Source organism: Sceloporus occidentalis, unplaced genomic scaffold (genome assembly GCF_023333645.1).
Source record: "Sceloporus occidentalis isolate IW3139 unplaced genomic scaffold, rSceOcc1.0.p SCAF_2, whole genome shotgun sequence".
NCBI classification, from domain to species: Eukaryota; Metazoa; Chordata; class Lepidosauria; order Squamata; family Phrynosomatidae; genus Sceloporus; species Sceloporus occidentalis.
This window is the reverse complement of record NW_028316982.1, coordinates 157,175,907-157,281,454: the sequence shown is the minus strand read 5'-3', so window position 1 is coordinate 157,281,454 and position 105,548 is coordinate 157,175,907. Positions and strand designations below refer to the sequence as shown.

The 105,548-nt window shown below is 40.2% G+C and overlaps 3 protein-coding genes across 4 annotated transcripts; 2 read left to right on the top strand and 1 right to left on the bottom strand.

The window, feature by feature from the left end:
* Positions 1–4,507: 4,507 nt before the first annotated feature.
* Positions 4,508–104,788, bottom strand: UBAC2 (UBA domain containing 2). 2 transcript variants are annotated; one of them, XM_089511210.1, is made up of 9 exons: positions 104,648–104,787; positions 98,518–98,645; positions 95,113–95,232; positions 92,952–93,058; positions 48,984–49,107; positions 46,096–46,143; positions 23,906–24,151; positions 5,982–6,104; positions 4,508–5,122 (listed from the first exon to the last, which is right to left on the bottom strand). In XM_089511210.1, exons 1-9 carry the CDS (start codon positions 104,676–104,678, stop codon positions 5,015–5,017), a joined length of 1,035 nt encoding a protein of 344 aa, XP_089367336.1. In that variant the 5' UTR covers positions 104,679–104,787; the 3' UTR covers positions 4,508–5,014. The 2 variants fall into 2 exon arrangements, with proteins under 2 accessions (XP_089367336.1, XP_089367337.1); XM_089511211.1 differs by lacking the exon at positions 4,508–5,122 and adding an exon at positions 5,158–5,596 and having other exon boundaries at positions 104,648–104,788.
* Positions 53,349–59,068, top strand: LOC149319177 (G protein-coupled receptor 183-like). Its single transcript, XM_089507983.1, has 3 exons — positions 53,349–53,419; positions 56,321–56,429; positions 57,514–59,068. The coding sequence occupies exon 3, from the start codon at positions 57,545–57,547 to the stop codon at positions 58,598–58,600; it is 1,056 nt and encodes a 351-aa protein (XP_089364109.1). The 5' UTR covers positions 53,349–53,419; positions 56,321–56,429; positions 57,514–57,544; the 3' UTR covers positions 58,601–59,068.
* GPR18 (G protein-coupled receptor 18) lies at positions 82,471–90,281 on the top strand. The gene is made up of 2 exons (XM_089507982.1): positions 82,471–82,513; positions 89,191–90,281. The coding sequence occupies exon 2, from the start codon at positions 89,230–89,232 to the stop codon at positions 90,190–90,192; it is 963 nt and encodes a 320-aa protein (XP_089364108.1). The 5' UTR covers positions 82,471–82,513; positions 89,191–89,229; the 3' UTR covers positions 90,193–90,281.
* Positions 104,789–105,548: the final 760 nt, after the last annotated feature.

Below are 105,548 nucleotides of genomic sequence, written 5' to 3'. Positions count from 1 at the left end.
GTAGTAATTCTTTTCTGTAAGGTAGAAAAGTGTGTGTGTGTGTGTGTGTTAGGATAAAGATTAGAAAGGAGTACTTTTAGACATTAAAATGCAGGTAATGTTGTGCGGGAAGTCAAGAGGGGTGAGAGGAAGGGGAAACTTTGTCTTGGTTGTTATTTTGGACACTGTGGAAACTTTCATTTGTGTTTCTTTATGTGTGCTATGTCATTTTTTTCTTTCTTTCCATTTTGTATGTTGAATTTCAATAAAAATTATTTTATTTTAAAATTACCTTCGAATACCTGGAAATTGGCCCAGAATGGTTACTGCAAATGATGTGACACCACTTTCAATGCACTACAAAGTGCCAATGCTGCCTATGGATGTTGTGGGGGGTGACAACCAATCCCCATTCATATACAGGATCACTGCACCAATGCAAATTATCTTGTCACAGGCTAAATGGGCTTGGGTAACAAAAATAGGAGCAATGCTTCCCCAGTTGAGATCTGTGAGGAAGTAACAGTCCATTTTTCTAGGACTAATGTAAATGTAGGGAGTCAGTACAAGTTGCTTCAGTGCCAGAGATTTCCTGGGCAAAGTTGGACCTGACAGAGAAAGTGATGCTGACCAAGCCTCCGCAGGCTTTATGCTTCACTTTGAGTTCCAGGATCATTCTGGTGACTTACTCCTTTTACTTTTCCCCCCTTAAATTCACAGAGGAACCAGCTCCATGACACTTAAAATCCAGTTTGCTTGGAATTTCTACTATTAGTTTGGAGTCATGGGTTGGATGTCAAGGGGGAGAAAGCCAGGTGAATGCAGCAGGAGAAGTCAATTGATACTGAACCTGGATGGTCTTGATACAGAAAGAGCTGACAGGTCCAAGGAGCTCCTAATATTTCCCCATGATTTGAAAGTTCAGACAGATCCAAAGGTACAACAGCGTGTTATTTCCTGATAATGATGCTTAATGGAGCCAGTTTGGGGTAATATATTAATGGGCAACTTTAAGTGGCTTTACCAAAGTCTACTACTTGAATCAACATTTCTCACAAGACTTTGTAAACATGCCTTGTTTATAGTACAGTGAGAGACTACAGGCCTTTCTCCAGGTGACTCTCTTCCAAACATACAAACTATTACCACCTGAAGGCAATAGTTTGCTACTGTAGGAAGGGGGGTTGTGGAAACAGAATAGTCTTGCCCTAGAGCCAGAGAGCCACCACAAAAGCAATCTATGGAGAGTGTAGTAATAGTAATATCCCACTTCTTTGTGCAATTTGTTGTTGTTGTTGATTGTGGGCTGCCTTGGTTCCCACTCTGGGAGAAAGGTTGCATATAAATGAAATGCAATAAATACAACTGACAGTGTAGAACAAGTATGGATAAACATTTGTCTGTTGATGACCATGCTCATTCAAGATATTCTCTTGGAAGTCACATGTTGGCAATAGCCAGAGCTGAAGGCAATAATGGAAAAGGCAAGAGCCAAATGTGGATATAACCACTGCTTTTCTCTTTCTCTTTTCCACCCCAGTTCCCACTCAGTGGTCTGCCATAGAAAGAGATCACTCTGGCCAAGGCCTGAATTGACTGCATAGGTTTTTTTTTAAAATTAAAAATTAGGCTGAGTGCCACATTAAATTATGGCCAAGTGCTACATATTGTCCCAGTTGTTGCTGGTTGATTTTCAATACCCTCCAACATTTCACAGATGTAAACTGGGACGTGTGTGGCCTAATATCGGAGTGTGGTCAAGATGGCAAAAGTTATTAATGGGGAAGAGCTCACAAAGTAGGACAGGCTGCAGCAATTTGCTTTTGCCTGAGCCCACTGGAAAGGACATGATTTTACCCACTCCTCTTCTGTCCCCCTTGCTGAGTTAATTGAGTACTTTTGTGTTTTGAACTCAATTTGCAGAAATTGAACTAAGCTGATGACAAAGAGGGAAAGTGGGAGGAGGAGAGAGAAACTAGGGCACTTTTAAAGCAGCTTTAAAAGTGGGATAAGAGAGGATTAACTGGGACTGTCTCTCCCAGTTGGGTGCTTTCTCCTGCTGTAGATATACTAATAGGCTAAAAAGAAAAAAGAAATGGAGTAGGCTAGGGAGAGAACTGTTTCCCTCATAAACCAGAGTGCATGTTCTCAGAAGCTTTTGCCAGGGTCCAAGGTTCATTTTTGGAGCGGGATATCTACAAACATGCAACATGGACCCCCTTCCTACACAGATCCCACAGTCCTTCATCTGATACATACAATAATCAGAGCCATGAAAAACATTTGCTTTAATTCTGCTGTTACACGTTGTTTTGATATTTAATATTGATATTTTGGTTGTTTGACAATAACACCCAGCCTGAGAATCCTATACATTTGCTACTATTTTGCAACTTTTAGGTCATTAATAATGCAGTTATGCCGTCAATGTCTTTTTTTTGTTATAATAAATCAATGCAGTAACAAACATTAGGCCAATTAATATTAAAACCATGAATCAGTTCCGCAGTCAATTTCTCTTACAAATTTACATTCAGTAGATAAAAAGGTTATGCGGCTTACCTGTTCATTTCCATTGTAGAACACCTGCATTTTTTTGTTTGAGCTAGCTTGCTAAAATATCTTTTACTGTACCTTCTGCTTAAGTCACAGGCACTGTTCAAAAAATCTGTAGAGCTATACACAGTGTGTGTGTGTGTGTGTGTGGGGGGGGGGTAGTTCATAATCTTTTACCACAGTAGCTTGGAAGGAACATTTCACAAGGAAAAATTATCAGAAAGATCAGTGGGATACTTGTGAAATTGACATTTAGAAGCTTTCCCCACTTCCTTAGGCTCTTATGTCATATAATTTAGGATAGAGAAGAATATAATCTCCTACCACTTTTTATAGTAGTGTCCTTTGTCCGTTTACCAGGCATCCTTGTTTTTTGCCTATGCATAAGAACCTTTGGGAGTTGTGGTTCTTGATATCATAGACTATGTAAAGTGAAGAAAAATAAGTCTCTGGGTCTTCCCATTTCAGTTTAGGTGAACTGTATAAGTACATCTTTTTCTAGAGAAGGCCTTTCAGCTGAGGTTGGACCAGGTGATGAAGCAGTTCAGACTGCTGCTTGGGACTGCTCTTTAACACTGCATCGGACAACTGATACAAGGAAATAATTATATATACAGTGGGCCCTTGGTATCTCCTGGGATTTGGTGGCATGGCCCCCATGGATACCAAAATCTGTGGATGCTCAAGTCCCATTAACTACAATGGCAGCACAGTAAAATTGTGTCCCTTATGTAAAATACAACATCAAGGATTGCTTTTTGGAATTTTTATTTGTTTTTGATATTTTGAAGCTGGTTGAAATGGTTGAATCCGTGGATAAAGAGGGCCGACTGTACATAACCTTAAGCAAGACATTCTACCATTTATTTTCAGTTTCCTGTCTCCACCTGAATAATGATGATTGTAGCCTGCTCTCCTAGACCACCAGGACCTAGTAAAGTGTGACAACTCCTCTCCCCCAATATGAGTTCCTTGGTTATTACTGTATCAATGTGATTTTGGTGCCTGGGTGCAGGCATCTACCAAAACTGTAGTCTAGCTATACAGGTTTCCCAATGGAGCTCCTCAAATACAGAGAACTGTTAGTGGAACCACACCAAAACTGCCATTACAAGTGTTCTGAATCTGTGATAGTTTTTTTTTCATAAAATTTTACTTTTTCCACTTTTACCCAGTCTTACAGCTGTCACAATCTTTCTCATCAAAAGCACATGCTAAAGTGTGATCCTGAAGTCAGATATGTCATGCCGACAGGAGAATGCATGCAGTAGGCACAGAGTATGAAAAGGTCACCCAGATAACATCTGAACAATATACAGTGCCAATAAACCACAGTATCTGAAAAACATATATTATTGCATAGCACAAAGGTGTTTTTGAAAAGTGGATACATAGATGTTCTTTGCTGTTAATGATTTTTATACTGTTATGCTAGTTTTGACTTTAACTGTGATTGGGATAGAGAAAGGTTTACTCATGAACATGTTTTCTAATCAGGTGTACACAAAATGGGTCAAAAGATTTCCCTCAAAAAGGGATGAGTGAGTGGAGGAATTTCAGAATGGAAAAAAATAGGGTTCCAATCTTGCATCTAGTACCAACACAAAATTTGCGTGCAGTTTTCTTTTCCTTTATACAGCTGACAATGAAAACTTCAAGTATTCAGGATTCAATGCCATGGAGAGAGAGTATGCACATGTATTGGGCTTGATGTAAACCATTGTTCACCAAATACTCTGAGGATCTGTTTTGAATGCTAAAGCTCTGCGATGGAAAACCAAGTAACAACTCTGAGCATGGCCAGAATTCCTTTTGCTCATGCCCCATCCAGACAGAACATGTGGACTGCAGAAAGGTTGGAGTCCTAATATCACTTTTTGGTTTGTTAACTTAAGAAACCCTTATGGGAACATACAAATAGCGCAACAGCCAACAACATTTTCCCTGTCATTAAGTCTACACTACTAATTAATCCTCTTTCATTTTTTATTGGTAGAGGTCCTCCTGCTGTTACATCACAGTTCTCTCTTTACTGAAATCACTTGGCCCAGGAATTATGCAGATGTCTTAAAGCTCTAACAAAGGTGGTGAATTAAACATAGTATTAAAAAATAATTAAGATTAGAAAAAGAGTATGCTATAAGAAGAAAAAGACTGCTTTTTGCAAAAGGAATTCTTCTCTTTTTTAAACAGGTTTTTCCATTTCTTCTTGCTTAGCGGTGGAGTGGGGGACACTTGCCCAATTTTTCAAATAAATACTGAAGTTATAGTATATTTTAAATGTTTGAAAGAAATTTTTGAGAACAACCTAGCCATAAAGCTTCCAGTGTCATCCCTTTCAGCTCTGATATGTCAAGTAAAGAGACAGCTTCCTGTTCTTGATTCAGATATTCCAGAGTCTATTCAGCTAGCGGTTAAGGTCCTCCTTTGGACAGCACACCAAATGTTTCAATTTAAGTTTTTCATTGCAATGTTGTTATCAGTGCTGAAGTAAAAAGTTGGTGGCTAAATTAATGTCATTATTTGAAGCCCTCAAAGCTTCCAAAGCATCCACCCGGGAGAATCCCATTTCCATGAGCCGTGCAACCTAGCAAAGACATAAGGATGGGTGAATAGTAAAAGAAGGAAGATGTCTTTATTTGAAAAATAACCAAGCATGCAACATAACAGCATAGTTTAAACAAGTCACTAAGAATAGGTATATATAGTACTATGTAGGATATTGGTAAAGATTGGTGTCCTTATTCAGATATACGTAGGCCAGTCCAAGAGTTTAACTGTCCAAGGCAGTATAGCTTCTAATGAGACTACTTTACCTCCACTTTATGTGGAGAATGGCTTTATTATGAACATTGCTCCCCTTAAGTCCTGGTGTTTACAGTATCCCAGTGCCATATAAACTGTAGCAACCTCCTTTCTTTCATTGCTGGAACTGCATAAGAAGCATTGCACCATGTGAGAAGACTTGGCACTGTAGTTCCTTCTCCTTGCCCATGTCGACCCAGTTACTGGAGGCCTGAGGGTGGTGATGGAAGAAGCTGGCAAATGAACTTCACCAATGCTATTTGTTGGCAGGAGAAGGAGCAAAACAGCAGTGAGTCAGTATAAGAACTCTGCCTTAGTTTTATGTCCTTTCCCCTTATGTGTCATGTTTTGAGGCAGTGGAATTTTCAAATGGAGAGGTGTTTAAACAATTTCCCCAGGAAATATTGAAATGGTACAGCCTCTATGAGAGAAGTGTGTCATTTCAGAGAACAGCTGAATTTGCTTTCAGAGCACAGCTGTAAGAACATTTTGAAATCTGAGGAGGGCCAATTTAAAATAAATGCAGGGTAGCTGTACTAAGCATATTTCCATATTGTGATAATACCATTATCAGAATTACTAGATAATATTGATGTTTCCTCCCTCTTTTATCAAGACAATCACAATATGGATATTTTTACCTGTTCTTCAGAAATTTCAGTTGGAGGCAATACTTCATGTTCAGGTTGGCGATTATCCTGATAGTTTGCATTACGCCGATGACGTAAAGGGGGGAAGAGACGATTCCAGTTAATCATTCCACCCTATAATCAATATTCCAAAGGAAAATTATTAAAAAATAAAATCAGTAAGAAAATTGTAGTGAATAAGAAAATAGTGAATACGTTTAAGTGAAATAAATCTCTGTCATCTTAAATCAAGTTTAACCTGTAGGAATCAAAAACAAAAGAGCATGTCTGTATCTGTGTGTCCTCACCTCCACCACAGCCACAAGAATGTGAGCAACGGACACATTCACTTGCTCAGTTTATATCCCAATATTCCATGACCTTTCTCCTGCAATGGGACCCAAGGTGGCTTACAGCATTGACTAAAACAGTACAACTAAATACCTAATAATAAATAAGTTTTTAAAATGATCAAATTATTTTATTTAAAATATTCATTTAAAGTAGTTTTGAACATATTTTAAACACAGTAGGGAAGATAAAAGTACAGCGTACACTGTTAACAGAACCTCCTGCCACAGTCAGGACTCAAAGTCCTGTCTAAATAAGAAGCTCTTTTGTCTGCCAGTGGAAGAAGAGTACAGTTAAGGGTCAACCAAACCTCCAGCAGAAGAGAATTCCACTGTCTGCATTTTCACACAGAAATAATGCAGTTTGTCACTGCTTTAACTGCCATGGCTCAATGCTATGAAACTCTGGAATTTGTAGTTTTGTGGGATGTAACCTCCTCTGTCAGAGAGCTCTGGTGACACAACAGACTACAGATCCCAGGAAGGAGCCATGGCAGCTAAAATGGTGCCAAATGGTGCATTATTTCTACATTGCAGATGCAGCCCAAAAGTACCTGTGACAGTGGCAGAAGTGAAAGAAAGACCTCCTACAAAGATTTCAAAACTCAGGTAGGCTCTTATCAAGGGTTTTATAGGCCCTGTACAAACGGGCCATTTTGTACGTACTCTTTTAGACGCCCGCAACCCTAGTACGTACAGAGTATGTACAAAATGGCGGCACCCTGTTCACATGGGCACCGCCATTACAATGTCATGGCTGTGCCGCCTCCAAATGGAGTGGCGCAGACATGACGTCCTGGTGCTGCTGAAGGGCACCTGTGGCACCCTTTCCACGGTGCTGGAAGGAGCTCCAATTTGGAGCTTCTTCCTGGGTTTGTGTCGCTGGCGCAGCCTTTACATGGCTGCGCCAATGACACAAAGGAGAAAGGGGCCAAGTGGTCCCTTTCTCTTGTTCCCTGCCGCTGTCGGGTGTCCTTGGGGCATGGCCTTTTGCCACTTCTCCGTGGCCTGGAAAAGTGGCGGATCGGGGCCTCTGGCCCGCCTTAGATAGTCAGGGTCCAAGCTGCATAGGGCTTTATAGAAGATAACAAGATGGGTACCGTAAATGAAACTATGGGGTTTCTAACCCTTGCAAAACTAGGTATTTCAGCTAATGTAAAATACAGTGGAACAATGGGGCTCGTGCACGGCGGCGCGGAGGTGTGCGGGACGCAACGAGCGCGCGCGGCGCAACAGGCACGCACACCCATTCAACTGAATGAGATGCGCCGTCCCTTCTGCCCCGCGCGCGCCCAGCGGCTTCAGCGCGTACACTCAAAGCCGCTTATAAAAAGTCCGCGTATGCAGAGGCGCCACTGTATAGCATAATAAAACAATTGTGAAAGATTCTGTGTCAGTGCATAGCATGCATTCTGTAACCATAGCTTCACCTATTGAGCCACTGGATACCACATGCCTTGTAATCCAAGACTAATTTATTCCAAAACCCAATAATCCATTCTGGATTTGGTTTGGCTTGCTCAGTATTGCAGAAACAACCTGTGGCATGAGCTTAATTTACACTTCTTTAGTTTCGACTGTAAAATGTAAGATTTTGTACAGGGAGCCCACACTTATCTGACAGGGTAGGAACCTGAGGGTTGCCAAAAAGTGGAATCTGTTGAAAAGCAGAACAGTCATTTGTTATCTTGTAAATGGAAGACTGAACACTAGATGGCAACAAGCAGATTGAGGTACACCCCCTCCCCACACACAACATGCTGAACTGACTAAAGAGGAGGGGGGAAAAACAGCAGCAGTGGTTGAAAGAATAAACCGGGGTCAAAAGTGAGCTACATGGCTATAATTTGGATTTGTTAAAACAGTGCAACACCCAAAAATGAACTGTTGAAAAGAGGAGGAAGCCTGTCATAATAAGGGTCCACTGGTCTCTGCATATACATTTCAGATTTCTTACTGATATTCAAGTACCCTCACTATTTTGGGCCGCACATCTTAGCTCTAATTTCAAAGCAGGAATGCAAGCGTTGGGCTTTGAAAATGTTCAAATAACTAAAAGTGTTGTTCACTTTGTTTTTCTAGGTCGTGTGGAAGGTCCATTACCATTCTGAAGTGTTTGCACATCAGTCAGTCAGTATTAAAGACCTCTTCCTCTCTCTCTCACCACACCCATCCACATGAACACCCAAAATACAAAAACAACTGCTTTAAATGACCTAGATATTTGCATTTTAAGAAGCTATGCTTGAGACATTAGCTTATCACAAGCAATGCCATAAATACCTGTGTGCTCAGTACTACTTCTTATGAAGGTGTTTTAAACATTTATTCATACTTATCTTTTGTAGCCATATGCAAAAGACAGTACAGGCTTGCATGCTTCAGCAAGCAGCATAACATATTTTTAAATATAGATTAGTCTATATATGAACTGGTATGGCTAACTAATTCAGTTAGGGTAATATACAGAGCTTGGAAAGTTATGTTTGAAAAGTATATTACTGTGTAACTCATCTTTGTTTCATGCACATAGACATACACACCCATTAACTCGTTCCTGTTAATGTTGCAGAGGTGGGACTTGTGTTACTTGTTACTAAAAATAAGTAAATAGATAAATACAGATGAATAGAACAAATTGTGTATTTTCTGTATTTTGCACAGAAAATGTATGTCGAGCAAATATTACCAAAACAAGCTTTCTGCTTACTTACTGCAGAAATTCATAATTTTAAAAGAAAACCAGCACAGTATAAAAACTTGAGAGGGGGGGAGGTCTTCATTGTTCAAAAGTAAACATGGGCAGCAAATTCTGAAACCATAATCAGAGCAACACAAAAACACCCCTTTCCAGGTACATTCTCTTGTTCCAGCTCCACATTCATAGGTGGTTTAAAGAAATTTTAAATTCTACATTTACATCTGAAAAGAAGGATGCTATCTTCTGCTAAATTACAATTAGAATGCGACTCAGCTACATTTTTATTATTATGGAAAAGGAACTAATTGCATGTAACTTGTTACTTGTAACTAATAATGTCTAAGCACTGTTTGTTGCACAAAACAGTATTTTTTTTAAACATCAATCAACCAAGCAATCCAAACACAATCCATGTTTCAAGACATTCAAGCCTTTGCCCTGCAGCATATTAATTGCTGGTGTACTTCATGCCAGAGCAGTGAGATTCCAAGTAATTCCTCTCCTGCAATATTTGGTACCTGGAAGCCCAATGAGAACAGAAAGGCTCACTGGCACCCATACTTTTCCAGGGCCTCCCTAAATATATCCAGTAGCAACAGGTGGCTGGGAAGCCACCATTTTAAACTAGCTGCAATGCCTCTGTGTCAGGAGACCTTTGGTAATTCTAGAAGCAGGGCAACTCACAGGTCAACACAAAAAATCTTGGCATTACGTACACTAGTCCTCACATGGCCAAAACGGGACCTCTGCCTGTATTGAAATTCCTCAATACAATCTTAACTGACAACAGAGTAATTCTAAAATCATCAAACTTCCCCTCTCCTATATGATTTCCACATCTTTGCCCGATGAAGAAGCCAACAAAGATTCAAAACCTTGCATATGTATTTTATGCTTGGAACTGGCCAAATAAGGGTATCACTGCTTCGGATTTTGTTGTATTTTATTGCGTGACCAACACTGCTAGCCCTGAATATGATGGCGGGATACAGACGGGCAAAAAGGGGTGTGTTCATGACGTCATGAAGATATAGCCTTCAGACGGCCCTTACCTGAATGCCGCCATGAACACGCCGCCCGCACGCCCCAAGTGGGAAGAAGCGGCATTAAAAAGGTGCTGCTTTTCCCCGCTTCTTTTCTATATATTGCGCAACTGCGCAGCTCCGTCTATAAGCTGCTGCACCGGTACGCCAGAATTGTTATGCCACTAAATTAAGTTGCCCATTTAAAAGCTCCGTGTCTGCTGTGTCGCATAATGAGTCGGGGTCCTGGAACATGCGCAGTTTGCACCGAGGCTCTAATTAGAGCGTCAGATGCCATGCAGATGTGGAAGCTGCAGCACAGCTGCACTCTATTTTAATGCTCGTAACCCTAACCCTAACCCTAACCCTAGAGCAACATGTACGCATGCGCTGCTAGAATTGGGGAAAGTTTGAAATTTAAAGTGAACCCCTACACACATTCCTGTGCCATTTTCACTTAACAATAAAAAACCCCTAAAACTTTAAATATTTACATATGTACAAGGGAGGTGATGGGGGATGGCAGGGGGACAGCGGTGGCAGCGGCGACAGCTGTGGCTGTGCATTGCAGATTCAGCAAGAGCGCGGGGACCAAAGGAGAGGAGGCATCCATGATGCTGGTGACATTGGCAATGTGCAAGCGGACAAGGATGCCAACACCAGCTGATCACCAGCTGGCAGGAGACCGCTATTGTTCTTGGGCAGGGCGGGGGAAAAAGTTTTAAAGGGGCTTGGGCGCTTTAAATGTGCACATAAGCTTTCTGCTGCAGCTGCTGAGCGCCGCAGCTGCGCAGCTGCGCATCTGCCAGCCGGCAAAAGAAAAAAAAAAAAGCCCCGTTTTTGGCCGCCCGTGCAGAAGCTGCCTCTCTCTTTGCAGTGTCCTCTGAGGCGGCGGTTTGGAAACTATGGGTCAGAAACGGCCCCAGGTGAGGCGTCTTCACTGCCCCCCGTGTGGAAGCCCCAACACCTGAGCCATGCCCCCGGGGCGGGCGGTCTGGAGGCTCCGTATTCAGCAGAATACACCTCCAAGACGTCTTCCCCTGCCCGTCTGTATCCCGCCGTTGTCATGCATCAAGTTACACTTAGGGACCAATACATTCTTATTCAAAATAATTTTGCTGGTAATAAAATCTTTCCATTTCCCCCTATAGCATTTTTATTTTGACACAATTACTTTTAGTACTCAACTTGACAGAACAAGGGAAATACTGAATGAAGAGGCAAACTAATCCCTGCAATGATTTAGGGTCATCTTTAAAAAAAAAAATCTTACAAAGAATACAGAAATCCGCAGATGCTCAAATCTCATAAAATACAATGGTGTAGTAACATGGCCTTATATTAAATTATAAAATGAAGGTTTGCTTTTTGGAATTTATGTATTTTTCAATATTTTCAAGCCATGGAAGGTTGAATGTGTGGATAAGGAATCTGTGGGTATGGAGGGCTGACTGTATATCTGTATGTGTAATTCAAAGTTGTGCTAGACTGCTCAGTATTTACTATTATGTTCCTTAGATATCTGTACTACACAGAAATTGCTTGTACAGTCTGAAATAAATCCCATTTAATTTATTAGGATTTACTGCCAAATAATTATAGAACTGCACTCTTACGCAGGAACTGTTATTTGCTAATAATAAAATAATAGTGTTCCTTTAGAACCACAAAAGAAAATTTACTGAAAACAGAGCAGTACAACTTTCACTGGTGCAAGCAGGATTCAAGAATGGAAGAGGCTCTAGGGACCACACTGCAAACATACGGTGGCTAATGGAGCGCACCAAGGAATTCCAAATGAAATCAGCATGTACTTTATAGACTATAGCAAGGCCTTTGGCTGCATAGATCACGAAAGACTATGGAACGCCCTTAAAGACATGGGAGTGCCAACACATCTGATAGTCCTAATGAGAAATCATTATCCAGGACAGGAGGCCATTGTCAGGACAGAACATGGAGAAACAGAATGGTTCCTAATTGGCAATGGGATCAGACAAGGCTGCATCCTCTCAATTCGTATGCAGAACATATTATACGAAAAGCAGGATTGGACACAGAAGAAGGAGAAAAAATAGGTGGAAGAAATATCAACAATCTAAGATATGCAGACAACACCATACTACTAGTGAAAACAGCAGACTTGGAACAACTATTAAGGAAGATTAAGGAGGAAAGTGCAAAGGCAGGCTTATTGTTGAACATAAAGAAAATAAAAATAATGTCCACTGAAAATTTACACAGATTCAACCTAGACAATGAGGAAATAGAAACAGTATAAAAGAATTTTCATACCTGGGATCAAATATTGATCAGACTGGGGACTGCAGTCAAGAAATCATAAGAAGACTAAGAATGGGGAGGGCAACTATGAGATAACTAGAAAATATCCTAAAATATAAAAACATAATAATAAAAAATAACATCTTTATTTATATTTCCTGCCTCTCCCCATGGATTGAGGAGGGAGTATATCAGATAAAATCACTATTACAATAAGCACAAATTTATCTAAAATTACAACAATCAATTAATAAGACAAAATTTAATAAAACTGATACAAATTCATACCTATATATGAGTAATAGAGGTAGAGAGTTACCTAGGTTCAGTTATGGTGGATCAAATGGATTAAGAGATCCGTCTTAAGTGCCTTCTTAAAAGCATACAACTGAGCACGAAAATTAGAATTATACAAGACATTGCATTTCCTATTATCATGTATCGATGTGAGAGCTGTCCAGTTAAGAAAGAGGATAGGAAGAGAATTCATTCATTTGAGATGTGTTACTGTAGAAGAATGCTGAGGTTACCATGAACAGTCAAGAAGTCAAACAAATGGGTCCTAGAGCAGATCAAACCAGAAATCTCTCTGGAATCTCTAGACTGAAGCTGTTGCATTTTGGCCACATCATGAGGAGGCACGACTCACTGAAAAAAAACAATAATGCTAGGAAAGGTAGAGGGAAGCAGAGAGGAAGACTACATGCTAGATGGATGGATTCTATTAAGGAGGTCATGGGTATGGTACAGGACATGAGCAGAGCAATGGAGCACAGGGAGTCTTGGAGATGTCTCATCCACAGGGTTGCTGGGGGTTGAGATTGACTCGAGGGTGGATAACAACAACAATAACAACAACAACAACAAAGCAACAATTTGTCAAAAATTAAGTCAAGTGAACTGTATCCACTGAATTTAGGCACATTTAGTTTGAAAGAATGAACCGTAAGGGAGATGGCTTATTTAAAAGGTGAACAATTAATTAGGATTAAATTTTGACCCTGGGAATCCCTGGTAGGCTATAGTAAACTGCCATATTTTCAGTGGCCTGAACTTGATCAGAAGTAACTTTTGGTTTTATCTTTGATGTTGTTGTTAATGTTCACTGTTTAGCAAAATTATTTCAATGCACTGATGTCAGCTCACAAGGTAATTCCTCTTTTGTAGAGTTGGGATAACATAAAGAACACTAAAGCATACATTTTGGGTTAATTTGGGAGATTTTTCATCCAAATACAAAAGTTTTGGGGTTCCTGGGGTTTGAAGAATACAGCGGCCAATAAAAGGGGTTAGGGGTTTGACAAATGTGTCCTATGAGTCACACCAGTGAAGCCTATTTAAAGTCTGTTAAAAAAAAAGATAAGTTTTCATACTGAACATTATTTTAAATTAATCTAGCTTCTCTATGAATATCTTGTATTGAATGGAAATGCCTATTAGCCTTGCACCGCGATTAGATTAATTATTGGTCTCTTTCTTGTACTGTTCCAGTTTAATATTGTTGCAAGGAACCATGAACAGAATAAATGCAGAGTGACTTATATACAGGTGGTGTCACCCATACAGTTGACCCTTGTTATCCACTGGGGTTTGGTTCCAGGCCTTCCTGTGGATACCAAAATCGTGGATGATCAAGTCTCATTAAATACAAAGGTACAATAAATGATGTCCCTTATATAAAATTGGAAAATCAACTTATTGGAATGTATATATATTTAAAATATTTTCAAGCAGTGGATGCTTCAATCCACAGATAAAAAAAATCCATGGATATGGAGGGATGACTGTATTCTTTATTTTAAGGATTTCTGACAGAACACCCAAAGTTGCCCTTTTAAAGAAAGAAAAAAATCTCTATTTCTTTTATACTTTGTAAAGTTGTTTTTGTTCCAGGAGACTTAAAATATGAAGCAGTTTTAGGCATATTCTATTGTATTTGCACTGTAGCATTTCCTGTTATTTTAGCACATTCATTATTGAATCACCACTTGATCTCCTCTAGCGAAAAGCTGTGGTTTACATTAATAAGGTCCTTGAAAAATATCGGAGCATTTTTCAGAATGTCATTTTAATTATTCCCCATGCGTTGTGTGTGCACATGTGTACAGGTCACAGAGACAGACTGGATTTCTTCTACCTTCCTCTCAGATTTATGAAAAGATTCCACTCCTTTCCTGTTTCTATAGGAATTTGATTTCCTTCCTGCTGAGTCTTTAAGTCTTGTTTCTCAGAGTTTGTATATGAAAGCAATCTATTTTGGGCAGTGATTTTTTTTAACCCTTGCTGCTTATTATGTTAGGAGAGTTAGGAGGAACAAGAAACAATAGTTTCTTGAAAGAAATATGTTTTTAAAATGATTTCTTTTGGAACTGTTTTCTAAAACAAACAAACACCAGTGGCAAATAATAAGCCACCAGGCTTAAATCAGATCAAATCAAATCAAATCATCCCTGAAAAAATGCATTTAAATCGTATTTTTTAAATTAACAGGAAATAATGTGAAGGGAAAAATCATTTTTGTGTGTCTGATTTAAAAATTAACCAACAATTCAATATCAGCTACATTAACATTAACATCATGCCAGCATCAGCAAAATATTAAATTGGTATTGCATGCTGATATAAAAAATAGAAATTTCAGGGGCTATACAGTAGAGATAGAAATAGTAATCATTCTAAATTATAATGCTTAAATTTTGAGACAACAACATTCCCTGGCTTACCAGGCTCAGGTCTCAGTGGAGTGTGGGGAGCCATCTTCCTGGCAACAAAAGTTTTACTTAACAAATGATGATATTCATTACTAGCTTCAAACTTCTGAAGGGTGCTCCCTCATACCATATGGCATAATTTGGAAAAAGTACAATTTATCTCCCCATAACCTGGTTATGCTTTAGGCCTACCACTCCCTTTTTCTTTCAGATGGTAGAAATTTAACTTTGGAGTGAGCAATACATAAACCTTAATCTTAAATTCCAAGAATACCTTTCTCTGTGTTTTCTCTTCAGCATCACTGTTGAGAAGCAGCAAATTTGTTCAGAACTTTAATGTCCTGCCTCTTTCCAAAAAACCTGTCTGCTCTCACAGATGAGTAAAATTGCAACTCATTAGTAAAGATGAACAAAATCAGTTCCTGTCACTATCTGCAGTTGTGTATCATAATGAAAAGATGCTTTTCTCATTCAGCACAGAGTAGGTTAAAGTCTCAATCTCATCTGCACACTGGGAGTAAGTCCTTTTAAGTAAGAGTGAAACTTACTTCTGAGTACATGTGCATTGGAATGCATACTGGAAAGACACTAATTCTGTTCTTACCAGTGTTACCCTTGGAAATTGTTTATAATAACATGAACTAGTTCAGAAATCAGAAGCCTAGGATTTGAAAGGCCAATTGTGAAGGAACTAGACCAGATCCTGAAGTGTAAAGATATATAATTGAACACCAAAGTCAAGATTTTCCATGCCATTTGTATTTTCAGTTTCCATGAATGCTTGTGAAAGCTGGACAGTGAAGAGAGCTGATAAGAAGAAAATTAACTCATTTGTAATGTGGTGCTGGAGGAGAGTTCTACAGATACTGTGGGCTGCCAAAAAGACAAACAAATGGGTCCTAGAGCAAATCAAGCCTGAACTCTCCCTAGAAGTCAAGATGAACTTCACATATACCATGGTATTTTGGACATACCATGAGAAGACATGACTCACTAGAAAAGACAATAATGCCTGGCAAGGCAGAAGGTAAAAGGAAAAGAGGAAGACTGTGTGCCAGATGGATAGACTCAATGAAGGAAGCCATATCCCTGAGGCTGTAAGAGCTGAGCAGGGTAGTTGAAAATAGGATGACTTGGAAGTCTCTCATTCATAGAGTTATCATAAGTCAAAATCAATGTGATAACAGTAAACAATAACAAACAAAAAATCCATGAAACTCATGCTATAGCAAATCTGCTAGTCCCTAATTTTTAAGGATTATCATTCATCAAATTCATTTTCAACCTAACATTTCAGTTTCAGCAAAAAATAATGTTCCTTAATTCTGCTTCAGATGGCAACGTTACTTGGAAGAGGGCTTTCTTCAGCAACCATAAAGAGGATCTGAAGATTAGAATGTGTCCAGTGTTATGCAACCACTTTTATTCTTGTCTGAGCAAGACCTCAAAAGAAAACACAGGACTTGACTGTGAATCAAATACTCAAATATGGTTAAAATTATCTACTTAGGTCAAAGGTGGGCAAATATGTAGATGCCAGGAGACAATTTCCCCAATTCATCCTCCCAGGGGTTGCACTACCCAGCATGCCATTTTTTCCTGTTTTTCTTCAGAGTCCCTCTCAAAATGGCAAATGGAAATTATATCTTGCCACTTCCTGTCATTTTGAGAGGGATTCTGATGATGATGGAGGAGGGAATTGTGGGGGCTGATGGGGTGTCAATGCATTTACAAGTGTTGGGAAGACTTTATGTGTGGTTTTCAAGATAGAACAGCCTAAAAATAGTACCTCAAAAATTAAAATTTGGGGTGGGGCTTGCTGGTGGGCTTCCTGGCCACAAAGGTAAGGTCCACGGGCTCTGTGTACTGATCTAAGTAGTGCTTGACAAGCCATTATTTTATATACAGCTCCTAAGTATGGCAGCACTCTATTATACGGTACCTTACAGGGTTATTGTGAAGCTTCATAGAAAATACATCTTAAATGCTTTCAACAGTTTTTTTTAAGCGCATGCCATATAACTGTCTACTTACTAGCAAATCAAACTGAACTCCATGTACTGCAATACGTTTAGGTAACGGAAAGGAAACTAACAAGTGGTTTACTAATGAGACCATCCTAGATTTTATCACTGACATGTTTAGCTATGGCACCGTAAGTAAAAAAAGTTCAGCTAATGGTCCTTGTAGTCAGACATTAAGAAAAATGTAATTTAAACACCAGATAAATTCTTCCCCCTATCATGAGTAGCACCTGCTTAGAAATCACTGGAGGAAAGAGATTTCTGGATGTTGAAACAAAGTAGTTGGGAAAGATGAAGGAAATATAAAAAGAGCATCAGTGGTAAAACAAAAGGATAAGCCTGTGCTCATTAAATTGTGTCCATTATGTCTTCATTAATTAATGTAATCTATATAGGTAAAGTGCACAAGCACTTTGGAAATCCTATATTCTAGGAAAATGTGTGACTGCTGAGTCAAAAGATATTCATGAACCATAAGACTGTGGGAAGATAATATAAATAATTCCTTTAAGGGGGGAAATGCTCTGTGATATAATTCCAGCACTGAGTCACCAAATAACAGCTCTCATGTAGTACATTTCAGACTGTTGCCACACTGCAGAACTAATGCAGTTTGACACTGCTCTAACTGCCATGGCTCAATGCTATGGAATCCTTGGATTTGTAGTCTGTTGTGGCACCAGAGCTCTATGACAGAAAGGGAAAAATATCTCACAAAACTACAAATCCCAGAATTCTATAGCACTGAGCCAGACAGCTAAATTGATGTCAAACTGGATTAATTCTGCAATGGAGATGCATCCTGAGGCAGCTACCTGCTTAAAATCGGCCATCTAATTTTTCACAGATCTTTTCTAGACAATAATGCTAACTGGATTTTCTTAGTATCTTATGCAAACTGGTCAAATTGATCAGAAACAGTGCAATATTTTGTACCCATTTCATAGACCTGAAATTGGAAAGAGGGTGATGGAAAATCAAGGATATATCTGTGATCTATTAATTGGAAAACAGCACATCTTTTTTGAAGAAATTGTTGCTGTTATTTGCCATCAAGTCAGCTTCAACTTATGGCAACCTTATGAATGACAAACTTCCAAGGCACCCTGTTATTAACAGCTCTGCTCAGGTCTTGCAAACAGAGCTGTTGCTTCTTTGATTGAGTCTATTCACCTGTAAACAGTCTTCCTTTTTGCCTACTGCCTTCCACTTTATCAAGCATTATTATATTTTCTAAGAAGTAATAATGTCTTCTCATTATATGTTGAAACTATGATAACCACAGGTGAATCATTTTGAGTAAGGGATGGAGCAGACGGGCCAAGAGGAGTGGCCAAAGGCTGTTTCAGCTCTGATCACTGTTACTGGACACAACAGTCATGAAGCTGGCTGTCCCATGGTCCCAGGCCACCAGGAAGAGTGGCTTTTTGCTGCCCCTTTTGGGGTTGTCTTTGGTTCACCTTGGGCATCCTTGGCATGACTTCCAGGCAGTCTGGGGGTGTTTGTCGTTTGTACACCATGACCACAAAGCACCCAGAAGATACTTTATTTGGCCCGTGTGTTTTCAGCCTAAGTAAAAATATTCAAGATTTTCCCCAGAGAGGTTTACTTGGCGCCTTCTCAATGTCAAGAAAAGATTTTTTTATTTTATCAGTCATAATACTTGTTTAATTCTTTAAATGAACAATCAAACAAATTAACACAAAGACTATTATATCTGAATTGGCAGGGAACTGATGCAGGAAGGCAACCTTGTTGGATTTCACAGACATACTCTTTCACAACCTGGTCTATCATTCAAATACACCTGTAGAAATATTGTTTTCTCTTGGACTCACCCTCTCTAGAACTTTCCTTTCTTCCTGCATCACTCCCTCTCATTTTGCTCAGGCTACTCCCTCACAAACTATAGCCTTCTCTCTTTCATCTTTACGCCCATGCTTTCCTTCTCTCTCACACAGAAATATACAAGCACAGACACCATTCATTCATAAATCGCAAATACAAGTACCATACAAGAATGTGTGATATGTGTGTGTGTTCCTGTCTGTCTGTCTGTCTGTCATCGCTCACTGTCCTCAAACTGCCACATCTGGTGCTGGAGAGATCTTGAATTACCACATAACAGCTTCACACCTAGTTCTAGGGGAAACTCAAATGTGAGCGTATAATTTGACCCATGAAGGGGCACCTGGCTCCCAAATCAACCCTGCCTCTCCATCAAGCCCTGCCAACTGTAGAAGATTGGCAATGGTGGCAAAGAGTCAGTAACTAGAGAAAATAGCACTGCTCACTCTCCCAGTTAGGAGGAACAGTAGAGTGGTCACTCGCTGCTGGTCACTGTGCCTGCAAATATTTGAGAAGTTCCATCCAGTGCTTTGGCTGGATATCAGGAGTTCTTCAGGATTATGTCAGAGGCATGGCCACACCCATCATCTGGCTCATGGTTATCTGGCAGCATGGTTATCCAGCCCTACAAGCTCACCTGGCTTCAGCCTTGCTATAAGCATCTACCAACACTGCAATGCACGGGAAACCAAGGGAAGCTTCCAATACTTGCTGGCATCAACAGATAATCCCACATGTAGTATCCCTGGGTATCATGTAATATGGATGGCCATGTAGCATTCAAAGACACTAGGACACACAGCATGAATTACTCTGGATTTTTCCATGCATGATCTTTGGTAAAAGCCTCCAACCCAAGAAAGCAATTTTTCAGACAGAAAGGACTGAGAGACAGAAAGGCTTGGCAGTAGGAGTTTGTGGGGGTACACTGAAATCACTGTGAATGAAATAAAGTCCAGATTTTGCTATATGGGCCTCAATGACACCAGTATTTATGCCTTCTTTCAAGCTAAAGCTAAACCCTCTTGGATCATTCTGACTGCCCTTTCCCATATCTATAATGTTCTTAGATAAGGAAAATAAAAATTGACACAATACATTAAAAGCTAGTGTGCCCCCAAACAACCTTGGTTACACTTAAGGGAAAAGGTTACACTGTGTTTGTTCAAAATAAGGAAAGTCATATAAATGTAGTAACCTACAATTAATTATAATATGGAGTAGGCAGCTATGGTGTTTTATAGCTGAAACCCACAGCATCCTAGCCAGCATAGCATGATGAATAATGGGAGTTGCAATGCAAAAACTTATTGAGGGCAATGCCATGTAGTTTCAGGTAAGAAACAGGTTGCTCATATGATCCTTTTTCTACACATAAAAAGTAAATATAGGCGGGTTACAGACCGCCATTTCGGACGTCCTCAGGACGTCCCAGTTTGATAAAGGGGCATCTCTTCTAGATGCCCCTTACCCTGTTATGGACAGAGTCCGTAACAAATGGCGGTGGCCGTTCCACACGGCCGCCGCCATTTTTACGTAACAGACGCTCTGCGTCCACACGTCACGCGGCGGAAGTGACACCGCGAGTGCGCCCTTTGGCACTTGCGGCGTCTCTTCCGGGTTGCTGGAAGGAGCGCGATTTTTGCGCTCCTTCTTTGCAGTGCGGAGGAATCGCGCGGTTTGGCTGCTGCGACTCCTCCACGCTGCAACCGGCAGCGGCCCGAGACCACCCCTTTCGGGCGGTCTGTAACGGGCCATAGTGAACAATTTTTTCCAACCTCACTTCAGGAACATATATCACAGTGAGCATGTAGACATACTGCCAGCCAAAAATGAAAACATGTAGCCAGTATCTATAAGAGAGGGGAGAGAAACTAAAACCACTCCCCCCTCAAACTCATCAGTTTCACAAATATGTCCTCAGTGTGCAGTTGCTATGGTTCTCACTTTTTTTCTTCACTGCTTTTATTGCAAGAGGGATTTCTAATAAAAAAAGCACATCAGGCAAGACAGTCAGTGGTAAGGAGAACATTGGGCAACAAAGTGAAGCACGTCTGGGAACTGTTTGTAAGGGGAAGCAAGAAGATCATTTCTCCATGCTGTAACAAATATTGCAGAAACCACTGCCCTCACAACATTTCAAATAAACTTCTTTATTCTGTAACCTTCTCTGAGGCTAATGCAGACGGAGCCATTAGAGATAGCTATTTTCCCCAAAGTGTGGGCTATTCAAGAAGATGTGGCGCTTGCTGACAAATGCTCCAACTTTCTGTATGAATCAAGCACCATGATGCCAAAATAATACTGAGAGATGACAGATTACTACAGGAGTGAGAAGATATCCAGCAAATGACTGCTCAAACATTCTGCAGCAACAAAGCTCCTTAGAATAAAAACTGTGTTCCTGCAATACTAACTCTACCCTGCAAAATGCAAGTGAAATGGAGCATATGTTTGCCCTTGTTTTCTGTGCGCCTTCAAGTCATTGTTGACATATGGCAACTTTATGGTGGTGATCTTATTTCAGGGTTCTTAAGATTTGTTCGGGGTGTGTGTGTCATTGCCTTCCTCTGAGTCTGGAGGAGTGTGACTTGACCAATGTCATCCAGTAGATTTCTATGGCTATGTAGGGAATGCCCTTGTTACCTAATATCTTATTTATATGTATACATACACAAACACATTATCAAAAATGCTGCCTTTTTAAAAACGTGAAGTGATTTTCAGTTACTTCCTGTTTATTTTATGGGGAGCAGGAGAGGCTTCTCCTAGGCCTAAAACAACTTGGCTATTGCATGGCAAAACTGTTTCCATCCCTAGAGGGTACAGGAAGACATGTGTTCAAAAATGTCCACAATAAGAGTGGGGAGGGATGAGGCCCTCTGAGATCCAGTAAGGAGTGTCCTAGGCTTACTACAACAGCCCGCTCTTGCTCTATTCAGTTGAAGTCAGATTATTTCAATATTGGAGCACCTGAATATCAGAGACTAGAAAAATACCCTCCCAGGTTAAACAAATGCAGTTTCCAGTTGTACCCCATCCAGCACAAAAACAAAACAAAACAAAACAAACAAACAAATACCCTATTTATCACATCCTGCCTAGAAGCAAAAAAGCTGATTTGATTTCAGCTCATACATCCTTCTTCTGTAAGGCTGTAAATAACTGCTAGCCAAATTCCATAGCTAGGATAGGGTAGGATATATGTACTGAGGTATGAATACCCTAGGCACCCAATCCCATCTGATCTTGAAATCTAAGCAGGGTCAGCCCTGGTTAGTACAGTCGGCCCTTCTTATACATGGATTTTTTATACACGGAATCAAGCATACACAGTTTGAGAATGTTCAAAAAAAGTATAAATTTCAAATATCAAACCTTGATTTCCCATTTTATATAAGGGACACCATTTTGCTATGTCATTATATTTAATGGGACTTGAGCATACACAGATTTTGTTATACACAGGGGATCCCAGTGTATAACAAGGGTCCACTGTACTTAGATGGGAGATCACCAGTGAGTATCAGGTGCTGTAGGCTGTATTTCAGAGGAAGAAACTGGCAAAACCATCTCTGAGTATTACTTGCATAAGAAATTAATGGAGTCACCATAAGTTGACAGGCAACTTGGAGGCATATACACAGACTGAGGCTTTGTGTGCTGGAATGGGACTGTATATTATGTTCCCAAACCGCTTCAGTGTGTGATCAGGACAACCATCATCAAGGGAGTTGGCTGGTTACTCTCTTTACAATAAAAACAAGTGCAGAGCAGTGAAGGCAGTTTTTTTCTCTTTAAATTTACCACTGCTGCCAAGTAGCCATGGCTACTCTCATCCTTGGAATGATGCTACCTTATGGAACTTTTTGAGGGAAAACAGTATTCATGAAGAGTCAGCTGCTAAGAAAGGTTTTGATTCCTCTGCTCCATCAAAGGGTACTTCCTCCATGTTGTAAAATTTTGCCACCTGATTTCACCCCCCTGCTGTCCTCCTTTTCACATCCCACATCTCAAATTTCTTGCCAAATGTTTGTAAAGATATTCAGCTTATATCACCATGAATATATATGTGTGTGTGTGGACAGAAAGACAGATAAATACAGATGCAGCTATATCATAGCTATTCATAAAATACATAAAGGAAGCTTAAGTGTGAATTATGCATACACAGATATGTATTTCTGATTACTACTAGAAATGTCTGTTTTTGCAAATGGCCCCTTCTTCTGGGTGTAAAATCTTCATGCGTACGTATGTACCTTCATTGCTTGTTGACTTCTGGTGACCCCACAAATTTCATAGGGTTTTCTTAGGCAAGGAATACTCAGAGGTTGTTATACCCATTCTTTTCTTTGAAATATAGCCTACAACAGCTGGTATTCATTGATGGTTTCCCATCCAAGTACCAACCAGGGCTGACTCTGCTTAGCTCCCTAGCTCAGATAGGATCTGGTAGTGTAGAATATTTAGGCACCTGTAGAAAAAAAATACATGCCTCCTTTTACTGCTATTGATGCTGAGACTTGAAATCCTCAGCAAAGGGAAGTTCTGCTCTATGCTCTGGAAATGACTCAAGAGTTCACCACATCTGCCCTTTTCCTACCCAGAGTAACTTTGAGTGGGGCACCGCAGTTGAGGCCAGTCTGTGTAGACTGGGGGTTGATTCCCAGCTCCTCCATGAAACCCACTGAATGATCTTTGTCAAGTAACATGCTCTCAGCCTCAGGGGAAGGCAACGGCAAACCTCCCCTGAACAAATCTTGCAAGAAAATCCGATGATAGGATCACCTTAGGGTCGCCATAAGTCAGAAAAAACTTGAAGACACACACACACACCACAGTTTCAGCCACTTATAAAGTGTCCTTGAAGATTTGCAAGCATCCGGAAGTCTATGTAAAATCAAATTATAACAGAAAAAGAATGATGATTGGCTAAATAGTATATTTCTTCTTCACAAATAAGTTATGTCGTTCAGAAAAACAGCTTTGTTTACCTGCTGCTGTCTTTGCCGCCTCATCTGGGCAAACTGTGACATCAAGATTTGTTGATCCAGTAATTCCATTCTCTGTTGCCTCTGTATGTCTACAGTTGCTCCCATTCCAACTCTGGTTTCACTGGATGGCTCCGTAGATGAGAAAATTGGTTCAAGAGTCCAAGAAAATATTTTTGCCACACCACTGGGTACACAAAGTATCTGGTACACTTTTAGAACACTGTTGCTGTAGCACATTCCAGAAATCTGAAAGCAAAAACAAATTAAAAAGCTTATATTACTGCTATCAAAATGACATATTGATGGGCAATGTTGAGATAACATTTTTGGTTTCCTCTAGTATAATCTTTTTAGAATCTAATCTGAAGTTCAAGAGACTGTTAGTTTAAATGCCAAAGCAACCCATCAAGATGCTAACATTCACTCTCTATTGAATCTTGAGTCTGTCATCAAGGATGTGGCTGTTAATTAATACAAGAATCAACCATGTTCATTTCAATGGAAAAATATAGAAATGATCCTATGTATTTCATTCTTTTCTTCTCTGTTCCTATTAATTATTTGGACCTGATGTTATTTTATTAGTATATAATCAGGATAAAAAAACCAGCGCAAAAATGCAAGAAAGGAGACAGTATAACATCATGAAATAGCTACAAAAAAGAAGTGGTTTGAATGTTTATTGTGAAAGCACTTAGTTACCAACTTTGTCATCTTAGTATTGACATTTGACAATGTAGTGAAAACACTAAAATGAAAAAAGCCACCACATGCTGATTTTGGTGTGCTAATAAAGCTGTTGAGTAATTTATGAGAGAATTTCTAAATGACAAAAGGCATTTATTAGGCAGTTCTTTCTCTTCTCCCAATGAGACTTTTTTATGAAGCATTTTAGGCTACAGCTCAGTTCTTACAGATACAGTAAACCAGTGTTTGGGCTAGACTACTTCAGACTGTCCACTTGTTTGTAACAACAACAACAACCTGCCTTCACAAAATATTATCATTTTATTTAATTTACATTTCTCACTTTATCCAAACAGGTTAGAGCAGTGTACATGATTCTCCCCACCCATTTATGTTCACAATAACTCTGTGATGTCAGTTAGTTTGAAAGTTAATGGCTGGCCAAAGGTTATCTAGTGAGTGTTATGCCTGAGTAGGGACTAACCCATGTCACATATCATATTTTACTACACAGAAAACTGGATGTCAATGGGGAAAGCAAAGCTAGAATCCTTCTGCTCTCTCTCTCTCTCTCTCCCTCTCTCTCTCTGTGGTTTGCATATATGGAAGTATTAAATAATGTGAGTCTGTGTGAAGACATACAATCTGTACATATCAGTGTGTAAAAATCAGGGCTTTGATTTAACTTCCTTTCACATCCCCTTGATTCAACATTCTTTATTCCTAGCTCCATTGGATTTAAACATATTTCACTGAAAGGCATAAACAGCAGAAGTAAAACAGTAGGTTTTCATTTTTCTAAAAACCTAAGGTTCTCATCCTATGTACAGTCACCTGGGGAATAAACTGAATTGAACTCAACAAAGCTCACTTCACATAGACATGTATAGTATTGCTCTATTAAACTGTTTTCTTGGGGCCTATCTTGCATTTCTTTCCTAGCTATTTCAGAAATAGTCCTTATTGGTTTTGCAGATTCATAGGTGAGAACTCATTTTTAATTAATATGTTTTGCTATGAGTTTGCTAATGAATTTTCACCTATGAATCTGCAAAACCAACAAGGACTATTTCTGAAACAGCTAGGAAAGAAATGCAAGATAGGCCATATGGGACCTAGAGTGATGGTATCTGTGTCTTCTTTATACCCAAGCTTCCCAGTCATGTCACTATTGCATGTATACAATATGATCTCGTGGATTCTAGATCTTTTCTGTATAGCTCTACAATTAAACCCAACAGCTGGTTCCTTAGGACAGCCTAGAGACAAGGACAGATATTCCAAACCCATTTGACAGACAACTTTGCTAATGACTTGCTTTACTTTTAGCACTGTGAAAGGGGCAAGTTTATCCTTTCAGGAATTAATACAATGAATATGGGTTATCAGACCTACTTCTATTCATCTGGTAAAAAATAAGGGAGTACATGTTTCTTTTTCCTGTCAGAAAAAAAGAACCTTACTAAAACAGAGATCAATCCAGTATTGCACTTCTTACCACTACTCTTTAGCCCTGGAGGATTTCTAAGTCCCCCCAATATACTTTTTGGAGAAGCAGTAGGATACAGTGAGTAGAAGGGACCCCCTTTCCTCCTAAATCCACTAGAACCTACCATTCTTCCTTCCTGCTTAGGGATGCCATAACCCGGCGGCCCCCGTGATAATCACGCTTTTGGGGGGCCCCTCCCGGTCACGGTCCGGTTTGGGGGCCCCCCATGCCTTGTTCCCGGTTCGGGGTCCGCTCCTCCTGCGGCCATAGCCGCTGCCGCTAATGCGGCTGGCTGCGACGCCAACCCACCTCCTCCTCCGGCTCCGCCTTCTCCTCCTCGGCGGCAGAAGCGCCGCCGCCACCGCGTCAGGGCTTGCCCACCCGCGCGCATGGGGCTCCAAAATAGGAGCTCGTCCCTTGCTTTGGCCAGCCAGCCATTGGCCAGCTGGCCAAAGAGGATGGGCTCCTCGGTGCGCGCCGCCCAGGCCTCAGCAGGGGCCAGCGGCAGTGCGTGCGCCTGCCCCACTTCCCTCTGGTGCGTGCGCGCCTGCCCTGCTTTCCTCTGTGCGCGCACCTGCGCTGCTTCCCTCCGCGCGCGTGTGCGCGCCAGCCATCCTAAGGAGGAGGAGGGGGAGGAATGAGCCGGAGGAAGGGTGCCTGAAGGCCAGGGCAGAATTGGGCCGGAGGAGGAGGAGGAGGAAAGCTGAGTCAGTGGCCATTAGGTCTGCCTTGGTTTTTTGGGTTTTTTAAATTATTTTTAAAAATATAAAATACTTATTTTATTTTATTTTATTAATTTTTATTATTGCTTTTTATTTTTTTATTTCATTAATTTTTATTATTGTTTGTTTTATTTTATTTCATTAATTTTTATTATTGCTTTTTATTTTATTTCATTAATTTTTATTATTGCTTTTTATTTTATTTCATTAGTTTTTATTATTGCTTGTTTTTTATTTCATTAATTTTTATTATTGCTTGTTTTTTATTTTATGACATTAATTTTTATTATGAAATATATACACCCCTGCCTTGTTTTTTATTTTATTTTTCATTATTTTTTATTATTAAATATATGCAAGTGCATTTTCTGTGTATTTATGGCGCTTTGAATGCTAACAAGTCTGCCTTTCTTGGACAATTATAGTGATGATGATGATGATGGTGGTGATATTGATATCAACAAGCCTCTGAGGCACGGCCAATGTAACTTGCTGTGATTTTTACAAACTCATGCGCAGTGAAGAAAAGCCACAGTCCCTTGCCCAAGTACACACTTCTGAGAAGTACAGTTGAACCCGAGGGCAAATACATTTCTGCCATCTGTCTAGGAATAATGCCCAAATGTCCTCCATTTTGATCATGCCTAAAAAACATGCATTTATATTAACATTTTAAAAAAAACCTCAATTTTTTGCACGTCCTCCATTTTTAAAAATGTGTCCTACATTGCCCTACATTTGTCCCGGTTTGGAGCTCCTGACTTATGGCAACCCTATGCCTGCTGAATGCCACCACTATATACTGCTCGTATATACATTGTAGGAGGGCCACAGCCTCTGAACTTGTCTCTCTTGTGTCTTTAATGTAGCATGAAGGAGATGCAATAAATTTACTTCCAATTTGAGAACATGGCAAAATAATATCAAATAATTAGTATTGTCCAAGATCAGCTAGTTAGCTATTCCTGCAGTAATCTAGGATCACATATGCTGTTAGACTCTGATCAGTACTAATGCTATTCTATCAGCATAAATAGCAAACATCAGAGAATGAAAATGTGTGCATATTTCCATCCAATCCTTCGAGCATCTATAATACCATTCTAGTTATATATTAGCAAGTTCTTTGGCAATCAGAACTTCCCCTTTCTCTAGTTCACAAACTATCACTTGAAAGCCTAAAGACTTGCAAATTCCATTTATTTTTCTCTCTACAAAAATGGGGGGCGAGTATTAAGTGAAAAGAAAAAGGGCCCATTACAGCTTCTTTCACAAACAACTGTAATCTAAACTATCTTGCATATTGTCTTGGTATCTTTATTCACAAAACTCTTGAAAACCATGTGGTGAGAGAAAGAAGTTCACAAGATAAAATAAAATTGAGACAGTATGCTGTTGATACCTAGCTCTATTCCTCTCTTCCACCTAATTCCAAGGAAGCTGTTCCTGTGTTAAATTGGCGACTGGCAACTGTAACTGACTGGATGAAGGCAAACAAACTGAAGCTTAATGTAGACAAGGGAGAGGTGCTCAAACAAAAGACAGATCTAGGAATATGGATTCAACCTGTGTTAGATGGGGTTCAGCTCTGAGCCTAGAGGCCCAGATTTCAGCAGTGACCAGGAGTGCTTTTGCACAGTTAAAGCTAGTGGGCCAACTGCACCCATTCCTGGAGAAGTCAAATCTATGCAGGGCGGTACATGCCTTGGTTACATCCATTTAGATTACTGTGATGTGCTCTACATGGGTCTACCTTTGAAAAGTTCTCAGAAACCTCAGTTGACCCAAACAGCTGCAGTAAAACTCCCTTGTTGCAACAGCTGCACTGTCTGCCAGTCTGTTTCCAGGCAATTCAAAGTACTGGTTCTGACCTATAAAGCCCTATATGACTTGGGTTCTAAGTTATATGAAGGACTATATCCCCCTGTATGAGTACACTAGAGTACTAGGGTCACCTGAAGAGGCTCTTCTCTTTGTCCCACCACCTTCTCATGTTGATTTGGTGGGACAAGCGAAAAGGCCATTGCAGTGGCTGCTTCCAGACTTTGTACTCCCCACCTAGAGAACCCAGAATGGCCCCATCTTTGCAGTGGCAGATGAAAATATTTTCATGCCACTAGGCTTTTACAAAATGATAAGGGTTGGGCTTTTAATGTGGTGCAGTGCTGTTTTTAATAGTTTTAAAGGTTTACACTTAGTTTTAATGCATTTTAATAATGTTAAGGTTTAATGTTTTAACTCATAAATTGTACCATTTTTTAAAACCTTACACTTTTATTTTGCTTTTCAGATAGTTTTAAATATGTTGTTAGCTACCTTGAGCCCATTTATCAGGAGCAAGGTGAGATATAAATGTTTAAAATAAATAAAGTGATGGAATTCTGTATTGTCACTTCTAGTTGCCACATCAAACTACTCATGTAATAAATGGCCTTCATCCCATGTTGGGCAAGGACACTTTCATCTCACAAACCTTAGGTTGTTATGACAGCTCCTAAAACCTAACAACAACTGACTACCAAAACGAATGAACAAAACAGACCAGACCTTTCAATAGATTCATCTGCCAAGTTTGTCCTCTATAACTACTTTAGCAATACTGCTCCAGAAGGTAATAATAATAACTACTTCCTCATACTGGAGGTTATCTAATGAAGCTGAATGGTGGAAGATTCAAGACAGAGAAAAAGACACCCTTAAACTACAGCCTGTCGTTAAACTACAGGTATCGCTAGATATATTGATAGCCACCAACTTCCATTACTTAAAATGGCAGATTAGTCAAATTCATATTCATAAAATGATATCATGTAGTTTGACCCATTTTGATAACAATGCTTGATTTGAAGAAGCAGGACAAGAGAGTTTTCCAAAGAGAGCAAGAATATGAAGAGAAAGAAAAGGGGAGAATGCCAGACATGCTGCAGCTGTCTCATCTACAGTTTAATTTTGTGGTCACATTTCTATGCATCAGTAGCAGACAATCTGGTGGCTTTCAGATGTTTGGGGTTACAGTGTCCATCATCCCTAGCCACGTAGATCATGCTGATTGTGACTGTATCCCCAAACATCTGGAAGGCTCCAGGTTGCCTGCCCCAGCCAAGCACATTCCCAGCATTAGTGAACATCTTGTTAGTAATTAATAATAAAAACATCCTTCCCACTGAGCTTCAGTCTTGCTCTATCTCAAACGATTTTCAATGGCATTCTTATTTTCCTTCCCCTTCTTAAGGTTGTATTTGGCAGCACTATTACAGTAACTTCTTAGGGCCGCAAATGGTGCCAGATGATATGCTTGTCATGACCAGTCATAAAATGGTAGTTTCAGTCAGGATTGTTAAAGGCTACCAGTGAGAGAGGGTACATTTTATTGCCTGGGTCAGAGCAGGCAGGCCTCTGAAAACCAGTTGTTGCGAAATAGTAGAATAAAAGGACAACTGTCCTCATCACCTGTCTGATAGACTCCCCAGAAGCATCTGATTAGCCACTATGCACAACTGCCATTTTAAGTAATGGAAGTTGGTAGCTATCGACACTCATACACCATTGCTGTTCTATGTTCTTTAATCTCAATCTCATTAGTAGACAAAAGTCTTATCTTTCCATTGTATGCTAACCTTTGCATGGAACAAAGCACAATCTGAAACACATTATGACTTTCTTATGCAAAACTTTTATATTCTTCAGAAGGTTCACGCACACAAAAATACAATGGGGAAAGTGGAAATATAAAGGGGAGGGGGAAGAGACGTTATGCAGACAAAAATGAAAAACACTAAAAATTCCACAACACAGCATGATTCTTGTACGTCAGAAGCTATACATGGCACTAAATTTTCAAACTCAGTACATGGAAAAAAATATTTTGTAGACTTTTCATTCGGTTTGAAAAAATATTTTTTTCTATCACAGCAAACCAAAGTAGTGGCTTTTCAGAATAGCTTTTTAAAAGAGTTCCAGACAGTAGGAAGAAAGCCAGTTTGTTTGTTGTTGTTTTTCAGATCTATGGTTATGTGCTAGGAGTGCCATGTGGCGTAACATTGTTAACATTAATATGAATTACATATGAAGCTAATTCTTTATCCTGTTTCTGTATATATAACAGCTTGGAGGCTAGGTTTCCTGTCCTCTGAAAGGAAAGGTTTCCTCCACATTGAAAAAAAAAAAGGCTCCTTCCAATAAGAGGAAGGGAAACTTTGGAGACAACCTAATGTATTTTTAATTCAGTAGTAAATACTGAAAGGAGGAAAAAACATTTAAAATTCATATTTGTAAAGTTATTGCCAAATAGAGATGTCATTAAAATTTGTTGCTGGGGAAGGTGAATCAGACCTGAACAACAGTTCTTTAACAAGAGAAGAGATGCTAGGATGCTAGAATATGCTGGTAAATGTCCAGCTTGCAGTAAGAACCTACTCTTTTCCTCCAAAGATAACTACAGTGGAACCTCGCCATACGCAGGGGATCCGTTCCGGATCCCGCCGCGTATGGCGATTTCTGCCTATGCTCGAGCCCCATTGTAAACAATGGGGCTCGTGCACGGCAGCGTGGAGGTGCGCGCGGCGCAACGGGCGCACGCGCCCATTCAACTGAATGGGATGCGCCACCCCTTCTGCCCCGCGCGCGTGCCGCCGCTTGAGCATGTATGCTCAAGGCCGCGTATGGCGCGCCCGCCTATGACGAGGTTCCACTGTATATACGGGCAACCTTACTCAGTTTCTCCAGTTGCTCCCTAGAGTTACTCATAGATGGTATTTTATTTATCCCTTCCCTGCCCTCTGAATACAGTGTTACTTATCATGTTATCTGCCTAACCATTAGGGAATACTTTGAAAAGTGTTAGAATTAACCCTACAAATAGTATCGAGGAAGTAGTGTAAGAAAGCAAACAATGTTTCATGATATTTAACAGTACAGTGGTGCCCCGGGTTACGAAATTAATTCGTTCCGCTGTCAATTTCGTAACCCGAAAGGCTTTCGCAAGCCGAATTCCCATAGGCGCTAATGGGGAAAAGCCGCGATTCCGTGTGAAATCGCGCCGAAAAGCACCAAAAGTTTTTTCGTAACCCGAAAAAACTTTCGTAACCCGGAACAATGTTTTCCAATGGGATTTTTTCGTATCCCGAAAATTTCGTAACCTGGGTATTTCGTATCCCGAGGTACCACTGTATTGGCTTTCGCCAAGATATTTGAAAACACAACACATATAAGACATTATGAAAATCAGTTTGTTAGCCATTCTACCATTTACTGACCACATAATAATAATAATTTATTTATAGCCCGCCCAATCACAAGGAATCTGGGTGGGTTACAGCAATAAAAATACAGAGAATACAATACAATACAATAAAAGAGAGCAACGTGAGTTACAGAATTTACAGCTAGACTTGATGGAACTGGGCCTGTCTTTTTCACTCCCTCCCAGGACTGATGATGACAGTAGGTACGGAAGAAGGGTTCTTCTTCTTGAGGCAGGAATTTTATTTTAATTAATTTTAATTTAATTCTTCTCATTAAATTTAAGAGAAGAGTTGGTGGACACAGTGACATAAGTCACAGTAAATGGGAAGAGGAACTAGATAGGGAAGGCTTGTCAGAAGAGATCCGTCTTAAGAGCCTTCTTAAAGGCTGTAAGAGTAGAAATGTGGAGGATCTCCTGTGGCAGGTCATTCCATAATAAATAGTAGCTGAATGACTGGACCACAAAACAGTCACTATCTTACCTTCAGTTCTTGGTACTTATTGTTTTGTGGTTAGTTCAGAAAACCCAAGAGCAGACAAGAGAATCACACATTCAAGCATATTTGCAACTAATAAAATACAGTGGGCCCGGCAGTGAAACAAGCTCCCTCAGAGTGTAGTTGGAGTCTCCTTCCTTAGAGGTCTTTAAACAGAGGCTGGATGGGGATGCTTTGATTTAGATTTCCTGCATGGCAGGGGGTTGGACTGGATGGCCCTTGCGGTCTCTTCCAACTCTATGATTCTATGAGGTTTGGTTCAGGACTCCCTGTGGATACTAAAATCTGTGGATGCCTGTCCCATTACATACAATGGCATAGTTAAATGGTGTCCCTTATATAGAATGACAAAAGTCAAGGTTTACTTTTTGGAATGTATGTATTTTTATATTCTCAAATTGTGGATGATTGAATCCATGAATAAAAAATCCATGGATATGGAAGGCTGAATGTATGGCTAAATACGATGGGATGGCGGTGGGTAGACCAAGGATCTTGGAAACAATGCATGTAAATGTAAGTATAAAAAGGGATTGCTAAAATCCCCATTAAAATATTTGAAAGTTTCAAAAGAATCCAAAGCATTTCAGTTTTTATTTTAGAATATTAGCCATTGTGTTTTATTTTTACACAGTGAACCATGATAATGGATCATTTGATAAAGAACAGTTTTTGGATCACTTTGCATGTGTTGAATCTCCATGAAAAAACTGTAGTCAAGATAATGCAGGTAGGTGGTAACTCTGAAATTACAACTTCTTCAGCAGTCCTTCAATGAAATACCATCTTCTACATTCATTGTGCCTATTTTGGTCCCACAAATGCAACCTGAACAGTTTTCTATACTGACAGGATATCATTTATCAACAGATACCTTCACAAACCTGATCTCAAGAAGTATAGCAATTTACTTTGTTTTATATTAAATGGGTACTTCTGTCAAAGGCACATCACCTGCAATTATTTCCTCGGAAATTGGGTGTGTTGGATTTAAAGAAACTTGACATATGCAAAGTACCAAAACTGGACATTTACCAGCATATTCAATAGCATCAGGTTTAGGATAAATTAGTAAACAACAGGCAGTACAAAAATAGAAGGCTGCCAAGTATCTGACTACTTATGGTATGTGCTTTTCAGAGTATAGCTTGAAGGCTTGCCAAAAAAATTGTACAATTCAATTAATGTGCTTTTGTCTCCCAAACAAAGGAAGTTACGTTTGACAAAGGATGTTAAGGAAGACTATTTCCCCTCATCTGTCCAAATAATCAGTGTAAGCACTTCTTTGTTTCAAAAACAGAAAAGAAAGACTAATTTTCCTGTCCATTTCCCCCAAAATATCAGCTATCAACCAGCTAGCAAAAGAAAAACAAGTAAAGCACTGTTAGCCTAATATGGATTCAATGGATTATTAAAAATAAACTTTAAAAACCAAAATTTCATTTATAATCTAGACCAATATAATCCAATGAGACAACTATTAAAGAAAGAAAACTATGTAGAAATTAAGTCTGAAAAATCAACTGCAACTTTTCTGCCATTGCTTTAAGTCCACGCTAAGTTTTCAATCTGGGTCTAAACACTCTAAAGGCACCAGATCCTATCTGATTTTGAAGTCAAGCAGGGTTAGCTCTTTAATGGGAGACTGCCAAGTGCAGTAGGCTATATTCCAGAGGACAGAACTGGCAAATCTTTTGAGTATTCATTGCTTAAGAAAACTTTATGATAGGGTTGCCATAAATGGACCAGGCAACTCAAAGGCACATACACATACAAATTAACCTGGAGACAGTCAGAATTGTCCAAGATGGAGTCATCTGCATGCATGGGCTCATTCCTCATCACTAGCTAAAGGACTAGGAAAGAATCTTTGAAAACAGACTGCAGACCTTGTGCTTGGAGATCCTATGTGCTGAATGACAGTTATGTCACATTTATCATCTTTGCTGGTTGGTAGAAAGGGAACAGGGAGGGCCCAGCCTAACTTCCCATGGAAGGGGCTTCCACATCCTGGGAGAAGCCACTGAAAAGGTCTTCTCGTGTGTCCTCATCAAAGATACCCATGAGAGTGATGGAACTGAGAGCAATGCTCAACTCCATGTCTGCCTCTTTATCTTGAATCATTTTAACCTGGTTTCCAGTCTGGGTATGAAGACCACGTCCTTGTTGGCCCTAATATGTGGGGAGGGGAAGGGTGACTCATGAGCTGTGTGCAGCTCTAAAGGTTATTTTTGCTCTCTTCTGTGGACGCATGAACTAGGGGACCCTAATAAATGGCCAACTGCATCCCCCAGACTCTTGATTACATCATGGGGTTCATGGATCTGTTCACTCCCTGCTTTATAATTGGTCTGGAGTCTCCAAAATTCTTTCAGATATGTGGGTGGGTCTGCAGGGGTCCAAGTGCTGGAGATGCCCAGTAGCCCAACTGCTGAAAGTTGCCCAGTTTTGTCCTAGTTGATGGCCATCATCAGAAGATGGATTGGAGGAAACTGTTGATTATCCTGGATCTTCCAATAGCTTCCTCTAGCTGGATGGACTCAGGAGATAGCTTACCAAGGTGGCTGAACAGCTTTATCGGCAGAGGTTGGAACAAAAGTGCATTCTCAACATCAAGAGTGTTTATGGGCCAGGTAATATTGCTGGCAAGCCTTGTTGTCAAAGTAGTAAGCATAGTTCCACCACTAACAACTATCGTAAGCCAATGTGTTGGAGTAAGAAGATTCAGTTGATCTTGAGTGCCTTGCACTGTAGTGGTCATGGTGCCTATGTGACTGATGGCCTCAGTACCAAGAATGTCGAGCCTGACAGCATCCCCTGGAATGCACCAGGTGCTCAATAGCTTCCTTAGAAATGATATGTGAAACTGAACCCAGTAGGTCTTGAAATTGATGGTGAAATTGGGGAGGGCAAGAATGTGACCTTCAGAATGGGAGAAAACTCTAAGATATCATCCTCAAAAACAATTTCTTTAGGAGGATAATGCAAGATGGTGACCACCTCCACCCCAACAGTAGAATGTTATTAACTCTTCGCTTCAGAATCATACAGTTCCTCTTGTGTAGCAGCTCCAGAGGCCTTGAAGCCAGTGTTGGTGGAATTATCTGGAGTCAAAAGTCCCTTAAAAACCAGGGAATGACAACGGTCCTTGTCCTTGGAGGGCTACTCCTTCTTATGCTTTCGCTGTAATGTCATTGACAGTATTTTGACCTCCAAAGACTTTCCAGGTATGGGGAGACTTGTACATTCCACGCCACTGTCGGAACTGGCCCTTGCAGCCTTTAACAGGGTCAAGATGGACTCCATCAATGATTATTTGGCTCTACACCAAGCAGAAGAGTTGGCAGTTGGAGCCAAAGTGAACTCTGAATGACTCTTTGTGGCCTCTATACTGACCAAAATAGATGGCTGAATAGGCAGCACTTGAGGCCTGAGGGCCTGCTCATACTTAGTTGTGTTTGAACTCCATTTCATCTTGTTTGAGCTGAAAAGGTGGTATTGTGTGCATGACTTAAGCAACTGAGACAGTTCAAGTGTCCATCCCATCCCAGGATTATCATGCCACAAGAAACACACTTTTTGAAAGACACCAGTGAGGAAAGACATGCAAAGGGAAAGTGCAGCTTCAACTGCCAATACTAAGCAACTTGTATCCAAAGAACCTGGCTACCTCCGGAGCTGTATCAGTTACAGGAGGTTGTAATGAGATTGAAAGTAAATGGACAAACCCAGTTCCTATCGATGCTGGCAAAAAAGAGCTGGCAGTTTTGGCAGGAAGCCTGTTGGAGGTGGGCAGGACTACTGCCAAATAACTTATGTAATGCTCTAGAAGGTTTTGAAAGATGCACTGTGCAGGCATCTGTGTGAGTCACAGAGAGCACGAAGAACAAATTGATAAAAATAACCTCTTTGTTATTTTCATTAGATCCTAGGAAGACAGCAAAACATTTTGGGCAGAAAGAGATTGGATATGGGACAATAAACTTGAACTTAATTCATGACACAAAAATCCTTATAGCCAGGGAATCAGCTGATCCAGGGATACTAATATAATATGACTTGGATGAAACTGCATTTCACTTAAACACATGTAGCTGATAGTACTTTGTACCAGTTTAAGCTGCTGTACCAGCTTTGCCTCAATGCTATGGAATCCTGGGAACTGTAGTTTTTGTGAGACATTTAGCCTTCTCTGTCAGGGAGCTCTGTTGCCACAACAAACTATAGTACCCAGAATTCCACAGCATTGAGCCATAGCAATTAATATCAAACTGTGTTATTACTGCTCTGTGGATGCAGCCCATGAAAAATGTCTGGGAACTTAAAGCAAAACGTTCCTGTCAAGATTTTGAGACAGGTTGGCAGTAAGCATATAACATTGGATACTACAGTCCTCCCTCCATTCTAACCGTCTTCGAACTTGCGTCCCTCGCTTATGTCTTTAAATGGCCAGGGACTATATGGGGTACCTTTCCCTGCATGTTCCATCCTCTTCACTGTGATCAACAGTGGGTATCTTGTAGAATTCTCCTTGCTGACTGAGCCTCAGAATTAATCCACAAGTATCATATGTCTGCCTTATAAGTAACAAGATAGGGCATACATGATATATTCCTGTTTCTGGCTACCTGCCTGCCATCAGCAGTGCATGAGATATTCCATTGCTGAGCAGCCATTGCAAGGTAGAAAACAATAGGCATGTATAGCCTGAGTGGTTACCAAATCAAAAGTATATAGCCACTATTATGAAGTAGACAGTATTTATGTAATTTTTAGATAAACTATACTATTTAAAATTTAATTAAAATGATTTAAAAGGAAAAAGGGGGAAAAAAAGGTTGGGTCATTCTGACTGCTGCCCAAACACCACAACATATGGTGATAATATCAGACTCTGAGATGGATAAGACTATCTTTCACAACGCAAGCTCTTAAAGAAGGCCCCTGGCTTTGAGCAGAGGCATGTACTTTTACTTACTCTCTTGTACTTACTCTCAACTAAAAATGTTACCGGATGCCTCCAGCTTCATGGATTTGAAAAGACAAATGATACTGTTAGTCACCTTGTATTTTTAAGAATGGCAGACATGGCAAAATGCCTTCAAATAATGTAATATTTATGCATGGTTGTTAGTGGGATGAAGAGAAGAAGGAAAGGAGTTGACAGGCTATGTGCTGATTACATCAGTGGCCTAAATATATGGTAAAAGCTTGTCCCTCCACCAAAACAAATGACTTAGTACTGCAAACTCAACACATTAACAGTTTTCAAAGACCAGAGTAACCCATGCACTGAAAAGGAAAGGATCTGGTAATTTTCAACAGTGAAATATTCAAGAGTTTACAAAGTTAATGTGATCCCTTCCAGATGTGAAACAATTGCTACCATTCCCCACTGCCATAAACAAGTTACTGCAATCGATAGTAATGACCTGTAAGTTAAGAGATATGAAGATGCTATTTTAGGAGAGTTGCATTTACTCGTGCGTACAAATTATACCTGCTATTTTAAATAACTCTTTATATAGCTTGTAGGAGGAAGTAAAGAGAGAGATGATCAAGTGTCATTTCCAGGTTTAGCTGAATGACAACAGAGGTGGAAAATAGGTCTGTCATAAAACAATAATAATTTAAAAACACTTGAAAAGCCTCTCAAAGTTAGAATCAGGGCAGGCTTCACTTTTAATTACAATGCGCCCGTGCCATGCACGGACGCATTTTATGCAGCTTCCAGCTTACGCGGAGGCTGCTTGGGGAGAAAAACAATGGCATGTGCCCCTGGGTGGCATGTGCACCACTCCGCCACACATGCACACGCCCCATTATTTCCTATGGGGCTCGAGCATAGGTGAATTTTCCCTTACCGGGGGATCCAGAACAGATCCTCCCGTGTAAGGAGAGGGCCCACTATTAGGATCTCTAGGACAGAGAAAAACTTTACTCCCCAGTCCTGTGGCATTGCCCAGTGGCATCACTAGAGGGGTGCGGAGTGTGTGATGATGTGTGGACCACATTGGTGACACCCTAAGTGGGGCTGACACAATTTCTCCTCAAATACCTACCTTTTGGCAGAAATGGGCTGTGGCATTAATCTATATCTCTTAATATTTCACCCACTGTCTTTGATTTTAATGATTTTAATGTTTATGTAATTTTAATCCTTAACTGTTTAATTCTTTTTAAGGGGGGATATTGGGTATATATTGATGTACTATTTTAATGATGTATACCACTTTGATTGTCTTAACTAAAAGCGGGATATAAATAAAAGTTTTATTTAATATTTATTATATCTCTTTAAAGTTGAAGCTCAGTGGGAGGAGAAATGAGAGGCCCCAGGTTTTTTTTAAAATTAAAATGTCAAAATTTTAATTTAAAAAAAATTGAAATGATTCTAAATTTTTAATTATTTTAAATTTTTATTTAAAAATATTGCATTTTAACCCAATCTCCCCTATGTATATGTAAATATATTTAGGATGTGCATATGCTATTGTTATTTGAAGGTATAATTTTAATTTTGCTAATTCTTTTATGTCACAACTATCAGTATGACATTCAGTGGTATATGGGAATTAATATTTACAAGTAACATTAGTGCAAAAAGGGGGAAAAGCATTCCTAAGGATCCTGTATGGTGTGAAATGGGAGGAAGCCAATAGTGGTATGTGTGTGTGTGTGACACCACGAGTTCCCGCACCACACCAACCCTAGAAATGCCACTGGGACTACCTAAGCATACCACTTTACATTCACTCATTGGAATGTGAAAGGGTTCCATTAAGCCCTAGGGAGAACAGAAAAACATATTTGCCCTTCAGAAGTATGAGGTCTGCCCTTCTTTTCATCCTTTTAGGGTTGGTTCTGAAATTCACTACATCCTATCCCAAGCCTTATAGTATTATCATACTCCACAAGGAATTCATGTTTCTTTGGCATGTTGCTTAATTTCTAAATATTGTATTTAGTGATGGTAGGGAATATAAAAATTGTGTCTATGATTCACCATCTTTCTTGAGATTTGTGATGAAACTAACAGTTACACAAATTTTATATTTTTAAATTTAAAAAAAAAATCCCACAATTTATATTTCACCTTACTCTCAAAATTGGCCCAAGTGGCGTATAACACAAGTTACATAAAATCTAGTTAAGTCATATATAATGTTAAAAACAATTAAACAACCAAATATATTTAAAACACCAATTTACAACACTCTTAAAAGCAAATTTTTAAAAATGCATCATACCCTTTTGAAATGGTCAGTTAGTAATGAAAGGCCTGCTAGCAGAAAGCAAGCAGAGAGGGGGCCCAACTTAGCCTCAGCGGAGTGAGAGGGATTCACAGCCTGGGAGCAGCCACTGAAAAGGCTCTCTCCTCCTGTGTCTTCACCAAGCATGACTGTGATAGTGGTGGGACTGAGAGTGTACCCTCCCTCAAGAATCTTAAAACTTGGGCAGGCACATATAAGGAAATACAATCTTCCAGTGAGTCTGGATCCAAGTTATTTAGGGCTTTATAAGACATAAACAGTACTTTGAATTGTGCCTGGAAATGAACTTGTAGCCAATGATACTGTTATACAGTCCACTCTCTATATCCATGGATTCTGTACCCACAGATTCAACCATCCATGGGTTGGAAATATTTTTAAAAAATATAAATTCAATCTTGATTTTACCATTTTATATAAGGGGCACCATTTTACAGTGCATTGTATTTAATGGCCCTTGAGCATCCATGGATTTTGGTATCCACAGGGGATCTTGGAACCAAACCCTAGTGGATATCAAGGGGCCCTGTATGTTCCTGTAACCAGTTCTGGCCAGCACTCCGGCCACAACATTTTAGACTTCTTGAAATTTCCAAACAGTTTGCAAAGGGAGCTCCACATAGCACGGTGATTCCCAAACTCCAGTCCTTCTGGTCCTTCTAGTGTTTTGGACTTCAGCTTGAGGCATCTGGGAGCTGAACTCTGGGAGTATCAGAGTTTCAGAATCCCTGACATAGTGTATGTTAAAGTAACCCGAATGGGTTGTAGTCAAAGCATGTGATTCCCACTGTTTCCAACCTTCTCCACCAGATCCTTCCCTTGCTTTCCCTCTCCCAACTGTTCATAATCTCCTGTTCATGTCTTATCCACTTTTTTTTTAGTTTACCGATTCACTGTTGGATCCCAGCAAAAGTGCCAGGTTTGAGAGCTTCAAATTTCAGCTTCTAGGGCCAGATGGGGAGCCCTATGTGGTGTCAGGAGAACAACACAGGATGACTATGTGGATGCAAAGATGCCAACTCTCTTCCACACTGCTCTTACTACATGTTTTCTGTCTTGTTTGCCTTAAGTCATTTCCAACTTCTGGAGACCTTAAAGTGAACCTATCACAGGGTTTTCTTGGCAAGTTGCTTCAGTGGTGGTTTGCTATGGCCATTCTCCAAGGATGAGAGTGTATGATTTTCCAAAGTCACCCAGGAATTTCATGGCTGAACAGGTATCTGAACGCAGTTCTCCAGTCATAGTCTAGTGCTCAAAAACTATGCCATGCTGGTTCTCAGGTATCATAATATCATACTCTAATCCTGAAGAAAAATAAAGATTCCTATAGCCAATTGTATTTATTAAATAATTTAGTAATATAATCCTGAAACTATGGGTGCATCTGTACTGCAGAATTAATGCAGTTTCACACCACTGTAACTGCCATGGCTCCATGCTATAAAAGCCTGAGATTTATAGTTTGTTGTGGCATCAGAGCTCTCTAGCAGAGAATGCTAAATATTTCACAGAACTTCAAATCCCAGAATTCCATAGCATTGAGCCATGGCAGTTAAAGCGGTGTCAAACTGCATTATTTCTGCATTACAGATGCAATTATATTAACGTTGAACATCCAATGTAAGTTTTAAAAAAAGAAGTTAAAAAATAAATGTAAAAAATTGCACCTTTTCATCAGAAAATTTCTGATCACTTCAACGATTTTAACCTATTAGCTCCAGTCCAACCCCATTCTGCCATGCATGAAGACAGAATCAAAGCACCCCCAACAGTTGGCTATCCAGCCTCTGTTTAAAAACTTACAAAGAAGGAGAATCCACCACTCTCCAAGGGAGCGTGTTCCACTGTCGAACAGCTCTTACTGTCAGATGTTCTTCCTAATGTTGAGGTGGAATCTCTTTTCCTGTAGCTTGATGCTTCCCAAGTTATAACTACTTCTCTCTGTTGTTTTTATAAGTTTTGTATTTCCCTTTTAAAAGAAGCAATTGGCTATACAGAACTGAATGTCACAAAACAAACAAAACCCTAACACCAAGAAGTGTCATTCTTTGTTTTAAACTACAATGCAATACTGATTTTATGATTTTCTTCTTCACTGACCAGAAAAAGGAAAAACTTGCCCATGTGATCTGGAAAAATACATAAATGGGTACAGAAAACATTTCCTAGAATGACAGCAATGAAACTAAGTAGCACATTTTATAGTTATTAAAAGGTCCAACAGCCAAAGCCAAAATGTAACACTGACTGAATTCACTGAAACTGAAATATGTAGTGCCCATGGGACAGCTGTCTCAACTGCTGTAGAGAAGCCAAATATTTGTCCATTTAGTGGACCCACTGCAATGGTATCTGCACTTTCTGGAGAAATATAATTCTGAGATACTAAGAAAAGGCAACTTGACATCAAAAGATGTATTTTTGATTACAGCAGTGATCCCCAGAGTGAATGGTAACACTCCTTGGGTATTATAAAGAGGGAAGGGGGATGCTGAGGAAAAAGGAGATAGCAAGGGGGCCAACAGTCAAAGAACTGCATGCAAGAAAGACAAGAGGAACCAACAGCCTTTAGGACCAAGGTAGGGATGATGATTGCATGAAATGTCTCTTTTTGGGGTGCCTTAAAACCACTGCACAGCCTTGTTGATGACTTCATGTGGTGTTGTCTCCCGCTCTTTGCCAGCCTGCACAAGCTCACTCCCACAGACTGACTGGAACAAGAAGTTAGATCAGGTGGTGATGGGGGAGAAGTGGAGACAAAAAAAGAGCTTTCACATCTGGGACCCTAATTAAGTTTTGCCAGGACTTGACTGGTAGGTTAGAGCTGCATTGCTGGTCCTGCTTGTTTTCATCAGACAGGCCAAGAGAAGAGATAGCAGAAGAAAGAGTATTTGTATGGAAGGAACGACAACTCAAAGCTCTGTGGGGAAGGGATGTCTCTGGGGAAGGAGAGGTACAAATATCCGGGGTCAATTTTTTGAAAGAGTCCTTTGCCTCTCTTGGACAGACAGTCTCTCCTTGCAGGACAGAAGCTTTTCCCTTCTCCTAGTCAGTTTGGAAGCAGCAACCGAACAGCTGGTCAAACAGTGATGGACAAGCCTCTTACCCATGCTCACTTTTGTTACAAAGCTGGGATGAACAAGAGGCTTCTTAGTCACTGTTCAACCAGCTGTTCAGTTACTGCTCACATGGTGACCGGGTGCAAAGGGAGCAGCAACTGACATTGTTTGTTTTGAATTTGTAGTAGAACAGTAGACTTAGTATCAAGAAATAGGCAAGGGGGGCACTAGGGTTGTAAGCCAAGATGAAAAGGGGGGGGGGGTAGCCTGAAACAGTTTGGGGAACACTGGATTACAGTGTGCTATGTGGTAACCTCAGTTAACAAAGTAGATGTGTCCCCGGGCATTACTTTAACAGAAACTTTGATGCCAGACACAGAAAATAACATAGAAAGAATAGGGATAAGTTCCTACCCTACAAAAAAGAAGAACGGTTCAATAAGGTTCTACAAACTTTTTATCCAAAAATTACAATATGCACATTTGAAATGAAACAACCAGGTGTGGTAGGTCTTGCATAAGTAAACAAAAAAAGTTCCAGCCTTCTAAAGATAAAATAGAAGCTTTTTCCAAAATGCAGTGTTACCATTGCAAGCCAAGAACACTTTTTTATTTTACCAGCATCCACCTTTCTTATAATTTCTGGTTTGGTGGCCAGACTTATTTTTTTTTTTTATTATTATTATTATTATTATTATTATTATTATTATTATTCCACTTAATCTCGAGGAATCCAAGTAGATTACAGAAGTAAAACAGCATACAGTTAAAAGAGAAATGCAATAAAAATTCCAAGATCTCCATCTCTCCCCCATCATAAAAACATAATTAAACACTAAAAAGAGATTAAACCAAGAAGAAAGGTTAAAAAAACATTAGTGTAAAATAAAAATTAAAATGAAGTAAAAAATTTTCAAGAGGAGTCCAGGTAGAGTAAAGGATAAAGATGGAGGATAATGGGAGGGGGGAAAAAGAGGGGAGGGAGACAAAGATGTTCTAGTCTGGAAAGGCCTTCCAGAAGAGATCCGTCTTAATAGCCTCCTAAAAGGTTTCCAAGGTGGTAATCTGACGGATCTCGTCCGGCAGGTCGTTCCAGAGCCTAGGAGCGGCTGCTGAAAGGCATCGCTGGGTCACTGCAGAAAGTCTAGTCTTCTTCAGTTGAAGCAGATTCTTCCCAGTGGAACAAAGAGTGTGGGGAGGATGATATGGGAGAAGGCACTTCAGCAAAAAGTCAGTACCCAAGCCATGCAAGGCTTTAAAGGTTAAATCCAACACTTTGTACCTTGCCCGGAAACTAATAGGCAGCCAGTGAAGGGATTTTAAAACTGGTGTGATGTGGGCAGATCTAGGTATGCTAGTAACCGGCCTGGCTGCCATATTCTGTACCAACTGAAGTTTCCGAACTTGACATAAAGGTAGCCCCACGTAGAATGCGTTACAGAAGTTGAGCCGAGAGGTTACCAACGCATGTACCAGTGTTTCTATCTTCCTCCTCCTCCTCCTCCTCCTCCTCCTCCTCCTCCTCTAACATACTCGAAGGAGCTAGTAAGGCAGGCCTATCTGTTCTTCCCTTTTGCATTTTCTGCATACAGCAACCAATTCTAGAGGGAGCTGCTGTTTACATTCCCTGTTGTAGGTAGGCACACACAGCTACAACTGGTTAGGATAAAGTAAAATCCCACTTTTATCCACTTTAAGAGGTGGTTTTCCCAGTTCCTTCTTCTGAAATATAGTTTACAGAACATGGAATTTGCTGGTGGTCTCCCATCCAAGTACAGTCCAGAAGTGACCCTGCTTGAATATTGGTGTCTTAAGGGTAATGAGGCCCCTCATCTCAGCTGCTATACCAAAACCTTATATGTTGCTCAAGGATTGGCAAGCTGTCCAACTCTTATTTGTCCTCTTTCCACCAAGCTGCAGAAATGAGGGACAGAACATAAATGCTTAGCCATTGTTAGTGTAAGAATGGATTTCTCAAATCATCTTCGAACCATATTTTTAGATCCAGGTTTGTTGATCCCAATGCAACTATGGCCCTGTACAAACAGGCCATTAAGCACGTACTGAGTATGTGCTAGGGTTGCCCGGGAGCGTCCTTTTCAGATGCTCCCTAACCCTAGGATGTACTCAGTACATCAAAATGGCGGCGCCCTGTCTACATGGGTGCCACCATTTTGATGTAATGGGCGTGCCGCGTCCAAACGGCACGGCACGGCTGTTATGTCCTGGTGCTGCTGCAGGGCGCCTGTGGCGCCCTTTCAGCAGCGCCAAAAGGAGCGCCAAAAGGAGCTCCAAAACAGAGCTCTTTTCACACCGCGCCAGCAATAATGAAGAGAATCTGTCTCCCCGCTGCTGTTAGGGTGTCCATGGGGCATGACGCCCCAAAGACATCCCTTTCCAGGCCGTGGGAAAGCCCGAGGTCTGGAAAAGCGGCGGATCAGGGCCTCTGGGGCTGCCGCTGTGGCAGTTCAGGCCCCGATCCGTCAGGGAAAGGGGCGAGTGCAGACTGCCCCAAAGGAGCGGTCTGTATCCCGCCTATGATTAATCAATCCAGCTGAGTTCAGCTAAATAAACAAAACAGTTTTTTATAAGCAAACCAACAAATGGTTTAGTTTTACATCCAAATGTGGTATATGTAACACCCACAGAGGTCTAGTATTCAAAAAGTCTAGTATTCCATTCAGTGCTGAACTGAAACAGGGAATATGGCTAGTTTCTTCTGAGCAGTTCCACTACTCTCTTATTTACAACATTGTCTTGGCATCCTCAGAAACACATCTTACTATTTCATTATTTCCTCCTCCCTTCTAGGTAATTATGTGCACTCTCCAGTACTTTTAGAACACATTGCTAGTACTGTAATATTTTTTAAAAAAATTACAGTTCAGTATATTACCTATGTACCAGGGTTTTTTTTTTAAGGTTAAACATCTTAGTGCTAACTAATATATTAGTGACACCACTACAAATTGCATATCAACTGCAGGTTGTGACAACAAAAACATTTTTGTATAAGAGCTTTTAATGCCTATGAATAGTATGAAACCAGTACTTTAAGTAAGAGGCATACACAACAAATGAAAAAGAAAGGCACATTTTAGTAAGTATTAAAATAAAAAGTGAACTTCTGTAAATATTAAATGAGGAAAGAAATGTATCTAGGTGTTTTGAACCTTATCTTAATGAAAACCTGTGTAATAATAAATAAGTCTACTTACCAGCCCACTTAAAGCTACAATCCAGATGTAAGTTCCAGAAGTTAAAAGCTACAAGATAAAAAATTGTAATGTACAATGTAACTTTGGTTGTACGATCATTTGACTATTTCTGTCAACAACAATAACTCATCATCCTAGGCAGATATGCATGGGTAGAGAAACTGAGGAAAACAGAAGGCTCTAGAACCATGGTTGGTGAACCTGTGGCACGCATGCTAAAGAGGGCATGCAGAACCCTTTCTGAGGGCATGCGCGTCATCAAATGGCTTGGGTCCAGAGTACTTGGAGGACCGCCTCTCCCCATATAATCCGCCCCGCACTCTCAGGTCAGGAGGGAGACAACTTCTGAGAGTTCCTAAGGTTAGATACACAGTGTCCGCGCATAGGGCCTTTTCTGTTTTGGCCCCCCAGACTTGGAACTCTCTTCCTGACGAGCTCCGCTTGGCCCCCTCCCTTGAGTCTTTCAAGAAAAATCTTAAGACTTATCTCTTCCGCCAAGCTTTCCCCCACATGTCCTAATTGTTATCTTCTCCTATGTTTTGTGAATGTTTTTATTGAATGTTTACTGTTTTTTACTGGTTTTAATTATTATGATTGAATGATGGTTTTTTAATGATGTATTGTACTGTTTTAACATGGGGGGATTGTTGCTGTTACAATTTGTATTTTACTATGTTGTAAACCGCCGTGATCGAAGGAACGGCGGTATATAAATAAAGTCTCATTCATTCATTCATTCATTCATCACCTCCGTCATGGCAGAGGCAAGGAGGAGCAAAGGGAAAGGAGCACTCCATTTCTCGACCTGTCTCATCCTGGAAATACTGATGGAAAGCCCTTCCAGGGTGGGAGGGGTGAAGGAAAGGAGGGTTCTGTTTCTCCACCCCTCCAATCCTGGAAATGCCAGGGGAAAGCCTTTCCAAGGTAGAAGGGATGAAGGAAAGGAGGGCTCTGTTTCTCCACTCCTCCCATCCTGGAAAGCTGGGAAAAGTCCCGCCCTTGGAAGCCCCACCCCCAGAAGCCCTGTGACCTGGCACCAGGTGACACCTGGTGCAGGAACACCACTGAGTTTGGGCACTCGGTCTCTAAAAGGTTCGCCATCACTGCTCTAGAACAAGCAACAAATCCAGAGCACAATCAGAGGAAAAACCCTCTGGTGAGAGAAAGAACAAGCAACTGCACAAAAAGAGTCTCATTATGTGCAACTGTAGTGATGAAGATGTGTAGTTTAAGTTCAGTTGGATATAGAAATGAAGTGTGATCAATAAAAACATGCACTACTTGTGGAAATTTTCACGGTATGGAATATAATCAATTTCAACACAATTTTTATTCTCCACAATCTGTTAATGAAAGATTTCTTCTAATAAACAGCTGTACATTTTTTAATCCCAAAAATAAGGTCAATTGCAAAGCCAAGTCAAACAGCTGAGTAGAAATGATTAATATCTATACTACCTAGAAACTATTTAAATAAATCATGTGGAAAAGGACATCTTCACCACCACTATTATTTATAAAGTGAAGACATGATTAATAATAAAAAAGTAAAACTGCACCTAGGTCCAGCGGGAGGGGAACAGTGTGTGTGTGTATGTGTTTATTTATATCCCTCTTTTCTCTCAGCATTGGGACTCACCTGAAGTGCAGAGTTGCAGGAAAAGTAGGCCTGGGTAATAATCTGAAATCTTACATATTCATTCCCCCTTCCTCAAACAACAACAACAACAACAAAATCCAAAATGAAAGAAACAAATACATTAAAAACTGTCAGTTTCCAATTATAGCTGAATTATTCAGGCTAGCCAACAATGTATCCAGGAAGAATTTATAACTCCTTTGTAAATTATCCTATAGAGTGTGTGTGTTTCTACAGCTCTTTTATCATTTTTTATCACTTTTCAGTCAGGGTCAGTAATATTTTCTCCAGTGGTTTTTTTTTTTTTAAATCACAGATTGGCAAACAATTGAACTTGTGTCATATGCAAGATAGTTATTTTGTCTGCAAGAGAAAAATCAAATGCTCATAATTTAGTATCACTATTGTTCTCAGATTCACAGATAACCATGATGAATGTTTAACGGCTGTCTTACCCAGCAGTGATAAGAAGGGAAAGTAAAGCAAAAGAAACTGAATTTAAGATAATTATCTAGCCAAATGTTAGCAGTTATCACTTCAGTCATAAGAGGAAAAATGATTAATCAAACTAACGGATTTTACAAAATGCCATGGGTGGTGATTACACTCAAACACAATCGTGGTTAGGGCATTCTGTCCCTCAAAATTGCTGAAATTAGCAACCTGAACTGGATCCTGAAATGTATCAGAAGCCAAATTCACTAGTTTGTTTAACATACAAAAGACAGCAGTTAGGATCCTAGTATTTATAGCAGGTCTAGCCCAACTGGTAGGTCTCAGTTCCTAAGTTTTCAGTTTAAGTCCCGGAGCCCCAGTAGATTCCGGTTTCATGAAAACTTTGAAAATGCCCTATACTTCTGATGTGTCACAGTGACAAGCACCTCACCAAAATTAAAGACATTTCTACAAAGTTAAACAATAAAAAGGCTTCTCCACTGCCAGATATGAAAGTAGGAGAAACCATGTCCACTTACTGTGTTCTCTTTTCCACATCTGTTAATATGTAGGTATGTCTGGGTGTAGGAATTGCTTACATCCAATGCCAATCACAGATCCACTGTACAGCAGTATACACTGTAGCTTTTATTGTAAAGCTTCCATTTCTAATTTTTGTTTTATGTTTTAAGACTAAATATATGGAAACATGGGATATCATGCTACAGGCACTGGAAAACAAAGTGGGCAAATGGAAGATACTACAAAATTAATTGAAGTAGTTGAAAAGTAAACAAATCAACACATACTGTACCTGCAAACCCAATATATACACCAGTGTCTTGTTCGTGATGGAAAATTGGCCCAGAATTTGTGTCACTTGTACTCTTGGAATGGAGCAATAAAATGGTACAAAAAGAGCAAATACAGGACCCAAGCTGTTGAGACAAAATACAATGCAAAAATCGGGTGTAAATAGAATGCTTACAGATATCTTAGTCTCTCTTTCCTGACTAATTTTGAACGAAGCAAATGTATTTCCCTGCCTTTTAACATATTAAAATACTATGCCTATTTTAAACCAAAACTGTAAGCCTGAAATAAATGCCTTCTTTCAAGCTAGAATGTATACTAGGAGAAAGCACATGACAGCAATCTCCTCAGAGAGGCACATACCTCCCATCTATGACACCCACTGGACCCGGTGGACCATCATTATGTAAAGCTTCTGCAACCATGGGATAAGGTCTGGAGAACTAGGGCCACACTTACCATGCCCATCCAGCATGGTAAGGGTGTAGTATTTTTTTATCTCTTTTGTCCAGTGCGATTTTCTTGGGTATAGTCATTCTGCAGTATGGACAAGATATGGAAGCTAGGATAATAAGCTTTCAGGCATAGGTTATTTAGAAAAACATATACTGTAACTTAGCCAAAAGAGATAAACTTTAATACAAAAATGATAGTAATTTTAAGGTAAATAGTAAAACACTTTCCCTGGAATGATGCTGTTTTTTTCAAAATCCAGTTGAGAAGCAGCAAGAAAAAAAATGATATGAGACTCAAAAATTGAAGTGCTCAAATCCTAACATATCAAGATTCCAACATCTCTCATTTAAGAACTCTGGGAACAGTAACACAAAAAGAGTGCTATTGGTTGGTGCAATCTTAGCACAAAAGGACAAAACAATTTTTAAAGGTGTTTAAAGTCAAACCCACTCGCTTTTTAAGCAAGCTTAAATTCACAGATTAATCTGTTCTTCCAACTGCCTAATGAGTGCTCATAGTGTGTCCTTTGTTCATTCCAAAGTGCTTGAACCAAACTATAGAGGTGTGGCCAGGCACAACAAAAACATAGCTATGACCAATGAAAACTTAACATGCCAGCGTATCTGGATGGGATCTTGCCATAGTTTAAAAAACAAAAATCATTCTGCAGATGTGCATATACTTTATAAGTAGTAAACATATTTTCTTAACTTCCATTGAAAGAGTTACCAGTTACTGCAAAACTGTCTAAAAAATAACAGTCTAGAGCAGTGATGGCGAACCTATGGCACGCGTGCCAGAGGTGGCACTCAGAGCCCTCTCTGTGGGCACATGTGCCATCGCCCCAGCATAGAGTTTGCCACAGTTTGTTACTAGAAAGCCAGAGGGACATGGCACTTTGCAATAAATAAGTGGCTTTTGGGTTGCAGTTTGGGCACTCGGCCTCTAAAAGGTTCACCATCACTGGGCTAGAGTCTAATTGCTATTACCAGCTTCCCCTAGCTATGCTGGCAAGGACTGATCAGAGTTGCTGGTTAAAAATATTTTGAGGGCTGTATATTCCCACCCATTATAATTGTTAAAAAGTAATCAAGAACAATAACAAATTATGAAAAGTCATTAGTTACTGCAAGAATGGAACTACAAATAACAAAAGTCAAGTACTCGGTTGTGGCTCTCCATTCCCTGGTGAAACTGCTCTGTGGGGATATTCCTACTGTAACAATTGTCTTGTGGGAAACCTCTCTGAGCCAGAAAATACTTGTGTACTTTCCCTTGCAGATGTGGCCTGAGGCTGAAGTAATTACCGTATACACTCAACTATAAGCTGACGTCATGTATAAGTCTAGGGTAGGTTTTTGGACAAAAATTATGGATTTTGATATGACCTGTTATTTCCTTATAAAACATTAAAATATGAATATGCATAAATGTGCAAATGAAACTACATATACTAAATAAAGTATTTTATTCATATATTACACTGAGTTGGGGGGGGGGGAGACACACAATGTCTGTATGTAGATGTAAAGTGGGTTCCCAAGGGTAAAAAGTTTGAGTACCACTGTACTAACAAGTTTCCATAAACACTAGAACATATAGTTTAATGAAGCATTACTAATATTTTCTGCATTGAAAGTACCAATGAAAATTTAGCCCATAAAGAAGTTATATAAGTATGCTTGCATGCAAGGGCTGATTAACTCTACTGAGTGACTAAACAAATCTGACTGTGGACAGTATTGTATTTACAATGTTTGTGGATTAAGAACTGCAGTTACTGTGGAATTTACTCATGTAAAATTCCCCCACCTCACCCCCACATAGAGATGTTTCAGGGAAATTAGGTTTGTAGATCCCCTGGGCAATTTCCTCCAATATGGACTATTTTTATAGTCTCACAGGTTTATACAGACAATATAACCTTTCAGAAATGCAAGCAAACTTCAGTTTCCTCATTCTTTGCCATAGAATCCCATATGAAGTTTGATTTTATCTTATTGTCAGACTAGGGTTTCTTCTTAAAAAATTCTGCCTGTCTCAGAGAACTGCACATTTAAATGGGACATAAATCTTAGTTTTGCATAAACAAAATATTGATAAACCTTATGGATATTAATTCCTTTTAGTGTACAATAAGTAATGTTTTGACTGATTTTATTCTCTGATATCATGTTTTAAAATGAATGAGGGATCTTACCTCTACACAACTCCACAATTTGCTGCATTAGAATAAAGAGTCAATTATACCACACCAGCTACTCTCAGGGCTGAGCAGATGGGCCAGGACAGCACAGAATGAGCTCATGTTCTCCTGGCCCCAGTTGGTCCCTGGCTTGGCATGGAGATGGGTGGGTGTTTACACAGTGTTCCTACACTGACCTGGGACCTGCTACCTTGCTGTACCATTGTTCTTACTCAGGAGCCCATCACCAGATGTGATGCGATAATGAGGGGCAGGCTGCATCCACGTGTCCAGGCATCCCGTCTCCACATCAGACAAGGCAACTGGGCTAGTGGATATGAATAAGAACAATGGCATGGCAAAGTAAGGACCATGGAGTTTCCAGGAAACTCTGGAGCAAAAAAGGAGTCAAATTACCCCAGGGTAATTGCCATTTACCCTGTGATCAGGCGAGATCCATTAGATTTACATCCGGTCTGCCAATATCGGGCCCAATCCTGCCCCCAAGGTTTTGACTTGTGTTTTCTGAACTGGATAACACAAGGATGGAGGGAACATTTTGGTCTGTGTGGACAACACCTCAGTGCTACTATGGGCAGAGTTAGATGTAAGAGGTCAAATGTTAATGTGTCTACCCAGTTTGTCAGGGTGCAAATATCTTGCTTTAACCATCACGTACAAGGAAAAACAGATTTACAGTGTCTGGGAGCTCATCTACACCAGCCAGAATACTCCAGGCTGCTGCCAGGGTATTCTGGCCTTGGAGCTGCCTTTGATTCCTTCCATTACTTCTGCACTCTTTAGCAATACTGGCATCTGTCTATACATATATCCCTGATGTGTTGCTTGGCACCACCACTGCTGGCACAAGCTACTCTGTTTGATGTCAGAAATCAGGCACCAAGTCTCAATCACTTGGTTGGGTACCTTACTGTGACCCCAGAGGGAGAGGCTTGCACCAGCAGGGGTGGTGCTGAGCAACAGACCAGGAACATGTGTGTACACAGCTGCCCAACACTGCTGCAGAGTTCTCTGAGTTTTCCTCAAAAATCTGGAGAAAAAAAGGCAAGTTAAAAAAACAGTTTAAGGGTGGGATATGGCAGATCTGGTGAAGAACTGGCCTTATGTTGTGAAGATAGTCTGCATTTGAATTGAGGTTTGGCCCTGCATTGTGAAGACAGGTTCCTGTGAAAACAGGATGAGACCATTTTATTTGGCCCATTTAGATGAGCCTTGAGTTGTGGAGAGTTTTCAGATCACAATGAGAATTCTAATTATTGCATGTTATTAAAATGCTTCATGCATGGTAGGATGGAGGTAGGAAGGTTCTGCCTCCCTTGCAGCAGATAAAGAATTTATGATACTTGCATCACTGAGCAACGCCGTTGGCAGCTCATGTATGATAAGGCTAACAAAGATGTGTAAAGTTGTATAAAATATTATAAATTTGAACTTACTTTCATGGAATACCACAACTTGTCATTTTATCATTTAAAAGAACACAGGTTGTGAAGCAAGATTTTGTTCTACAAAAGCTACAATATACATATTTTTAAAGACAAGTCTTTAACACACAAAAAGAATCATGAAAAAAGTGAAATGAATAGTTGTTCTCACTTCCCACATTTTTTTTTTGAGGTATACTTCAGCTATAGGGAGGGGAAATGCCATCAACGCCATAAAAGGGTACTCTGACCTAATCATTCTTAAGAACAGCATACAAAGGGGAAACAGTTACATATGAAATGTGTGGCAAATACAAACACAACAGGGAAGATTTCATGAACTACAATTACGTGAGTATTGATGGTATTACCTTTTAGTCCCTTGGACAAAGGCATTTAATAGTTATAAGGTGTCAACAAATAACTTAAGAATATTTCTCATGCAGCAGTAATAAACAGTAGCAGAGATCAGGATCACAGTCAACTGTTGTGCAACAGAATCTATCAGCATAATTTATATTATTTAGTTGAGAGGGATGCAATCAGAAGGAAAAGGGTATGCTTAAAGTAAATATTTGTTCTAATTTTTTAAAAAACTAATTCTGAGAGGATTAACATCAGTATTATTTTTTAAAACAAAATACATCATTTGGCAAAGCCCTAATTCATCTCGCATGCTGTACTGGAAAAATATTTTAAAAATTGCATTCTGAGTCAAGACAGGTATTTATAGGATAAAGGACAAGTGTTTACAATGTTTATTAAACTATTCTTTAATTACTGTTGATGTTTAAATATGTGATAATATAAACTTTAAATTCTACTTTTAACAAACATTTTCTTCCAAACTCTTTTTTATTTCATGGAATTTTATTCCCTTTAACTAAAACAGCTTTCCTTGCATTGTTGTATTCAAACATTAGAAAGTTTTTTTATATGCTCTGTCCTTCCACTTTAATCAGAATATATATATATATAGAGAGAGAGTCCAAGCTTAAGTTTACTCAGAAGTTTACTGACAAGTCAGTTCTGCTGAGTTCAATGGATCTTATTCCCAAACAAGTGTGCATAGGATTGCAGTCCTAGTGATTTGCTAAATATGTTTTCATAATTTGCTATCCTCTATGCTAAACTAATACAAACCCTACCCAAAAAAATTAACATTGTCAGTGGTTTAAAAAATAATTTTTGGCAGATTAACATACTACACTTTGTTACAGTGTTTTAACCATTTTCAAATTGTGCAACTGTATTCTATTTATACAGAAGAAAACCAGTGTTTTCAATGGTCTTAAGGATGAGTAAATATGCATAGGGTAGACTTAGTAGCTGTCCTCTTTTCTAATAAAACTTAAAATTATACCTAATAAAACTTAAAAACAGTCTGCCTTTCACTTAAACAGGGTATAGAGTTTGCCTGAAATCTCTTCAATAGCCAAGTCTTATCTTAATGGACCAATATGGAAATGTTGGGGTAATGGTTTACTTATTAACATTGACCAGTATTTCCATGCAAACAAGGTCCAAAACACACTGCAGAAATAATCCAGTTTGACACCACTTTAACTGCCCTAGCTCAGTTCAGGGAATCCTGTGAATTGTAGTTTATTGTGGCACCAGAGCTCTCTGACAGCGAAGACTAAATGTTTCACAAAACTAGAGTTTCTAGAATTCCTTGGTATTGAGCAGGGCAGGTAAAGCGGTCTCAAACTGGACTATTTTTACAGTGTGTTTCAGATCTAGGTCAGAAAACTACATTAGTTCAAAAAGATAAAAGTGATAAATTATACATATTATTTTTATGTTTACCAAAATAACTCAATAGAGTTTCTCACTGAATAATGTTTAATGCATGCAAGTACTCATTTTGGCACCTAAGTGAGCTCTCTGGATTCATGTCAGCAGGTCATAGAACTAGTTCTTCACAGCCCATACACTTTAATACAACATGAAGGCATATATCACCAACTGCTTCCACATAAAATAAATATACACTCAACTGAGGGTGGGGAACATTTGGCCTTCCAGATAATCTGGACCACAACTCTCATATACCCTGTGCTTGGTAGGGAACTTGCAAACCGAAATCTTAAAAATCTGGAGATCCAAAGGTTCCCCACCTTTGGGTCCTATCCTATCATCCTCACTTTTGCAATAATGTCACATGGATTTGTGTTTATAAATTTTCTATTTCATGCATAATCTTTTGACATTTTGACAGAGCTCTTTTGTGCAATCTATTTCTGAAATGTTAAAATGCCAGTGCATTTCCTCTATTGTACAGTAGGCCCTTGGTATCTGCTGGAGTTTGGTTCCAGGATCCCCAGTGGCTGTGGATGAGCAAGTCCCACTAAATACAATGGCATAATGAAATGGTGATCATTATATAAAATTGCAAAATCAGGGCTTGCTTTTGGGAATTTGTATTATTTTTGTATGTTTTCAAGCCATGGATGGTTGAATGTGGATAAAAAAATTCATGGACACAGAAGGCCAACTGTACCTAGTCTTTTAAAATCTATCTAACACAAAATCTGGAGGAGCAGTGGTAGCTAACCATGGTTCCTATTAGAAGGTTCCTGACACTTGAAATTTAAAAAAAAACAACGGTAGGAGTTGTGTCAGAAAAGTCTCTTCCTTCCTCTTTTCTGCATCTGTTGTCCTTTTTCTAGTTTTCTTTCCCAAGCTATGTTCCTTTTTGTTCTTGCAGTCAAATTCCTCTATAATATGGAGCAGTACATCCTATGCATGTCTACTGATAAGGAACTTCTACTATGTTCTGTGGGGCTTACTCTAGGAATAGCATGCAAAGGACTGCAGCCTGGCTATACACATGGTGTTCTAGACCTACTGAACACAGTAAGACTTTACAGCAAATATGCAAGGATTGCTGTTGCTTTTGAAGGTACATTGGAAATGTCTTGGATGTTCAGAGAAGAGAAAGAATACACTCTTGTCATCTAAGACAGCTAAAGAAATGCAGAAACCATTTGACAACAAATTGGAGCAATATCCTGTTTAAAATAGTACTGCCACAATTCAGCTATGTAATAGTGTTGTTAAGCAATTTGGATTGCTTACTACAGAACACACTAGTCACAGCAAAGTGCAGAACTTCATGTAAGTCTGGAAGATGAAAGCCACATAACCACTTCTCTTGCTGTTACAAGACAACACATTAAAAAAAAACTAGATAAAGTAGGCAAGCACACATAAACACTACATCTTACTCCTTACTCTTACTCCACACAGGTAACCAAGGATATCCCGCTGTCTAACAAAATGCCCTTCAATCATGCAATGTGAAGAAATTACTGGAGGAAAAAGTTTGCACTAGAAAAATAATAAATACAAGAACAAGGTAATGTGGTAGTACACAAGTGGCAAAGTTTTAAAAGTATTAGTAAAATAAGGAGGCACTGTGCTGAATGTAGATGATGTGTTTGCTGTTGTTGTGTGCTTTCGTTTCCAACTTAAGACAACCCTAAGATGAACATATCACTGGGTTTTCTTGGGAAGATTGGTTCGTAGGGGGTTACCTTTGTTTTCTTCTGAGGCTGAGAGAGTGTGACATGCCCAAAGTCACCCACTGGGTTTTCATGGCTGAATGCAATTCGAACTCTGGTATACAGAGTCATTGTCCAATGCTTAAAGAACTACAACACGCTGGCTCTCTCAGAGCAAATAATGATAAATACTTCCTCCTTTTTGGATTGTCTTGCCCTATTAGCTATTCCCAAGCTAGCAATCCTCATGTCTCATTTTTCATTCACTTATTTCTAAGAATACATCATTGATCCTGTTCCAAAGACTAGTTTTGCTTAGTAGAGAGAAGTCCTTTTCTTATGACTTGGAATCTCCTCCAGGTATTGCTAGGCATTATTACTACAGTGCGCCCACGCCATACGCAGCCTTGAGCATACGCGCTCAAGCCGCGGGGCGCACGCGGGGCGGAAGGGGCAGCACGTCCCATTCAATTGAATGGGTGTGCGAGCCCGTTGCGCCCCGCGCGCTCCCGCGCCGCCGCGCCACCGTGCACGAGCCCCATTGTTTCCAATGGGGCTCAAGCATAGGAGGAATTCGCCTTATGCGGTGGGATCCGGAACGGATCCCCGCGTAAGGCGAGGACGGACTGTACTACTCTTTAGGCAACAGTTCATAGTATTTGTCAAGATTTCACTGCAGTACTTTATCTGTACTGCAGTCTAACTTAATACTGTCTCAGCATATTGCTACAGATAATTGTTTTAACATTATTACTGTTATTTAGCTAACTATGCTTTTAAATTATATTTTGTGCACTGCGTGAAGACTTTTTAAAGTGGGTGGACAAAATATAAGCTACCAAGATTTTCCAAAATGCCTAGCTACCATGTTAAATGTAAACAGACACATGATTGCCTGTATTCATCAAAAACGTTTCCATTTCTTCTGCTGTTTTCTAGACTTCCTGAACTTCCTGGAGATACACTAGCTATGGCAACAATCTCAGCAACATCACATCAAGCTAACAATACAACCTGTGATCTATATGAACACAAAGATTCAGCACGTATATTTTTACCTGCATTATACAGTATTATTTTCATAATTGGAATACTTGGAAATGGACTTGCACTCATGGTGATAATTAAAAACAGAAAGAAGTTGAATTCTACCACTATTTACTCAACAAACCTTGTTGTGTCAGACATTCTTTTTACTACAGCTTTACCTGCAAGAATAGCATATTATGCAATGGGTTTTCATTGGCCATTTGGAGAAGTGTTGTGTAAGCTCACAGCTCTTGTCTTTTACATAAACATTTATGCAGCTGTGAATTTTATGACATGTTTGAGTGTTGACAGGTTTGTAGCTGTGGTCCACCCTATACGAACCAAGATCAGAAGAGTCAGATGTGCCACATACATTAGCTGTTTTGTGTGGTTTTTTGTACTTGGCCAAACTCTCCCGTTACTTACTTATGAGATGTCAAATAAAGAAGAAAGTAAGACAACGTGCATGGAATATCCAAACTTTGACAAAATGATCAAACATCTTCCTTGGATCCTCCTTGGTGCCTGCTTACTTGGATATATAATTCCTCTTGGGGTTACACTAATCTGTTACTCTAAAATTAGCTTCAAACTTTGCCAAACTGCAAAAGAAAATCCTCTAGCTGAAAAATCAGGAACAAACAAAAAGGCGATTAATACTATTATTTTTATCATTGTTGTCTTTGTCATCTGTCTCACACCATACCATCTTGCCATTATTGTGCAAATGATCAAGAAACTTGTGCTTCCTATTATTCCATGCAGTCATCAACAACTCTTCCAGAAGACTCTCCATTACACTGTATTCCTGATGAATTTAAACTGCTGTTTTGATCCTTTCATCTATTTCTTTGCATGCAGAGGATACAAAAGGACAATAATGAAAATACTGAGACGTCAAGGAAGTATTTCAGTATCAAGTGCTGTCAAAACAGCAGCTGATGAAAGCTCCCGTGACATTGGAAGCACACAGCTGTCTCCCCTTCCAAGACAGTGAAAGCACAATAAAGCGCACATGCTATCTGAAGCATACATCCAGTATCTTGAGTTCAGAAAATGCTGATATTGGCAAAAGCCCCTCCAATAAACCAATATTGTGAATATTCTAGGTTTGGAGGGTGATGTGGTACATGCCACAGCAGCCACAGCAAGAAAACCAACAACTAACATTTACTTTCATGTTGTATGTTTCCCCATAATGTTTTCATCATGGAGCATAACAGTGTCCTGTATATTTCTGTATTTCATTCTTCATAAACCAACAAGAGATATGAATCACTTTATGAACTAGTTTTCTACCAAAAAGATAAATTAGTATTAGACTGAATGTCTCCACACACTCTTGACTTCTGTGGCTGGCACCATAGCAACTGAGAGATGTAAAATGGGGTATAGCAAAGGAAATATTTGATAATATTTACTTTTTCATAGACAGCAAATGATATGAAATCATATAATTGGGAAAATAAAGGGTTTTCAGGAGAAAGTATCTTGACTGTTTTATGTCACTTTCAAAATATTATCAAGGAGCAACAGCTAAGTAACTTATTCCAAACTGGTGCTGCTTTCTTTTCCATGCACAGTCCATTTAGGATCATAAATGTTTATCGGTATGTATTATTGATAGCCCCTGGGCTAATCCCATTTAATAGTGTTTCCCACTGGGCAAACTAAGAACAACCACCACTGATCCTATCTTCTGTGCTAATGATGCCTTTTCTGAAGGTGGGGGTGGCAACTGTCCAGTCTGCCCATATGATTCCTCAACAATCACATAGTTCCCATAAGAATATGTTTTATACATATCCAAGAACATGTGTTACACTAAGAAGAGCTCAAACAGACAACAATCGATGAAAACAGGAGATTCCAAAGCCGGGATATCACTCAGAAGGGGACTTTTTTGTTGTTGTATGGGAAGTCAGTCCAAGCAAAAAGGGAAAAAAGACCCCTACTCAGTTAGTATCCAAAAATAATACAAAGATAAAATGATAATAAACAAAAGGGAGAGGTGGGTGTGTTCTTACACATGTTCAGCAACATCTGCACCCAGAAGTTCTTTGTTGTAATTTGTATTTACTTTACATACTGGTTGTTGTTTTTTTCAATTGGTTTGTTCCTTTGTATCCTGATCCTGGAACATTTTTTGTATGCTTCTTGTACGTACATGCTTTCATCTCTCAGCATTAGAAAGCTATTTCTTGGATCAGGATGAAATCTTTTGTTTCGTTTTTGATCTTAAATATGTATACAGTAAAGACAGTTGTGTTTCAGCAGCAACAAAATCAAAATAACTTTGCTGGGATAAGGAAAAGCATATGAAATGCTAAAAACTGAACAAATATGCAAAGAAAAAAGTTACCTCTTTCACTAAATAACAGATCGATGAATACCAAGTACAAAACTCAGACTTCGAAAAATCAGTTTAAAATTATCTCCTCAAAAAGGTTTTTTTTTAAAAAAAAAAAGAACAATATTTGAGGTAATGCCGATTACATAAGATTTATCCATACAGATGAGAATTACTGTGGTATGAGGTAGTTCAAAGTTTTACAAGGCACTAGCGTTCTAGGCAGGAATCCCAGCAGCAGGAAAAACGGGAAATGGGGTTTGGATGGCAAAGGCTATCTATAATATTTTTAGAGACAAATCAAATGAAAATTGGCTCGTAAGTTTCATTACAGTTCTCGTATTTCCTGATGCTATAAATGGGTGTGGAGCAGGACCTAAAAACAGTTATTCTGTAACAGACAACGAATATGGGCAGCTGTTCATGCAGGTGTGCAACAGTGGCAGAGTTCAAACTAGTAGAAGAACAGGAGCCAATGCTCTTACCAGTTCCTGTGCAGTTTCTTCCCATTTAAAGACAATGTACAGACAACTACAATGAGTTAGAAATATTTCCATGTTTAGCCTACTACTTGGTAAAATAAAGAGGTATTCAAAAGCAGCCTACTGCTTAGCCTTTTGCCTGTTTGTAGGATTGAAACTCCCAAGTCAAGAAGGGTTTTGCTGTTTCTCTGGGGAAAAAATGTAGTAGTAATTGACTTCTCTTCTTTAGACCAATATACAGATACATCAATCAATTAAAACAACCTATTGGCAAAATCCAATGAATGTAATTTTTAACTTGTTTATGCTCCTACGCTTTTCCTGAACATGAAGAAGTTAGGTCAAGAAAAGGGGTAAGACATCAGTCAAGTGTCCAAGTCTATGTGCTTTTTCAACCACTGCTATAATACTAAACTTCATGTCAAGTTGAACATTTGAGATTAATATAATAAAGAATTATATAAGTGGTTCTTTTAAATAACATCAACCATTAATTAACCTAAGACTGATGGCACATGCTGTTCTAAGGGGGGTGGGGTGGGAATGGACTTCCATTCATGCACCAGTCTTATGTTCATAGGGTACTGCAGGGGTTACATGGACTTCCCAAAATGCTCAAATGCAAAAGTGACCAGAAATTCACTTTTCATTTTCAAAAACAGCATTTTCCTACTAAACAATGCAGGAAGAGATACAATCTATTTAAAGGAGAATTATGGCTCCTACAAGTTTCCAGGAGAAGTAATTGACTCCTTTTTTCTTTTTTTCAGAGAAAGGGCAGTCGCTGGGAGTCAGGAATTTCAAAGAAATATCTCTGAGGAACCACATACAGCTCAAGAGACATAATTTGCCCACTCTGGCATTAAGACTTGGCCTTCAGGCCTGACAGATTTGCTCACCACGGCACTGAGAACTTAACATGTCCTTAATATTTTCACTGCAGTCAAAAGGACTTTAAAAATGTGACCCAGAGAAAGCTGAATAACGTTAATATCAAGCCAAATCAATATGAGATAGTAGAATAGACTTAAATAGCAATCCCCCCTCCCCAGGAACGTCTGCCAATTGCTGTAAGTCTCAATGGAGATATTTATACCAGTTTGAACCCACTTTATCTCCACTGGCTCCATACTATTGAATCCTGGGATTTATAGTTTTGGGAGGGATACCTACCATTCTCTGCCAGATACCAATAATGTCTCAGCAGGCTACAAGTTCAAGGAAACCACCAGGTGTAGCCATGACAGTTAAAGAAGAATCATAGTGCTAGAATTACATAACATGAAAGATCCCTACTACATGACTCACAATATTGTGGAATTAAAAAGAAAACTAATAAGGTAATGCCTTTAAGAAAACTGGCAATGTTTTCAATTTCATCTGGAGTAGAGGAGATTGAGAATGGTATGAAATTGCTACAGAGCAATCTATGAATTGCTGTTTCACTAGCAGTTGCAAGAATTGTCCAAAATGGAGGCTACATCTAACACCCTCCCTGTAAATAAATTGTTGAAACCAAACCTAATCATGATTCTAACAGACCCATCAAAATCACCAGATATAAGTTAAACTGTTACTATCTTAAATCTCATTAATTTAATGGCTCTAGTGCAAACTACAGAGGAGTTGTGTATTTTAGGTTTAAGATTAAAGATTTATTTTGCAATGAGGCTTGAAGGGGGAGGAAAAGCATATCCACAAAAGCTAAAACAAATGTGTGAGTTTTGCAATGGTCAGCAGTTCTTACCACTACTGAAACAGAACTCAGACACACCAGATCTAATGTCAGTCAACAAAATTGTATTCCTCATAAATAGTAATCGTGTCAACTGGAGAAGAAAGTTTTAGTTCCTATCTACTAAAAGTAATCCTATCAGTAAAAAAGAGGCTTTGCTAGGCTGTAGGATTACTTGCATTACATGGAAGGAAGAACTGATGATGGTTACCTTGTTGAAATTTACCTGGAATAAATAGGGGGAAATGTAACAACCAAGGAGAGACATTTGACAGCTGATTGCTCTGAAGAAATGGGTGGATTTATATCAATCTTAAGCCCGTTACAGACGGGCAAAGAGTAAGTGCTGCGCACGTACTAGGGTTAGAAAGGGGCGTCCTTTCCAGACGCCCCTAACCCTAGTACGCACCGAGTGCGTACAAAATGGCAGCGCCTGTTCTACATGGGAGCCGCCATTTTGACATCGCGAACGCCTAGCGTCCGCACATCGCACAGAAGAAATGACACCACTAGTGCACCATTGGCGCTTTGCAATGCCATTTCCACACTGCAAGAAGCTGCATTTTGCAGCTTCTTTTTTGTTGTGCGAAGGAGCCGCGCGGTTTGGCCGCTCGGGCTCCTCCGCGCAGCAAATGATGGCACCGGCAGACCGCCCTTTTTAGGCGGTCTGTAAAGCGCCTTAGTGACACTGTTTGTGTTCTTGGACACAAGAAGTAAAAGTAATATTATATGTATGTGTCTGTCTTGCCCCCATAGTAGCATCATAGAAACCAGTTTGTTGGATATCAGGTGACATTTCTTAGTGCTGATGCTGTAGAGTAGGCAAAGGTGCCTGTCCAACCAGGATAGGAATAACAAAGGTTATGCCTGACTGTAGAAATACCCTTCTTTTCCCAACCCTACTGTTAAGGCAATTTCCAACTAGTTCCACCTTCTGAAAACCACAAAATTATTATTATTAACCTTTATTTATAAAGCACTGTAAATTTACACAGCGCTGTGTAATCTTTTTAATTGGACGGTTCCCTGCCCTAAGGCTTACAATCTAAAAAAGACACGACACAAAAGGAGAAGGGGAAGGGGATGAGGGCCAACAGTTCTTCTCTACCTCCGAGGCCTGGATCAGGGGAGATGGACTGGAGGGAGGACATAGCAATACAGGAAATGATTCAATAAAACAGGCAACAAAGGAACATCAAATAGCAAGCGACAATTATGCAATGCCTGGGAACGCTTCTCTGAACAGGTCTTCAACTCTGTTTTGAAGCTGGTTAAAGAAGTGATGGCTCTTGCTCGTGGGGGAAGAAGGTTCCAGGAGTGAGGGGCAGCGAGTGAAAAGGGGCGAATTCGAGATGGGGCAGAGGAAATCCTGGGCTGAGACAGCAGACCTTGACTACCAGAACGGAGGGCCTGAGTGGAAAGGTGAGGAGAAAGAAGGTCTGATAAGTAAGGAGGGGCCAGTCCATGGAGGGCTTTAAACGTCAACAGTAGGAGCTTATACTGAATGTGGAAAGGGAGGGGGAGCCAGTGAAGGGATGCCAACACAGGAGAGATGTGGTCAGAGCGGTGGGAGGATGTGATAATGCGTGCAGCTGAATACTGGACAGAGATTAAAGGACGGAGGTGAGAAAGAGGAAGCCCAGCCAGGAGGACGTTACAGTAATCGAGTCCTGAGATCACTAGGGCATGAACCAGGATCTTGGCAGTAGAGGCGGAGAGATATGGTCGGATTTTGGCAATATTGTACAAAAAGAATCTACAAGCCTTGGCTGTGGTCTGGCTCTGAGGAATACACGACAGAGAAGAATCAAAGATAAAACCAAGACTACGGGCTTGCTGGACTGGTTGAATAGAAATGTTGTCCACAGAGACAGAAAAGGAGTGTTGAAGGGTGGACTTAGGAGGAAAGACAAGAAGCTCCGTCTTGGACATGTTGAGCTTCAAACGCCGATGGCACATCCACTGCGAGACAGCTGTGAGACAAGACAAGACTTGCTGTTCAAGCCTTGGAGAATGGTCAGGGGTGGAAAGATACAGCTGGGTGTCATCGGCATACAGATGGTAGGAAAAACCAAAAGAGCAAATGAGTTTACCTAAGGACAGTGTGTAGAGAGAAAACAGAAGGGGACCCAGAACAGAGCCCTGGGGAACTCCTACAGATAAGGGAACAGGGGAAGAAGTCTGACCTCCTGCAACTACTGCAAAAGATCTGCCAGACAAATAAGATCTAAACCAGTCAAGAACAGAGTCTGAGAACCCAAGGGCAGGGAGTATGTCAATTAGGAGACAGTGATCAACGGTGTCAAAGGCTGCAGACAAATCGAGAAGGATGAGAACAGAGTACAGGCCATTAGCCTTGGCCTGTAAAAGGTCATTCGAGATCTTAGTGAGAGATGTCTCTGTGGAATGCCTTGGGTGGAAACCAGACTGAAAGGGATCGAGAATGGAGTTGGCTTCAAGAAACTCGAGACAGCGAGAATAAACAACCCGTTCCAAAACCTTAGAAAGAAAAAGAAGAAGAGAAATCGGACGATAGCTAGACAAAGAGGAGGGGTCAAGAGAAGTTTTTTTCAGAATTGGGGAAATGAGAGCATGTTTGAAGTCCGACGGGAAGGATCCTGTAGAGAGAGAGAGATTGAAGATATGGAGAAGCGAGGGCAGAAAAGAGGGAGCTATAGAAATTAGAAGACGAGTAAGAATTGGATCAAGAGGACAGGTTGCAGGTTTGGAAGAGTTCAGAAGTGTAGAGAGTTCATCCAAAGAGGCAGGAGGAAACACAGAAAATTTGTTGGGCGAGGGCGTTAGAAGATTATGAGCAGAAGAAGAATCGGGGGGGACTATCTCAGAGCGAATAGTGGTAATCTTAGAGATGAAATAATTAGCAAAGTCATTAGGAGAGAATGAGAAAATGGTTTTATAAACATTCTAAATATACCTGAGAAATTCTATGAACTCTCCTCCAGGCTATCTGAACTGTGACCTCCATCCTTCCATAATGAGGCAAATTGTTCCCACAGTCACTTTATCTATAGCAGGGGTCAGCAACCTGCGGCCCGCGGGACGGATCCGGCCCGCCAAGGACTTCCCGCCATCCCCTGCGCAGTCCTGCCGCCGATTGCCGCCGATTTCCCCCATTTTTGCGCCGCTCTGGCATTAAAATTTGCAGTTTTAAGGAGGGGTATTTAGAATTCTCAGGCAGAGAAGTTCTCTGCCTGAGAATTCTAAATACCCCTCCTTAAATCTGCCAATCCCAGAATGCAACAGGAGGCAGCTAGAGGAGTCAAAGTGGAATAGTAGCACTTTAAGAGTATAGTGTGATAAACATCAATGATAGTGGTGGTGGTGGTGATGATGATGATGCTTCGGTGGAAGCTCCACCCCCAGTGTGTGGCTCCTCCCCTGGAGAGTGGAAGCTCCACCCTGGCATGTGGCTCCGCCCTGGAAGGTGGAAGCTCCACCCCCGGCATGTGGCTCCGCCCCTGGAGGGTGGAAGCTCCACCCCCCGGCTTCGGCCCCCCAGTTGTCTGAGGGACAGCAACCTGGCCCCTGACTCAAAAAGGTTGCCTACCCCTGATCTATAGTTTCTCACAAGCAGGAGCCCTCTCAAAATCCACCCTATGCCCATATTTTATTCTTTCTCCCACATATTTTCTTGTAGATAAGGACAGTTGGACCTTCTTTGTGTGAGTGTGCATATATTTGGGAGGAGGGATTACATCAGTATTAATTTATTGGAGCTTTATTAAAAATTGTCTTTGCATTATATGTGTACAAATATTCTAATTCCCAATAGTTCTGTATTTACTTAAAATGAGTTAATAAATTATTTCCTTGCTTATATTTTATAAACAAGTGTGGATCTCACATTCAAATACCCAAAACCATACACATTTGCCTTGAGTAGATATCCTTGGTAATAGCTGTCCATGTCTGCTCATCTGTCTACCTGTTTTCCAACCAATATGTTATTAAAAACAGTAATTTACATAGTCTCCAAAGAAAGAGATCTTTTTGCTTCATTGAGTATAAAAGCAAAATAAGGTGGCGTAGTTGGCAAGCTGTCAGTCAGGAGCACTGGTCCACAGGACAAAAACAACTGTATTTAAGGAGCAATTTGCCTAAATGATCAAATATTTGTGAACATTCCACAAAAATCACACCAGCTTGGCTCACCACCCAAAGAAGTTTTGCCACTGCTAGTAACACACAATAACAGCAACACATATTTATAGATACAATACACAACCATCTAAATGCATCTTCTCCTAAAATCAACACTGAGAGAATATATCTGGTCAGCATACATCAGTCTCAAAGGAACACTAGTACTGTTATCCTCATCTTAGAGAATGGAGGGGATAGTGAAAGAATACCTTTTGTGAGGCCATGGCTGGGTTAAGTTATAGATCACAAATCTGCATTCTGTAACTCCTTTTTGTATTGTTACAAAACACAAGCTCCTTTTCTACATCCTTTAGCTTTCTGGACAGCTTGAGATACTACACAACTCTTTCCTTAAAGACCATTTTTTGTTTTGTTTGTTAACCCTTGAGTGTGACTCATGATGACCCTGTGAATGAGACATCTCCAAGACTCCCTATCTTCCATTGCTCTGTTTGGGCCCTGCAAACCCATGCCTGTGACCCTACTGGTTGAGTCCATCCATCTGTATACAGCCTTTCTTTCCTTCTTCTACCCTCTACCTTTCCTAGCATTATTGTTTTTTCTAGTGATCCATGCTTTCTCATTATGTGTCCAAAGTCTGATTGAATCATCTTGGATTCCAAGGAAATTTCTGGTTTGATTTTGCTTGTCCTTTTGACTGTCCACAGTAACCTCAGCACGCTTCTCCAGCACCACATCTCAAATGCATTGATTTTCTTTCTGTCTGCTTCTTTTACTATCCAACTCTCCCATTTGTACATGACGGTGGGGAATACAATGCTGGGAAAGATTCTGATTTAGTGGTCACTTGTACATCTTTACTCTTAAGGATCTTTTCTAGTTCTTTCATAGCTGCCCTACCCATTCCTAGTCTTCTTATTTCTTGACTGCACTCACCTCTCTTGCCAATGTTTGATCCTAGGTATGGGAATTCTTTGACTATTTCAATTTCCTCATCGTCTAGATTGAATTTATGTATTTCTTCTGTAGTTATTATTTTTGTTTTCTTTATGTTCAGCATTAATCTTGCCTTTGCACTTTCTTCTTTGACCTTTCTCAGTAACTGTTCCATGTGTGTGATGTCTTCCACCAGTATTATTGTGCCATCTGCATACCTTAGGTTTTTGATGTTCCTTCTTCCTATCTTTAATCCTCCTTCTGAGTCTAACTCTGATTTTTTTATGATGTTTTCAGCATATACGTAGAACAAATAGGGTGATAGGATACAGCCTTGCCTGGCTCCTTTACCTACTGGGAATAACTCTGTTTCTCTGAATTCTTGGTACAGATTTCTCATCAGGACCATCAGATGTATTGGCACCTGCATATCCTTGAGTGCATTCCATTCCTTTTTGTGATCTATACAGTCAAATGCTTTGCTATAGTCTATAAAGCAAATTCTGATCTTCTGGAATTCCTTGATGTGTTCCATTAGCCATCGTATGTTTGCAGTGCGGTCCCTTGTGCCTTAGAGAACACTAAAAAGCTGGTGCCTGGTGAGCAACTGATACATTAACTGTTCTACTAATACATTGTGGCTGCAATCCAACATCCACTCAGTGTCACATAAATGTCCACATGTGGATATAAACTACATCAACACTACACAACCCACATGTGACTAACAAGATGCCAGCTTATAAGTTACAACTGGTATAGAGCCATAGGTTATGCTGATGATGGAACATACTAATGTAATATTTTGTGGGGAAATGCATGACATCTGCATACATGTATTTTGCATGTCATTACAGATTTCACATACTTCTAGATATTAACCAGCAATCCCTCTCCAGCACCTATAAATAGTTGTTAAAGCAGTGTAATAGCTTAAACTCCAGCCATCTGCTTGCCATTTACTCCTCTGTTAATACTAGCAGAGCATTACAATAGCTTGAAAAGGGTTCTATCACTGCTGCAAAGAGACATGAGTTGTCTGCAAAGTCCAGATATCTCAGAGAAATGTCTCATGATCTCCCCTTGTGGCTTTATCATGAGTAAAAAAGAGGAAGGAAGTGTAGTGACTAAGCTTGGCAGGCAGCAAGCAGATGATGACCTGAAAAAGCAGGATACCACCCTTCAGAAAACTCCAGCAGTGCTTTCAGCTGAGATCAGTGAACTAAATCCTACAAACAAGGTAGAATGTAGCAGCAACAACCACTAAGCCATATAGAAATGTGAATTTTAACTGGTTAACAGGTGAAATTTGTATATGCGAAAAATCTTAGAAGAAAAGAGTATATTCTGACTGCAGATGTCATGTCATCTCTGAAGAGAATCGCCTGTGTTAAGACCTTTCCCAATGGTAATTTATATTTAGATCTAAAATAATTAAGTTATTTTAATATGTGCCACCAAATTAATCAGAGACACGTTTTTAATAGATCAATGCTATTTTTTAACCAATTCAGCTAAACTTTTAAAAATGAGTAAAGTATGCTGGAATCATACTCCTTATTACAGGTAATATATTAAAATATCCCAAAGAATTTAAGGTGCTTCATGCAGGAAAGAGAAACTAAGAAGAGTTTAAATGCCATTCTAGCCTGTCACTCATCCATGGACCATGGTTTCTATAAACTTGGCATATTAGTACTATTAACAGAAGAGCAGCCAATTGTGCTGGAAGAAATCTGGCCCTTACTTGTGGAAAGTGCAGGAACAGACTGCTTACTAGTGATAATGGCAAGGGGATAGTAACACAACTCTGCAGAGATCCCTTTCACTGTATCCCAAAGACTCCGCTATTGAGGAGTAGCAGAATCCTGAAGCAGATAACTGTTCTGTAAACTAGCCCAAGACAAGTCATAGGTGCACTAGAGATACCACAATGAGATCAACACTAAAACAATGTATAGAAGTGAGTTATTATCACTGTGCAAGAATTCCAAAGATCTGTACAAGTATCTTTATGAACCCAATTAGCATTTAAACTTGTTTAGTCTTGGGTCTGTTTGGTTCTTTCTTTCTTTAAAATTGCAGCTCCTCATGCTAAAGTATTTACAAAACTGATTTTCAAAAACATTTTGGGACATATCATGGGACATAGGCTAAAATATGTGAAGTTCTTGGTCTTGATAAAAGTCAGTCTTTGGAATTGACTTGTCCTGTCAGTTACATTTTAAAAAATTAATGTACAAATTCAAAGAGAGCAAGAATGGTGTCGTGGTTTGAATGTTTGCTTATGACTCTGGAAACTATGACCTGGAATAGACAGGCAGGAAAAAGAGTCTCGATCCTGCTTTTTCCCAGGATGACTCAAATTTGAGCTCAGCCATGTAAGCCCACTGGATGACCTTGGGCAAGTTGCAATCTCTCATCCTCAGAAGATGTCAATGGTATACTCCCTTTGATGAAACTTGCCAAGAAAACTCCATGGTAGGTTTGCCTTAGGATCAGTCACTCGCGCTCCTGAACCCTAACTTCAGCCCCAGGACAGCACTTGTGGCCCGTTTTTATCGGGCCATAGTCTTTGAAATACTTCTAGAGCTATCTTCATTACAATCTGCATTTTAATTCTCCAAATCCTGGATGTTACACAGCCATAACATCACCTTATGTGTAAGAGAAATGGCCCAGAAGTTTGTGGAAATACTAGAAACGCTTAAGAAAAGCCTCAAATGAGAAATCCCCTGAAACTTTCCAACAAAGATCAGACATGTTCAGTAACAGAGAATGCTGGCTAATGTCATGAAGAAAAGTAAAACTGTGTGGGAGTACTGTATTAAATTTGATCTCAATTTTCCAAGCAATATTAGTTATAAAAGTATAATGTTATCTCTCATGAAAAAGAGAGAAGCAAAGATCTACCTCAGTTAATAAAATAGATGTGTTCTTGGGCTTTTTTAAAACAGAAAACGTAGTACCAGAAAAATAACATGGAAAAAGTAGGGAAATAACATTAAAAAGTTCACAAAAATAGTTCATTATGTTTTGGCAAATTTGTTATTCAAAACGAATAATGTGCACACCTGAAATGAAAAATCACACAGGAAAACTATGAATTATCGAGACTATGTGAAACCTACTTCTAAAATGCATTCAGGGATTATTTCTTTCTTTCACCAGCCTCCATGATTTCCATTTTGGTGGCCAAACGTATAGAGGTAGGGTTTTTAAACATGCTGAAGTTAGCTGGTGAAGCAAGCCAAACTGTTTTTCTTTCTATTTTGCTGTTTATGCATGCTCAACATGGGATTTTGGAAACAGTTACTGTCTACTTTGCTTGCTGTAGGCAAGAACACACAACTAAGTAGGATAGAGTAGAGTAGAATCCCATTATTTTCCAATTCAAGCTTTCATTGCATTGTTTACTGCAGAAAAGCCATTTCAACCAGACACTAAAAGTGTACATTTCTTCAGTCTCCCTTTACCAATCTCTCAATTCTGTTGCCGCTAAAAATCTTCCAGCTAGATAGAAGACAAGAAAGAAAATGGGAGTTGGGCAGGTGTAAAAAGACTTTGGGGAAAAAAGCTTCCTTGTCAGAGGTTTTGTTAACAGAGGTATGCCTGTATTATAACACTTGGGAAAAACATAAGGTTTAAAGAAGCATGAACAGTCTCTAGGAAAAAATATACTTTGGGTTTCATGCTGGGAGAAAGGAAGGCTATAATATGTAAATGATTAATAAAAACTGTTTGGTGGCCCTCCCAAACCCCAAAATCAAAACCAAAAACCCACATCCTCAATAAGAGCCCAGAGAAGACCGGTCATGTTCAGTGAGCACAGAATGGTGGCTCATTGGGAGAACAGAAAACCAGAGTGGGATGGAATGGAATTAATGGAATGGCAAGAAACATGGACATTTCATATTGCAGCATTTCATGGTGTGTCCTAAATACATTACCACTCCTTCCCGGATAAAACAAATCAGTGTTTGAACTGAAAAGGTGATTTTTAACACACATTTGTTTTGAACTAATAAATCAATGTCAACCCAGTTCTGCACAAATGTATAAGAATTGCCAAGACTGCTACTGCTACAAGATGTGGTTTGTGTTTTGAAATGCTTTCTGAGAAAGCCAAACGATATCATCTTCAATGTCTTTTACAAGGTGATAAACATCTGTAGCACATGAGAAAAGGAAGTGAAGGTGCTGTATAAATCATTTTTTTTGACAAAACATTGTTACTTCAATCAGTCATCTCATTACCCCTTACCAGTAAATTGATTTTTTTTAAAAAATACTGATTGGTAGTAGATTTTGACACTTGCCAAAATGCACAACTAGTACCACCACATGGCAGTAAAATGGAATTACCAAATGCTTTTTTCATTTTGAAAAGCGTTTGTTCAGAGACTATGAGATCCAGGCACTGGGAAAGCATTAAATATTAAATCTTGTTGCAAAAGGAAGGAAAGAGGGAAGAGGAGGGGGGGGGGGGAAGTATCCAGCAGATAAGTCATTCCTCCTTTACAAAGGTAAACAATATGGTTACACAGTAATGTAGTTTCTGTATTCAGGATTTGCAAGGTATCATTATTATTTTGTTATTATTGCATAGGAAAAAGTATTTTTGACACAGAGAATTAGACAATATTCATGTTAGTTCCAAAAGATGTTCAAAAATTTCCTTTATAACTGGAAGTAAGACAGCCCTTATCTTCCTTGCCAAAGTGAAGAAATCTTCAGGTATATTATTTCCTTCTTAATAAATTATTATCCTAGTTTTACCAAAATCTTTAAGCACTTCTAATATACAAACTACTCTATCATCCCTTTCTTTCTCATCATAACAAGATGCCCATCAAGCAGATAACTGACAAATCAGACACATAACTGATATCACCATTTTACTAATGGCAGAGAGGGACTAGGATCATGGGTCCATTCACACTATATAGCTGTTGTTTGTTGTTTACTGCCTCAACTCATGGTGACCCTATGGATGAGACATCTCCAAGCCCCCCATCCTCAACCACTTTACTTAGGTTCTGCAGGCTCTGGCCTGAGGCACCTCTGGTTGAGTCCATCCATCTTGCATGTGATCTTCCCCTCTTTTTACTGCCTTCTACCTTCCCCAGCATTGTTATCTTTTCTAACGAGTCATGCCTTCTCATGTTGTGCCCAACAGCCTCTTGTCCTAAGTACAGATTTCTCATCAGGATTATCAAACGTAGTGACACTCCCATAACCTTGAGAGTGTTCCATAGGTTTTCATTATCTATGCCCATGATGGCAAACCTATGGCACGCTATTTGGCCCAGCACCCAGTGGAGAGAAGGTGGACCTGTTCCTCCTCTCCCCAGACTTTCCCAGCCACCAGCTGCCTCTCCGGAGCATGCCGGGAAAGGGACAAGGGGAGAAGGAAGAACAGACACACACCTGTTCCTCCTCCTCCTAGACCTTTCCTGGCCTCCGGCTGCCTTTCCAAAGATAGCTGGAGGCTGAAAAAGGCATGGGGGGGCGGGGGGAGTCCCACACTGGAAGTCCCGTGCCCCAAAGGGCAGAAGTCCCACCTGTGGAGGGTGGAAGTCCTGGCACCAGCACCAGGTAACACCCAGTGCTGGAATAACTTTTACTCGGCTCTGAAAAGGTATACTATCACTGATCTATGCAGTCAAAGGTTTTGTTATTGTTAGGAAATGGTTAAAAATGTAGTTTTGGTATTTATATGTTAATCATAGCAGCAGCAGAAGCAGTCCATGCGCCACAAGTATTTAGTACAGGACTTAGTTCTGAGCTTCTAGCAAATAACTAATCAGTAGAGAAAACTATACTTACTACAAACGTCCCTAACGCTGACCCTCATGTGTGCGAGTAAGAAGAACAACATCCTAAGAGGACAACCTTGTGGGCATCCATGCTGTCTGAAGGTGAAGAGGGAAGAAGAGAGACAAATCTGAACAAAGGTAGGGGGACTGGCAGAATGGGAGGGGGATTGGAAGTGACCTCTTCACACAGTCACACTGACCAAGTGACAATAGAGATAATCTATGTGGGTATGATGAAGATGACTCATCCTTTCTCCCAACTCTGTAGCTACAAGCTATTGCTACAAGCATTGATGCTGTATTCTTCAACAGCTATAGTCTACAAAGGACATGCTGATTTTTATTACAGCACTATTATTCCATTTTAGCTGCCATGGCTGCATCCTATGGAATCCTGGGGTTTGTAGTTTGCCAAGGCACCAGAGGAACTCTCTGGCTGATAATTCTAAATAGCTCTGCCTAAACTTCAAATCCCAAAATGCCACAGAACAGAACTATGGCAGTTAAAGTGAATTTGTAACACTGTAACTGTATAGTGTTAATCAGCCCTGGGTCATCAATAGAGGGATGACTGCATGTCGAACAGGTTCTCGACGAAGGCCCTCCTCTATCCCAGAGGTGCATGTGCTGTCCTTTTCCACCAGTCTCACCCACCTGCATGGCATCCCTAGCCTCCTATAAGTTATTAAATATCTGACTGATAAAAGAAAAATGTAAAGATATCAGTAGTTTTGGCAACTATATCAGAGTGTATAACCTCCTCTGCTTTGAGAGTAGACTGTGATACTGGTTAAGAACTGCATGCTTATGCATGTACATATCCTTCCATACCTCTTTTCTCTTACAGCCTTCTTTTCATCCTCTCCCAAAATGTCCAATGAGCAATTTGTATGAGGGTGATTGGAGGAGGGAGCTGAGAGATAACTACATTGTTGCTAGCATTTATAGGGAAAGAGGGACCTATACGAATTCAGAGGAAAACTGACAGAAGAATTGGGAGGGATGGGATACATGGCTGCCATGAAAGCAACATTTAGGGACTTAGAAGACTGAACACTATATTCATAGGCAGCCCACTAGCTGGCTATGGCAGCTTACCACTCTTGTTGCTTTTAGAAAGGGCATGAAGATACAGCTTAACAACTAGGCCTTGTAAACACTTTTCATTATTGTGATGATTTTAATGGTTTTCGCTGTTTTAATTTATTTTTGGTTGCTTGTTAAACACTTTGAGCACTTTTTTAAAGTGAAGAGGCAAGGCAAAAATATAATTAAAATAATCAAACCAAGGTATTAGCAAATGCGTTTTTGCAGTATGTGCAGAACTGTGCAAACAAGACTTGTAAACACCTGATAAATTAATTGTAATTAGTAGACTGGATTCAGAGTCATGAGTCATAGGTTGAGAAAGCCTGAGCTATATAAAAACAAATATGGAGGACTGAAAGGTGCAGAACAAACTAATTAGCCTGAGACATATCAGGCCTGAAAAATTTATGGTCCACCAGATTAATAACAGACCAACATATGGTTATCACCCTGACATATGGTTAATACCCACTTACTAGCTCTTCAGGTTCTGCAGTACGGAACTGGGAGACAACCAATCAAACCCTTTAGTGAGTTTGCTTGGCTTGACAGATTACAAACTGCATGTTTTTGGTAACTGCCATCAAGTTGACTTATGACACTTTGGCCCCATGAATGAAAGATCCCAAGTCATCCTATCATCAACAGCCCTACTGAGGTCTTGCGGACTCTGGATACAAGACTGAGTCTATCCAGCTGGAATGCAGTCTTCCTCTTTTCCTACTGCCTTCTACCTTATCAAGCTCACTTTTCTAATGAGTCATATCTTTCCATGATTTGGCCAAAGTACAACAGTTTAGTCATTTTGGCTTCTAGGGAAAGTTCAGGCTTGATTTGCTCTAGGATCCATGTATTTGCTCTAGGATACATATCTTTTTAAAAGTCCAGGGTATCTGTAGAACTCTACTCCAGCACCACATTTCAAATATTAATAATAATAATAATAATAATTTATTTCTGCTTTTTCGCAAAGGAATCAAAGTGGATTACAACAGTATAAGAATAAAACATCGTAAAGTTAAAAATTACAGTTAAAAAGAACAATCCCATATCTCACCTGCCCCTAAGCATAAAAAAAAAAAATTAATCAAAACTTTAAAAAGAGATTAAATAACAAGAAAGAGTAAAACATTCCAATGCAAATTCACTAAAATTGTGGGTAGATTTGGGCGAAAAAGTGTCTTCATTTGGGGACGGGATGAGGCTGATGATATCATCAGTAAGGGGAGGCTAGTCTAGCAAAGCTAATCTGAAATGGGTTGATTTTCTTCTTATCAGATTTCTTCACCGTCAAGCTTTCACAACCACCAATTATACATTGTCAGCTGCCTTCAAGTCGACCCTGAAACATGACGACAACATGGATGAGCCTTCTCCAAACCCCCTATGCTACACTGTTCTTCTTAGGAACTGAAGCTTCAGGCACATGACCTCTCTAATGGAGTCTAGATAGCCATCTTATATATCTTTACACTTTAGGATCTTGTCTAGTTCTTTCATAGCTGCCCTTCCCATTCCTAGTCTTCTTCTTATTTCCTGAATGCAGTCTCCGTTCTTATCAGTGTTTGATCCAAGGTATGGAAAGGCTTTAACTATTTTGATTTCCTCATCATCTAGGCTGAATTTATGAAAATCTTCCGTGGACTTTACTTTTGGGTTCTTTATGTTCTGCAGTATGCCTGTCTTTTCACTTTCTTCTTTGACCTTCCTTAGTATAGCCCAGTATAAAGTAAATGTAATCATTATAGTTAATGTAATGAGGTTTCACCAGTCTGTTTTATATCTGTACTAGATACTGAACAGTAGAGGGCAATAGTCTAACACTAAAACCTCTACTCATTTATGTCAAGAAACAATGCATAAATACAAACTTTAAATTCACCCAAGGTTTTTTTTTTAAGTGTGCATGGTGAAAAACAATTTGATCCAAATTTATCCATCAGGTTTTCAAATGCACCAAGTGGCAAAATCCAATGGGTTGAGTGAGAATAGCCTAATGTAAGTCCATGATCCTATTAAAGTATGCTATCTAACAATCACCAAGGTTTCATTGTGAGCAGCTAGTGACAGGAGACTGGGGCAGCAGGTGTTTTGATTCTGTTGGTGAATCACCCACTTCCACCATCTCCCTCACTGAAATGACAGAGGTAATCTCAGAGGTAGTGCTGATTACCTCCAAATTAATTATATTTTGAGACTGATTAAACAGTCCAAACTCAAGGGACCAGAAAAATCCCTTAAAGCTTCTGCCACTAGAGCTAGTGATCCTGTCAAAAGACTCCTTCTGGAGAGCTCTGTGAGGCAACTAGAAGAGTGGGTTGTATTCTAGTTTACGTCCAGGAGAAGCAAGGACACATGTGGTCAGATCAATAAAAGTAGCTCCCCTCTATTTCCTCTCGAAGTCCAACTGCAGCCAAGCTTGAATCATGTTTTAAAGAACATGCAGGCAGGTGAGCAGCATGTAAGAGAAGAAAGTTAGAGAAGAATCATAAAATCGTAGGATCATAAGAGTTGGAAGAGCCCACAAGGGCCATGCAGTCCAACCCCCTGCCATGCAGGAACCCACAATGAAAGAACCCATGAGATGGCCATTCAGCCTCTGCTTAAAGACCTCCATTCTGAGCAAGTGTGTTCCACTGTCCAACAACTCTTACTGTCAAGACGTTCCTCTTTATGTTTAGGTGGAATCTCTTTTCCTGTAGCTTGCATCCACTGTCCCATGTTCTAGTCTCTTGAGCAACAGAAAACAAGCTTTCTCCATCCTCAATGTGACACCCCTGCAAACACTTAAGCAGGGCTATCATATTCTCTCTTAATCATCTCTTCTCAAGGCTAAATATATCCAGCTCCATAAGTCTTTCCTCGCAAAACCAAATAAGAACAGCTTTACCTTTGCACCATTCTTTTTGAATCACCCTGTATATGTATATGCATACGCATATGCATAATGAGATATCTTGGAGATGGGACCCAAGTCTAAACATGAAATCCATTTATCTTTTATATACAATTGATACACATAGCCTGAAAGTAATTTTATATATGATTCTAAGAGAAGAGTGCTGAGGATACCATGAACAGCTAAATTTTTCCAACACATCTGAAGACTAAGAGATGACTACAGAAATGGTGAACAAAGAGTCAGGACCAAACCAAACAAAGATAGGTTATAGTCTACATATAGAATATTCTAAATATAGAATATTCAATCTATATATTCTATTATCTCTCTCTCCTTCTATTTATCTCTATCTATCCTATATTATATTCAAACAAAGCACTTGTATATTCTGTGCCTTTGGCAGCAATGAAGATATTGTACTCTTCTGTCACCATTAAATCAGTGTAGTGTTATCCAGTTCAACTGTTTCAATTGGTGAAGGCAATGAAAAAGAACCATCAGGAATTTGTTGCAACAATTCAGTCACAGTATCCTTCTGGGACAGCTAGTTAGAATGAAATTTGGAGGGAGCACATTTAAGCAGGTCTAATCCTATCTCTCTGGACTTTCCTAGATGGTCCTAGCAAGACAGAGGTCTTGTTGGGCAGTAGACAATCTGATCTAGCATTAAGAATTTAGTTATTCAGGGGGTGCTGTGCTCCCCATATTTTTTGGAAGGACTGAAGTTTTGGTCATCAACAAGTGAATGGAGAACAGTATCAAAGGATATTGTCACTCAGAGTAAGTATAACCAGCTGAATAATTCAGCTGCAAAAATTCGAATGTTAGGGGGTATCAAAGATTACCAAATAAACCTGTCCTTCAAGTTTCTTTCACAGCAGTTGCCACCAAATGTATCTGAGGAAGTAGGCTCAAGTCTATAAAAGCTCATGCTACCAACATATCTTTCAGTTAGTCTTAAAGGTGCTGCAAGATCCTTTTACATACTGATTTTACAACATGAACTACATTCATATCAAATCACTAAACAGGCCACTTTTATCATGAATATTTTCAAGTTAGTAGCTACCTTTTCCCAAATACAAAGCCAGTGCAACTTAGTGTCTGAAATACTAAAGTTACTTAGCTACATAATTAATGCTAACCTGCTATAGCTCTCAGGCTCCTCAAAATTATGGTACATTCATCCTCCTAGCCTCTTTAATGTACTAATAGTTCATCATATCAAAACTGTGAGTTGAGCCAGACTTCCAGGTGGAGACATGGCAGACTAACATCTCTGCTGCAAGCTTTGCAGTCAAGAAAAGCTGAAATTGCCAAATTTGGCCAGAACACAAACTCCAACTGATGTTTTCTCTCTCCAGATAAAACAGAGAGATTTGAGATCACCTACACATGTTCCAAAAGCTCTTGACTGAAGGACAGCTGAATCATGGCAGTCAGAAAGTGAGTATGAATGAACCTTCAGAATATCATCAGGCTAGCCTCTTTCACGCAAGCCTTTCAAAGGAAATTTGGCCAGCAGAACTACCACTTTCTTAAGTACTTGATTATTTAAACACCAAATTTAGTTTTCTCCTGAAGAGAGATCTTCTGTTTTGACTAGAGACTGATATCTTGGTGAATCCGTCTGCTTTCTTTGAATAAGAAGTGAAAAAGTACAGCTTATCTACAAGATTTTGATTTAAAATCAAACAGTTTAACATCAAGGTGATTCAATAAAGTTTTTAACTGACAAAGGAGTCAGTCATTCTAAAAGACTCAAGATTTCATTTATGATTGTGCTCTGAGAATCTTGAAGTGTAGCATATAAAGAGTTAAAGGTGGGTTACAGACAGGCAAAAAGGGGTGTGTTCATGACGTCATGAAGATATAGCCTTTAGACGGCCCTTACCTGAATGCCGCCATGAACACGCCGCCCGCAAGCCCCAAGTGGGAAGAAGCGGCATTAAAAAGGTGCTGCTTTTCCCCGCTTCTTTTCTATATATTGCGCAACTGCGCAGCTCCGTCTATAAGCTGCTGCACCGGTACACCAGAATTGTTACGCCACTAAATTAAGTTGCCCATTTAAAAGCTCCGTGTCTGCCGCGTCGCATAATGAGTCGGGGTCCTGGAACATGCGCAGTTTGCACCGAGGCTCTAATTAGAGCGTCAGATGCCATGCAGATGTGGAAGCTGCAGCACAGCTGCACTCTATTTTAATGCTCCTAACCCTAACCCTAACCCTAACCCTAACCCTAGAGCAAGATGTACGCATGCGCTGCTAGAATTGGGGAAAGTTTGGAATTTAAAGTGAACCCCTACACACATTCCTGTGCCATTTTCACCTAACAATAAAAAACCCCTAAAACTTTAAATATTTACATATGTACAAGGGAGGTGATGGGGGATGGCAGGGGGACAGCGGTGGCAGCGGCGACAGCTGTGGCTGTGCATTGCAGATTCAGCAAGAGCGTGGGGACCAAAGGAGAGGAGGCATCCATGATGCTGATGACACTACCAACGTGAAAGCGGACAAGGATGCCAACACCAGCTGATCACCAGCTGGCAGGAGACCACCATTGTTCTTGGGCAGGGCGAGGGAAAAAGTTTAAAGGGGCCTGGGCGCTTTAAATGTGCACATAGGCTTTCTGCCACCGGTGCTGAGCGGCGCAGCTGCGCATCCGCCTGCCGGCAAAAGAAAAAAAAAAGCCCCGTCTTTGGCCGCCCGTGCAGAAGCTGCCTCTCTCTTTGCAGCGTCCTCCGAGGCGGCGGTATGGAAACTGCGGGTCAGAAACGGCCCCAGGTGAGGCGTCTTCACTGCCCCCCCATGTGGAAGCCCCATACACCTGAGCCACGCCCTCGGGGCGGGCGGTCTGGAGGCTCCGTATTCAGCAGAATACACCTCCAAGACGTCTTCCCCTGCCCATCTGTACCCCGCCAAAGAGTCTTTTTTCAAGAAGATACTTTCCTCTCATAAAAACATGAGATAAGATGGCCTTTTTGAAGTAAAGACACCTACATGGAAACCAAAAATGAGGAAGGGGGGGAGCGAATCAAAGATCGGTTTTGTTTTTAAACCCTGTAATTGCTGTATTTGTACTGTTAAAGGCGAATGGCAAAAACTACAGATGTACAAGAACTCTCTCCAGAAAGTTTATGGGAGTTATTGGAGGAAATTAGATCTTTGAAAAAAATGTGAAGGAGGTGAGGGAAGAGATTTTTTAAAATGGAAAGCAATATCAAATCAAGATGGGAATCAGACAAAAGATGAAGTATCATCTGTGGAAAATAAAACTGAAACTATAAATGAAGAGATGGAGAAAAACCCAGACAATTTTGAGTTGTGGGAAAGATCTTGGGTAATAAAAATATAAGCATACTGTGGGCCCTTACCATCCGCACATGACAAGTCCTGTTGATCTAAATGGTGTCACCTAGTGTGGGAAGGGCATGTGTGTGCCCGTCCTGCTGCTTCATCCTTGTGCTTTCTCCCCTGGGAAAGTATGCGCCCATCCTGCCTCTCCACCTGAGAACCATGCGTGGCACAGCGTCCTGCCTACCTCCAGCACCAGGCTCAGCTACATTACTAGCCTAGCCAGGTTGGATGGCATCCAGTGGAGACTCTTCACTTACACGAGACACACAAGGAGCGCCAGCAGGAGGAGGAGGAAGAAAGGCTCACCGCTTTGACTCAGTTGCCTGCCATGGTGGTGGAAGAGCCATTCAGCAGGTGCCCGCTCCCTTGCTGTGGGGCGCAGAGAGTTCTCGGAGCACTTCACAGGGGGCTGGGGGAAGGAAGGATGGTGGCAGCACAGGAGAGTGCACAAGGCCAACCTTCTCCATGCACAACCCTCAGACCTAACTGGGTATCACTTGGAGTAGTCGACATCCCCCTCAGTGATGCCACTGGCCGCACACATGTCATGCTGCAATGGGGACAACGGGACTTGAGGTCCCACATCTTTCTTATCCAAAATGGATTCCCCATGAACACAAAGGGTCAACTGTACAAGATCAAGATGAGTTGTTGGAGAAAGTTGGTGCTAAATCTGAGAAGAATACTGAATGTTTGACCACTGCTATAATAAAAATGAATTGTTGTGATATGTTGTTACAAAATGAAAATATTAAGCTATGGAATGAAATTGAGAAGCAAATGCCAAGATGGGAAATATCAAATTTGTTATAGTTAGGAAAAGCCTCTGGGGTATTATTATTATTATTACGCTTTATTTATATAGTGCTGTAGATTTACACAGTGCTGAACATACAATCAATAAAATAGATAAAAGTAAGCCTGCCTATGGTGTACAGTCTACAAAATAATCTACCTATGGTGTACAGTCTACAAAATAATAAAATAATATATATTAATACAAAGAAGGCAACAAATTTAAAACATCATGCTTGTATGTGTATGTGCACGCGCGCGCACACACACACATCTTTCAGATGTCTTGCATATTTAATAATGATCTCTTCCAAAGTATGAGAAGGTGAAACTTATGGTAACACATGGGTAACTATTTTGTTAAAAGTAGGTCTGGAAAAAATGTGGCTCTCCCAATACTGTTGGTTGGCCACCTCTGAAACCTACTCTATATACACAGCTTCTGGTTCTCCTACAGATGTGTTAACTAATTCCACATGTTTACATATTCATTAAAAAGATCATTTTCACTTGCACAGGCTCTCTCTCTCTCTCTCTCTCTCTCTCTCTCTCACACACACACACACACACACACACACCCCACTCTCTATCAACTATCTTCTGTCTCATTCACATTCAGCCCACTATATTACATTTTGTAATCCTATGAGAAATCTGACCTATATGAAAGATAATACAGTATATCTCTTTTTCCACAGTGAGAACTTCTATGTTGATCACCAATAAGAGAATTATTTCCAATTACAATGAAAAAACTTATCAATATTTATTAAAACATAAAAAAGAGACAATCAACAACATGTTCAGTCTGTATTTTCCATTTTAAAATGAATTGTGGTGGTTAATAAGGCAAACTATATACAGAAGTGGGAATTTCATAAAAGCACAATGTTATTTCTACAAAATATTATTTTAAAAATAGTTTCTATTCATTATGCAAATCATAACAAATGCTAAAATAAGTATGTTTATTTTCCTACAATACTTCTACCATGAAAACGAGTGATTTAAAAAATCAGAACAGAAAAATCACACTTGTAGACAGAAGGAAATATTTCATCAGTTGACATATGAGACAGATCTGAATAAAATGAAGCTTGTTTATCTAACGAGACTATGCACAAAAAAATTATTAGCAACTGGTTGCTTGATATAACCAATCAACAAACTAGTTGCATTATGACATTTCCTGATTCTAAAAAAAGGTTTCTATTTGGGTACATAGAAGTTATCATACAGACATGAAGCCCAAATCTTTTACTGATCTGATCTGGGAGTACAAGGCTAGCATCTTTGAAAGAACAGCAGAGGGCAAAAAGGTAAGACGATGTGGTCAGTTGTCCATCTACATTGTTTTCATTAAATAGCTGTCTTTAAAATTCTATTTTCAACAGGTACATAATAAAATTATCAACTTTCACTGTTAAGAACTTAGAAAGCTCACACTTCAGTACTTTACATTAAGTGGATTTTAGCCTTATGAACCATGCACAATTGTACAAATAACCTATTTTTATGAAATAAGGAAAGGGTGAAAGAGAATCAATTTATTAATCTAAAGACCATTTTTATAGTAAAATGAACAGAACTGCTTCCAACTGGCTGATATAATGCACAGGCTAGGTATAAATATGGCCCTTTTCATATTATCTTAAAGGTTAGAGATAAGTTAGTAATAAACAATCTAAACTAAGCCATAGACATTACATGTTGGGCCTGGAACTTACATTTCTCTTGGCAAATATACAGCCATCTTTTCTGTACCAATCCAAAGCATTCTAATTTGCAGTCGACAAACATCAAGGCACAAACATTTATGTTCTCTTCCTCCCAATGTGATCTTCAGATAAGGGATTTGTCTACCACTCACTCTTTCTTTCTTTGGTCGCTTAGGTTAAAAAGTATGCAAAGCACAGCACTTTTGAGACTAAATGAAAGAGAAGAGTTGGTAGTATGAGCTTTAGTACTCTTGAGATACGTCCTCAGATGTGTGAGCTAGAGTGGAAAGTTAAATGGTGGGGGAGAAGTGGTGGCAAAAAGGAGCTTTCACATTTGAGACCCTGTCTGAGCTTTGTAAGCTTTGCTGGGACTTGGCTAGGAGGGTGGAGTTGCACTGCTGCTCCTGCTTTCTTTTATTAGACAGAATGAGAGAAGCGGTAACACAAGAAACCATTTTTTTGTGTGAGTGGACACTTGAAGCTGTGTGGGGAAGACATGTCTCTGGGGGATGAGTATCTGTGCTTCATTCTTGGAAAGAGACATTTGTCTTGGAGAGGCTCCTGTAGTTAAAATCTCTCCCTTCTGGCCAGTCTTCAGTCCAGAGCACACCACTGCACCTTTCTCTGCCCCGATGAAGGATTGAGACTCCCTCCTTCTCTAGGGAGAAGCTTCTCCCTTGCACCTGATCACTCTGGGAGCACAAACTAAGCAGCTGGGTGAGCAGCAACCAAGAGACCTCTTGTCCACACTGGCCTTTGCTGCAAGGCTGGCACGGGTGAGAGGCTTCTTGGTTGCTGCTCAGCCAGCTGCTCACTTGTTGTTTCCAAGACGACAGGGCACAAGGTGAACAGTGACTGAACAACCAGTCAAACAGCAACTGATAAGACTCTCGCCTGTGCCAGCTTTAGCTACAAGGCTGGCACAAACAAGAGGCTTCTTGGTCGCTGCTCAGCCAGCTACTTGGTTGCTGCTCTCAAGGTGACTGGGTGCAAAGGGAGCAGCAACCAAGACTGGTTGCTTTGCATTTGCAGCAGAAAAGGTAAAGGTAAAGGGTTTCCCTTGACCATATTGTCTTGTAGAGGGCAGCGCTCATCTCCATTACTAAGCTGAGGGAGCCAGTTTTGTCAGAGATGATTCTATGGCCATGGAGCCAGCATGACTACACGGAGAACAGTAGACCTAATATCAAAAAATATGTACCGAGAGGGGGGGAGGACGCTAGGGTTGCAGCTCAAAAAGAAGGGGGCAGTAGCCTGAAAAAGTTTGGGGACCACTGGGTTAGTAACTTGTGCGCTTATTTGCAAGGTTGCATTATAGCAAGGTACTGCAAAATATCTGGTGTGTAGGTTGAAGTACCACAGATGTGACAGCTGCAACCTTTTAAAACAGGTGGGGTAGATGAATCATCTGTCTTTTGTCCCATCAAATTTCTCTGTCCTTTTCTGTCCTTTATAATGCAGTTGCATATTGTACTGTGCTTCACCTGGACTCTCTGGAACAGTTCTGTCAACCAGTTTTGGCACTAATAATGACAAACTGCAATAGAATCAGCTCACAGTAATGAAAGCTTTGTTAAAAAAAATTAGCAAGTGTCAAAGCTAGTGATGCCTACCATTTCTGCAATTTTTTCAAAGGCAACTCAAAGAAATCACAATTCCAAAAATGAAGTGAGAATAAGAGTCTTCTCTTTGCCACATATTTTTCAGCCACAAAAGCCAGAGTGAGTGAAGAGGTGGGGAGAGAGGTACAAAGCAATAAATGTCTCCAACCCATCCAAGAGAATGAAAGAAGGCAAAAGCCTTTCTGATGTTAGAAGGCGTGGAGAGGCAAACTTCCTCTTCAAAATATCTCTGGTTGAAAGACTTTGTGGGGTTTATGTTTCTCCACTTTTACCACGTTACCTCATTTCATATTTGAGGCACATAATTAAGAGAAGGTAAATAAAATAAAATAGAGAGGTTACTTTTTGCCATGAATGATATGAGCTATGCTTGCTGCTCAGAATTTGCCACTTGCTAAATTAGGATTGCATCAGTTTCATCCAATCAGTAAAACCAATGGCAATTCAGGAAGTCTTTTTGTTGTGGATAATTATGCAATAATGACTGAGTGTTGTTGTTAGTAACTGCTCTCAATTCAGCTGCAACTCATGGCACCCCTGTGAATGAGACTTCTCCAAGACCCCTTGTCCTCCACTGCTCTGCTCTGATCCTGCAGACTCAGGCCCATACTCTCCCTGACTGAGTTAATCAATCTTGTGTGTGGTCTTCCTCTCTTTTTTATTGCCTTCCATCTTCCCTAGCATTACCATATTTTCTGGTGACTCATTCTGGTGACTTCAATTTATATAGATTCTCCACGGTCATTATTTTTGTTTTCTTTATGTTCAGTATGAAGCATGCCTTTGCAATTTCTTCTTTGATTTTCCTTAATAATTGTTCCAAGTCTGTGATGTTTTCCACTAGTACTATGGTGTCATCTGTATATCTTACATTGTTGACGTTCCTTGTCCTAACTACAGATTTTTCAGCAGGACTATCAAATGTAGCGGCACTCCCATGTCTTTAAGGGTGTTCCATAACTTTTCATCTATGCAGTCAAAGGTTTTGCTGTAGTCTATGACAGGGCTGGGGAGTAGTGGTGATTTGGGGGTTACTCCTTGTCCTACTCCGGAGTAAGATTTTTTTTCTTAATGTTACTCTTATTCCTACTCCTGTAAAAAATCTCTTACTCCTTACTCCTACTCCTACTTCCAGTCCTTGGGAAAAGCCCCGGTTGCTTTGTAAGGCTGGTGTGTGTGTGTGTGTGTCTGTCTTTCTGTCTTTGCCTCCCAGTCCCTTCCCCAGTGCAATATAATAAAATTGTTTTTTTGTGTGTTTGCATGTACAATATAATAACAGGAATAAGGAGTAACAAATATATTACTCTTACTCCTACTCCTTACTCCTCTTACTCCTTTCTCCTACTCCCAAGCCCTGGTCTATGAAGCACATTTTCTTCTGGAATTCCTTGTTTCTCTCCATTAACCATCATATGTTTGCAATGTGGTCCCTAGTGCCTCTTCCTTTTCTGAACTCTGAAATCTAATTCAGGACTTACAAAAAGATTGGGCATTAACCTTAGAACTACTTCACTCAAAGCTATCTGTGATCTCCAACCAAATTTTAGATGTAGAAGACATGGCAAGTGCTGCTTTTCATCAAGGCACTCAGAATTCAAAAGCTGTAGGACATTAACTCCCAATTGCAAGAACAAGGGGGAAATTTGGAAAACCGAGACAGACAATTCAACATACATCTGAAAGGTATTCCAGATATGGTTTCGCCAACCATATCTTGCAAGCCTCCATCCTTACGTGGATTAACAAATTATGTCCTTAAGTAAACCTGACTTCAAATGACATCAAACGTCTCCATTGATCCCTTGTCCTGAAGAGATCCTCTAACAGATGACCAAGGGACATCATTATACACTTTGCAAAATTCCCAAGAAAAACGTAAATATTAAATTTGTTATCATGCATTGCTAGCCTGAATTATGAGGGAAATAAGGCATCTGTTAACCAGGACATCTCAACAGTAACACTGAGAAAAAGACATTCAAGCCTTTCACCATGCTACTGATATCAGCAGGAATAAAATACAAATGGGGATTCCCCTTCAAAATCATTATTTTCTATAAGGGTGAGACTCTCATTGCCAGCTCTGCGCAACAGACGTTCCAGATCTTGGAAGCACTTGACATCAAATTGCCTGCAGCCTTGGAGAAAGAAATGCACTCAAACAGATTCACTAAGACTCCTGAGGACAACAATTCACAAGGAGCAAAATGGCAAACAATGCAAAGAAAGAAAGACAATAAGAACATGATCAACTCCCTGGCTTCAGTTTGAAGGTAATTAAGCTCCTTGTAAGGTATCCCCCCCCCCCCCAATCACCATCCCCACACTCTCTTTGGAAGTGCAGAAAAAAAATCGCACACCCTACACTTTGTTTTCCCACCAAAACAACTGTCAGCTATAGCAACCATCTTTGACCACAACTTACAAACGTGACTCTTTCAATTTTAATGTAAGAAAATGGCTTTGCCTGAAAAGACAATCCATGTCTTTACAATTATAAAGGTAAAGATAGTCCCTTGACATGAATGTCTAGTCATAACCAACTGTTTGAGGCTGTGCTCTAAGCCGAAGAGTCAGCGTTGTCCAAGAATTGCTCTGGTGGTCATGTGGCCAGCATGACTGTACCAAATGCTATTACCTTCCCACTGAGAAGTGACACCTATCTATCTACATGCTTATGCATGCTTTCGAACTGCTAGGTTGGCAGAATCAGTGACTAGTGACAGGAGCTCACCCGAACATGCAGCACTTAGGCCGTGAACTGCCAACCTTCCGATCTTCTTATCATCAGAACTGGCATCTTAACCACTAAGCCACGGCATCCCTGTTGTAGCGACAATTGCAGGGCCTCTAATATTGCTTATCTTAAGGGTGAGGGAGGAGGGAAAGAAAGGGGAAAATCTATTTCCTATAATGCTGATTATAGGAAACCTGATAGGTTTTTTAAATTCAAGACACTTTGCTTCATGTATCGATAACCCTCTGCTACAAGATGGTTATCAATCATATCTGTTCTTGCTGTTCTTACTAACCATGTTAAGAATAACAATCATGGGGCAGCTTTGCAGCTTGTTAAGCTACATTTTGTAGGAGAGGAGCAATACCTCTTCATACCGCCCCAGAGGAGATCAGGAGTGATGTACCTGATCAGGGGAACAGAAAGTTTCTGTTCTCCATTCCTCTTGGAAAAGCTCCATTTTTGTAATTGTGCATTGTATTTTTTAATTAGTATTCACTGCAGATATATACCTACTCTAGTTTTCCTAACGAGAGTCTGAGTCAAGCACCCCATTATGCTGGTACTTCTTTCTTTTAGCTGCTTTGCATTTCCTCGATGGGCACATTAAAAAATGAGGCTGAAGAGAAAGGGGTGCAAATGTTTTCACAAATCCCTAACCTATACACCACGACTACCATTAGAGCTGTATCATACAATGTCAGGAGTGTGTTCTCAGCAGCTAAACGAAAAAAAATTCTTAAGAAAATTAAACACTTGCGCTATAACATTTTGTTCCTTCAAGAAACCCACCACAAAGGAACAGACCCCATTTTACCTCAAAAATTATTTGGCAGTCAATATGTGGTAAGGGGATCAAGGAAAGCCAAAGATGAAGCAATCCTCTTTGACAAAACTTGCCCATTCACAACTGACAATGAAACATATGACACAATGGGCCACTACCTAATACTGACAGGCAAATGTCAGGGCAAGCCATACATGCTAGGCCATTTTATGCACCAAATACAGCCCAACAACAATTTATGGCAACTTTTTTGGATAAACTAAATGAAGTGGCCAATAGTATCATAATAACAGGGGGTGATTCCAATGAGGTTTTGCATTCCTACTTAGATAAATCACAACCCCCTATAGCCTCTTCTAATGATCCTACAAAATTAGCACAAATAATTAAAGATTCAGGATTGCTTGATTCTTGGCAGACCCTATACCCAACAGGGAAGGACTTCACTTATTTCTTTGCAGTCCACAAAACATAATCTCACATATATCATTTCTTTATTTCCAGTCCTTTGATGGAAAGGATAATAGATTCTGCAATATGGGCAATCCTGTGAATGTGGACTTCTCCAAAACGTGAACTGTCCTCCTTAAAATGAATGGAAAACAACCTGGCAGTATGCAGCAAAATCCAGACCTCACCACTTCAAGACAAATTATATTCAGTTGCATTTATTGTTTTGTATTTGTTAAGTGTTTTTCTTTACTGTTTCCATGTTTTTTATCTTGCTTTATATAATAAAAAATATATGTTAAAAACACAGATGGAGTTAGAAGCATCCTATAAATGTGATCTCCAACAACAAACATTTAGAACTCTGCTGACTTAATACAACTTATTTTTGATATTATTCTCCACCTCATAATCTGTCCTTTAGTTCACTATTTTATCATTAATATTACACAGCAATTGAGGGAGTTCTTTCATAGTCCATAGATCTAAAGAATCTACAAGTTAGAGTCAATCCGACGTTGAGAATCATGCTGTCAAAATTCCAAAAATTGCATTACTTAATTACCCAACCCCATAAAACACAAGCACAGAGCTGCCCAGTTCTAAATGCACTTTCAAATTGCAAAACTACTATGACTGACTGCAGAATTTAATTTATCGTGCTTCTGTTTTTTTCCCATAGGTGTCATGTTATTCAGCTTTGAATTATTATAACCCAAGCATGTCTGGATATGGCTACCCTGAAGAGTACAGAATTTCATCACTTGTCTTCTACAGCTTTATCTTCATTATTGGCTTACTTGTCAATGCCACGGCACTCTGGGTCTTCAGCTGTTCTACCAAGAAGAGAACAACTATAACTATCTACATGATGAATGTTGCACTGCTTGACTTGTTTTTTATATGTACATTGCCTTTTCGGATGCATTACTATGTGGAAAGCTCTTGGATCTTTGGAGATGTCTTCTGTCAAGTTCTTAGCACTTTCACTGTTTTCTACCCCAGTATTGCACTATGGCTGCTCGCTTTTATAAGTATAGACAGATACATGGCTGTTGTTCAGCCCAAACATGCCAAGAAACTCAAGAATACAACCAAGGCTCTGATAGCTTGTGCAGGTCTTTGGATAATCACTCTTGTGACAGCCTCTCCATTGTTGTTCTTATATTCAGATCCTGATAAAACTACAAACTTCACCACTTGCATTAAGATGATGGATATTATCTACCTAAAGGAAGTCAGTGTGTTAAATCTTTCTCGGCAGATATTTTTTTTCTTAATTCCCCTCTTCATCATGATTGGTTGTTATCTAGTTGTCATTTACAGTCTCATACATGGAAGAACCTCCAAGCTAAAGCCAAAGGCTAAAGAAAGATCAATTAGAATTATTGTGACATTGATTATCCAAGTGCTTGTATGTTTTGTGCCTTTCCACATTTGTTTTGCATTTCTGATGCTCCAAGATGGACAAATGAGCTACAATCCATGGGGAGCATTTACCACATTCCTCATGAATCTCAGCACATGTTTGGATGTAATTCTGTACTATCTGGTTTCTAAACAATTTCAGGCCCGAGTGATCAGCGTCATGCTTTATCGTAATTATCTTCGGAGTGTACGAAGGAAAGGTATACGATCTGGTAGCATGATGTCAATAAGCAACATCAACAGTGAGATGATATAAAAAGAATAAAACAATGCCACATTGGAAGAATACTTAAGTGAAGAAAAGAATATATGACAAAGCTTAGAATAAGTTAAAATGTTCCATTAACTGCGGTATTTTGGCAAAGAAAAAAGGATTAATTTTATCACTCCTATCTCAAAATTGATTTCCCCTAATAAAGAGGAAATTATACTTATATGAAATGTATTGAGATTCCTAGTATTTATTAAATTTCACTTTGTATTCATTACTTACTTATTATTTTCTTCCCCTTCCTGCTTTGCTATTAACGTCTTACTGTGTTTCATCTGGAAAGTGCAGAATTTAATAAGACTGATATGAGGTACAGATAAAAACATATTACATATTTTGATGTTCACAGTACTGAAAAGAAAATAACATGTACAGGATGCTTCCTTTTTTTAAAGCAAATATTTCATTTGCAATAAATATTCGAACAATCGCAGTTAACCGAATACAGTCCATTATTTCCAGTGTGTAAGCACCTCTACATATGCTAATAAGCCTAAAATGCCTCCTGAAGGCAAAACACATGTGCCTTTATTACATATAGCTCCCAAGAGACCCAAGTATATTGTTGTACATTTGGCTGGAACATCAGATTAATTATAATGAAGTAGGGATAAGGAAATCTAGAGTTTCAGTTGAGTTGAACTGAATTGAATTCAGTTGTTGAACTGCAACTCCTATATTCTCTTGTCACTGGTTATTTTGACTATGACTGTTGCAAGCTGGAAGGCACTGACTTTAGCACCTGCAGTTCATGCCAGGAAAAATGAAACACGGGGGAAAAGCTGGTACACAACTGTGGGAAGGAAATGGAGATGAAGTAGGGGCATAAGGAGGAGGGGTCTGGAGTTGGTCAAATGAACAGGCTTTCTACTAATAGTAACATAAAAAGACAGCCTTCATGATACTAATGGGCACAGTTTGAGTTCAATATACATACTGTATATCATGTTACTTACGTGAAAGCAAACAAGTATTTTAAGCTTTTTATAGTATTTTTCTTTCAGGGACAACCAATCACTACAGGAAGCATGTTGACACTTTTCTGACACTTTTCTGCACAGTAACACATTATAACTTACTCCCCAAGGCTACTTTTTGCTCTAGACATCTTCAGTGTGCAATCAGTGTGTAATCCTAGACAATCAGGGAGTAATATATAACAACAACAAAATCTAGTCAGGTCTTCTTTTTGATAGTAAACTGACAAGGTTTATCAGACTTCATGGTACCAAAGAGTCTATGCTGACTAAACAAACAGTTAGTGAGCCACATGATTTCCCCACATGGTTTAGCAGTCAACATCCCCACAAGTGGTTGCCTTATGAGAAAAAGAAGGCAATCATGTACATCCATTCATGTTCATTCAAAATCCCACTGACTTTTGACTATACAGTATATAAATATTTACAGACCTATAGAAAACAATGCTGTTAATTCTGATAATTTGAGACAGCTGGTGTATCAAATCACACAGATATTTTCAAGAAATACTTTGGGGCTTCTTTTTCAGATTTGATTTTCTTTTTGAAAGAGATCATGGAAAGTTGAATGAGAATATGTTCACAAAAATGGCATTTCACTTTTCCATGAATATGACAGAGTCACTGGGCAGTCTTGCTTTCCCGAATGGAAGGGCTGTCATGGGAGGAATAGATATAAAAGGGAGGAGTGAGTAATGGTTCAGGAGCAGAAGGGAAAAGTTTAGTTTAGAAGAGTTCAGTGAGATGTTCACAGTTACAGCTCTGTTGATGAGTAGAGAGAGTTAGGCAGATGACTACTCAGGGAAGTTTAGTGAATAGAATTTGAGTGGGGAATTGCTTGCAACTGTTGATTTATTGAAACCATTGTAACCATACCATCTGTTCTACATAAGCTACATTCTTGATACATGTTACTAAATGAAGTTAAGGTTAGTTTGCTACAAGAGAAGCTTATGCCTGAGTGAGTTCACAACCATATAGACATAGGAAACAAGCTACCAAAGACATCAAAATTATAAGAGGAGGACACTGGGGACCCTAGCCCTTATACGTTTAGGGAAGTGCACGAAGCTGTTGGGCAAGTGTCATTCATGAGAAGTCTTCGGATGTTTCTGAAGTAAAAAGGTAGCCTTGAGGCACTGATGGGAAGACCTTGTGACAATGCATTTCCCCCCCAAATCTGTCACTGTTCCACAATGGCTGCTATTTGGACTTTTTTTAAAATGTGAAAAACCCTCTTCATAATCAGGGACTGCAGAAGAGAAGATACAACAGCATAAATGCACATAGCAAATCAGACTCTGACATTATGATGACTTTGCTAAGGGCAAATGAAATATTTGATTCCATTATTGTGAAAGACGAGTGGGGAAGGAACACATCCACAATGTCCAGGTCACCATTTCAATATTATAAACAAAGGCACAGATTCCACTTTTCCTATCCTTCTTGCTCCCAGCTCCAGCTGTATGTAGGTACGTACACACAGTCGACAGTGGATGAGACATGCATTTAACAGTAATGCATTTAATAGTAATGCACTCAATGGATTTAGCAGTAATGTAGGACACTATGAATGTTGTATTTCAATGCCTAATCATTCTAGTCCCTAAACAATTAGCTACATACTGTATATGACTAGATCAGGGTCAGGAAATACTGGGCTAATTAAGTCGTAGCACAAATAACAAAGGATTATGAAAGCAATTTTAAAACCGTTTCACTTGAAACTAAGAGATCAGCAAGCCCCTTGCAGCTACTTACAATCCTGAAGGCAAGCTACTGATGGTGAGGTCAAAAGAATATTCAACAGCTTCTACCAGGAGTAGATCAAACAACACAGACAGCATCCAAGAGCCCAGCAAAAATGACTGAAAAATAGGAAACACAAGACGTCAGTATCAGAAATTATACACTTTTCTCAAAAGAACTAGGACACATCTTTTCACATTTCATAATTTTAGACAAAAAGGGTGTGGCAGTGGCATAATTGAGACAGCAAATATCCTAATTTAGAAATTTATTAGATTTTCAATTTCACTGTTTCTAAACCTATCTGATAAGTCAGCCTGTCCTAATCTTGAACTTTTCAAATCCTGGCATGATTTAGGACACCTGGCCATATTAGGTGTGTTAGACTACTAAGCTGGCAAGGATTCTCTTAGAAAAACAAGTAGCACATGAGGACAAAATGTGAAGAGTGGACCCACATGAAGAATCTAATCACAGTCTGAATCGATTAGGGACTACAGGTCATACAAATTACTGAGAGCTTTGAAGCATCTTCCCAATATACTATACAAAACCTACAAGTTGAGTTCAACACTGTTAGTCAAACAAAGGTGAATCTTCACTGCAGAAATAATCTAGTTTGACACCACTGTGTGGTGAAGGCCATGGCTCCATGCTAGGGAATTCTGGGAATTGTAGTTGTTTTGAACAATGGCTTCATATGGTGACCAAGTTATAGTTTCATAAGACAGGCAACTGACAGATCTGGGGCTTAGCTGACTGGCAGGCACAGGCAGACTTGGCCATCAGCTATGTATCTAGTCAGTCAGAGCCTCCTCTGATACAGCCTCACCCCACTAGGACTTCCTACTTGATGAAGGCACCAACACAGTGAAATAAGCATCTTTTCTTCACTACTGCAGATATATGTAATTTTATTCAATCTATATTCAGACTAGACTGAAATTAATATGTGTACTTTTATAAATATTAAATGCAATAAACAAGTAAAATTGGCCTAAATAAGCTGAGGACACCAGGTTTCACCTGATTCTGGAAACTAAGCAGGGTCCTGTCTAATAATAACAATAATAGTAATAATAATAATAATAATAATAAGATTAATTTATATTTCCCACCTCTCCCTGCAGATCTAGCCAGGATTACAACAGAGATAAAAATACAAGAAAGCCTAGAAACATAATAAAACATATATTAACCGCTTAACCCTCCCACCATTACAAATAGTAAAATTCAATAACAGTTAAAAATTGCCTCAGTAATATAGCCTAAAATAAACAGAATGGAGTGGCCAGATTGAAGGCGGATGGGGCTATCTTTCTTTTTTTTTCTTTGGGAGGTCCATCTTGGAAGGCCCGCCAGAAGAGATCCATCTTGACAGCCTTTTTAAAGGCGTCTAAGGTGGTGATAAGACAGATCTCTTCCAGTGGGTCATTCCACAGTTTCTGAGCGGTGAAGAAGAAAGTCCTCTGGGAAGTTGCAGCCAATCTTGGTCTCCTGTGGCTGCAATAAATTCTTCCCAGAGGACCTGAGAGTGCAGGGTGGATTATATAGAGAGAGGTGCTCCCATAAGTAATCTGGACCCAAGCCATGTAGGGCTTTAGAGGTAATAACCAACACCTTGTACAGTGTCTGGAGGCTAATTGGCAGCCAGTGCAGAGATTTTAAAACAGGTGTTATAAGGTCAAAGCTGGATTTCCCAAGAACCAGTCTGGCTGCCATGTTTTCAACTAACTGAAGCTTCCAAACTTGGCACAAGGGTAGCCCCATGTAGAGTGCATTGCAGAAATCAAGATGAGAGGTTACCAGCATGAGGGACCACCAATGAATACCAGGTGCAGTAGGCTAAATTTCAGAGGAAGGAACTGTCAAAATTACCTCTGAGTATTTCTTGCCCTGAGTTACCTTGCCATATGAAATTCATGAAGTTCCCATAAGTCAACAGACACCTTGAAGACACATACACACACACAAACAAGTGAAACCAATTTCAGATGGCCAATAACTTTACCTGAATTTATTAAAAACTTAAAGAACAAATAAAAAGGACAGTTATGTATCTAGAATAGTTAAGCACCCCTAATTCCAAAAAGGAGGGAAAGTGTGGTGCAAGACCAGATAATTTTAAGTTTACTGTCTTTGAAACAAGAGAAGAAATAGAACTTTAACTTACTGAAAATTTCCTGCTGCCGTATCGCCTTTCAAATATCCTAAAGTTGTAGATGAGCAAACTGCTGCAGAATGTGTCTTTGAGATCAAGACATACTGTTCGGCCACATATAAGCCTCCAAATCTAAAAAAAGATAACAAGTCCACAGATACTAAGAGTTTTTTTCGGCACCCTACAGGAATTCTTTAATTTCAAGACATGTACTTTGGTCAGTGCTTATCGGTTTGCAATGAACACGATGAAAATAGTAGAAAAGTCAGTTATGTATGAACACTTTCCAAAATTACTTGTTCTTTTCAAAGTTATTTTACATTAATGAAGTGTTCTTACAATTTTTAAAGTTTCTCTTACAAACCTCATGTTAACTGAAGTTGCACTTACAGATAAAGGGATCTTGTAGCACCTTTGAAACTCCGGTAGGTCCAACTGTAATTAAGGATCTGTACAGGCTGGCACTTTGTGCTGGCCTGTGGACAGAGTCAGGGCTCAGCGTCCTGACAATGCTTGCCCTAACTCCACCCATGGCGCCATGACGGTGCACACCATCATGATGTACCTCCGGCACTGTGTCCAAATGATGTAGCACTGAAAGGGTGCCATAGAGCCAAGCTGCAGTGGCTATGGTGCCCCTTGGAGGGTGCAAAAAGGGTGCTTTTTGCGGCTCCTTTTTGCGCCCTTCAGAGGCCGGATCAGGGCCACGGCATGAGGTTGCATGGCCCTGATCCGGCCAGGAAAGGGGCGGCCTCCCGCCACTGCTTAGAGGCAGCCCCTAAGTAACTGAGATTGGGAAGCTGTATTGGATCAAGTAAGACCTGACAACAAGATCCCTTGAGAGGGCAGTATTATTGTCCAGAATAGGTTGTAATTCATTATTGATACATCAGAGTGGTCTCAGTTGGGACAGGAGCTATATGTACTGTAAATCTATCTTGGAAGGTCCTAAAATGTAGTTAATAGTGGTCAAAATGAAAATTTTCAGCCAAGAACTCAGCCAAGAACTGTTATTACTGGCACAATATTTTACACGCCAAAGACAGTCCACAAAAGAAATAAAGAGCTGTGAGCATTCTCCACTGACCCAGCTATTAAAGTACAGGAAAGTTTGTTACAGACATTTTTGTCCTGGATTCTTTTCCTTCTAGCAACATTAAACATCAGATGCTCCTTTCAGACCAAAGCTGCTACAATCAAGAAGGTCAGACCTCTGTCTTGGTGATTTACTGCAGTTATGCACAAAGTATGGGGTAGCTGGACTTGTTTCCTTGCTATAAAGATCAAAATGTGCTCATAGAAGGAGAAAGCTACTCCCCTCCTCTTGGCAGCTGCTTCTCCTTTTGAACTCTGCACAACCTTCCTAATTTTTGCTAAGTGACTGTGCTAACACTGTAAGTAAGCTAAGCCAGGTGGGGAAAACTCCTGAAGGAAAAGTTGGTAATGCTAGGGGTGATAAGCATTCTTTCTGATGGGAAGATGGTTCAATATCTATCATCATTTTTTAAATTGCATCCCCTCAACCAATTTTTATGTGCCTGGAACAGAATTCCGGACATAAAGAACGTTTGGCCTACAAGCTAAATATAGCGAATTCCTCATCTGGCCCTGCCCTTTCCCCTCATAGCTTCACCTTCTTTGGGTGGTTTCCTCAAGTTCAGTGCTGCAAAATGAGCTGTCTTTCTGCAGTACCAGACCTAAGAATCTGAGCTCTCATGTCCAATCCCAGTCCTAGCTATTAAAGAAAATAGCCTCCCCTTCTTCCACATTGAACTAAGAAACACTGATGACACGTGAGTCAAAGCTTTGGGGGGCGGGGGGCTAGTAAGCCCCTGTCATCAAATCAGTCCTGTGAGACAATCTGGACCCCAAACTGACCCCCCCCCAGATTACATTGGCTATATGTGCAGGGGACCAAAGGACAGAGGAGAAACTCCTGTTGCATAACTCCTGGGCTCTAGGCAATCAGGTGGTAGCACCTTCCCTCCTTCATCACCAACACATACTTTTTATAGGAGGTTTGACAGCCTGAGCTCTAGGCTTTCACAGTGAAACGTAGGCTGTTTAGTGCCATGGCTGTTTTTTGTTTTGATACTAGCCAGGGCTCTCATTGGAGACATGAGAGTTCTGTCTGTTGTGCACTGGAATGTGGATTAGAGGTAAGATTTGTTCTTCAACAAGCAATATTATCCCACATGTGCACATACACATTCCTTGCTCCAAAACTATAATTTAGTTTCTAGATTGATGCAACCCTTTAGCCTTTTGAGTAGCGACCTACAGAATAGACTATTTGGTGAAGAAGAAATGCACATGTAAGAACTCATCCTATACTCAGGGTGAATAAAATAAAGTGAGCCAACAGAGTTGATCCCCTCTACTAGGTCTTCTGCTGCAACCACTAATACTTCCACATCCGTTTGAAATTTGAACTTAATATAATATTAGTGGCATTAACTGAATACCCTGTGCTAGAATTCCAAGCCATGGGCATTCCAAATCTAGAGTGCAGAGAATGTACTACATATCTAAGAGCTTTTCTACATGAACAAATTCCCCCTGGGCTCACTGGGTCATGTTTGTATGATTCAGGGCCAAAACCTGAAATGGAGTGGTTCACAATGCTTATACCTAATTCAGGGTTTCTCCCCACTAACAAGGATTTAAATAACTCACATTTTGCTATAGGCCTCCAGTTCACTTTGCAGCAACGGCAGCATCTGCCTTCATTTGTGGATCCTTTGATCTGGTACCACCGCTGCAGCCATGTATAGCTCTGATGTCAGAATGAGGTGGTCAGTATGGCTGGGCGCCTTTTTCTGACCTCAGCAGCTGGGCTGGGCAACAAACACAGGAACCGCATGGGAAGGCAACCACCCATTTTTTGCTGCAAGAGCCGAAAACCCACAGCGAAAGAGAGCAGGAAAGCGAGGGATTCAGGGCCGGAATGCTCCAGGGGCAACTTGGAGTATTCTACCCAGTGTACGCCTGCCCTAAGATATTAAAACAGTAACAGCAACAAAAACAAAACAGGCTGCACTGTGGCCCGGTACAGACGGGCCAAAAGCGCCATTCTGCAGGCGGGGTGAGGGCTGAATGTCCCCACACTCAAAGCTATCACCGCGCTGCCCAGGCGCCATCTTGGCATGCGCCCATTCAGTCGGTGGGTGCCATGATGACACCCCTTTGGTGCAGTGCCGCACGGCAGCGGCTATGGCATCCCTTTGCAGGCACAAAAAAGAGCTGGAAAAACCGGCTCTTTCTGTGCTCTGCGGAGGCCAGATCGGTGCCGCGGAGTGCATTTGTTGCCACACTGATCCGGGGCAGAAAGAGGTGGCATCTCGCCACCCCTTCTTGCCCATCTGTACAGCCCCTATATTTCTATATGTACAGTCATGCAAAAAAATTGCTGCTTACCTGAAATTCCTCTTTTACTGCTTGCAGATTGTATGTAAAGAACTTCTGATAGTGTTGGAAGAGTAGAGCCAACAAAAGTGAGAGGGTGCTTGGGACTATTAAAAGGCCCTTTGACAAAGGTGCTTTATCTTTGAAAGAAAACACAAACACACACATATATAAGTATGCAAACAGGTATTTCAGTAATAAATATACTTCAGAAAAAAGTTTAAGAAAATATTTTTCAATCAAAAGTAAAAGATTTCCCTATAAATCTAGCAGAACCTAACAAACTGATTATGGTTAAAATGCACCATTGTTACACAACTAGCAGGTATTTCTATTTTGTTTAACCAAAGTAATGGCTAGAGATAAGATTAGAAAAAAACCATGGGAAAGGGCATTTCTCCTTCCGTTGATAATATTTTTGTTTTTGTCTTTCCAATGAAAAATTTGTGGTACACTTAAAAACCAGCTCTATGATATATTTTTTTCCTATCAGCATAAGTAGAATACACGTAGTCTTTAAGATAATATTTTATTCACCCAAACTGGGTAGCATAAAGGTTTTTGTTTATCAACTGCATTAGACTATTATGATTTCTATGTATACTTGTAGAATTCAGTGTTTTAATTGTTATGACATTTAACTTGGTATCTAAAGATGTTCCTAATCTTGAATGCTGTAACTTCATGAAGAGTCTTCTTTTCTAAATAATGCACTTCTCTTTCTTACTACAGAATCTGTGGTTTCTGTTTTCATTCTTCTGTACTTTTCAGATGGCAATAATTATGATATATCAGCTTGTCTAACATGTAATGGAACAGATTGCAGTTCTCTCCCTAATATGGGCATATTTGCAATTTTGCTTATACAAAGTTAATGCTGGAATCCCCATATATACATGTTTTGGGGGAATCAATCCCATGGAACTCATTAGGGCTTATGTCTGCATAATATTACTCTGTAACACGTTTACACTTTTAAGGCCTCATTCCTATGAAGACCTGAGGTTAGTTCCACAAAACAGAATATATCTTATTAGTACATATTCATGATTCTTTTAATAAGCCTCTGTGAAAAGGGATTTTGTTTGAATGGCAACCTAAAAATACATTAAATTGCTTTCTAAATGTCATAAATAAGCCACGTAAGATTTGTTGGGAGAGGTTTTTATCCCAATAACTTTGTTTATAAGACAAAATTGTTCATGGCAAGTGCCTGAAATCTGGAGATGCTGAGATATTTCATCAGGAGATGTATGTGTATCCCAAGGTGACATCTCTCTTGATACCTCTCCCAATACTATACCCAAAACCTGCCTTGTAAACAGACAAGCCCTGAAAGCAGGTAGATCAGCAGTGACACATCCAGACATTTTCCTATAGCCAGATATGGTGCAAAAGGTATTCATAGGGACACCCAGGAATCTTTGAAAGGCACCTATTGATAGCCTCCTTGCATCACGTCCAGCTTCAGGAAAATGTTATAGTTCTACTTCTTTGTGCATTATGTAAGTGCATTTGTGAGACTAAAGAATCCCATGGAGGTTAAACTACAGGAATACTAAACCAGGTTTGAGACCCATATTGTTTTATAAACTAAATAATTGAGCACTTGACTCTATTACAACAGAAATTTGTGTTCTCTATCTTCCAAAAAGTCTTAAGTAATAACATAAGTCTTGCTTGTCTGTATCATATAGAGATACAAATCTTCCACTCCTTCTTTGTCATTAGTGTTCCTTTGAGGCATTTCAGTTTTCACACATTTAGCATAAAGGAAGTGAGCTTTTGGTATTGTTACTTAGACCACAAAGTTGAGTAGCCAGAGCTGTGATCAACACATAAATGCGAAAGTCAACCACAGAGGAAAGTAGTGTTCTCTATAAAAATCTTTGATCCAGAAAAACATTTTAAAGTGCAAATGCATACTGTTTTTAGAAGTCTAATAAACGCTCTAGTACCATACAACAATTTGCTGGATCACTACATGTTGTAACCTGTCTAAATTATTTTAATCCACAAGTCAATTATAGCATGACTGTTTCCACTTTAGGAACCTAAGCTCAAAATGAAAGTATCCCAAGGCTCCCTTAGAATAAACAGTCCAAATTAGAGGTGCAACTGATGTCCAGCTTCCCTGCCCCATGGGGTGTCTTTGATCAGTAAAGGTAAAGTTCAGTTGCAGGTAGGGGTAAAGGAAAGGTTTGACCACAAAGACTGATGTAATCCAATGTAATTCTTTCAGTGTCAGGAACAGGGGAGTCAGCTAGGGTTTTGTTTTGCTTAAGTTGGAGTAATTTGCTTTCACCTCCATAATTCACCAGTCTGCCATGTGCCAAAGATTTTACCAATTTGCTGCTCTCTGTGCAGGAAAAGTTCCAGTGACAGTTTTAAGGGTTTGGGATGGAGGCTGGAAATTTTATGGAAAGTGTAGAGTGTTTCTCAACAACAGATATCCTCTACTGTAGCCACACATATGGACATAAACTTTATAGTTATAGGGAATAGTATTCCTGAGCCCACTGACTACAACTGTTTCTTTCTCTCCTGGAAACTCTTCAGTGACCAGCAGCCAATGAGCTGGGTACTGGCATCAGTCCCAGGACCACAGTAGCACTGCTGTAAACTATTCTGTGAAATACACATTCTTCAGTGCATGAGTGTAGAATTACATTGGCAGCATTCCAAAATGTATGCATTCACAACACCAACACTGTACACAGAATTTGGGTTTTGGAAGCACAGTTTTGATTCCTTTTAAAACAAATTAAATGGGGTTCTAAATATAAAAACAAAGATATAACCTCTGTAAAGTATGCACAGGTATCCACCATGTGACTGATCTGGTGAAATCACCATTCACATTACATCAGACAGACCAGTTTTTCCTAAGGCCCCTGGTTCTGAAAAATACTATATATACTCAACTATAAGTTGACCTCATGTATAAGTTGAGGACAGGTTTTACAGTCAAAATTGTGGATTTTGATATGACCGGTGGATAGGTCAAGGGAGAAAACTTGAGGGCATGTAACAAAGCAAAGTTGTCAGATGGAAAGCAAAGGAAAACAATGGCAAAGAACTTAACAAAATTTTTACAGGTCTGTTTGTGCTTATACTAAAGGCAGGATGGATGAGAGACTAGAGTGGGAGTCAGTGCTTCCAGGACAGATTATGCTTTTGCCTTTCAGCAGGGGATGGTTCCTTTTTTTGATAAGAGGTAAAGTACAGTATTTACATTGACCCGTGGATAAGTCGACTCAGGTTTTTAGGTCAATTTTTGACTAAAATTTCTAGAATTATACATGAGTATACACAGTAAATACATTCACAGCAACTATCAATACTATTTACATATATCTATTTCAGTGGCGTTCATGTTGTCAATTGCTGAGACCCTTCCAAAAGAGGATAATACTAGACTCATGTCCTAGCTGTAGTCTTACTGTAAGCATCCTATTAGATACAGTGGGCATGGAATGATGGACTAGATAAGCTTTTGATCTAGATGGGCTCTTCATGTGTGCTTAACTTACCCTATAGGAACCGACTTCCAGGAGCCATTCATGGGGGGGGGGGGCATGCCTCAGAGTCTTGAGGAAAATGTTATGTTAAGGTATACTGCCCTTCCATTTTAATACCAGTTTCCTGACGCCAAGCAATATATCCATATTAGTATATCATACTGGCATACATTCTTACACAGTCCAGACTCTAGGTGTATCACAAGAACCAAATACAGGTTGAGTCTCCTTCATCCAGAATTCTGAAATTCAAAATACTCCAAAACCCAAAACTTTTTGATGGGTGGTTCAGATAGTGACACCTTTGCTTTATATTGGTTCAATGTACAGAAACTTTGTTTCTTGTGCAAAATTATTTTTGAAAATATTCTATCAAATTACCTTCAGGCTATGTGTATAAGATGTATATGAAACATGAATGAATTTTGTGTTTAGACTTGGGACCCATTGCCAAGGTATCTCATTATGCTGTTAACCTCCCTCAAGTCGACCTGCACTCATGGTGCCTCTGTGGATGAGACCTCTCCCAGACCCCCTCCTCTCCCTCTCTGTTCAGCACCTTCAGGCTCAGGCCTGTGACCTCCCTGATTGAGTCTAGCAATCTGGTTTGTGGGCTTCTTCTCTTTCTGCTGCCTTCCACTTTTCCTAGCATCATTGCCTTTTCTAATGGGTCATTCCTTCTCACTGAGTGTCCAAAGTATGACAACCTCAATTAATCATCTTGGCTTCCAGGAAGAATTTGGGATTGATCTGCTCTAAAACCCTTTTATTTGTCTTCTTGGCCGTCCATGGTATCCTCACCATTCTTCTCCCCCCCACATCTCAAAAGAGTTGATTTTCCTTTTATTTACTTTCTTTACTCCTCCCTCCATAACTGTCATCTTTCAGACTATGAGGGAGAGAATAGGCTGGCCCAGCTCCACCAGGGCTAGCCTGAAGAAGAAGAGCTCTCCCTCCGGTCCATCTGCCTTGGTCCAGGCCTCAGAGGGAGAGAAGAGTGCTGGACCTGATCCCCTCCCCTCCTCACCATTCCCTTCTCCTTTTGTGTCAATGTCTTTTTAGATTGTGAGCCTGAGGGCAGGGAACCGTCTATTATCCCCTCTGTTGTAAGCTGCCCTGGTTGGGCGGCATATAAATAAATCCTATTATTATTATTATTACTGTCCAGCTCTCACATCTGTATATGGTGATGGGAAATATGATGGCTTACACGATCTTTATTTTAGTGTTTAGGACCTTGTCCAGTTCCTTTATACATAGGTGCAAATACAGGTATTCCAAAACCAAATAAATAAATCAGAAATCCCAAACCCTTCTGGTCCCAAGCATTCTGAGTAAGGGAGATTCAACCTGTACAGGTACTCTAATAAACTCCAATAATAATAATAATAATAATAATAATCCAAACTCCTTCTGGTCCCAACCATTCTGGATAAAAAGCGAGGCTCAGCTATGAGCCAATGTGGCATAGTGGTTTGCATCTTGGATTATGACTTTGGAGACCAGGGTTCAATTCCTGGGCTGGCCATGGAAACCCACTGGGTGGCCTTTGGGCAAGTCACACTCTCTCAGCCTCAGTGGATGGCAATGGCAAACCCCCTCTGAAGAAACCTGGCCAAGAAACCCTGTGATATGTTCTCCTTAGGATGGGTGTAAACTGGAAACCACTTGAGTGTGGTAGAGTCTCCTTCTTTGGAGGTTTTAAATAGAGGCTGGGTGGCTATTTATCAGGAGTGCTTTGATTGTGAGTTCCTGCATGGCAGAAGGTGGTTGGAATGGTTGGTCTTTGTGGTCTCTTCCCACTCTGTGATTCTATGGGTCAAAACAAACCGCAGAAATAATCCACCCTGAGGCTGCCTTAACTGCCCTGGCTCAATGCTGGGGAATCATAGAATGATAGAGTTGGAAGAGACCCCAAGGGCCATCCAGTCCAACCCCATTCTGCCATGCAGGAACTCTCAATCAAAGCACCCCTATTGACAGATCCAGCCTGCTTAAAGCCCTCCAAAGTAGGAGACTCCACCACTCGCCAAGGAAGGAGTGTGTCCCACTGCCGAAGTGTAGTTTTGTGAGGCATTGAGCCTTCTCTATCAGAGAGAGCCGTGGTGCCACAACAAAACTACAATTCCCAGGATTCCCTAGCACTGAGCCATGGGGCTGTTAAAGCGGCCTCAAGATGGATTATTTCTGCAGTGTGTTTTGGCCCATGTATGTGAGGGCATAAAACATTAACAGCAACAACAAACCACGGAGAGGAGGAGGAGGAGGAGGAGGAGGGAGGGGAGGGGAGAGGAAGAGGCTGCCTTCTGGGCTCCCACCACTAGGCGCCTGGAAACTAGACAGGCAGAGGGACTTTAGACCAGGGCTGGACCCAGGGATCTGAGTTCAAGTCACAACACACACCACACACACACCCCACACACACGTGTGTGTGTTTCCACTCCATCCTTCCCAAGGAGGGAAACGTGGAGGGGGGAGAAGAAGGACCATTCCTCCCTCCTTTCCTTCCTTCTTTCCTTCCTCCTCTGGGAGGGCGGGACAGGGACGACGAGGCTCCCCTTCCCCTCCTCCCTTTCAGGGCCAACCCGAGGCTCCCCTCAAACGCAGCCCCCTCCACTTACAGAGGCCGCTGGAGCCCGTGCTGGTGAACATGGTCCCGGGCCCAGGGCCGGCCTCTCCGACGCAGGGGACAAACCCCCTCCTCCTCCGCCCCTCCGCCAGCCAGGCCTTGCTAGGCCCCTGAGGCGCCGGAGCCGAGTTTGGAGGAGGCCCCCTGGGTCAGCGCCCTCTGCTGGAGCCGCCGCCTTATGCAGCAGCAGCAGCAGCAGCAGTAGTAGCAGTGGGGGAAGTCCTCTGCTAGGCCGCAAAAGGCCTTCGCACTTGGCCTGCCCCAATGGGCTGCATCCACACTGGAGAAATCATAACCCGCTTTGGCATCGCTTTAACTTGTTGTCTGGCTCAAGGCTATGGAATTCTGGGAGTTGGAGTTTGTTGTGGGGCCCAGAGCCAAGAGCAGAGCGTTCCTGCTGGAGGTTCACACTGTGCCCTTTTTGGGCTACGTCATCCCATACCCTCATTTCCTCATCCTCTTAAATCACTTCTTAGCCCATGGAAAAACAAAGGGATCCAGGGAAAATTGGATCTTCATGGGGCTTTATCACACAGGAGGGATTTCTCTCAATTTCAAATGAAAAGAAAGTGGGGCCAGAACGCATTCACATGAATTCGCTAGTTCAGCAAATTTACGTGAATTCAAATTGCGTTTGAACTGACTTCCCATTGCCCCAAAATAGCCTGCCATTGCCCAAAATTGTGTGCGGTAGTCTATCACGCAGTAACATGAAACCCCATGATTGCATTCAGATTGCCATTGGATTATACTTCCAATTTCCCTTGTCTGATAAACTCCATGGACTCTAGTCAACTTCATCAGGCTGGAGTTCACAAAAGCTTATGCTACAAAGTTCCTTTACCCACCCACCAAAATGTGTTACTGGATTCCCTTCATGTGTTTTTCTATTA

Bases quoted from the DNA above. Each gene is read 5' to 3' on its own strand.
- UBAC2 (XM_089511210.1), bottom strand. From the start codon at position 104,678: ATGTTCACCAGCACGGGCTCCAGCGGCCTCT. The intron at 98,646-104,647 runs GTAAGTGGAGGG...TTTCTTTCAAAG, and splicing joins CACGGGCTCCAGCGGCCTCT to ATAAAGCACCTTTGTCAAAG. The intron at 6,105-23,905 runs GTAAACAAAGCT...TATTGATTATAG, and splicing joins GGCGGCAAAGACAGCAGCAG to GGTGGAATGATTAACTGGAA.
- LOC149319177 (XM_089507983.1), top strand. From the start codon at position 57,545: ATGGCAACAATCTCAGCAACATCACATCAAGCTAACAATACAACCTGT.
- GPR18 (XM_089507982.1), top strand. From the start codon at position 89,230: ATGTCTGGATATGGCTACCCTGAAGAGTACAGAATTTCATCACTTGTC.